This window comes from Gallinula chloropus (assembly GCF_964237585.1).
Source record: "Gallinula chloropus genome assembly, chromosome: 1".
Classification (NCBI taxonomy): domain Eukaryota; kingdom Metazoa; phylum Chordata; class Aves; order Gruiformes; family Rallidae; genus Gallinula; species Gallinula chloropus.
This window is the reverse complement of record NC_140085.1, coordinates 74,296,574-74,440,370: the sequence shown is the minus strand read 5'-3', so window position 1 is coordinate 74,440,370 and position 143,797 is coordinate 74,296,574. Positions and strand designations below refer to the sequence as shown.

Here is a 143,797-nt window from a genome sequence, read left to right as displayed (position 1 = left end):
TAGGTTGTGTGTACAAAATGGGTCTCAGAGCACTACAGCAGAGCCAGTCCCAGCCACCACCTCCTGCAAACCTTGGACAAAACTTTCCTTCACACTTGAATTGGAATTTAGATGGAGCAGAGACCAATGAAGTTCATTTCTTGTAATCTAAATAAGGAGAAAGACTCCTGATACCCTGGCAGGGCAAGCTTGCCTGCTCCTGTGTCACAGGAACCAGCTGTAGAGACAAGATGTTTCGCTCAGATTGTTCTCTGTAATTACCTAGGCTATCTCTTGTTTACCTTGGTGGAAACACCAGTACATGCAGAGCGTGGAGCGTACATCCCTCTTTTACCTGCACTGGCAAAAACACAGAGTGAAGATGGAGAGATTACAAAGAAAGCCTTTTCAGCATTCTGCCTGTGCTGCTCTGAAAACCCTAGGAATTTGAGAGCAAGGATGTGCATAGACAGGTCTAGAGAGCTTTAAGCAGCTGCTGGCTTTGCCAGCTCACCTCCTTCTTTCAGCTGCACCCAGCCAAGAGGGAGAATGTGACATCATCACTTTCCTTTTAAAAAAAAAAAAAGGGGGGTGATGAAAAAAAGCACAGCCTTGTTACCCTGCCACAGAGCAGCTCCTCAAGGAGCACAGCTCTTGAAAGCCAGGGCTGCAAACAAAGGACTGAGGGATGTTGTTTCTGCCATGCTGGGGATGAGGTTTCTGTCTCTGGGAAGGAGGGGTCCTTCCCTCACCTGCCAGCAGGTTCCCTTCAAAGCTGTGAGCTGCCACATCATTTTCAGAGTCATTTTGTCCTCTACCAGCAATGCTGGGATGAGCTGTGGTGTGCACAGTCATCTACAGACCTGTTCTCTCACCACTTGTCCCCAGGTGATCACTAGGCACTTGGTTTGGGGGTGGCACACTGTTGTGAGGAGACCAAAACAAACCTCAGGGGTTGGGGTACTGGGACTGCGAGAGGAGGAGGAAGTAACAACAATGGGACTTCTAACAGAATGAATTTAGCCTTAAGAGGATGCTGAGGGGAGACCATATCACCACCTACAACTACCTGAAAGGAGGTGGTAGAGAGGTGGGCGATGGTCTCTTCAGCCAGGTGACAGGACAAGGGGAAATGGCACAAAGCTGTGCCAGGGGAGGGTCAGATTAGATGTTAGGAAAAAATTCTTCACTGAAAGAGTTGTCAGGGCCTGGAACAGGCTGCTCAGGAAGGTGATTGAGTCGCCATCCCTGGATGTATTTAAAAGACAGACAGATGAGGTACTTAGGGATATGGTTTAGCATAGGACGGGAATGGTTGGACTTGATGATCTTAAAGGTCTTTTCCAACCTTGTGATTCTGTGTGTGTAATGTACAAGACTGGTGATACACGATGCAGTTTCTCACTGAACTATACAGCTCAGACCTGTCACGAAGCTGGATTGTTCCCAAACTGCACATGCTGGAACTGCACTGTACCTCCCTGACTAGCCCCGTTTTATACCGAGCATGACATCATGACATCATATGATATGAAACAGCCCTTTGGTTAGTTTCAGTCACTTGTCCAGGCTATGTCCCATCCTAGTTTCTGGACATCATCCACACCATATTCTATACCATCTGTGTGTCATACTCAGATCCAACAATTCCCTTACTCATCACCATTTTTCACTGCCTTCAAGACAGATTTAAATACACACACAGATCTATCATACCCTTAGTCTATGAGCCATCCACCTAAAGTATTGCTGAGGCCAGTTCTAGCTCCATCATTGCAGCACTCATCCTTCATTAATTTGGGTGATTCCTACTGTAACACACCACTGATACAGCATATGGCAACTGTGGCATTGCTGACATACAATGGCAGGGTTGTTTAGCAATTGACCGTTTCTAATTTATCAGCTGTTCTCACACAAAATCAGATCCCCTTGAGGTACATATCACCTCTCTCCATCCTTCCACATCAGCCACCAAGTACACCGGGGGCCCTAAGCAAAGCAACCCCATGGATGGGCATGCCTTTGCCTGAATCGGGGATAACTCAGACTGCCTTCCCCACCATGTTCTTCATATATACTATGGAGACTTTATCTCCTTCTGCAGGGTGTGGAAGCTTCAATTGGGCAGGGCCAGCTTGATTGGTAGACCCTCTAAAGTTAAGTAACCCAGTGGCCTTTGCTACATATCCATGATCACTTCTAGAATTCCTGGGCGATTGGGGTTTCATATTTGAGCCTGTTGTGTAGTCAGTGCGACCCACTTACTCCACGTAGCATCAGATGCATGATTTGTAGAGGGGACCGTCCCTTTGAACAGCCACCCCAGCACCAGCAGTCGAGGTGCCAGAAGGAGCTGGACTTCCATACCAATCATTTCTGAAGGGGATCAACCCCCCTCCATATGCTGCCAGTTGTTCCTTTTCTGTTGGAGTGTAACAGGCGTCAGATTCTCTGTAGCCCCGACTCCAAAACCCCAGCAGTCAGCCTCGGGTCTCCCCTGGGGTTTTCTGCCAGAGACTCCAGGTAGGGCCACTCTCCCTGGCTGCGGTGTACAGCATGCTTCTTACATCGGGTCCTGCCCAGACTGGCCCAAGGGCTACTGCATGGACTATCTCCTGTGTGGTTTGGTTGAAGGCTTGTTGCTGCTCAGGGACACACTGGAACTCGTTCTTCTTCCAGGTCACGTGACAGAGAGGCTACGCCTTCGCCGGAAACTCACAGCGCCTAAGGAAGCTCGTGTTTCCTTGCTGTTGGTCAGTGGAGACACAACTGCTGTTTTGTTGTCACACCCATTGCGATCTGACAATGTCCATCTTGCCTTTTTATTCCTGAAAACTGGGTCTCCTGTACAGGTCCCTTGACCTGACTTCATTTTATGGCAAAACCAGCTTTCAGAAGAATTTGGACTGTGTTCTCTCTCAGAAACTTCCTTTGCTGTCTTGCCCTATATGATGATGTCATCAATGCATTGCAGGTGCTCTGGGACTTCACCCTTTTCCAGTGGAGTCTGGATCAGCCTGTGGCAGATGGTGGGTCTGTGTTCCCACCCCTGGGGCGGTTGATTCCAGGTGTACTGATCACCCCTCCCAGTGAAAGCAAACTGTGGTCTGCACAAAGGGACTGAGAAAAATGCATTAGCCATACCAGTTGTGGCGTACCACTTGGCTGCCTTTGATTCCAGTTCCTATGGAAGTCCTGGCATGTCTGGCACAGCAGCACTCATGAGTGATGTGACTTCAATTCAGGCTACAATAGTTTACTGTCAGCCTCCACTCTCCACTGGACTTCTGCACTGGCCATATGGGACTGTTAAAGGGTGAGTGGGTACTGCTGATCCCTCCATGACTCTCCAGTTGACAAAGTTGCTTCTGGATGGGGATCAGGAGTCTCATTTTGTCTGTCTACCATTGTGGTAGCAATTGGCACTTGCTATCCTTCAGCAACCCCACAACAGATGAGTCTTCATAGAGTCTGGACAAAGACATCAATAGCTCAGTTTCCTCCATCTCCAAACCAGCTATTCCAAAAGACCACCAGTACCCTTTGGGGTCCTTAAAATGCCCTCTCCAGAGGAAGTCTATGCTCAGGATGCACAGAGCCTTTGGGCCAGTCACAATGGGGTGTTTTTCCCAGTCATTCCTAGTTAGATTCAGTTCAGCCTCCAATAGAGTCAACTGTTGGGCTTCCTCCATCACTCCAGAAACACAGATGGGTTCTGCCCCTTCATGGTTCCATGGCATTAGGGTACACTCTGCACTGGTGTCCACTAAAGCACTGTACTCCTGTGGGTCTGATGTGCCAGGTCATTAGATCCACACAGTCCAATAAACTCAGTTGTCCCTCTCTTCCACCTGATTGGAGGCAGGGTTCCTCTAATCCTGCTCATCCTATTCGTTGCTCAGGTCTTGCAAAAAGGACTTAGAGGTCCCTTCACGAGGATCATACATAGGATCAGGGCTTCCACTTGGTCTGGAGAACCGTCCACTGAAAACTGGAGCAGCATTTTTCCTGGAAGAATCCCTTTTTGTCACTGCTTTACCTTGCAACTCGTGTGCCTGTAGGGCCAAGGTAGGCTTTCCATCCCACTTCCTCATGTCCCCTCTGTGATTCCACAGGCAAAACCACAGGGTGCCTCATGGTATGTACCCCTCTATATCCTGTCTCTTGAGCAGAGGAACGCTTACTCCCAATAGCTGCAATACTGGTCTGTACAGCTGGGGAGTAGGACATGTCCTCTTTGAGTTGTTGGACCTCCTGGGACAGCTTCTCCACAGCTGAGATGAGGGATGAAGACTTTCTTCATATTGTTGGAGTTAGCCAGCATCTTTGGTTTTCCAGTCCATCACTGCCAGTGAGTTTCCATATCATGATTGTGTGCTCAGTACAATCTTAGGCTGCATGGGTTGGGCATGTTGGACTTCATCAGGACCGGTGGGTTAGTGTGTGCTGTCCAGATTATAACCATCTATTTCACAGCCAATTCCCAGGTACTGGATACCTCACTCCATGGTGGTCCACTTGCCAGGCCACCATGCAGCATCTTCACTGAAGGGACACCTTTCCCTCACGCTTGACAGAAGTCACCTCCAGAGGCTGAGGACTTGGGCCTTTTTCCCTTGTAAACGTGTGTGTCCTGGGTTTGTCTAGGATAAGGTTCATTTTCACTGGAATTTGGGATGAGACACAACCTGAACAGGTGACCCAGACTAGCCAAAGGGGGTAATCCAAACCAATGAAGACATGCTCACTATAAAAGGGGGCTATTCGGGGAGGCGCAGTGTGGCTCCAGGACATCCAAGGGCCCTTGTCAATGCCCCTTTCCCTAGCCAGGGATCCCAGCTGCTTGGCCTCCCTACCCTCTAATTCCAGGCTGCTGTCCCTGTTGTCCCAGCATTGGAGCAACAAGGTGATAGATAATGTGCTTGCCTGGAAGGTGGCTGAAATCTTTTCACAGGTCACCTGGGGACAGGAATACGATTAATCACATTAAAAAGATGTGGTCCAAAGTATGGACAGGACAGGAAGATGCCATACAAACATTAGCCTAAGCTCACAACCACTGATGTTATCATATCATAAGCTGATCCCACACATTAAAATGAGCATCCAGGCCCCTCTCCCAGAGATGATAAACTGCACTGGAAGGAATACATACAGAGTACAGGTTTACATCCTGCAGCCACATGACCAAACACACCACCCTTCTGACCAAAGACCAATGAAATAATACTATGGATACTTCACACAGTTTCGGTTTTAACACCATCGGGTCAGATCTGTTGTTATCCTGACCTTTGGTGCCCAATGTGAGGCATGAAAAAGGACTGTCAGGGTTCAGCCCCCTCTGGCAGCTGAGCACCCCACAGCCACTCACTCACTCCCATCCCAGGCAGGATGGGGAAGAGAATGGGGAGATACAGGCAAACCTCAGGGGTTGGGGTAAGGACAGTACTGGGACAGCAAGGGGAGGGGAAACAAAACCAGTGGGACTTAGAATATATAAGACTGGTGACAGGCAATGCTGCTCCTCACCAAACTGCACCACCCACACTGCATGCTTGAGACCAGACCATCCCCAAGCCACAAGTCCCCACGCAACACGTCCTGGAGCCACACTGCCCCTCCCCAAATAGCCCCCTTTTATACTGAGCACATGTCATTGGCATGGATTACCCCCTTTGGCTAGTTTGGGTCAGGTTGTGTCTCATCCCAAATTCCAGTGAAAATTAACCCTATCCTAGACAAACCCAGGACACACACGTTTACAGCCCAAACACTTCATTTGGCCTAATGGAAATGCTGAGGATTTACATCCCAACTGAAGCAACTCCACTTCTTGTTTTCACAACAGCCACCTAAAGATTGCTCAGGGGATCTCTGGGAGCTCTTCAGCTTTGCTGAAGGGTGAGAAGAAAGGGGACTCCTCTTGCTCAGCACATGTCTGACCCCCTCCAGCTCTCCCACCTCTGCATTTAGCTGCTCCATTACCAGCCAGTCCTTGTATCACCCATGTCCCGAAACAAGAGGTGGAGGTCTCAGTCTCTCCACACATGCCCATGCTCTACTGTACATTGCTGAGGCAGAACTGCAGTGCTCAGCTTTTCTCATAGCAGGTGATGTAACAGGGTGGACAGGAACTTATATCAAGGAGACAGAGAGAGAGTTTAATCAAATAGGCTGTGCCATTCAAAGCCAAAAATGCAGTTAGGAAAAAAAAAAAAAAAGAAAGAGCAAGATTTCAACCTTTTACCTGTGTATATGCAGGTGGGGGAAGGGAACTTCTGTGAAAGCAAAAAGGGAATTTTTACAAGACAATTTCTGCGGTTTAAAAGAAAAAAAAAAACACCAGTTCAATGTTACCAGACATTCTGTTCCCCAGGTAGCAACTGATATTTAAATTGTTGTATACTTGGAAAGAAAACACTTCTAGCTGAAGCTGTCTCAGAATATGAGTTACAGTAGGGCAGACTAGGACCACAGCATCTGCTGCTCCACAGCAATTTTTGACTCTCCCAGTCCCTGTCCATTTTCCCTGCACTTTCTCAGGGGCATTTCCATGGTCTCATCACTTGCCTCTTTTCCACCCCGTGTGGCCACTAGAGTTTTACTTCTCCACTCTCAGCTCCTGAGCTTGCTTCAGTGCAAGCAAAGCCACCAGCCAGCCTACAGCAGATCAAAAGACCCAAGCTTGTCAGTATCCAAACTGACTCCAAAGTAGGTAAGAGCAGTTTGCCCATACTCTGCCAATGGCACAGACAGTGAAAGGTCCTTTCCCCAAAGCACTTCCTTAGAAGAGTCACTGACAAGGTGAACAACACAGCAGAAAAACCTGATCCATCTTACAACATTATCTTCATTTTTTTCCACCCTTTTCCAGTAAATCTCAGTTTGGAGACTACAGTGGAATAAACATTTCTGGGTAAATCTTCAAACATGAAACCAGCACAAAGCCTACAGCAGCTTCTTAAGCTCTCAAAATAAAGTGTTTTGTTTACAGGTGTCAAATTCCCGAGGACAAATATCCATCTCACTTACTATTTAATTTCCTGAACTGTAATTTATCCACTGAAAACAGAGCTGGTTTTATTTCCACATATATCAGTTCTCCAAAAATATTTTTTTCCTCCTCCTTTTCTAAGGGGAGACCCAACACAAAGGATTTCAGACTATTTTTCCACCCACGGTGTGAAACAAAACCTTAGGCCTGAAGACCACCAAGCTCTAAGGAAAAATCCTTGGTTCCCAACATTGCATGTAGGGCAACTCTTAAAAGTTTTTTGGGGAAGCACATCCAACACCAGTATTTTCCTTTCTTTGACACAGGCAATCCTGTGACAACAAATAAACATTTGCTTTTCCCTCTTTGCAAGAGAGATGCCTTACATGGAAACACACCACAAAAGTCATTTCTTCAAACACATGTTCCCAAGTTGACGCTGCCATTGTGATCCCAGGACTTAACTGGAGCCCCTGGCTGTTCCTGGCAAAGTGAGCAGTCTACAGTGCAGTTGGGCTGCTCCTGACATAGGCACAAACCGCTTCCCTGATCCTCCCTACCGGGGCAATCTCACCCTTTCCTTAAGTTACTCAGACAATAGCCCTCCTTTGCTTGAGGCCACATTGGGCTGGGTTGTAGGGTATGACCATCTGGTTAACAAAAATAAAATGTAATGTTGTTCTGGCTACCACAAAGAAAGTAGAAATATTTAAGATTGAAAAAACAAACCGTGCTTACAGCAGAAATAAAAGCCTTTCCATGACATACTCGTCAAATGCTGGTAACCACCCACCCCCAATGCCACTCTGCAACGACTTAGGGCTCCTTGTAAAAATATTCTGAGGGAGAGGAGTGAAGAAAAAACAACTTATCAGCAGGAATTCTGTTAATTGTCACCGAAAGCCTTTCGCTAAATCATTTCCTGTCGTGGGGATCCAGCTGGAAGCGTTCGCCGGCGAGAAGGCGGACGCACAATCGCACAGTCCTGCCGCTCGCTGCCAGACAAACGGAGGAAACTGCATCCTATCATAAATCTGTCAGTCATCCACCAAATGGGTATCATGAGGGTTGGGTTTTTCTTCCCTCCCAATTATCACTTGGCAGGCACAGAGGAGCGGAGTCTGGAGATAAACTGCTTGTATTGTTGGCTTTTTTTGGTGGCCCCGTCCCATAAACTCAACTTTTCACTGACCTGGTGCCAGAGCAATGAAAGAGACTGATCCATCATTGAGGGGATCAGAGGGACCTCGGGAGACCTGCCTGTAGTCATGCTCTGACACTGATCTGCAGGCTGAGCCTAAGAAGATTTCTCCCTTAAAAACAAACAAACAAAACCCCAACAAAATTCAAACCAACAGACCAACAGTACTGCCCTTCTTTCTAGGGGCTTTCAATAGATGAACTGAAGATCAATGATATCAAGGAGTATGAAGTTCATTTGCTTAATGCAAGCTGACCATAATTGTTTTGATGTGTTGAGGCCTATTCAAGAAACAGGTAATTAATGTAGAAACAAACCAAAAGGGCCCAAGAGCTTCAGCAACACATGAACCATAGCCAGACTCCTGTCTCCATACAGTTGGTCCTAAAAAAAAAGTCAACATTTGCCCAGCAGCCTGGTGCTTGGTTACAGATAAACAGAGGTACAGCCACAAAGTCAACAAACGACACGGTGGAGTCCACAGGACAGACCGGGCATCAGGAGAGAAATGGAAGCACCAAGAGGTAAATGGCAGGAGTTACAAAGGAATCTGGGGAAGCAGGGAGGTCTGGAGGCTATCTGGGCCCATTGGGAATGGGGGTCTGGGCCAAGGGTGGACAGTAAGATGTGAGGAAAGCATGGGTGTGGAAATGTTTTGGATGCTGGAGGTTCCCAGGCAGGATCTGGGTGGCTTCCCAACAACAGGCGCCCACAGGAAAAATAATCACTGAAGCTCTCCAGTGGCTGCTGCTGGGGCAAAGCAGGCAAAGGGCAACGTGGGCACAAAGGCAAACACCATCAGCCAAGGCGGGGATGAAACCCGCCTCTCCTGGCTCTGGGTCCAGCACCCAGGCAGGAGGTCACAGTGGTACTCTCACCCTGCTTTTAAAAGGAAGCAACAGCGAAATCTGTTACCGTGGCAACTTTCAGAGCAGTGACTGTTGCAGGAACAAACATTGTGTATGCAAATAAAAGCATCCAGGCACAACAGCCTGCAAAGAAAAAGAAAAAAAAAAAGAAAAAAAGGCAGATAGCCAGACCAGTAGCTGCAAAAATAAGAGCCTGAAGAGAGGTCCCTAGATCCACAGCTAATTCTTTATGGAGTTTTAGCTTCCAGAAGCTCTGAAGGACTTGAACTTCTCCTAACAACTTAGATGAGGCATCAGCCAAACTAGCTGAGAACGAAACCTCGCTCTTGAGACCTGGCTCTGGAACTGCGGCCCCATAAAGGGCTGCTGCTGTCTCTTTCTAAGAGCAGTTCCTAAGCTCAGCTACAGGCTTTTTGCTGTATTTTCCACATAATTTCCTCTCAGGCCAGAGGCATTTATACAAAAGTAAAATGTTTTGGTTTTCTCCCATTCCCCAGCTTCAACACAATTTATAGTCTGGGGACGACTCTCACTGTGCTGCACCTTACTCTTAGTGCAAGAGCAAGGAGTGAACGTGGGTCACTATCCTTCCTGGCCTCATCTCACATCCAAAGGAACTTACATAAAAATGAATAAAAATCCACCAACTAATGGGCACCACTTTGTGCCTCTGGCCAGAGGAGCCCCCTTACCAGAGCACTGAGAACCCACCAGTGGTGCTGTGCCAGGCAGTGGTGCATTGACAGGCCTGTAAGGAATGTGTGCACACACAGTCCTTACCCTCAGCATGCTTCAGAAACTCACTTCCCTTAGCATTAAATTCACTTGAAACTTCAAGAGTTGCCTTCCACCTCCTCATCCCCTCCCCCCCCCCTTTTTTTTTTCCTATCAGACTGATAAGCCTCAATAAAGACCCTCAAATAGCTCCAGGTGAGTCCCACATGTACTCACCAGAGTCTTGGAGCAAGCCTCAACCCACTCTAAAATCCGACAAGTTGTTTTTCTGGCATAGGAGATATTTAGGGATTAGATTCAATCCCCTATCAAACGTCCTGGCTTCATCACTGATAAACCCAGAGGTTCCTCAAAGGCACGAAAGCAGGCTTGAGGCTGTCTCTCTGTAGAGGCCTCGATAACTCCACAGTCGCTGATTTCACACACAAGGTGACACTTTTCCCTTAGCTGTGGTTTCCTGAGCAATGCTTGGTCTCACCTACAACGGGGAGAAGATTGGCATAAAAATGAAAACAAATAATAACTAAAAATGGTGAGGCAGAGTCCCACAGGTAATCACGGGCCAGCCCACTTGAAGGGAAGGCCAAAGGAAGTTGTCAACGTCATTATCAAATCAAGAATGTCTAGAAATACTACTTATACCACAACTATCTGTCCTGGGTTTGCAACAAGAGTTCATTTTCTTTGTAGTAGCTGGTGCAGTGCTGTGTCTGGGAGTCAGGATGAGAATCATGTTGATAACACATGGGATCTCTTTTTCTTTTTTTAAAGAGAAAATTCCTTTAAGCCATGTTACACTTTTCTCCCACCCTTTTGCTGCTTCCTCAGGCTACCTCTGTTGCAAAGGGTTTTCTTGAGGATACAGATTTTTATCCGGATCAAGCGCCCTGGGAAACAGCAGGAAGAGCTCACCTGCACAACCCAGGGGGGCACAGAGCACATACAGACTTGTTTCTTAAAAAAAAAAAAAGAAAAAAAAGGAAAGCTTCCAGGAACTGAACTTCCACCACCTTGGTGTCAGGGGGGAACGAAGCTTGTGCCACTACAGACTGCCTGTCCCTTCTGAGAGCCTGGTCATCTCCCCAGCCAAAAACACCTTGACCCCGTTGTTAGCCAGTTGAGAGCATTTGGAAGGGGAGGGGTCTCCAGGGCACTTTGAAAGTATGTTCTTTCAAGGGTTTTTTTGGGTAAAGGACAGAAATCCAAAAGCATGTCCCCACTGAGGGAGGGGAAAGCCAGAGTCGGTGGTGCTCAGCTCGGTTTGGCTCCTCACTGCCCTTCCCTGCAGAAGATGTGGCAGAAGACAGAGCTGGGATCATTAAGAGAGAAGAAAGGGAACTTCAGAAAGGCCTGAAGGAAACCAGACTCCATTAGCTCTGCTGCTCAGACAGCAATTTGTTCAGCTAATTGCCGAAGTAAAACAAGGATAGAAAGACAAACATCTGGGAGGAAAAACTGGGGATCTTGCTGTAAATTCGCTTCCTACCCCCCATCATCCATCAGCCTCTCTGTTACTGCAACACAAGACAAGCACAGGGGCTTCAGCTCTTACCCATCTGGGTTTGAGAGAGAGTGCACTAATTTAGGACTCACTTTCAATGACAAACAGGGGGTGAAGGAGGGCAGGCAGACCCGTTGCCCCATTTCCAACACCCCTGAAACCACGGTGTCTGAGGTACAGTGCACACCCTAACCCCAGCCAGCCTCTCCCACACCCAGCAGTGCTGCCGCTGCCGTGTCCTCTGCTTCTTGACCCCCTCAGGCAGGCCCGAATCAACCCTCCCCATGAGAAAAAGATCCACATCTGATCACAGGGAAATGGGGTTTACTATTTTTTTGCCTTCTTTCCAGCAGATAGGAGCCATCTAACACAGACAGAGAGATGGGAACAGCCTGGGCAGTAGTGGAGGGACAGCAGCACTGGATTTAGCACGGTGCTTTGAGCCAAATTCGGGGCTGGTGCCAGGGTAAGGCAGCTCTGTCCCGAGCTGTCACATCGACTAAGAGTAAGGCTAAGCCGAGCCCATTGAGGGAGACAAAAGAACACTGGGAGGTTATTACAGCGACTCACTGGGAAGGCGGCTGTGGGAAGCCGGCAGCACGGGCTGAATGCAGAAGCTGAGCCCAGGGGAAGCAGCAGCGGGCGCCAGAAATAAGGTTCTGTCAGCACATCCCTTATCACAAACCTCGTGTGCCCTGTTTGGTGTGTAACCCAAACCCAAATCACAGGGGGCTGGAACTTCACACAGCAGCCCCCGTCCTGCCCCTGTGTTCGTACAAACCTCAGCTCTACCTCAGGCTCCTGCATCTGACCAAAAAAAGGGCAGAGGGGGGAAAAAACACCCTAACAGTACATTGGCAAAGGGTTTCAGTCAGTAGCTCCGTTTGCCACTGTGGTGGTTTAAACCCAGCCAGCAGCTCAGCCCCACATAGCCTCTCACTCATCCCCCTCCAGCGGGGTGGGGGAGAGTAAAAGCAAGAAAACCCCTGGGTTGAGATAAAGACAGATAATAGGGAAAGTGAAGGCACACACGTGTAAGCAAAGCAAGACAAGGAATTCATTCAGCCCTTCCCGTGGGCAGGGCCCTGTCACACACCTGACAGTTACAGGTGAAGACAAAACTCTATCACTCCAGGCATCCCCCCACTTCTTCCCCCAGCTTTGCAAGCTGATTTTTTTATATTCCATATGGTATGGAATATCCCTTTGGTCAGTTGGGGGCAGCTGTCCTGGCTGTGTCCCCTCCCAACTCGTTCTGCACCCACAGCCAGCTTGATGACAGGATGGTGTGAGAAGCAGAAGAGCCCTTGGCTCTGCAAGCGCTGCTCAGCAGTAACTAAAACATCCCTGTGTTGTCACAACACTGTTTCCAGCACAAACCCAAACCATAGCCCCCTCATAGCTGCTATGAAGAAAATTAACTCCATCCCAGCCAAAGCCAGCAGTCACAAAGGACAGCTTCAAGCAGTGTTGGCTGACAGGATTCCTGAAACTCCTTTGAAAGCAATGGTCCATGCTCTTATCAACAGTCAGAGCACATGCAGGCAGACCTTATCACTGCCTACAGCTACCGGAAAGGAGGATGTAGAGAGGTGGGTGATGATCTCTTCAGCCAGGTGACAGGACAAGGGGAAATGGCACAAAGCTGTGTCAGGGCAGGTTCAGATTAGATATTAGGAAAAAATTCTTCACTGGAAGAGGTGTCTGGATGTGGAACAGGCTGCCCAGGGAGGGGGTTGAGTCACCAGCCCTGGATGTGTCTAAAACACGGACAGATGAGGTTCTTAGGGATATGGTTTAGCATAATACAGGAATGGTTGAACTTGATGATCTTAAAGGTGTCTTCCAACCTTGTGATTCTATTAGAGATTTACAGGTCTCCCAACAAATTTAACACAGGTGTAAAGCCCAAAGTGCTGCTTTATGGGCAGCTCTAGAACAGCCTCCTGCATCTGACCCTGCAGAGCAGAGCATTAAAACCAAAACCTCACTACAACAGAGCATCTTTTTCAACTCAGTCCAGCGACCTTCTCCTTATTAAATAGCTAATAACTTTGAAAAGTCAAAAATTTTATATATTTTTTCAAGTTTTATAAAAAAAAAATTCATTGAAAAAGTGGAAACTTTGAATTTAAGTTTTTGGTTTGTTTTCAAAGAAGTTGAAACGGAAAACGAAACAAACAAAAAAGGTACTTTAGAGAATGAAACCAGACTAAATTCTTCTCAGTTTTTAACTCTCCCTAGGGAAAAAAAAATCTAAGATGAAGTGGCAAGGGCTTGTCTGAGCAGGAAGGTTTTATCTGCTAGATATATTGCTATAACTAAGTGCCTGAGTCCTTTTACTACAACCTCTTCCAGCTCAGTTTAAACAGTTTGTAGTGCCATAAGATAAGCTTTAAAGAAGAAAATAAAACCATAATCTGGAAAAAATAACACCACCCCAATGCTTCTAGTAAGAGCATTCACATGGTTAAAACTGAATTTAACTCTGGTATAAACTCATACCTAGACTTTCATGTTTAAACCTTCCCACATTGACAGTCTCTTAGAGGAAACTCTAAGAGGGTCAATGTGGGAAGGGTTTGAGAGGGAAGTGAAGTGGGAAGTGAAAACACTTTCCCAGTGCAAAGCAGAATGAGAAGTAAGAGCGACTAAACCCAAGGTTTAAAGAGCAGCTTTCCCTCAGGTCTTGCACCTTTGTCCTTTCCACTCTTTCTGCTACTTGTTTCAAAATAAGAGAAAGAAAACTTGAGACAGCAACTCAAAGATAAACACCAGCATGAGCACGCTTATAATTCATTAAATGATGAGCAATTTATTTCGAAGAACAGGCACAAAAAGAAGCCTAGCTCTTCCTGACCAAAACCTTGACTTTCTCCATCATTTGCATTGCCCCTCGCTACACATCTGTCCTTTGACCCCACCGAATAGGCAAGAGGGGGAAGCAACACCCCAGTGGTGACGCTGGGCTTCCTCCCTTGTCAAAAACAAAGCCTGCATCCTCCTTACTTGCAGCCCTAGCTCTGGATAAAGGGGCAAGCTGTTAAAAATGATCCTACCTATAACAAAGGCTTCTTGGAAACAAGCGTGCCTTGTGCCCTGGGACTTTTTATCCCTGTGTGGAAAAGGTGTGTTACCACAATTCCACCAGATCTGGCTGGCCCATCACGCAGGAGGGACGTCAGTTAAGACATACAGGGACATACAGGAACATACAGGAACATACAGGCTCCCCTCTTCCATCATGTGCATTTTTGTCTTTCCCAACACCCGGTTACCGGGTTTCTGCCTCCCACAAACAGACAACATGTTTATTGCAACAGCCCAAACAAAAACACCTCCTGCGTTTTGCATGAGACTCAGCGCGCCAGCAGCCGATTTGCAGGCGTATCTCTATAGGTTACCAGGCAACTCCCAACACAAGAGCCCTTTCCTGGAATATAAGGGAAGTCAGAGGGAAAAAAGGGGGGAAAAACTGCACTGTGCCAAACAATTCAACAGAAAATGCCCTACCACCGGGCTTCCTGTTACGTCAGCACGTCAAGCCATTCTGAAACTGCCTGGCAAGCTGGCAAGGTGGGGACCCCAGGGCTGTCAGTGCTGCCAGCCTCAGGCATTCAGAAAAATAATGAGTTGGATCCCCTCAGAGAACCTGAAAAATTATTAAGTCCCCCTCTGCTTGCTGAGTTTTGGGGGGGTGCTAAGAAAATACTGCAATTTCCTTCGCAGCGGAGACAGCAGCTGGAATATCAATGTGTCTTGAAAGGAAGTTAAAATTGCCAAGCAATTACTCGATCCCAGGTGCCAAGGCTTTAATGGATATAAAAAGCAACCTCAAACACACACACCCCTCCCCCCTGACACTAGCTTTGTGGTAGAAGCCATAAAATTCAACCATTTTAGGCTATCTGGGATGTTGCAGGAGTCCTTAAGCCCCCCAAACAGTTTTGCTAAACAATATGCAGAGGAACACACTGGACACTTGCCCTCCATGCCTTTCCTCTAAGCAGGAGTGAGGAGACAGCATCTTAGGCAGGGGCAGCGCAGGGAAACAAGACGGCCACGACTTCAGTTTTTACAAGTTTGTGTTTCCCCTCCCTTGTTTGATCACTGAGTTGTCTTTAGAAAAAGAAAAGATGACAGAGAGTGTATCCCTTGGTTGTGTTCTTTGGTGCAAGATTTAGGGGTGGGTATTTTTCCAGGTTTAGAATCATATCTGTGTAAATCTAGTACAGACTTGTAGGGAAAAGATGGTATCTACAGCTAGAAGTGAAGTACAATAACTTGTTTCTGTCTTTACAAGCACTTACAGGTGCCCTAAGAAGATCCTGTTTCACTGAAGTGAGCTTTGGATTGCACTCCCCCACCTTTATGCACCTGGTTCAACTGTGGTCCCACAATCACATGAGAACAAAATTATTCTATAAAACTTCTGGTATTTCTCCCATCAGGAAATAAACAAGCCAGGGATCCTTGTTTCTATGTGAGTTACATTATTTACTTTTTGTTTTTTACAAGTTTTCCTGCATTTAGCCATAGAGTGGCACTTCAGATAGTTTCTGCTTTTATCAACAGGCATTTACCTAACAGACTGTCACATGCCTCTGCTGCAATTTAGCCACAAAAAATTAATTAGGAGCTCAGCAATTTCACTACACTGAGGATTACATTAAATCTCCAGAGAAGTTTTTTAAAAAATTTTGAATTTTAAGCTCCCCTCACACATTCACGTGAAGGTTTAGTTAAGTTTATACCCAGAGTGCCACGAGAGCATGCACTGTGAAAATGCTTTGCCTCACCTGGATGCTACAGAGCCAATACACAGTATTTGCTGCTGTCAAAGCCTGTAGGTTAAAATTTCCTAAGGAGGGATCCAAACAGGCAAAACACCCACTGGCATTTCCCCACCCAAAACGCAGGTGGGTCTGTAGGCTCTGGGTGCCTGAACTGGGGCAGATGTTGTACTTCTGGAGGTGGTTTCTGACTACCTCCACCTCACAGCAACCAAGGGATCTCAGAGCATTCCCATCGCTTCAGAGCCCGCTGATGATTCATACGTGGTTACATGGCAATATTTACTAAGCTCTCGGGAGGCAAATTCATTAGGAGAGATTAGTCAGCTGTCAAGCACCCAATCCCTTGCATAAGAATTATATTCTCCAAATAAAAGTTGTTCATCTCCAACTGGAACTTCCGCCCCACCACCTACTCACTCTTTTCCTACTTTCACAATCAGCGAACGAGGATGTGCCATGATGTTTTGAGAGGCCACAGAAGGAAGAAAGGAACACGGGACACATGGACTGTACACCACGGAGATTTGAGCGTAGCTGCTTGTCTCTCGGCATAACCGAGCGCAATCCTGGGGTGCATCCGGAGGAGTGTAGCCAGCAGGTCAAAGGAAGTGATCCTCCCCCTCTACTCTGCCCTGGTCAGGCCCCGCCTGGAGTATTGTGTCCAGTTCTGGACTCCTTGGTATAAAAAGGACAGGGATCTCCCAGAGAGAGTCCAGAGAAGGGCTACAAAGATGATTAAGGGCCTGGAGCATCTCCCCTATGAGGAAAGGCTGAGTAAGTTGGGACTGTTCAGCCTTGAGAAGACTAAGGGGGTACCTAATTAAAGTCTATAATTATCTGAAGCAGGAGATGTAGGGGGAATCAGCCAGCCCCTTTTCAGTGGTCTGTGGGGACAGGACAAGGGGCAATGGCTGCAAGTTGGAGCACAGGAAGTTCCGCACCAACATGTGGAAAAACTTTTTCACAGTGAAGGTGACAGAGCCCTGGGACAGGCTGCCCAGGGGGATGGTGGAGTCTCCTTCTCTGGAGATATTCAAGACCCATCTGGACACCTGAGTGACCTGTCCTAGGGAGCTGCTTTGGCAGGGGGGTTGGACCCGATGATCTCTCGAGGTCCCTTCCAACTCCTACAATTCTATGATTCTATGAAACACAAGGTTTGATTTATTCGGAGCCAGCTGCAACAGGAACAGACTCAGATGGATCTGAGTCTGCAACAGACTCAGCTCTGCCCAGCAGCAGCAGCCAACCACTTTGTGCACATTCACTGAGCCCTGGGTGCCCATCAGCTGGGCAGCTGGGTTTCTGCCTTCTTCAGAGCACGCTTCCAGCGGGACACACCGCCAGCTCTAGTAAAACCACCGCGTGTTGGGAGGTACCACACAGGTTTTGTCTTTGCACATGACTACTCAGGGACATCGATGTACGTTACCGTTTCTCACCCTATCCACAGCACACACACCACTCGTTGCTAAAATGGAAGGGCCCCGAGCAATGGAACACGACAGAGAGGTCAGCAACTACTGCAGAGCACACTGCCACACACAGAAGGAGGAAAAAATTACTTGTTACAAAAATCAGCAGAGCAAGACTTCGTTCCTAGGTACATGGCCACTGAGTGTGTAGAGCCAACACAAAGAGGGCCATGAATTTCAAGACGTGCAGTTGCTGGAGCTGTACCAAGAGGAGCGCTCCCAGCACTGCTGCTGCTGTTGGTTGTGCCCAAGACTGTCCATGTTTTTCCAGCTGTATCAATTAGTTTAGTAAATGTTGTTGCTGCTGCCTACAGTTGTTTTCTTCTTTTGTGCTTTTAGATAAAGCTGTCCTAAGCAGGACAGACAGAGCGTAGTGTCTGTCCTTCTCATCAAACAGTTGGAAGCCACTCACAGGTTTGAGAGCCCCATGCCTGTGGGAACTATGTTAGTACTCAGCACTTTACCTCCTCTCAAAACCCGAGCATCACACGCCGCGAATGAGAAGTCCTGCCCTCGATGCTACAAGGCACAGGAAGTTGACTCTCAGCCCGTCTCTGCCCTCACAATTTGTTTGCCACGTGCCCTACTCACCTCTCCCTTTGCTACAGCTGTACCACAAAATCCTGGCAGGTCAGGTTACCCTGCTGTTTGCCTGGCTCTCCTACCAGCCATATGTTGAAGGCCCCCCTGATGAGGCCCTAGCGTAGCGTTTCATCTCCTAGAGACCAAGCGGGCTTTTATCGTGACAGAAGCAGACATGGGGACCACAGCAAGTTTGAAGGAAATTGGGTTAAAGCACATTATGGACTGGCTTTGTGCTATGTGATGCTTTCCCAGGAAAACCCTTCAGCTGAAGGGAGCAGTGATGGTAAGTACCAAGGGTTTTTGAAAACCCAGAACCCTCTGCAGATGCCACTAGTGGCCCAAGCCCGTCGGGGCTGTAGGGAATGCAGGGTGAAACCCTGCCACATTCGATGGCTTGCTGCTTCCCCTCCAAGATGAAGCTGACAGCAGTGCATGTTTGTACAGGGTTTGGGTTTTTATCTTTCCACTACAGCTCCGAAGCACAATGAAGTAGCGGCACCCGGCTGCGGCAGTGCACAGACCCTACACCTGCTGGGTGAGGATGCACCCATCAAGCACCCACAACAGGTTTCCTGCTTCGGGGTCCCCTTTGCTCCCAAGGACTCTAGTCTTGCCCAGGCTCCCTCTCCTCTTTGCGCTGGTATCCGTCTGTGTAAACACGCCCGCTGTGGTTGCCAAGGGATCGAGTAACAGCCATGAAGAAACAAAGAGTCCACAAGGAATCCCAGATGCAACCATCCTTGTGGGAAAGATATTCTACCATCCAGTGCCAGGACTTGCCTTTCAGGGAACAGCAACTCAGTACGAGGTAACACCATTAAATATGCTCCTTGGTACAACTCCTGCAGAAAACAGGCATTGGCTTTATGTTTAAAATGAACTCGTTAAACCTCTCCCTTCTGGAGAAAGGTCCTCAGATGTATCAGAGTCAGTAGCAAAAACCTCGCTGCCACTGCTAACGGAGCAGTTACACACCAAACAAACAAACAGAAGCCCCCCCCCCTTCCCACACACGAGGTGTGCTTTACCTACCTGCAGCCTGGAGAGCGCAGGGCTGTAAGCAGGCAGCTGGTGGTGCTGCTACCTGAGAAAGCACCCAGAACAGGTGCCACGCAGGAATCAAGGTGCTGCAATTCCTAGGTTTATATAACAGGGTCGTTTGTGGCTGTGTTAGAATCATAGGATAGTCTGGGTTGGAAGGGACCCCAAGGATCACAGAGCTCCAACCCCCCTGCCACAGGCAGGGCCACCAACCTTCAGGCCTGGATCTACACAAGGTTGCCCAGAGACCCATCCAACCTGGCCTTGAACATTTCCAGGGACAGGGCATCCACCACCTCTCTGTGTGTTCCTAGACTTCTGTCCAGTTAGAACCAGTAATGGGTAAAACTGGAGTAGCAACGCCATTTCCTATCGCTAACTCTGCCTACCTGCTGCCCTCTCACGGAGCAGGTCACTTTAGCCAGCGGTGCAGATTTGCCAAAATGGTTGGACTTCGACCCCAGCACGAACATGCTGCAAGGACTGCCGATGGACGGGGACAGCGGGGTGTACAGGCTGAACGTCGCTGCCTCAGGAAGGGCGCGTGCCCAGAAAACACCAGGAGCTGCCAGAAATTTCACCATCCATGTTCAGGATGGCATCTTACTGCTGGGCACGGAGGGGAGCTTGAACCAGATGCCAAACGGCTACCAGTGAGTATGGACAGCTTCCAATGGCTTTTATCCTCATCAGGGTCGGGGGATTTTAGAGAAAAAAAGACACAGAGAGATGGGTGCTCCCCAGCAGACACAGGGTGGGCTTTCCTACATGAGACACTGGGGAAACAAACATTAAAACAAATAGGAAAACAATCAAACCGAAACAAACCCCTCAAAATATTGAGGGAGCACACGCTGAATCTGAAAGCAGGAGTCTCTGTTGCCCCAGAGAAGTAAGTGTTGTCCCAAAAGTGGGATTCGTTTACTCTCTGAACAGCGAGCACGGACATGAAGACTGTAAGCCCAGTGGCACTGGGACACTGATTCTCCAGGTGGACACCATAGTGGTGGCACCAAGCGCCCCTGCCCCTGTTAGGAACCAGACCTCTGTCAGCAGGCTCCCCACAAGGTTCTGAAATGCCTCCACAAGACACTATTTTCACTTTCTTAATGCAAGTACCTACATTTGATATCTACATAATGGGACATCATGTGTCCATGTAATGGGACAGCATCAATGTTTGGTGAATCCAGACCATGCTGCCGTGTTTGGCACATGTATTAGGATCAAGTGTAGAGCTTACTGAAATCAGTGGAGTGGGGAACACACATATATCCAGTGGGAGGAAGTTCTGGACTAAGAGGTAAAATTTTGAGTGATGCACATGTGTAAAATCAGAGACTAAACCCAAACAGGTTTCTTCCCCAAACCAGGGTGGCCGATACGTGACTTTTAACCAAGGTAATTTCAGACTTTCAATATCAGGTGCGGGAAGGGAGCTGCCATCACTTCTGCTGAAATCATCCTCGCTACTGCAGCGGAAACCCTGGGAGTACGGGAACGCCTCCACCTCGTGTGCACGATGGCCGAGTATCTCCACCTGGATTCCTCCCTGCTGACCCTGCTGCAATACACAGACCCGGCACGTGGAAGCTCACAGGGCCCGGCTGTGCTGGCTGCAGACACCACACACATCAACCCTGCGGCGAACCACTACACAGGACTCTCCTGGCCTGTGAGGTGTGGAGGGTTTGCCACGTTCCATGAATTCGCCCAAGTGCTGCGACAAAACATCGGCTCGCGTCACCTCTCGCAGCTGCTAGGGCATGAAATTGCAGGCTGGAGAATACTTAGGAGAGGCGACTATGAAAGAAAGTCTCCGAGACGACAACATAGGCAATTAATGATCACACCAACCCCTACCTTAAAACCAGTTAGAATTACCCAGAGACCAGCTGCAGGAGGTGCTCCCAGGCCTTTGGCCTTTACTGTGCCGAGCCACTTACGCACACAGCTCGTGGTATCACTTACCCAGAGTTTACCACTGGTCTGTGAAGAAAGTACAATGCCAGCAAGTTACAAGATGCAGAATAATGCCCACCTTGCAAGTCGAGAAATGGAGTCAGCATGGGACACGCCAACTGACCCACCAGTATCTACGTTTGCAGACTCTGGTTTCCCAGATCTTTCGCCTTCCCTGGCTACTAAAACAATGCTTTTCTTCTTCACTGAACTGAAAGTGGCTCCTACTAGAGCTTCTGGCACGTCCTTGCTGCTAGAACAGTTAGAGCCTCACGTGCCCGAGACAGACTCGTATTTCCTTTCTAGTAAGCCAGAAGTATCTACATACCATTTCCTACAGGCCATCACTTCACACACAGACCAGCTTTCCAGGCCCACGTACACTTGGGTGACAAGCACTCATCACAGCTCAGTAGAGGCATTTCCTTCTAAGACAGAATTTCATATATTATTTTTGCCAGAAGCAATGTCAGTATCAGAAGCACCAGATGACAGCAATGAGGCAAAAAGCCACTTTCCAGAACTTGAAATACTTCCTACTGCATCCTTCTCTCCAGAAACACTCCCTTCACCATTCCCAAAAGCTTCAGTAAGAGCCACAACCTTGTCTGACTTCATACTTCCCATCGATGACACGTTTCCAACTAGCAGTCTGAGCGAAGCGTTCGCTAGTGACTACAGGCGGTCATCTACACCTTTAATGACTATTCCACAGCCCAGTGGGTTTCTTTTTGCTGGAGGGAAAGGCACAGTTTCTGCTGTAACCCAGAGAGAAGCACAGACTGCCTATCCAAAACTGAATTTCAGTCCTGAAGCCTCAGCCTCTGTTTCTAGCATGTCATACAGCACCTTCCCTACTAGAGCTGAAGCATCTTACGAACCAAGTCTAACCATTCTGTCCCATTCCAGTACTACTCCAGCTCTTACTCTGCCAGGAGCCTTTTCAGGCTTTGGCATGTCTGATCTACCCAGGCCATCAAACTCACTTTGTTCTCCTCACAGCGGCATGTTCAGAAGAGAGGTGCTGTCTGCAGCTATTTCACCGAGCGGCACAAACGAGTTGCATTCAGAGAGAGATCTGAGAACAAGAAGGACTTTGCCAAAGGTCACTGAGCCTACCCTGGAGTCACAGAACATCTCAGGCATCGAGTCAGCTGGTGTAGAAGTACCTCTGGCGACTTTATGGAACGCCAGTTCTCTTCTGTCCAGCAGTATAGTGGGTATGTTTGAGATCTGAATTTCCATTCATCATCTCTCCTGCCCTACAAGTCCCAACAGAGGAGCTCAGTACAGCTACTTTTGCAAACCACTCTAGGGATGTGTCAGCAGTCGTGTTCCTCACAAGGGAAAGTTATTTTTCTGCTCCACTTGGTACAGGTAACAGCTCAGCTGAACAACCAGACCCAGCTTTGGCTGTCCTATCGAAGCAGAGATATGGACCCCCTGAAAAAGCTCCAAAGGAGCTCAGGGATGTTCAAAGGACTGGGAAACAGCACAAACAAATAGTCAGTCTGAGGAAAGAGCACAGGTTTCACAGTTTGCTTAAAAGATGAAAGAAGAACTCTTAATATCCACCGGAACAGAAACAGTCCTAAAGACTTAAATTGCAGCTAAATGATTTAGATATCAGATAAACTTGGTCACAGTCAGGGTAATAAAACATTAGAGAAGATGCTTATGGAGCATTGTGAAGGGCTTAAGAACAGAACAATAAATATTTATCAGAAATGACACATTAGCAGATAAGTACCTAATGGAGTAAAGAACTAGAACAGACACCCTTTGTAGTCCACCTCCTCCAACTGCATGAGTTCAAGATGCAGGCCTAAGTCTATACTAAAAAAGAGAGATAGTGTGTTTGTAGGACCAGTGGGGTAAGTTTGCAGGGTTACGTTTGTTTCCAATTACATTACATCCACAAAAAGGTACACAGGGTACATCTTGAATACTTACTGAGCCACAGATTCCTTCATTCTAGAAGGAATGCCTCTATTTTTAATGCACTGACCTTGTTCATGCCCATCAAAACCATTTTCTCTGTAAAACTTCACCAGACCTATGCTAAGTCTCTACCCATAGCACAAGACTGAAATATAGTCTGAAATATTTAGGTTTGCAACCAGGTGCCCGAGCACACATCTGCCAAAGGCCACATGTGGGCAGCACAGCCCTAACACAATACTGTTATTAATGCTCTGGCAAAAATGGGCCACCTAAAGAAGTTAAAAAATACCTTTCTGCCCCAGTGAGAGAAGCAGCTTGGGTGAAAAGTTCCCCTGTCTTCTAAAGGGGAGGTTGAACTCCAACTTCCTTCTCATGCTGGTAGACATTGGCAAAGACTTTCCAATCACATGCCATAAAAGCTTTTAAACTACATTCCCCAACCTACACCAAATTATTAACATGAAGCCCTTTTCACGTCAATCTAAATGGTCTTTCACCTGAAGTTCTACTGATCTTCTGATTTTCACAGAGATCATTCAGACACCACTGCCATCACACGCAGATCCAAGCACCTTGCTGTTTCCCACACCTGGAAGACTGCAGTCTGTGGGAAGTGCATGGACCCTCCCTCCCTGGTCTGTTTTACAAGAGCATCAGAGTCGAACCCCAGGTAAAGAGTTTACTTCTAGCTTCTTACTTCCAAATACAGCTGTCATAAACCTTCTTGTCCATCTTGCAAGGTCTCTCTGGTTTCCTATGCTAGAACCCATGCAGTTCCTCAAACTTATGTCCTACAGGCCCACATCCTTCTGAATTAATCCCTCCCTATTATTTACCTTAGGTAATACATAATGAAAGGATAATATTAGGGCATGATTTTACTCAATTTTGCAAATTAGTCCCTATCCTAAAGTGTAGAGAACACAAATAAATGAGATCCAGAAATGGCAGAAAGGTGTATTTTTGTCGCAGGCTACAGGAACTCCCCATGTCCTCATCTCCTCCCTTACACATTGAGCCTGCCAGCAAACTTCACTTAACAGTAACAGAGAAGATTCCCTTTTAGATGTGTGGCTGCATTTTGTCATCCTACAGCTTGCTTGGTGTCCACTCACATATTCAAAGAGGGCAGATGCTCAGCTTTCAGTGTAGCCCTGTCCCAGACAGGGTGTCTGACACCTCCAGAAGTGGGGTGATGCTGAGACACCCACTGCTTGCTTGATTAATCCAAAATTATTCCTGATGCTAAACACAGCTCAGTGGTATTAAAAAAAACAACACAAAACAACCCAAACTAAACGTATTCTCATAAAATCCCCAAACAAAAAAATTCCACAATCAGTACTGGAAATAGAAGATGACACAGGTTTTAATAATTACCTCATACATGAGCTCCATTCCAGAATGTCATGACAGAGCACAGGGCTGGGACTGATTTTCTGGAGAGTTAAGAGCTGTTTCTTCAGCAGCTGTGTCCATTTCCCAAGATGACACTTCATGTGGAAGCATAATCACAAGCTTCTGCACTTTCACTCAGCTTGTGCAGGCACACTCCCAAGGCGTTCCTGCAGACTTAATGCTGGGAATGAAGGCAAATCAAGGTAACATCTGATGACAGCCTTGCTAATAAGATATCTGTACTAGAGTGTGATACTTCACCTATCTCAGCAGCACACAGTCTCCTGCTGGGCAGTGTTGAACTGTAATTCAAACTCAGATTTTAGTAGACTATCCAATCATGAAAGGGTGAGTCTTGTAAGCTTTCCATAACACAAAATGAAAAAAAAACCAAACCAAAAAGCATTAAAAGCAAGAACTTTGCAATAACAAGAGGGAACACTGTCCTTATTCTTCACTAACTAAAGCATTAGAAATCAGACCAACTTAACTGCCACCAAGAAGTAAACGCATCACTTGAGGGCATATTGTGATAATTCTGTGTAAGAGTTACTAGAATAAGATGCTACTGTTTGGGAAGACGCTATACAGGACCTGACTAATACATTAGACTAGAAAGAACAGCATTGGGAAGGGACCCCAAGGATCATAGAGTTCCAAACCCCCCGCCAGAGGCGGGGCCACCAACCTCCAGACATGATCTGCACAAGGTTGCCCAGGGCCCCATCTGACCTGGCCTTGAACACCTCCAGTGCAGGGATGGGGCATCCACCACCGCTCCAGGCAGCCTGTTCCAGCATCTTAAACCTTTTTAATTGCATTTGAGATTATCTTCAGATAGTCCAATATACATTGGTCTTGTTCATGCTGGGTTGGGAAAAAAGTACAGAGTAAAGAGTGCTTTATTGAATTGTATTGATCCCTATAGCCCATTATCAGTCTAAGTCTTCCAAGGCCTAGGATGTGATCCCTCTTTAAGGATGCTACAGAAACTCTACCAACACATTTCTGTCTTACTGCAGTCAGAGAGAGTGGTTTTTTTTAATAATAAAAATAATAATAAGTCTTCAAATCATCTTCCAAAATGCTGCTGTAGCTAAGCGGTTGTGCTCAGCTACTTCACAGGAGAGAATGACTTGCAACATCTCTCACAACGGGAAATAATGTAAGAAAAGCAGTGGGGAGTTCTGCTGATCCTAAATAAAAACCCTCAGCCGTAGTTCCTCAAAGTTGGGAGGGCAATGTAACCCTTCCAAAAAGTGGCAGATAATAGAACAAAGGGCAATAACCACAAAACTTCATCTCAGGAGGTTCACCCACCAGAAAAACTTCTTTACTTAGAGGTAATGCAGCAATGGAAGAAGTTACCCAGAGGCTTGAGACTCTTCATCCTCAGATGTTTTTAAGACTCAACTAAACAAAGTCATGTTTATGCTCATTCCACCTTGGCTGCAGGTTGGCTGGAGCAGGAGGTTGGCTAGATGACACCCAGACGTCCCTTCTAGCCAACGTGCTCCACAGTCCTATGAGGCTGATGTGAGATTTCTTTGCCATCACTCAGTATCGGACAGCTATTTTTTCCTCATTCTTTCCTTTCCTTTTCTTCCTCCTCTCTAAAGGGCAAGCAAACACTTCCCCAAAGGTGGTTCATTCCATTAAATTCCTAACAGCAACTATTGGATGCCTCTTCTTTTTCCCTATACCTGCCAACGCGTTCTACGATGAGGAAGACGGCAACTCAACCCAGCTGTCTCTACAGATCATTCCAGCTGATGGCTCCCCGTCGGGACCAGAAAGCTGGCTGCAATTTAACACTTCTCAGCAAATCATGCATGGCTATCCCCTGGATATTGACTTCCAGTACTCACCTCAAGAGTTTGTGCTGTCTGCCACAGATTCAGGAGGACTGACTGCCTGGGAATCCTTCACCATTGAGCTTCTAAAGCCCACCAACGTCCCGTGCCACCTTTACACCCTCAGAACAAAAAACAGCTACTACTCCTTCCTGAGAGAGAGGAAAAGGATTAGTTTCTTTCTTGAGAAGCTCTCCCTCTATTTGAACTCCAGCAGTCCCAAAGGCATAATGGTGACCGCTCTCAAACCAGGGTCCACAGTGATCTCGTGGTATAACAGCTCCCTGTGCACAAGTGCCAACAGATCCTTCAGCTGCGCAAGAGATGAAATCCAGGAAGCACTAGAGAAGTTAAGAGTGCCGGATGGGTACGCCAGCCCACGCTTTGTCCAAGCAATGTTGCCAGAATACAAAATTGATGTAATTTTCAATGTTTCATATACTGAAGTCTGCTTTCCCACTACAAAGCAATTCGATGGGTCTCTCGATAGTACCGTGCCAACACTACCTGGCAAGAACAACTCCATGACCAGGAAGACCCCACATGCCTTAGTAAGCAGCCTCTGTGTCACTGTTGGCCTGGTTCTGATAATACTGGCTTACTGGTTTTGCAAGTATGACAAGAAGATGATGTTTCAGATAAACTCCCAGTTCCACCACGCTGATGTGGAACTGGATGTCCTGAAACCTCGCAAAGCGCCCGTACACGAGTGCAGAGCTTCACCTGCACCTCAGTCATGGACACCACCTCTGGTGTCACTCACCTCCCAAGAGCGGTATTCAAGGTCACCAAGGCTGCCTCACACCATACCATCTTTCCAGCCGCCAAAATACCAACTCCCTCCCTGTTATCAAAAGGGTCTGACTACCCAGGAGGACCAGGGCAATATCCACAGACTTAAGTAAGATCTTCTAAATCATATAAAGAGCAAATCTACAAGGAGACAAATTTTATCGTTTTTCAATTTAAAATAGGACATACTTGACCTATGTATGACACAGGCAGCAGCAAAATCGGAACCCTGAAAGTGAAGTGCTAGAACAAAATGCCAAACAAAGCAGGTGAAGAGATCCATGGATGAGGCAAGGAGGGTGATACACCTGCACAAGCCCAAAAAAGGAAACATATACCAAGCTCGATGCTGGTGGGAATGAGGGGTCATACCCAGTGCTGAGTACAACCGACTGCATTCCAACTCCAAATCATAAATACACGTTTTACAAGAAGAGGCAGAACTGTCAAGGACCAACACGAGCCACCATGTTACCACTGAAATTCAAAGGCACTACAGCCCTTGAGACTATGTCACCTTGGAATTTGAATTAGTACTTGCAAAAAAAATGCATCCAGCATCATCTCATGGGTGCTCAGAGCTTCCAAAGCTTTTTCTAGTGTTGGTATTGAATACTTGGTATGTAGTAACTATAAAGGCAACAGTAGCCACTTAACATGAAGCTCTGCTAGGTAACCATGTAATGTACTTTTTAAAATACATTTTTAAAGCTACAGGCTTGCTTTCTTACAGTAAAACTGTCTCTCAACTGCTTCCACCCATGACAGTTCAAGGGCCATAAATAAGAAAAACGTGTAAAAATTTCTAAAAGCTTCCCAAGTATTTTGAAATCCTTTCAGTTTAATAGATTAACATATAAAAATTTAATCCATAATTAAATTGTGGATTAAAAGGACTTAATCTATGACTTCCCATTTTAATGGGAACTGCTTCAGAGCTGAGACAATCTCCCTTGAACCTGAAAGCAGAGTGTGAAATGGGATCAAAAATACCCCCACTACCACCACACGGAAAGGAGATACATATGGGATGCCCTTCCCAGAACTGCCACAGGACTTCACTGGAGAAGGTGGATGGCCAATGAGCCTCAGACCACTGACACTACAGCTCTGAAGACAGTTTCACCTGGCTCTCTAGGAACAAGAGCTCACAGGACAACCATCCTTTCACAGTGTGCTCTTGCTGATACAGTGTGTAGCAGCTACCCATTGTTCTGATGGAGCACAAGATACAGAAGCCACCCTGTACACAGGGCAGTCCATCCACCAGACACTGCTCCAGCACAGGGAGCAGACACTGGAGAGCAGCGAGCTCGCCGAATAGCTTTTGCAAGCTAAAGACCACAGGCAGAAACACGTACTCCCACTCTAAGGAAACCCGGCAGAACTGGATTGTTTGCAAGCAGGTTGCTGACCAGGCCAAAGGGAATCCGGCCCAGGGATAGACCTGGGAATGGTTCACAACCCAGAGATAAGAACAGCTCTCCAGTGGCACATTTTTATGTTGTGGTGCCAATGAATGGTTGCAAACCACCAGCATGAAGCACCAACACAACCTCCACTGGCCTGCCTTCTCTCCAAGCTTCAGACTCTCACAGCCCAGCAATCCCAACACCAGTACAGCCCAACCAGTGGTCATGGCAGAGAAAGAGAATCTGAACAGCTCACTAGCCACTGGTGCACCAAGAGCTACAGGGCCAAAGTATTTGAACAGATTAAATTGCATTTGCATGTGCATGGTACACGTACATCCCACCTCTAGTTACAACATACTTGTGGGAGCAGATAAGCAACACACACTGGTTAGCTGTGCATATGAAAAATGCTGCTATGGTGTCATGTTCTTTTTTGGGGACAGCAATTGCTCTGTGAATGTGATGGTAGTGACAGGATTTGGATCTTCTTGCATGAACGAGTAGCATTTGTATGGGTTTACAAAGTTGAATAACTTTCTGGATAAATACAAATTCCTCCAGATGACTACTTCAATGCTTTCCAGAAGCCACCCAGCTATAAACCAGCTCTGTGGTTTGATGTAAAACTCATCAAAGCAGCAGTAATTTGCTGTAGTCAGTAGTCTAGACGTGAGATTGGTACAATATAAATCTGAAGGACTACTACAGGAAACCTCAGTCGTTGCAGTATTCTCATGTCTCATTCTTCAAGTACGTCCAATACTGTCTGTCACCATAAAGAATCGGCCCCCCTTCATTAAATCACTTAACAGTCTTACCTGGCAGATGTTCCAAAAGTGGAAAAATGTTTTGCTTGTTTACTAACTACAAATAGTTATTTTAATACCAGGTGCAGGATTCTTTTCCTCTAATAAAGTATTTAACCCCTGTGCATAGTTGAGGACTGCAGCCGAATACAAACATCACATCAGAAGATGCAATGCACATAACCCCCCAAGGCACAGGACAAGCTTTTCAGTTATACTTCTCCAGACTAGCAACAAGTTGCAGAAAGCTGACATTCATGTGCTTCCCTAAGTTCCAAACTTTAAAATTCCTTTAGTAAACAAGAGGAATATCCAGACTGACACGCAGTACAACCTCATTAGAAAAAAACAACCCCAGCAGAAACTTCAGAGAAACACTAATTCCATGGTAGTTTTCTCCATCACAACATTTCAGAGCCGTGGTAATGCAGGACATCCTATTTTCATTAGGCAGTGAAAATAGAAGTCTCCAGACTTTAAGATCTCCAAAAACGACACACTGCTTCAGTAAAAGCTACACTAAGCTTTAAAACACAATTTAAAAAAATGTTATCGTGCAAGTACCCTTTCATCACTGTAAAAATGGTTCTAAAATTATGTAACAGCAAACAGACCTGCACCACAGCCACTCATCACCTTGCAACTACGCATGGTACTTTAGAACAGCCGAAGAAGGGACTCAGCTACCAGCGTAAGCATACTGATGGGACATTTGTGTTCAGATCCAGTTGTCACTAGTTCCGGTACTTTAAGTTTCAGGTGAGGAACTATATTTAGTTTTAGAAAAGCTCAGTCTTAAATCCACTTAAACTGTAATACATCAAGCTTGAGAGACCTTCAGTTGCTTATACAGGCTAAAGTAAGTCAACAGACATGCATCAGAGGAAGGCTGATACACTTTGAGTGCTAAGCTATTCACCATTCCTTAGCCGACTCAAGTTGACTCCCTTTGGAAGTCAAGCCAAAATCTTCCAAGGGATTGGATCACAGCGAGTCTTCTTGTCGTAGAGTTCTACTCTCCGTTCAGAGAATACAAGGGTCTACTCACAGAAACTGAAGACACATCACCATCTTTGCCATTTCACAGCCATTAATACTTAGAGTAAGTCTCCCCATGACATTCAGTAAGCTTAGACCTAAAACCACAGGTGTCTTAGAGAGCTTATTTAATCAAAAAAGTAACATAATGATTAGCAAAAATTTTATTTTACTTCTGCTTACAAAGACTTAACTCCAGTACAACAACCTGAAAAATCTGCTTTCTAAAGATCATTTCTAGTCAATTTTTAAGTCCTTAGCCCAAAAATTTTTCTCTGTAAACCCACTCCTCCTCCCACCCCTTAGCTGAAAACAAAGACTGGCATTTTGTCTCAGCTCAGTGACTAGGTACTCAGTGTGCGGTCTTTTCCGCAGTTCTGGACTCCTGAGGAAGTTTCATATAAATAAAAGTATCTGTGAACCAAAATTAACAATATTATTATCAATTACTTGATTTTTTTAAAGCAGCCATCACTGATTTTGAAATATTTAACAGTACTTATGGGAAAGAACTTTAAACTCTGACTAATATTTTTGATTACTTGATTTAGTCCATGGCAGCACAGGTTTTCTTCATCCTAAAAACATGACTGTAAAATACTTCTGGACAGCTGCTATTTGCATACTATTTACTTTAATGTGATATGAGGATTTCTTATTTCATAGCAAAAATAAGAATAGAAAAATGTAAAAACTAAAACAGAGCTATACAATTGTACTGAAATGGTACCAATATCAATTCCAGCATTCATTATTTTTAGTTTGGCCAAGTTTTGTCCAAGGAAGCAAAATCAATCATCACTGCCGGCCTGCTTTTCCATTTTCTGTTGTTTCCATTCTGAAATGCAAGACAACAATTGGTGAGGCTTGTCATTGAAAATAACCAGCAGATTAAAGAAAAAAATCAGACAAATATTTTTAATAAATATTTTTTCCTTCACAAACCATCCTGTCCTCCTCCCTGCTCCCAACATACACAATCTCATCTGCTCTTACAACTTCTTTAAGCAATCAGTTCATAAAAGAAAAGTTTCTTCAAAGAAACTATCCAGCCACAACCAAAGAACTACCCATGATCAACCTCACCAAAAGACACAAGCCCATATGCACGTGACTACAGAGAATCCATTTCTACAATTTGAACTTTAGCAGTTTGTTTCAAAGTCTTCATATTCACTCCTCTTAAACTGATCGTTAATTACCACCATTTTATTTACTTAAGAGGACGTTGCTTTGTTTTTTCAGTATTCTCTGGACTATCAGCTTCATTACAGCACAGCTTAAGATTCAACCACTTGCTTGTCAATAATATTTGTGTGTCAGCCGTTCCTTTGGAAGCTAAAGCAAGCAGAGTGGCACAGGAAATCTCAACTGAAGCTACCGTGTTTAACCCCCTGAAGTTTAATAACAGTTTTGCTGCAAGGGCAATCGCTAAGGCACAGGAAAGACCTCCTGTCAGCACTCAGCCTTGCTCAGCGCAGACGCAAACAACAGTTGCAGTTCAACAACACCGAGACACAAAAGATATGTGTTTATCAGTTTTAATACTCAAAAGAGTAAGGAGTCTTATCAGTGCTGTAACCTGAAGTATTCCTCCATACTGACTACTGCCAAGGTATTTGTAGTGATGCATTTACTGATACAAACCCATTTTCTTCTTTCAGATGTTGATATAGCTCAGCTTTATTGTTCACAGAGTTCAGACGCCCAATAAATTCCTGGTGCTTCCTCGAGTTGGCAGTATTAATCCTGTTGCTCCATAATGACAGCAAGGACATTGGCCCTAAAATTTCAAGTAAAAGGAGTCCAAGTGATTTACCTTTTGTGTTCTTAAACATTACACCATTATAAAGACTTAGAAAATGTTACAGACAACAGCAGTACAAAGTATTGAACCAACTAATATTAAACAACCTTATCATGGAGGCAAAGCAAATACAAAATACACAAAGTGAGAACAGCTGAACAGTTGCTTCAATCCAAGTGACTCTGCATCAAATGCAGAATCTGAACATCAGCTCAGCCACTGTGGCAGACGGCAACAGCTCACACCAAGAAAGAGAAGTCAGAGACATCTGCCCATTCCAACAACTATACTGCTTAGGCAAGTTTAAGCTAGGTCAGCAGGAGTCAGTTATTTCTGATACCTGTCCTTAAAATAGCATTTCTGACCTAACAGCAGCTCAGGTAACACCAGCAGAAGTTCGTCCAACCCCCTGTCAACACAAGCCTATCAGTAGACCCACATTGTATTATCTCTCTTTTTACAGACCTGTTGAGGTTAACATACTTACTGAGAATTTCTCAACTTTGACTGTTTAATTAGAAGTTATCCTCACTGACTTAGCTTTAACTGCAAGAAGATTTATCTCATTACTTTAGAAAATACAGTCTGACACAATAACTTCTGTCTTTGAAAGAAATAATCTGTTGCAATTTTTCTGGCTTACCTTTTGCCTTTTCAACTGTGGGCATTTCATCCATTGTAATAAGAGGTTTCTTGTTGGGTGGCTCAGGAGAATCTGGGGAATCTTTGATAACTTCAGCTTCTGCTAGGTCTTCTTTTTCACGATCCAACAGACCTTTTAACCTTTTTGAGGGGGAAGGAAAGCAGTTAAGTAAAATGTGATACAGAAGCATATATGATTCTTGATACCATCCTGCACTCCCCAGTTACAGGCAACCCCTATTATAAGAAAATTTCTTTTGATTCCTTGGAATGAATAAAAAACAACAGGGAAGACTAGCCAAATAACTCTCTTGATAAAGCCTTAAGTAAAGGAAATTATCTTAAAATATGATTTCACTTTATTTAGCAGTATTTATATTGTAGTTGTTGATCATTCTGAATTCTGAAGGCTAACAATGCATATACACCACCACCAGCCACTTTCCTGTTATTTTTTCTGCATGAATTCAGACCTATTCTCTATCAAATCCCTTTTATCACAGTCCCTGTTTTGTTCCACACATGAAAGTAAAAACATTGGTAGGAATGGATTTGATTATAAACAATAAGGCATGAAACACCATCAGCACGGTGACAATAGCTTAAAAGGTCCTCCTACCCTAAATGATTGTAGCATGCACAAAACATAATATGGAAATTAAGCTCACTACCACAAGAGGCTTTTTGATCTCTTCTGAAGAGTAATTTGAAAAGCAGAAGGGACTGACGGATGCCTAGCATGTAAGTTACAATAACAACATAAATTACAGACAGCAGGTATATGGACAATAAATCCTGACATTCAACTAAAGCGAAGAGACAAATCAATCTCTATTATCTACCTGAACACTAAACTATCTACAGCTCAAGTGAAAATACCTGCTGGTTTTAGTTTTTAGTCACACTTTACATTTCTATAAAGCAATTTAATGTCCAGTAGGTGCTTTATGACAAAATCCCGCAGCAGTAACTCCTCAAGCTGCAAGTCAACAACTTGTCCAAAAACCACACTGCTTGGAAAATATGTTAATCTTAAAAGTCTGAGAAGCAGGCACCATACTAAGATGCCCACTTCCCAAGCTTGCTAATGGTGACTGATCAAAAAAACCCTGAGATCCATACTCACTGGTAGTAAGCAAAGGTTACAAGCACAAACACAACAAACAGAAACCTGCAACTGTTTCACTGCAATTCTTCTCCCCTTTGAAGTAGGGCAGGATGAAAATTATGCTACGAGTTTATTTCACTTTAGAAAATTTACCTTTCTGATTCTTGCCATGGCTTATCTGATTCATAGTCTTTGCCCAATTTCTCTGACTTGTCTTCTTTGTCTTCTCTCTTTCTCCCTCGTTTCTTGCGCTCCTCTTCTTCTGGGGGTTTGCTCCTGCACGCCATCAAGCATTCTAAGACTCGCTGGTGTTTATCGGAGTTGTTTATGTGCGCTCGCACGAGGGTCTCCAATTCATTCCACATAATCCGGTACTGCTCATCTCTAAGCAAGGCCAGAAAAAAGGTATTACACACAGGATCACCCAGTCACCAAGCCACTGAATAAAATAAGGTTAAAACACCAGCCCTTAAACAAAACGAAACCCAAATCTAAAATAACTCCAAAGCTCTCTGTCCTCATGTACTGGAGATCTATTCACCTGGGATTACTCCGTCCTTGAAACCACACTCCATGTAACATTTCCCAGTCAACATCCAGAGTTTAAGTTAAATTGAAATAGACTACGTCCACTGAAATCAGACTCTGAACTTCCACAAGGTCACACTGACAAAAGGCACTTCTGAACCCTCTCAGGGATTTGCTAATTAAATATGCAATGTCAGGATGCACAGAGAACCACTCTCATACCGACATGCACATTACTATTTAATTCTTTGGATAAAAAAAATCAGAAGGCATTGTACCACGTGCTACTGGAAATAACATGTGGGCAAGTCTTCTGTAGATTAATTTCTCTGCAGCCAATTCTTGGAAATGCAATGCACACATCACAATGACTGAGATACCAGGATGCTTGTTTTAAAGGAATAGCTCATATCTTACATAACTGTTTCAAACGGATTTGATTATTGCAATATAACCCAAATTCAAATGGTTGTTCACTTCTAATATGCTTAAGTTTTTCTTTACATTAAACTGAAATTATTCCACTTCCTCTGTCCCACCTTTTATCAGTCTCCTATGTTTCTTGATGATTATCTCTGCTTTCATATTTTTTTAGCATACTCACAGTTCTTGGGTAGTAAAATTATGTCTTTTTTCTCCCTAACATACAGCAGTATCACTACTGTGGTAGCCCCTAAATGCTGCAGGCAAAGCATTCACAGCACATTTTGCATACATACAGCATTTTAGTTTACTATGTATCGCCTTTGGCCAAATTTTTGAAGTTTGGTGTGAAAACAATGTCAAGAGAATATTTCTGAAACATGTCCAGCATCAACAAAGAGATATGCATGTAACCTTTTTGGACCCTTTCCTCTGGTACCAACTGTTGAAATTGGCAGCGGATCATTTTTCCTCTCCATGTCTACCAAATTGTATATTGTTTTTTGACAATTCAAAACATCCTCATCAGTCATTGCTTCTTTTACAATCACACTGGCTAATGGCACTACCTGCAAGACAAAACAGAAGTCAACCACCAGAAAAATCTGTGTACGTCGCAGGAGAGAAACAGGGAGAATAGAGAGATCAAAGGCAGTGGAACCGTGGAAGAACACACAACAGAAACAGCCCCTCTCATCCTCAATTTAGTAGAAACTCTAAGCAGCTATTAGCAGATGCATGTTTTCTTTACCTGGCAGCACTGTAGCTGTCAGGTGCAAATATTCCACTCTATTTAGATGGCAATCCAATAATCTACTGACATTAAATACAGAGTACTTAAAAATAATGCTGAAATTAAACTGATTTTGTGGCAAGTGATGTATCATAAAACAGAGTTAGTATTTCATCAAGTTGCAAGGTGAAACAATCTAGGAGATGATTAAATGCTACAAACCCTAGGTTACTTACAGCTTGCATGTTGAAGATGGTAGTCTGAGAAATAATCATAGGCCAGTAACGAGTATGTTTCTCTAACTGATCTTTTGCACGTTCCAATGGAATTTCAAGACTTCCATCGATCTTATATCTGGGTTCTAGAAAAGGAGTTAATCGGTTTTCCCTCATAAATTCACCAAAATCCTAATGATAACCAAACAAGATACAATTAGGCATTTCTCTAACAAAGTAACTTTCATTGAATGGGCGAAACAGCAAAGTCTTGCTTATCATTAACCACGTACCATCCCCACTGCTACATTTGATCCTAACAACTACAGCCCTCTTATTAGCTTTCAGATACACATTATTCGGGGTGAACACAAAAGCAGTTGTATAAAAGTATGGGTTAAAAAGTGATACAAGGTTTTAGATGAGAAGGATCTGCAAGGTACAGCACACATGGCAAGAGTTTTATGATATTTTTCTGGAAGCTGCTTCTGCTTGCTTACAATAGGTACAAAGGAGGCGTTGGAAAAACTAAAGGATGAAACTAAAACGAATGCCAGCTGATTGTCTGCTCCATATCCAGAGTTCAGAGCTGTTATCATTTCTATTTACTGTACAAACATTCACATGCAAGCTATCCTTCTGACAGTAAGCAGGATATAGTCTATGTGTATCCAGCCCACAGAAAAAAACTCGACAAGAAAAATGTTGTTCTAGAATCAGAACAAAGTTTAAATACTCAGTGGGTGAGGCAGCAAGTACTTCCTTGACATGGAGAGGATTCTATGAGGCAGGCATAACAGTAAGTAGACACACTACTTTGTACCACAGATTTATCAGCAGTACAGAGAAAACCAGTTTGACTGTATGATCCAGTCCAGCTCCCCAGAAAACATCCCAACATTTCCTTTACACATCTATCGTGCCACTGCTTGTCACCTGACATAAGCAGCAACTGAAGTAAAAACAAGAAAAACACCAAAACACAAAGTCTTACTGTAATCCGGTAGTCAGTGACTCTTCCACCACACCCTTCGCTAATTGATGGGGGATCTTCTAGAATTGACCGTGAGCTGCTTAATACATGCAGAAAAATTTCTCCTCCATGGCTGCTGAGCATGTGACTAATTACTTTAGAACCAGACTTGCGTGGCTGTTCCAACAAAACAGAACGGCCTGTTGGAAATGAGACCAGCTCCATTAGTTACTTTCAACTTTAAATTAAAAACTATGTGTATACAACACAGGTTTGGACCTAGACAGCAAGACTCTGAAGCCATTAAAGCTGTGTTTTCACCTAGATGAACAAGAAACAGCTCTATCCTTTCTGAGTATTTACTCCATGCATTTAGAGAGCACATAGTGTGTAATAACCTCTTAAATTTTACAGAAAGATCAAAAAGAGTTTCTCCTGGTCCAAGCAGTCATTTTCTCTGTAGGACATTATTCTTAGGAAAATACTTATTTGTAAGACTTTAAAGTGGCATAGTGTGTGTAAAGGCAGTTTGCTATTTTAAATTATTACAGATTATACTGCATAATGAATTTATTTGGCTCTACAGCTCGTTAAAAGCAACTTCTAAAAAGTAACAAAAAAGCCCTGAGTATAAGTATCAATTGATACTATTTCTTAATGCTTACAATGGATACCATATTTCAGACAGAGAAATAAAACTGCCTTTGTCTAATTTCCAGTAAAATAGACTAAGCTTAAAAAAGGGATTCTCCAAATAATTTGCTTGTAAAGCAAGCAAAAGTAGAAAAAAGCGCATTTTATATGAAACACACTATTAATTTTGGTTCTAATTATTTTTATTAATCAAAGTACTTTCCCAGTACAGAATCTTTAGAGAAAAACACATAAAAATACAGTGTTTAATAAAACCACTTCACATTTTGGACAGTCAAGTGACTTAATTCCGAGGTGACTAAAAGGATGGTTGTAACGCAATTTTGTTTGCAAACAAAAAAACCCCACGTAATTAACTGGACTACATATTAATTGTTTGGAAGAAAAAGCCTTGGCTTAACTTTTTAACATGTGTTTAAATTACAACTTCTTATATCAAGATTATTCATGGCACCATGCAAGATATAACTGGATCCTTTTCCTGTGTCCAGGTAGGCAGGCTCTTGACAGCTACTTGACACCTGGCAGTGTCAGCCAAGGTTTGGAGCCTCCTTATCTTCTCATTTACACTCCTTGTGCACCTGCACTCACTGGCAGAACATGGAGAACTGAAGAGTCACAGACTTGGGAGTAACACTACCAAAACATCACTGTGATATCAAAACACCAATGTTTCAGTAGTGCTTTCCCCAAAAAGGAGCATTAAGCAAATAAAGCAGAACAGATGCAATTGAAGCATTATCTGTGCGTTTTTAGGGGCACTAGCCACAGCTACTGCGAGCATTAGTTTTGGTGAGGACTCTTTCACCCCACTCCTTTCCTGCACCGAATCATCCCAGTAACCCTTTTCTCCCAGAAACCTATCCTCTGGGTGATGTCTCAGAAAGGCAAGTTTGTGCTGGTCAAAGATGCCTTGCGGTGGCTGCTGTTCTACCAGGTTTCCCTCTCTACTTATAGGTAGCCAGTCTTCTCAACATAAAACATCACTGTGTTTGGTGGTGGTGTACCAAGAATCTTATTCCAATTTGGGATGATCTCAGCCAAGGGCAAGATCTGAGCCAGGTAAATTTCTCACAACTTTCTCCACACTGACCTGGCCATACAGCCACCCCTTTCTTCTTGTGTGCTTCACACCGGCCACACACTCCCTGCGCCATTTACACCAGCCAGGCCACACACTTTTGCAACACACTGACATTTACTGCTACACACCCCAAAATGTGGCAAGTGCTCTATTCCCAATGTTAAACCATTAGCCAAGAACATATATTTACCATTAAGGAGAAAGTTAGTAAGGCATGAAGAAGGTCTGCTATTTACATCTACGGGTGAAATTCTGTATGCTCCAGTGCAATAATGTAATTCTGAAAAATAAATGAGTAGAAAAGTTGAGAGTGTTAGCCCCACAGGAAGAAAAAACATCACACACAAAAGAAAGGAAGAGGCTTTTCCACAATAAGCAGAACTAAAAAGTCTAGCTGTCTTTCAATCTGCAAGTCTGCTCCTTTCACCAAATCCTTGCAATTGTTCCAGTACCCTCAACTCCAAAAACCTAATAGATTCCAAAGTCCTATTTCCAGCAGGACCTCCACTTCTTTATCTCCTGAATTACTTCACTGTAGAGTCAGCCTCTTCCTCTTTCTCTTACCCGTACTTCTGACCGACTAGCTCAAAGAGTCAACAGGTCTTGCTGACTGTCTACAGGGTGCGTAAGCTGAATGGATGGGTGGTTCCTATGTTACCCCAAATCTTCCTCATCTTTCTCCCCCTTACTCAGATTTGAAAGTTAACATAGAGGAACTAGTTTACCAATAGTGTCATTACATACATTTAGTTTCCTTACAAAGCAGTCTAAGGATTACACTAAAGACAGTACTTTGATTCTCCCCACCCACAAAACAAGAATTAATGCAAAAAAAGATTCAGGGTCTGGAAGCTGCTATGTTAAAAAAACACCACTGTGGAACTGACAAGGTATACTTGGCCACGTGGGAGGGGCAATTACCAAACATGATAGTCAAGGAACAACTTCAGGATATTTCATAGAGGATTGAACAGTATTACTACCCCTCTCACCCCATACACAAACCAGTGATTAGCCGAGATCAGGAGAGCACCATATGACTGTTAGTAAGACAGGGTGCAGTCAGGACCAAGGCTTATACAGCAAAAGGTAAAACCAGCATTAACGATAAGCAAATTACCTCCTTGTTCAGATTCCTACCAGCACACAGAAGAACAGTGGTTTACATGAGCTGGAGTATCAGTTTTGTAAGACACCACGTTACCTACCCACACTATTTGTTCGCGGAGTACACCACTTCAGCGTTACAGTTTCTTTAAATGTGCCTTCTCTGCTATTGCCACCTATATGATTATCACCTGCAACAAAGTCAGAAAGGTGTGTCATAACATGATCAACCACATTTTATTACAGGAAAAACCTCTAAACTTCTAAGGCACAAAATATTTACAACATGAGCATGTACAAAGTGTAATTTAATTTTAAAAAGTGAGGTATCTAACCTAAGCAAAAAAGTTATTAGCAGTGGCAGTTGAAAAAATAACTATTTAAAATCAGCAGCCTTTGCATAAATTTAAAAAGACAATTTGGCAAACAAAATTGCAGGAGAACCTATGTTCCAGAGGTTTGATTCAACATTTAGAAAATTATAGGTATGTTTTATCTGTAACAGCCAATTTTTCTTTTAAAATGCTTAAGATTTTAAGACAGTATCTTTTTAAATTTTCCACACAGAAATCAAAACTCTTAAAAAAATGTTAGAGCTGATAATTCCTTATATGAATTATATCCCAAAGTCAAAATAAACTGGTCTAAAAGCACATTTGACAAGTTGGGCTTTCTGGGGAAAGAAGTTTTTGGTCTCATCACCCAGTATCTTTGCTACAGCAGATTTAATTTTAGTATCTCAACGTGTTTTACTGGCCACAGCCAGAGATGTTTCATCATTAAAATACCTTCCTATGTCTCCTCACTGATAACTCCTCTAGCATTGAAACAGACATTAACAATGCTCCTTAATACATTAAATTACTTTCTATTAGAGAGTTTTGTGATTCGTTACAACTATTGACTCACATTATCTCATGAAAGAATAAACTGAGTTTTGCATGACGTGCCAGATTTAGGGTAGCAGAGTCACTTACTGTGCTCAATTCCACCGTAACTGGGGGGAGTGAGATGCACACATCAACATGCATCACTGTATGTAACATCTTAGGTTCATTGTAGTCTTTCATGTAAGTTTTCTTTCCTTTCATATCGAAGACATTCACTCACAAAATACTTGTGTGATTTATTAACCATGCAGGTAACTTGCAAAAGTTTTGGATAGTAAAACAAGTATCTACAGCCTATATCTAAATACACATATTCTACACACAGAGTAAATCAGAGGAGTATACAGTAGAAGTTACAATCAATGCAGTAAAAGAAAACAAAGTATATTCAAATTCATGGGTTGTAAGAAATATAACTAAAAATATGCTAAAATTGTGCCTGAAATTTAGATCAACTAGAAGCTTGCAATCTTGCTTTGCGGTTTTGTGTCTTTGAAGGCTGCTTACAACCTTCCAGCAGGCTGATCCAAAGCCACTTTTAGATGACTATTTCTACTTACCACTCTTCAAAAAGTCAACGTGGGCCTCTTTGTGATGAAGCAGCTCCACATCATAGTTAGCTGATGTGTTAGCATGTTGTTCTTCCTTTAAAAGAGAAAGGCAGAAAGAATAAACACTATTATTTTATCCAGAGGTCACAGTTTTTATAAGTAATTCTAGATTTACCTCTCACTCCAGAAGAAAACAAAAAGTCTCCAAAGTGCATCAGACAACAAGGGGATTACAATGCTGAGGAAACCGCTTGCTCTCTGGCCTGTTTAAAGATGCAGCCTTCTGCTTTTCCTCTTTGTTTTTGATATTTGAAACCCTATAGTTTCCTCTTTATACAACAGTAAGCATTGTGTAAAACAAAGGTAAAAAAAGGCTTAGCTATTTTTGTTTAAATTAGTGATGTTAAGGAAGCCTGCGACATACTGAATACCACCAGCAGGAGCAACTTACTGAGCAGCAACAGTCAGGGCAGAACAGACTGATAATTATTTTTCATAGCTAAAAATCTCAAGCATCAAAACAGGAAAAAAACCCCACACTTAGAATGGAACATCATTTTCTTACATTTAAGATACATAAAAAGTGTACTTGCAAGATGCAAGTCTACAATTTTAAAAAAGGATGTTTGTAAAGAGCACACATCTTTAAACAGCTGCAGAGGACTAGCAAAAAACAAACCAGTAATCTTGGTAATTTATTCCAAGTTAAACGAAAAAAAAAAAAAAGGGGAAAAAACCACAGAGAACCCAACATGGTCTATTACTATAAGGACAAAGGCAGAAGGGAGAGGCATACCAGCAGCACACAGGTCAGAAAGTTACAGACAAGGTATTTGCAAACTTAAGTCACATTTATGCCATGACCCATGTCAAAGTTTCATTAATGATGTGAAGATACATTGATTTTTAATTTAATGTTTTAAAACTTATAAAATCCATAAATACTGCTATTTTTCAAAGATGCAAGTAATGACTCACAGTATTAGAACTTGATGATTTTTTAAAATCAAGAAAGTTTATCTGCTCCTGCCCTTTTTGCTTGAATACTGACATTTCTGTTTCAATTTTCTTGCTGCCTGATCAGAAAATTAATGTAAACTGAATACTTGAAATTCTTAGTTGCACTGATTTCCCTCTTAGTAACAATAAAAAAAAATTTAAAAATAGAGACAAACAGTTGAACAGAAAATGTTTAGTTGAATATTTTTAACTAGATATATCCCTTATCCCCTTATTTCTGGTTTATGTCTCTTCAAACTGGAAAACCTACTGGAAAACCTTTAGTCAAAAATCAGCTATTAGTTACAAACACCTTTATGTTGGGTGGGCATGATAATGGAACAGAGGAAAAGGAGACTCACTATGCCACTAGAATGCACAAGGGTCAAGAATATCTAAACACAACTAGAAAAAGACAAAAGAATCACAGACAAAGTAATCCAAGGTAAGTAAGATTGTATTCATATAAAATAATACAAACAGAACTGAAGTAACACTTGTATTGCTATATCAAAAATTGAGATTCAGCAATACAACATTTTGTTCTGTGATCCTTCTTTACTTTTTTCCCCCTTCTTTATTTTTACTAACCTGGTCATTGAATGTGGGCTAATAAAAACAAAACAAACAAAAAAAAAACAGAACAGAAAATATGATATGGAGAGAAAAACAATGTAAAAATTCAATTAAAATAAATATTAGAAGCTTTCAAACAAATTTAGAAGTGATGTAAGCTAGTTAACACAAAGCTACAGACACAGTATTACCTTCATAGGAATGTTAGTTATTGTGGTTGAAGCCAGATCAAAGTGCTGTTGTACTAAAACATTCAGTTTTGTAGCCAGATGTCGGCCGGCACGGACACTGTGCACTTCGCTGGTTAAAACAGGTGAAAGCTAAAATAAATTGACACAGAGTATATAGCATTAATGGATTAGGCTCTAGTATTGTGTAACAAACTCTAACACAAGCACATTCAAGCTAAGTTCAACTGGAGGAAAAGCCACCACCCAAAAATCTCACCATGGGAAGCTAAGAAAGAAGAAGCAAAAATTATGTCACATTTACAATCCTGCCTGTTATGTCAGCTTTTTATGGCTGCACTTGCTACAAACTGTCAAGAGTTTACAAGTGTGCTAAAAAAACTTGAACCATTATCTGTTAACAAGAAGAATTAGTATCACAACATGGGGAAGAAACCCTCTTAACGGCAGCTCTGGGCCTAGATGTTCACTCTTACTTTCTGAGTAACAGGAACAAAGTAATTTTTATAAAATTACACCTCTAAGTGAATCATATATGCACAAGGGAGACAAACACAACCCATAGCATGCATCTGATTTTTCCCTAACCAACAAGTGCATCAACTTTAGGCTTTGGGGAAAGGGGAAAACCCCCAACAAACAACATGAAAAACAACACAAAAGCACAACCCAGTGATAAAGGTGACTAATGGAAGAATATCATAGTCAACTTATTCTCTTCTGTTCATGTTTATTATGTTCTGTTTTACACAACCACTAGAGAGTTTTGTAGGGAAAAAAAAAAGGCTCAGGGAGTTTGCTACTACAGTCCTTATTTACAAAATAATACTCAGGACTAGAAGCCTTTAATGTTAAGAATAAGACTTTTCTTTACTCAGGTCTTTTCTCTTGTTTACAGACTGCTGCACTCTCTCCCACTAATTAAAATACTGATCAGACCAATAGAAAGCACAATATATCACAACACATTTACTCACTCTGTTTCACAACAGAATTCACATAAAAAGCTCATTTTGGTTTTGTGACAAAAGCACTAAAAGGACAAAAATGCTAATATGTTTGCTTGGGTAACATGGAACACATTGTGCTGAACAATACCCACATCATTCAGTAACAGGGAAAACAGGGCCTGCACTAGCTCAGGGCTTACGCTCGAATGTCAGGGAAGTTGCTCAACAAACCTGTTCAACACACCAAGCTGATACTTTTCCATTAGGTTGCTAAACATGCATTTCCTTCTCAAAAAAAAAAGGTCCACCAACACCAAACCCAAGACCTTCATTCTATGGCATTAACGGGCTTACTTGACAAAAAAACCAAACCCTGATTCATGAATTACTGATGCAAGAAATGTAAGTAATGACAAGAAAAAAGGGGATACCATATATGTATGAAGACTAAAAAACAAGGAAACAGAGCCACACTTTAGATGGCAGTGTGCCAGCTGTCCGCATTTCAAAGCATCACCTGTACTTTTTCCTGCACTTTGCCAGAGACCAGAGGATCAAAACGTTATTGCTGAATTCTTAATGCACACTGTCTGTTTTGGTCTGACACAGCTCCTAATCCACGGATACATTTTCTCATTTTAAGCTCCTTACCTCTTTTTTAGGACGATCTGAAACAAGGCTGTCTTCACCAACTGGGTAGGTGTGGATTAAGACCAACTCACATTTCTGAATCTGCATTAGACTTTAAAAAAAAAAAAAAAAAGCATTCCATTTAGCCTACAGTGTGGCAGACTGTCTCCTAGCAATCAGATCAATTCTCCTAAGTTTCATCTGATTTCTAGAACACAGAATCACAAAGATGCATAACAACATACCATTTCTGGAAACATTCTGTACATGCCACAATACATTAATGATTTTGAAAAGTACATACATCAAAATAAGTTCTTATCAGAACTAAAAAAAAAAAAGCCATGTAACACTTCTAGCTCTTAAGATGCCCTCTGTTTCTTTTTTTTTTTGGACATATCAACAGAACAGGTCCTTAACTGGTGTAACCTGTTCAGCTCCATTCAGCAGAAAATTGACACTAGAGGATGTGTGTCTCCAAGCATGTGTGTGGGTATGAAGAAGGGGATTCCAGTGAACACGAAATCTGAATAGTATGCTTATCTCCTCATGTGGCTGGAAATTTAGACATCAGAGGCATTCTACCTACAGAAATGAGACTGCTCATCTCTCTACTACAGTGAATTTAGAATCTGTACCATACCAACATGAAACTGCAATTGCAGCAGGTCAATATAGTAGACTCCAGCTTCTGCTATTTAAGTGCCTAAGGAGCAACCAAGAATAGGATCTCAGCCTACTCTACATAAAACAACGCAATATGCAGTCCCTGGGTGTCCTGGTTTCAGCTAGGCTAAGAGTTTTCACAAGGACCCAGGGCAAGTACACAGAGCTGGCCAAGGGTGTTTCCCATGCTCATGACCTCACGCTCATCATAAAAGGGGGATGGGGCAGGGAGAGGTGGCTCCAGGACAATCTGAGCATCTGGCCAGTCTTCAAGGTGGTAAAGTGCCTTGTGTTTTGAGGAGAATGAGCAGGAGGATTGAGAGGAGTCAGCAAGCGGCCCCTGGCGCTCAGTTGCCAGCTGGGGCTGAACCACAACATTGGGATGATGACAGATCTGACCCAAGCCTATTAAAAAGCAAGCTGTGATGATAAGTATTTATCACATTACTTAAACAGGCGCTGGTCACGTATGTGGCTGTGGTACGTAAACCCATACTTGCTCTATGCAATCCCTGCCATGTTGTTTATCGCCTCAGGAGAGGGGTCTGAATTCTCACTTTGTTCTGCCATGTGACAGTAACTTGTAACATCAGTGGTCATGAGCCTCAGCTGGTATTTGTATGTGGCATTTCTGTTCTGCCCATGTCTTGCACAACATCTCTCAGCTCTGTTTAATAATCACGCTCAACGTACAGGGAAGACAGGATACTTTCTCCCACTCTTTCACCTCCCCTTTTCCCTTCAGGCTGGTTACAGCAGCTTTTGAGATTTTTTAACAACCTTGGGATGTTCAGACTGGCATGTTCCTAGTGTGATGTCTCCAGAATGCGTTTGAAGTCCCATTCAGGGTCACAAAAAACACTGTTGTAAGAATACCACCCAGAGATCTTCACTGAGGCTGAATAGTTGGGGCTAATGATTCTGTATCAGCTCTCAATCAACATCACTATGATTTAATGATATTTCTCATAGGAATTTATACAAACAGCTCATTAGAACAAGTTGTCAATGACAGAAATACATCCACATCTTATAGAGGATATAACAGACATGTGCAGAGTAAGAGAAATGACATGTATAAAATGTATACTCACTGATCTGAATTGGCTGCAAGCTTGTTATGCTCATGAATGGTTTCCTGAACACAATCCTCCAGCATCCGAACATGACTGTCACTAGAAAGAAATTTTATTTTTATCTTTTTCTTCAATTCAGTATAATCAGACCTCCTGTTCAAAGCAAGATGCCACTAAAGGCTCTATTACAAGTGGGAATTCTTTGGTTTGTTACTATAACAGACCTCAAGGCCTCTTAAGGCACTAAATGGTGTAACAGAGAATGCAAAAAAGCTAGCTACTTATGGCACTAATTCATGATAATCAATGAAAGACTTCCAAAAATGCATTAAATCACTTTTTTTAAAAAAGTGGTAGAAGCACATCATCATACCTACCTTTTTGCATTAGTAATACAGATTATTCTTCCTCTGTTTCCAACACGTTCTGCATTCTCCATGAGCATGGTTCGAGCCTCATGCTGGTATTCTGTTATTTTGCAGAGCGCTTCAACTGCTGCAACCAAACCATGAAGTATGCTGCAGCACTCTGGATCTGCCCGAGGGTTAGGTGGCCCAACAGCTGCTAATGCTGCCATCAACTAGTTAAAAAGAAACAAATTTTTATTGAAAAATACTTTCCAACCATTCCTTAACGTGATAGGTTAAGTCATCATTGTAACTTATTTTACATGCAAACTAATAATGTTGGGAGAAAACCAAACAGAGCAATTAAAGACCATCATATGCTGCCGGCCTTCTAGGAAAACATTTGGCCCCGAGTTATCCTTTGCAATTCTTTTATTAGTTATTACATTCTCAAGGCTTAGTAATATTTGCATTTATTACAGAAAACTACCTGGCTACAAGAAGTTCTATCTAGTACCTGAACAGAATTCTAACATTATCAGGTGCCATCTGGTTTTATTTTCTGAGATTCTGGAAATTCAGTTCCTCCCCAAAGTAAATTTTTCAGAGGACAGGCCCATTCAGTATGAAAGAAAACAAGTGCAAAGAGAGCATTTACCTTCCCCACCCCTCCCCCCCATTTGTCTGCCCATCATGTGAATGTATTTTAAAAAAATAAAATTCAAGACATACCACCAAATTACAGAAGAAATGCACGGGTAATTTCTCAGTTTTCCCCAACATTTGTATCAATATATAACTCTATGCACAAAGCTATTGGATTCTTTTAAAATTATATAAAACTGCCTATAGAATAGTCCAACTTCAGATACTGCTACTTAAAATTTTGCTATGCAGTAACTGCAGACCGGATTCACCAACGTGTTAATTAGCCAAAGTTATTTCATACTGAACATAGTAAGAAGTTACGTATTCTGCAATCAAACCGGACTTACAAACCACAAGAACAGTTACAAAGCATACCTCCTGCAAATTCTGATCTTCTTGAGTCCAAGAATTCAAGACATGAGCCCCAGAATCACTCACAATGAAATTCACCTAAAAGGATCAAAAAAGCACACATAAGAGAACAGCCTTATCATGCAGATAACGGCCACCACAGCTGCCTCCCCAAACCCAATGGAGCAGGAGTTACAGCCCTTTCTTCTGATTCTCTGGAGATTAGCACCATGACAAACCAAACTAAGACAACAATGCCGCAAAAGCACCCACTCCTGCTATATTCAGTTACTTCATTAGCAACACTGTAATTAACAAGTTACTACTCTATTTCTATTTTTAAGCTGTTAAATCAATCTCTACACCTAGTTAGCCCTGCAGGGTACTGTGAAGTGTTTTCATAATTCGGCAATGTTTTCAGCAGAGTAGCTACAAAAGAATGTAAATTCTGATAGTGCAAAATTGCAAATCATTCTCCAAAGACTGCTAGAGTAGATCACAGGGGTAGCTCCCTAGCAAGACTCCATAAACATCACACAGAAATAGACTTTCCAAAGATGACACAAAGTCAAGAGGAAGCTCCACTTGCACCTCAACTTCAGTTTCTCATACCACATAAGCTCTAGTTCAGCCAACCGATTCAAACCCATTAAGCACACACCTGATATAATCCCATCACGGGGCCTGACCGTATATTAAATGCTCTAAACTAGAGTTTAAATTAAACCTTTGTCTGAGAACCAGGATATGCTATCCACCAAGGCAGTGCTGCTGACATGAGCTCCCAGAGGTATTTGTTAGTGCTTGGCCTCTGCTCTGACACAGCCAATATTCCACCACCGCTCCTTTGTGCCAGTGTCACTGTCACAAGGCTGCTTAACTTCCTTTTGTTTAACAGGTAACTAACCTTTAGGACCTTGCATAATGGTTTACTCAACAAAGAGTAAAAAAATCTAAAAATCCCAGGGATGAGTTATCTTAATTTATGCCACAGAATTACTGAACCCACCAGGCATCCATTTTTCTGAACAAGGAGCTGTGTGCCAGGAAGTTCTCCCGCTTTTCCAAACCAGTACCTTCAGGGTGATCCCTACTTCCTAGAGCCCAGAACTCCTCCAAAGCTGGCACCAAAAGCCTTAGGAAATGCCACCAAGTGCGTTCAGAAACAAAATTCTATTTGGCACAATACCTCACAATACCTTCTGTGAACTTGTAGCTCAGGACAATGAATCTGTTAGTTGCCTTAAAGCACCTCTCCCTGTGTTTTGCACTGAGTTACAAAATGACATTAAGACAACGAATGGTTCCAAAAATAACTATGTAATGGAATTCATGTACTACTCAAATTTCAATAGCTATAAAGCCTATTAAAACAGCACAAAGTAGCTTTTGCATAATGAATTACAGCTAACCAACAGGTCATGATTTGAAAAGACTTGATTAAAATGGGAAAATCAACCTTATGCTATCAAGTATCGTAGGCAGTATGGCAAGAACTTACCAGTTTCTTGAAGGGGAAAATATCATACATTATTCTACAGTACTCCATGGATGATTCCACTGAACAGGTCCATAGTGACTTTGATACAGGTGACAGCGGTATAAGTCCTTGGGTCCGATTCTTTATTAACATATCGAATTCAACATTCTGCCTGCAGGATTCTGCCATGTATGGGCAGTGATCCACCACGAAAACAGTTTTATGAGACTCAGAAAAGATTTTCATTTTCTTCCTAAAAGAAACAGATATTAAAAATCAGAAAGAAATAGTACAAGGCGGGGGGGAGGGGAATCACATAACAAGTTTACTGTGTGATTTATACAGCAGGAGTTAAAACTTCTATATTCTAGTAAGATAAAGAGGTTGCCTCTCACTGCATTTAGGTTACATATTCCATACATTAGTGCCTACAAATGTTAAGTGTTAAAAAAAAAACCAAACCAAACCAAAAATTCCCATTTTAAGAATCTGTTTACATGGAGAAACACATTCTCTGGAAGTTGCTAGTCTGTATATTTAGCATACCAGACTTCTAATCAGAAGAAACTATTTTTTCTCAGGAGGAAAAAATACTGAAAGATGCGAAAGCATACTGTTGAAAAGGCAACAGTGATGCACAGTACTACCCTCTTGCTTTTCTAATTAAGAGAAACTTAAGGAAAAAAGTACAGAAGCTGCTTTCCATTTAAAGCCTATTTCCAAAAATATGCAATGTGGAAAAAAACAGCCATTATGATTAGGCAGCTATATAGACCCAACATCAGACTTTTAAGTAGATTTTCAGTCTTCACTTTGCTAGCTGCATTTTTCTGTTTTTAAATGAATACTTGCATCAGTAGTTTGATGCCAAATCTGAAATGGTAGCGTGGACACTTCTTATCCAGGAAGACCCACTGGAGCACCCGTTGCATTCTTGCCAGGTAAGAAGCCCGAGGACTCTGCAATGAAGCACGGGGCACCTTCCTGTTTCACACCCACAGACTGCCTTACCCTCTCCTTTCGAAGCACCTGGGGCATCAGGCCCCTGCATTAGGGTGGACACCACAACGCAGGAGGCCCAAACGACACGGGAAAATGAATTTCAGACTAGCGCTACCTTGACCAAACGCTCCTCATCAAACTCGCCCTATTTCTAGACGGTTCCGTAAACGTTTTTAGTATAAACATTTTGCCCGCGCAAGCGCTGCTCAAGCACAGAACACACAAAGGCACGCACAAATATATATATAGGAGCTCACAGGGAAAACCCACGGATCAGAACAAGGCGTATTTACACAAGTCAGGCTGCAGGCCGCACCTGGCTCTGCGGGGGCAGGTTCAGCCCCCGTCCTCTGGAACGGCTGCCGGAGAACACTATGTACTCCGTTCGGCAGAACCCAAGGCCATCCCAGCGCCGGGGCCTGGCCCAGGGCCTCGCGTCTTATCCTTATCTTTAGCCTGGCAGAGAGCCCGAGGGACCAAGGCAGTCGCGCTGGCTCCCTGGCGCCAGGCAAGAGGGACGCACGGCCGCAGACAACCGGCTGGGCCCAGAGGAGGAGAGTTCGCTCCGGCTCGCCCCGGGGAAGGGGGGGGTGTGGAAGGGCCTCTTACCTGGGCCGGCTCCTTCTATGATGCAGAAGTCCCGGTCCTGCTCCGCGCCGTGCCCGGGCCCGGCCACGGGCTCGCTCCGAGGAGGAGGGATGAGGCCCGCGGGGCGGCCTAGACAGGGTCGAGCGCGGGCGCCTTCGGCCGGGCGACCTCCATGCCCCTCCGCTCGCTTCCTCCGCTGCCGGCTCCGCGGCGAGAGCGGGGCCCGGCTCCTGCCTCCGCGCCCGGCGCCCACGGGGGTGGGAGAAGCGGCCGAAGCTCCCCCCGCTCCGCCCACCCCTGAGGCCGCGAGACCCCCGCGCGGCCACTTACGCCGCTGGCACGACGGCTCCCCCAGCGCTGGCGGGGGGAGCGCCTCTCCCCTTCTCCCCTCCCGCCTCCCCGGCGGCGCCAGCCACCCGGGTCCCCGGCCGCCGGCCGGGCTCACTGGACGCCCATGCCGGCCGCGGCCGCACCGCTCGGCCCTCCGCCCGGGCGCGGGACCCCGCCCCTCCCTGCCCTGCCGCGAGACACCCCCTGCGCGCGACCGCCGCTTCCCGCACGGCGCGAAGGAAGCAGCGCTCGAGGCCAGCGGTCTCGCGAGGCAGCGAGCAGCCCCGCCCCACCCTTCCCGTCAGCGCGAGGCGGGGCTTAGTCAGGCCAGGAGCGGGGCCGGCTCTCGTGAGGGCTGGCGGGGCGGGCCACCGGCTCCTCTCGCGAGAGCGGCGGGCGTCCGCCCGCCCGCCCGCCCGGTGCCGCTGGCAGGTAGCGCGCCCGCCCTCGCCTCACGCCAACCCGCCCGCTGGCGGGGACGCTCTTCCTCACCCTGCGGCCCGCCGCCATTTGACAGCGGGGCGGGCCGGTCGGGGCTTCAACCCCGGCGCCGGCTGCTGCCTGAGCCGCCGGTCATGAGTGAGTATCGCGAAGTGGGGAAGGGGCGTTTTGGGGGGGGGGGCAGCCTGGCCGGAGAGAGAAGCGGGACGGAGGGGGCGGCGGTGCCACCGCTGCCGGGCGCTTGGGAGCGCGTTGGGGCGCGCGGAGAGCCCCTGGGCCGTGACGTCACGGCGGGTGTGAGGGGGGAGGAGGAGGAGCCCCCTTCATCCTCTTCTTCCCCCCCTCCTCTCTTCCAGCGCTGCTGGTGGGGTTAGGCCGCTCGGCTGCGGCGGGGGACCCTGCATCGGCCCCTCACCCTCACGCACCCGCCGTGTCACGGCAAGCGCCGGTGTCGCGACAGGGCCGGCGTTGCCTCAGCATCCGTTCTTGGGGCGGCGGTGGGGAGGGGACGCTCCCTGCGAGCGCTCTCGCCCCGCAACCCTCCTCCGCCCCGTCGGCCGCTCCCTTCCCGCTCCCCTTCTCCTGCGGAGAAACCGCAGGTCCGCTCTGCTCGGCGCGTAACTGGGCTGCGGCGGCGGCGGCAGCGCTTGCGGGCTGGGCCCGCTGCGCTGCGGGAGCCTTCATTGTTTGTTGCGCGCTGCTGGGAGCGGCGGCGGCGCCTGCTCAGCCCCTAGCCACTCTCCTGTCCGTCCCAGAGTGCTAATGGACGTGGGCAGCCAGCCTGGTAACTCTTCAGAAGCTGCAGGGTGGTTCAGCCTCGCAGAACTGGTGGCTGTGGACAGGAGGAGGAAAACCAAAAAACAAACCTCCACCCCTCCACAAGCGTTACACTGTGGGAAAGGGTGGTTTTCAGTATGGGTTTGAGAGAAAGAAGGAATAGAAAACTAGAGGAAGGCTACAGTGCCTGAGAAACTGTGTTATTTGGCGGGGGGGGGGGAGGGGGTTGTTAAGGGCAGCCCAATTTGATAATGAAACCAATTTAGCAAATAGCAGGAAGTGACAGGAAATGAATACGTAGCAGTGTAGAGCTATGTTGTTTGAGTCGCTGCTCTTGCTACCTGTTGACCCTGTTGGTGAGATTGCAGCCTTAACAAGTGCGTTTGCAACTGCGCGTCTCATGTAGGGTAGAGTTCAGGAATCACTAAGTTCAGCTGCTGCAGTCCTCGTGCTCATAAAAAGGTAATATCCAAAGTACACAATAAAAGTATGCCTGATCACTTATATTTGATTAATTTAGGTTCTGAGATGGTCTCCCCCTCACCCCTCCCCCGAATCCAGGTTAACTCACAGATTTAGAACTTATTTTAGGATAAGACAAAAGTTATATTTTTCACGGATAGGCAGATGAGCACCTAGGCAGAAATGTAAATTCCAAGGGTTAGGTCCAGTGTCTTGCCCAAAGGAATCCTAGTCAAGATTTGGAGCCACTGTGAACTACCCTGATACGAATAATGATTCTCCCTTTTTTGAGGTTCAAATCCTGCCTGAAAACAGGAGATGGCCTCTGCCCTGCTGAAGCTGCTGTGCAGTGAGGGTGGATAGTTGCTGCTGATGTGCATGGCCGCATTCCACACGAGGAATTCCATACGCCTGTCTTCCCCAGCTCATGTGCTGTGAAAAAGAACGCCGGTGGCTTTGCTACAAACGAGCTTCAGTTGGGTTGGGTCAAAATGAGAAAGTGCATGGAGGGGTGAATACATCCTGTGTTTAAAAGTTTACATTGATGCATACAAATTACCAGAGGTGTTAACTGCATTGTAGTCTGAACTCCAAGGTGTATTCCAAGCTCCTGGAGAGGCCTGAGAGGCTTGCTTTGAACTGGCTAGAGAATTCATGACCCATGAATTGCATTAAAGACAGCCCTTCAGATGATCTGTAAATATGGATCTGATTAAATCCATTTCTGAAACAGTTTCACTCATCTAGCGTGGAAGGTTGTCTTTTTTCTAATATTTTTGTAGTCTGGTAAGAACACGAGACCAGAATTGGAAGAAGAAAGGAGAGAAAAACAGATCCTTAAAACAATGCCGTGTGGTCCACATCTGCATAATACTAAAGAGAGCTCAAACTGCTAACTACCTGTGATAACACACAAGTCTGCTCAAGAACTGGACTTCATACCTCAAATACCTCAATAGCTCATGTGGAAGTCAAAATGAAGGCCCTAGTTGATAAACAGGAAGGAATTAGCACTAGGGATGCGTACAGGAAACTTGTACATGTCAAAATGCTGATGCTCCTGGTAACACGCGAGTTGCAGAAAACACGGGTCAGAGCAGTTGTGCTCTGTGCATCCATGAAGTTCACTTGCAGAAGCTCCTTGTCAGTAAGGAAGTCTCAACCTTTCTGTGATGGTTGGGTCTCCCCCCCGACCCATCCCAAAAAGCCCTTCTACGTAGAAAAAGTAAACCAGATGCTTTTTATATTAGGTGTGCTTCTCAGAGCAAAGGGAGCAGCTAATGAAGTTACCAAATTAAAATGCTTCTCAGAGGTTAGACCTTGCAGGACGCTCTCGGTGCACAAGAGCTCTTCAAAGAAAACATTCCAAGCTCTGCTGCTGGCTTGCTTGGTTTTCCCCCACTGTAATGCATGAGGGCAGGATATTCCTGCTTTGTTTGTAAATCTTTTGAGGGACCTGGTGGAATTCCTGGCTTTGAAATATCCTTGCTTCTACCACTTATCCAGAACAGCAGGAGAACGTCAGATGGGGAAAGTGGGAGGACTTCTTTAAGCTTCGTTTAAAAGATCCTAGGCTATGATTTGTCAATATGCTTAATAAAGTTAGAAAATTGTCTTTTTCCCCTTGTAGCTCAGGAACAGCTCACTGACCTTTTATGCTTTCAATAATCTCTCCTTCATCAAACAGCCTGGCTAAGAAATGGATTTTCTTGATTCTTTCCATACCATAGAAAGTTTCCTGAAACAAATATCAAGCCTTGTATTAATAAGGCCTGTAACTCTAAGAAAGCTCTGTCATTGCTGTCTGATTAGTGAAGAATGCTCGAGGAGTTTAAGTAGATTTCCTTTCCAGTAGAGAAAGTGTGAGGTTTCTTAAACACTTAGACTATTTGAAAATCTCAGTCTTGAATTTTAAACTTCAAGAATGAATATGAAAAAATTCAATGTAATGGCCAGTATTTTGGAAATGCTAATGTGTGCAAGAATTTTCCAGCTTTTGCAACAGGTAATTTCTGCTAACAACTACAGCAATTAGATGGCTGGTATTTTAACTATGCAGTTGGTTCTTTTTCTCAGCTAAGTTGCTGTCTTCCCCTGCCCTGTTGAAAATTTTACAATTTCATTCCGTGCAGTGATGTTTGTGTTCATTTACAGACATGAAGAAAACTCAAGCCTTTGGCTTTCCAAATTTTTCCACAAGTAATTTTCTCTACTCTGTTGGTTTGAGCTGTTCCTCCTCTGCTGATATAATTCATCAAAGTCTTCCAGTCCACAGCAGTCATTTGGCATTCTTTTTTGTGCTGCATTTGTACTTCTCAGATATCTTGAAAAACATCTGATTGGTAGGATGGCACATTAAAAATTGATAAAAGGTAGTATTGAAAAATGAAACTATTAGTGTAATTTTTTTTCCTTCTGCTAGTTACAGAAGGACATGTGCTGCTCAGCTTTTGTATGCTCAGTAGTCCTCTTTTGGCACCTACTATATTGATAACTCCTCACAACACAAAGTTTACTTTCATTTCCTTGCTCTGATCTATAGTCTCAACATCAGTTAAAAAGGAGGAAAAGGAAAAGCAAAAGCAGACTTTAGGTTATTCTTAAGATGGTGACATTTTCCCTGCTCCTAAAACACAACAAAATATCTGGATGTTTCTAGAGAAGGGTTGTCTTCAGTTGCTTGATAGTAAAAATATGTATATATTTTTATATAGGTCTCCCATGGCTAGCTGTTCTCTTTATAGCAGACAGGTGGCATTGTGAAAATAATGCATTTCTGTTTTTCAGAAATGAGTTGCACAATTGAGAAAGCCCTCGCAGATGCGAAAGCGCTGGTGGAGCGGCTAAGGGAACATGACAACGCAGCAGAAGCCCTGATTGAACAGACTACAGCTCTGAACAAGCGGGTCGAGGCAATGAAACAGGTCTGCTTTTCAACTTACTCCATTTAAACAACAACTTGGAAACAACTTAAAATAATTTTTGTGTGATAGTGTGCAACATAGAATCAGGATGTGATTTGGTTAATCCTTTAATACCATACTAAGTAATTTTATTATAGGTGTGATGACAATCTAAAAATAGGTTGTTTACATATTCAGTTTGAGCCTGCTGCTCTAGCCTTAACTATTGAAAACTAGCGTTTATTTGAAGAACACTGGTAGAAATAGCGTTGGTGTCTTACAAACCATTGTGTGATGCCTTGTGTTTTGCTCTTTTGCAAAATACTATTTTATTAACTTGAAGATTTTTTTAGAGGAGGCCCAGTCACGCTTTCTTCAGTTCAGAATAGTTTCTCTTTCCCCTGTTTCCTTCTGTTTCAAAGTAGCCTCTTAAGCTTGTTGGTGATCGTTTCCATTCTGCTGTTAAACGTTGCAAGGCGTGTTGTCGGGCTGCTGCTAGAGAAGTTCTGGAAAAACACAACTACCTCTCTCTAAGGGAGTTGATCCTGTCATTTTAATAGAACACAGGACACGCTAATGAGCCCGTAAAATAATCAAACCCTGCATGTGCTTCAGCCTGTAAAACTAGTCATGCAGAGACTCCAGGACTTGAAATGGAAGAGTCTTGTATTTACTCAGTTGTGGAGAGTCAGGATCCACTCCTGTGACTTGCACCCATACAGCCTTGTGGTTTAAGGTACTGGGAAGCTGCAGTGCATATTTAAAGGTTAACACCCCAGATGTTTTCCCTTACCGTATGTATATCCATTTTCAAGTACTTGCTGGTAAATCTGACCTGCCTTAAGTGAAGGTTAAATCACGCTCACCACACATATCATCTGAGATGTTAAATTTGTTTAATTACAAAGGTGAGAGTTTTGTTTTTCTGAAGGGCAGGATGTTAGCAAGGCCTTCAGAAGTGGTTTTGTTTGTATTATGTGTTTATCTAAAAATAAGCACTAGCCTTGACTGACATCAGAACTAGTCCTCAATGACTTGCCAAATAATGCTTGTCTTCAGTTACTCACACATTTTGTTTTATTTTTCATAACTAGTACCAAGAAGAAATTCAAGAGCTCAATGAAGTAGCAAGACATCGTCCTCGGTCTACATTAGTGATGGGTATCCAACAAGAAAACAGACAGATTAGGGAATTGCAACAGGAGAATAAAGGTAAGCACTGGCCATTCTGTCCTTCTTAAGTTTCAGACTGTGTTGTTGGAGTCAGGGAGACTCTTACCATTGGCCTATTCTCAGAAAATTATTGTAGGAGGCTTTATTTTCTAATCTGAATTTGTCCAACCACCAGGACTGCAATTTACAGTCAGCACAAGTGAGGTGATGAATAGAACTTAATTCTGCAATAGAGGTATCTGTTTGGAAATGTGTTTTCCCACTGCTAAAAATAACTAATGTATGAGCAGTCAGAAGAAGGTGCAGTTTAACTGCAGTAGTATAATTCCTTCTGGAATTCTGTACACTAGGAATGTACCGTTTCTCCTGGAATACCCTGGGTACTCCAACAGTCAAAGTAGTCAATGATCTCAACTTGTACAAATCTGGTATTATCTCAGGTATTAATTGCCATTTGATTTGGTAGGTGGGGAACACAAGTGGCTTGTAACACTTACTTTACCAAGATGAAGATTGCAAAAAGTAGCTGCAGACTTCTTCCCAGCTTTTGTGCAGTGTTGTTTATTGTGGCTGGAGCACAGTTCTCCTGTGCTACGCTCAGGATATCTTATATCAGCTCCAGGGATTGAACAGGAAGTCATATTAACTTCTGTTTCTGACCAAACACAAATTTTCGCAGGGCAGTCACCACTGAAGGTGGTTGCAAAGCCTACATAGACTTCTATGGCACAAGGAGAGGGAACACTTGAGGGCTTATTTTGGTTTCCTCAAGCTGAAGTACTTCTGCAGTTTGTTTCAGTTCTTCTCTGTTAAACTTTAACTGAATTTAAAATTATGTTGGTAGAACTACGAACATCTCTTGAAGAACATCAGTCTGCCTTGGAACTCATAATGAGCAAGTACAGAGAACAGATGTTCAGGTTACTTATGGCGAGCAAAAAGGATGATCCAAGTGTAATAATGAAGTTAAAAGAGCAACATTCCAAGGTAATTTTTTTTTTTGCCTTTGCTTTTTTTTAGCTACTTAAGTTAGCTTGTAATGGATCAGTTCAAAGCTTAACTTTGTCTCAGCATTTTATAGCAACATACTAACAAGTTTTAATTTTTATAATCCAGTCCATGAAACAGGAAACTTGATCAGTCTAGTAAGTCACCCTTACTCACTTCTGATTTACTTAAACTTTTATCTAGTAGCATTTCGTTCCTGTACCTACTTAAATTACTTCTGGTTTTGCCTAGGTCTTTAGGGCAACCACTCTATTATGCTTCAAGATGCCCAGAGATGCATTTAGACTGGCTTTAACATAACACTCGTGACCCCAACAAATAACTAGTAAGCCTGTGTTCACTGGAGACAGTAGCATGGATAAGCTTTTTCAGTGCGATACTCAAATATTTTTCACCATACATTTGAAAATATAGATTGTAAAAGCTCTTTTGAATACTGAATAACTGGGCATACACCTCTCCTCTTTCCTGCTTCAACCCTGGGTTCTTGTCTCAGTACTGATCAGGATTGCAAAATAGAATCCAGGGCAACCCGAGATGTTTGAAGGGTGGGGAAAGTTGCTGGTGGGAGGTGTGTTTCATCTTACGGCTTTTGAAACCTAGAAAAACAGTGTCAGTGTCATCAAGCAACATTTTAGTAAACTATCACGAGTGAGGGGTGTGTGGGTGTGGGGGTGTGTGTGTGGGGGGGGGGGGTGGAGGGTGGGGTAGAGAGTATTGAGCAGCTTCATACGAGATCAGTGTAGGGGCATATAGCATTAATCCATAGTTTAGGCCTTCCTAATGTATTTTCAGGAAAATATGATTCCAAGTCACTAAGATCTAAAAAGAAGCTTTCTAACAGAGTATTGCATCACATTTAAAATGAAACTTAATCAGAGTGCAGTGTAACTGTGTAGAAAAACATTAGTTCAAAGCATTTCATACTCTTTGACCTCAACAAACTAAGCCTGCAAAGCAGAGTTAGGATCTGCATACTGGGAAAGCAAAGTGTAAGAATTCAGTCCTTTCTTCTTACAAAGTCACAGGTATGCAATTAGTACCACTGAAATGCATGAGACTACCAAAATCAATGTGAAAGAACTCATTGGATTAGCCATGTACCTGTTGCTTCTAGGAGTTTCTGTTACAGATAGAGTTCCTCTTCAAAACAAGTTACCTTAGTGCAGAGTAGAACACATCTTACAGCCTCAGGAAGGAGTAAATTTATATCCAAGATAAAAAAGAAAAATTTTTATCTGGCTTGAACAGGACTTTAAAATTCCTATAGGAATACTTCTATCAGTTAAAAGCATGAGGTTACAAAACCCAAGCAAGCTAACAATATGATTTAAACAGGAGATTTAGGTGTCAACATTTTGGTTAAATCTGGTCCCCCAAGAATGCCTGATAAAGATTGATCACCCTTATCCTGACATTTAAAGTTTCTGGCATTTATTATTTCTTCTTCTGATCAGCCTTCACATTCAGTAGGATTCAATAGACTTTAAATACTTCTCTCCTGTTAACTAAGAAATCCATCATGCCTAAGGACTTCTCACCAGTAACTGCTGTTCTCTCAAGTGGCAGCTATTAACTTTAGTGCCTGTTTACAAAGATTAATGAAAAAAAACTTGGTTTCTGCATATCCACAAGCACCTCCTTTAAATAAGAAAACAGTTTCTCCTAACACCTTGTATGCAAGAGGAAAGTATGTGTTGGTAGTAACAACCCTGATCTAAGAGTGCTGTTTGATTCACTCAAGGAGGCTTAAAACCATGTGGCCACACTAATGTGTGGCAAATAATAAGGAGGGATACAAAAAGTATATGGAGATGTTTGAGGCTATCTTTGTAAAGAAACACTTTAAATTGCTTGGTACTACAGCATCTGACTAATGCACGTCTGCCTTCCAGGCAACAACCTTTTGGTCTTGACTCAGCATCTGATCAGCAACCTTGGGACAGGCCTGGAACTGTATTGATGAAGGGGCCTGGTAAACTGGCAAAATAGGAAGCAGGGAGTACAGCAGGATATCTAAAGACCAGTAACTGCTTCCCAGCCCTTCTCAAGGGTACCTTCTTGCCAACTCAGTCTTTCACCACTGATCACAGCTTCCTGTCAAGCTAAATTTAGTTTTTTGTTGAAAGAAGTGTTTCATATAATGACCTTTATGGGAAACTGAGAAGAAAATACCGATTCACCACAGGTTCTTCCCCTCCCTGCCCCCTTTTCTCTCCCCTCTGTGCTGTGAGTGGCCATTTAATGAGTAAAGAGCTAAACCACAGCTTTGGCAACTGGAACAGCAGAGAAGGAAGGGTGGGGGACAATAATCACTGAAAGTGTATTTGTTTTGATCAGGTAAAGCTCACAATTCCAAGTGGGGCAGTTCTTTATGGCAGTCTAGTCATTTCTGGCAGCTTAAAAGCCAACCGATCTCCTGCCAGATGTACAGATCTCCTGTCAAACTCATAACATAAAGGTGGGGTTTAACTCTAGTCTAAACTGTTCTTCATGTTTCAGTCCTACTGTTCTGCTTTTTCTGATACCAGCTGGTAACTACTGTGAATTTTGTCCAAGGGTCAGGTCAGACACGGATAGGCTGGCACAGTAGCAGGGTTAGAATAAAAGACAAGTTGAAGAAAAGGCAATGAAAAATAAAAACTTGTGGAAATACCACTGAAATATTTGGCTTAATTGAACAGTAATGAATGCCAGTGGCATAGGCTCTTTATCTGGAGCTGCAGGAAGAAGAAGCAGTGACCCTTTAATAATTTCCTGCTGGTAGGTTGGCCAGTGAGAAAGTAAGTTGTCACCTGAACCAACAAGGTCTGCAGGTAAGAGATCACTTCTCTGCAAACAGTGAAGATTACCTCAAACTCTAGCTTCCTTACAAAGGCTCTTATGCCTACGTAAGCAGCTCCTATCATCCCACACCTGGCAACAGGACAGGGCAGCAGCAAACCAAACTGCTGCTCCTTTTTCCTCCTTGAAGCTTTCAAGGAGATGTGGTAGTTAGTTATTTATAGCAGGAAAATACCCTGCCAGCATTAATGGATGGATGCAAATTTTGCTTGCAATTCGGTGAGGACAAGGACCTATGGAGTCAGTCCCAGATAAGCTGGAATTTGATTCAAGCAGAAGTATAAAGAAAGGGCTAGGGAGGGATATACATGACATAAAAAGATCAGGTGAAGTGGTCATCCTTACTAAGAGATAAAGGCCTACCCATAGGCTGGTAGTGGCTGTATCAGACTTGAGATCAGGCATCAAACAAACAGAAAGAAACTCTTAGATGTTTAGTCTTTCTGTCTATCCAAACCTATACACCTCACCTCCTGCAACGCAGGAAGGCCTTGTTAGAGCAAGCACGTGGATAACTTGTAGCTTCCATGACTCCAGCCAGCCACCTAGGCCAGTCATTTAAGCATACATGAGACTATAAGAAGAGGCATCGCCATGTGGCAGGATGAATTTATGTGTAAACAAACAGGACTACAGGGCTGCTCACACTGTAAAGCCAGAAAGGACTCTTACCCTCAAATTCAGGCCCACGCTCACGTTTTGAGGTGGCAGAGCAGTTGAACTGCACAACTGCAGAGCGCTTTGCTTATGTTTAACATCACGCAAAACGTGTTGCTAAAGCCATCGGTCTTCTATTCGTACATCGCAGGAGCTTCAAGTGCACGTGGACCAAATCACAGAGATGGCAGCAGTAATGAGAAAAGCCATTGAAATCGATGAAAAGCATGGCTGTAAAGATCAGGAAAGGATCATTCAGCTTGAGGTAAGAAAGAAATCAAACCAGCAGTGGCACCAATTGCAAGGGAGTGAAAGTTAACACATTTATTTCTGGTGAGTTCCTGTATCTCTTATGAGTTACTCTACCATTCACTCACACTGCTGTTACACTTTCTTGTTGGGTGGGCTATAGTTCTGTTTCCCCCACCACGGCGTACTCTCAAGTCATCCACAGGTGACACTTCATCACCAGAATCAGTGATTTATATTTATATAGTGGATTAAGATTTCTTTGTTACAGAAACATAAAAAAGAGCTAAGAAATAATACATCCTAATAAGACACTAGGATGCAAATAACCATACCCACACCTTTGGCTTTTAATTAACTTTTTTAATTTTCAGTTTTGGGAGGAGATTCTCAGTTGTTTGTTATTGGCAGATCAACACTATTGCTCTGGCTCAGGTGCCAGCAGAGCAGTTCATTGTGGGGCAGGGAGCGGGAAGAGAACAGGAGAGGTTTTTGAAGTGCAACTTTTGAACTTAATTACATTTTTCTTGCCCATCTCTGTCTTTTGAGTTGCTTTGATGCTTTGTGCGCTTTCAAGAGGGTCAGAAACATCATGTTCTTAGTCCTAGAAGATAACACATAGCACCACCTGCCTGGAAATCAGCATGTTAGTCCTTAATGCCTGTGTTTGGAACAGAGGGGAGGGGAGATTGTTACCTTGACTTCTTTCTGGAATTCTATTAAACACCTTTTTCTCTCTCTGGTCGTAGCAAGAAAACAAAGGCTTGAGAGAAATTCTACAGATAACTAGAGAATCATTCCTGAACCTCAAGAAAGAAGATGCATCAGAGAGCACGTCTCTGTCAGGATTAGTAACAAGCAGTGATTTGAGCCTGAGGAAAAGCTAAAGACTATGGAAGTCCACAAGCTTCAATTGCACACTTTACAAAACGGATTATCAGGGGTCACTTGTCAAGCACTTGTTACTGAATAGGGCACCAGCAAGCTAATGCATCTCTAACCCCAGTTTAGTGGCTTTCATACTGCGTGAGATCAATTGAGATGGGTATTCTGCAAAGACCTTAGCGACAGATTAATTGCCATAGATCTGACTTCAGTAGGAAATGGATTCGTGCACTTACTGGAGGGGGAATTATTTTTATATTAAGTCCTTTTACAGATTTCACTTTATTTATATAAAACTATTGCTCATGCAGAGTTTCAGTGCACCTGTTATATAGTAAAGGTAAGTGGAAGTCTGATTGCCAGCTAAAAAGTACTTAACTTATGAATATGCTTTGTGCATGAGCCACATTAGGGTTTTTTTTTTTCCTTTTAGTAAGTTTTTTTTAAAATGCTCATTTTGCAACAACCTCTTTTACTGGGAAGGCTACGCCGGCAGCATAACACTCGCTGTTTCTGGTATGTACCAGAGTATCCTGTTCAAATACAAGGTGAATGGTTTTAACAGAAACAATGCTTTAGAGGTTGTTCAATTATGATTATTTCTTTTAGTTGAACAAGATCCTTTAAAGTACCTATACTTAGTTGTGTTTTTGACACAGGGGAAGAGCTGCTCCCCCTGTACTGCTTTCTGGAACACAGGTAGCGTAGCATCACTTTGCCATAGCTTTTCCTTTTCTGAAAGGAACCCAGGCTCTCTTCCTGGTAGGGAAGAAGCTGCGTTCATCCCATTGATTTCTTCTCTTGACTGCTCCCCCCGAACCTCCTAAGTGGGAAAAGGCAGCCTGGACGTACCCAGGAAATAGCCATGGGAAGGGGGAAGGAGATACTCTATGTTGATGCTCAGAGTTGGCAGCCTGCGCACCTGCAATCAATACTCCTAAAGAAAAATTAGGTACTAAATAGTTATCAGGGAGGTTTTAAAGTAAGTTTCAGGTACATGGTAGGTTTGGTCTAGGAGAAGTTTCAGTATGCTGTACTGACAACTGCTATACCACTCACTTTTAATCCCAAAACACCCACAGAAGTGACAGGGGAAGGGCTTTTCTAGGTCAAGGCGCAGCTTGTATCATATGCAGGTACGAAGGAAGCGCTACCAAGGTGACAGGCCAAGAGAGCTGCCAAAAAAATTCGTATTTGGCTGTTATCTGTCAAGACATTATCATTTCTTGGTCAAGGCAGCAAGAACACTCTTGCTGTTGATGTGTATCGACACTTTTTGCCCAGCACATTAACAGAGTCTTTACTTGGGAAGCACGCTCAGAGAAGCTGAGTGAGAGCTTTCAGCCAGAGAAAGCTGTAGCTCTACAGCTGCTACCCACAGTTGAGTATTTTGGCTGTTTAATGACTCAAAGTTGAACTCTTACCCTGAAATAAACTGTTACTCAATCAAAGGTGATTTTTTCAGTTGCAACAATGTGGGGAAAAAAAGCTAAGCACCAAGTGCTTCTAAGGGTCTCAGTTTTAAATATTACTTCCCTTGACCCAGCACAGTTTCTGTGGCAAGGGGAGGTAAATGCCCCAAGGTCTCAGGGTGACCTTTCAGTTCCCAGTGAACTAGTTTTTGGGAGCGCAGTATTTTTGTTTTGCTTCTGCCAGTTGCTTCCCTCTTTCCCATAGTGCTTTCAGGAGAAGAAAAAAAAGGGGTGGGAAAAGCGTTTAGCAGAGAAAATACCTGCTAGTTTGCATTTAACTAATAGATACCTGAGGAAGTGCAGCTGAAAGAACAGACAGATCAAGCTCCCCCCATTTTCACAGCATTTTTTTTAATAAGCAAACTGCTACTTCTCCTTCCAGAGCATTTTAGTTTGGGTCCAGGCTTAAAAAAAAAATATAGAGAACATTTGCACGCATGGGGAGAAAAAATATCCCAAGTTTCCTAAACATCTGGGTAGGATTTTTTTGGTAACATTTGAGTTCATGCACAGGATACACTCGTCTGCTCTAATTATCTGCAAAACTCTGCCAATGTTTCTATAATTTAGACGTTTGCCTTTCTGCTGTAGCTTGCAGGCTGGTGACTTCTCAGAAGCCACTTTTTTGGGTTGGTTGGTTTTGTTGTTTTGTTTTGGGTTTTTTTTTAAATGAAGTGTGTTTTGTTGTTGCAAACTTACCAGAAGTTTGGAGTTTAGTTGATGAAGTTATTCTTGATACAAGTGTCTTCCCAGCCGTTGACTAGTGGTGGAGGCGTTCATATCCATTTAATGCTGAATGCAGTTTCCTGGCTGGCTTCCTGGGCTGTCTTTCCATTGCCAGAGCTGTACAGCAGAGAAGGTTCGTTAGTCTGCGGCAGTTCTTTAAGGTTGCTCTATTATGGAATAATGCTTGATTAGTGTTTATTTTTGTAAATTAAAAAGAAATGTGACTTAATTTATCTACTCTTAGTCTCCACGTTTGATATGTTTCCCCTGTCGTTCCCCTGACCCGATGGCTTTAGGATTTTAAGAGAACCTTCACAGTGTGTGGAGTGACTATTTTTCATTGCGTACCCGTTATTTTTGTAATGCAGATGGCTTGAAAAGAATTTATGGCTAGAATTGTGTACTGTACAGTAAACTTATTTTATCAATAAAGTTGACTGAAAAAAAATTGGGAGTCTTTGTGATTCAAGCAAAGTCCTGAATCTGAAGCCAGCCTTGCTAGTTAATGTGTCAGAAGAAAGCGACATCATTTCACCATTTTACTTTAAAGCGGGCCGGTCACTAGTGCTTTTATTCATGTAACTATATATAGCAAAAGAAATGAAATCCTCTAACACCTTCATTTTCTCTTGGAAAACCAGGTATTTACCCATCCTCTGACCAAACCACTGCAGCCACGTACTTACATGGGGGAGCAGTGAGGATAACAAAAGGCAGTCCCACCGGGCTCTGATGTCTTGGACCAAAACATGGTTGGGTACAGATCAGATGAGACAGTTGGGGTTTTTTTCCTTGAAGATCAGAGAGAGTCCCTCTGACCTGGTTCAAGCTCCAGGTTCCTTTCCCTCTGATGGGTAAATGAGCATGTCACTGAGTGAGGTGCAGAAGCTGCCAAGGGAAGGGTTTTGCCACTTCCCCATGATTTCTTGTAAGAACAACTTATTCTCAGTACTGTAAATTCTGTGCTTAAGTTCAGAAGTGTCAACAGTTCATAAATACACATAGCAGCCATTCAACTGAGGTAAAACTGAAGGGCAGCTTGAAAATCAGTTGGGCTGTCTTGTACAGCTAAAAGCTTTAAATAGCTTTGGCTTTTTAACAAACCCCCAGGATTAGGAGATTACACTAAAACACAGAGCTAACGGTACTGTTTGCAGGCAGAATGACATGTATCTCTCTAGATACCTATACTAAGGTTTACAGCAGCTTAGGGAGTTTTCAGTTTTAGTTGGCAAACATTAACCTTTCAAAGCACATCCGCTGATTGAGAACAGGGTTTGTAAGTCTCCTATTTGAGTGTAAAACACATGCTGGCTCCTTCTGCAGATCATGTCATCTAAGGGGCAGCTAACAGCACACCCTTAGGGCTGGTCCCAGCCTGACAGAGTGTATACAGCAACAGTGGGAAGGTGAGACAGGAGAGCAAAAGAAATCCCAAGCTGGAACAGCAGACAACTTCTTTATCAGCCTTTTCAACATCATGCAGAGGTGAGGCCTGCACCTGGTGTCACACACACATATACCTGCTAGGTAGAAGTCACATTCAGCCTCACCATCGCCCATCCCACTTTGCCTTTCATTTGCGGTGCAATCCCATTTCATCCTGATGAGTTGCATATTGATTAGTGGAGTGGACTAATTAAAACATGGTCATTTACCTTCTGCATGTTAAAGTGTTCTGCAAGAGAAGACTGATGCTATTTCAGTGGCTGTACGACAGGCACCAATTTTCCTGCTGCCTGCAGCCACCTCCCTTCCCCGGGTGTAGAAAGGGCTGGTTGGGGAGCGGTGGGTTGGTGCAGCTCAGGGCAGTCCACGCGTGGTTGGGCATCGGGTGGATTGTCACATTGGTGCAGTGCTCTTACCACCGCATCGGGTCAGTAAAGCATCATCACCCTGTGTGAGTGTGTATGAATTCTGCCAGGGGCTCGGTTGTTGTTCCCCTCTCACGGTGCTGTGTCAGTAACAGTCCTTACCCCAACCCACAGCACTCTGTCTCTCCTCCAAGGAAGGGGTGAGTGGTGCAGGGTGCTCAGCTGCTGCCTGGTGCTGAACCATGACAGCGAACAAGCAGAACTCCAGCTGCATCCCCTTCTGCTGCTGCAAGGGGAAGCCTTACCTTTTGAAGAACGGCAGAGCGGATTATATCCCTACAGCATCCTCACCAGAAAAAACACTAAGAAATGCATTTGAGGGTGGCTATTTCAGCAGTCAAAAACCTTAGGTAACATTTCCAAAACCGCAGTTGTTGGAAGCTCAACCAGCACGCCACACTAAAGAAGGTGGGACGGTCAGTGTCTTGGGCTTTCCATTGCCACACTCTGGAGCATCATAAACAAGGTAAATGAATCAGAACTCATTAAGTTACTGGCTCAGCAAGCAGCAGCTGCCTCCTACGACACAAGTTGTGCTTCTCTCTCCTGCACGTGGCTTTTCCCCCCGGAGCTTCCTGCATTACAGAAAAGAACCCAGCTCATTTTGAGCAGATTAGGCAGCCTGTGGTAACGCCAGACAGCACTAGGGGTAAATTGCAAGGGATGGGATTTTTGGACAAGGCAGACTTGTGAAACCCCAGTTGTGAAGCAGGTGAGTAAATTGCATGTAAGCATATTATTCCTCCCACTCCCTCTCACCCCCAAAATGAGATAGTTTATTGCTCTGTCCTGAAGTTGTCTTCCTCCAGTGTGCATGAGAGCACAGAGCCTTGTGCACGCCAACAGGAGACAGCTGCCTGCCCAGAACTACATGCTGGCAGACAGGGCCTGACATCAAGGAACAGAACCATGATTATATAGACATGTAAGCATCTGCTCGACCAGCCAAAAATGGTATTTAAGGTACTGTTTCCACAGAAAACATCAAAGCCTACTAACCAGAGACGTGGGAGAGGACAGCTTCACCAGGTGAATGGAGACAGCATTCAAGCTAACAGGCAGGGATGTATCACTGAGATCAGCACACATGTACTTCACACTTCCAGTACTCACCTGTAGGAGACACTTACCCGAAGCTCAGCACTTCCTATTCTGAGTATTCACCTGCTAAGCCAGCCAGAAACCAAAGTCACAGCAAAGCCCACCACAAGTACCTCTCCAAAGACCACATGCAAACCTGCAGCATGCTGCTGCCCATTTTAGGAAGAGAGAGATGAAAAACCTCAAAAACTTAGTGAAAAATGTGCAGTTCAAAACAGGGCATATTTAATTTCTCAGGAAGAGCTTCCTGTTCTTGGGAAGTGTTTTCAGATAAGGGGCAGCTCTAGGCAAGGACAGAATGAAAGCTGGAGTAAAAAGAGGAGACTAAGAAATCCTCTAGGCCTCCTTACTTCTTTTGCTGTTGCCAAGCCGGAGGGTAATTCAGCACTAGTTAGAGAAGCAGAAGGAAGATGCCATGGATGAGCAATAGCAACAAGATCTGCAGTGCTAGAGGATGATTTTGGGGGACTTAACCCTGCCTGCTGCCTAGGTGCTACAAGGCAAAACACATACACCTGAACTCCAGGGTTAGGAGCAGGAATACACTAACCTAGTCCTATAAAAATTAGAGGAGTTAAATACATTGGAACCTACTTAAGGAGATCTGTTAGAAGAGGAGAAAGTTTCCTTTGGGAGCATCTCCCCAGAAGCTCCAGCGCTGACAAGCTCCCCTAGGAACAAGATACAAGATCTTACATCGGACAAGGTACAGATCTTACATCGGACATAGAAGAGGCCAGAGCAGGGACAAAGGGTCCCATTATTCCCCCTGCAGCACACAGAGCTATTAAGCTGGCAAGCACAAGCCACTTCTTTCCTACCCAAACCTGGCACCAGAGGTCACTGCAGAGCTCATGACTAGGCCCCTGCTGGGCACATCAGGGGTTTCATTTACCTGTTAGCCAAGTTCAGTCCTTAGCCTCTCATTAAAAATAAGAGCACCCTCCTGAAGAGTTACTGAGGTCTGTGCCACATAACAGGATCCCTGGTCCTCGAGCAGTTTTAAAATGAGTATTGCTCTATGCTCTGTTTCAGTATCCAGCTGCTCAGGACAGTGTCATACAGTTGTGGCAATGCCTAAGCACCTCTGACACAAGAAAACAAAGCAGCCTGGACACAAGACACCGAACAAGCCAGGACATGTTACAGCCTCTGACAGCAACACCAGAAAGACACCAGCCAGTGCAGGTGCCTCTCAGGACTGGGATACTCCACAAAGTCTGCCTTCTGCTGGGCTTTCCCAAAGCCAGGCTTGCAGCCACAGGCTGTAACAGGGGTGGGCAAAGACTGTATTTTCTCAGAAGTCATCGTGGGTGTTACACAATACTCAGCAGCTGGGGCCCCAAAAGTTGTTTGTGTGCTTTACAACCTGAGGCATGCAACATCTCTTCCACCTGGTTGAGAAGACCCAAGAACAGCTATTACCTTTTACTTATTAAGAACTAGCAACATGGACTATTAGACTGAAGATATACACCACACCATTCCTCCCAGTAAGGAAAGCCACTTGCACAGGATGCATAACTGCAGGGATGCCAGAGGAGCATTCATTTTGTGGGGCCCCCTATGGTTTCCTATACCCTACTGCCAAACAAAAGCACCAGGCTTCAGAGGGGGGCGGGGGGAGGGGTTGTCTCTCTCCCCTCCAGAGCAGACCTATGGAAAGCACGATTTGTTTCCATTTTCCATTGTGTTTTCTGCATGTCCAGGGAAGCAGGGTAGGCAAAGCTGGCTCAGGTGTGAAGCAGTCTGAAGTGGCAGAGTCAGGCCAGTTTTATGTGAAGTTTGGTGAGGAAGGAGTCACAAGAACAAAAGAAGGTCTGTTTCTTTGGTAAGATCAGTGTCCACTTGTGCCACAGCCAGTTTAACTGCTAGGAGAAGTTGCAAGGGCAGGAAAGCAAGGGAGAAGGAAGGCAGTTTCTCCTGTGGATTTGAGGCAGAACTGGAACATGTGCAGACCTTGAAAAGCTCTACAAGCAACTAAGACAAATACCTTGATGTGATCACTGCAGCATTATTGCAGTGCAGCAAAAACTGCTCAGAAAAACTCAGCCAAAGCAGGAAAATTCTCTACAGCAGCAGGACCTAGATCATCATCATAGTCTAGACACCTCATGTGAACTGAGGCTTTCAAAACACTTGGTTTTGCAGGGGAATCACTACCCAGAACCGAGTTTAGGTTTAGATTCCCCAGGAGCATCACACAGCATTATTTTAAGCCAGAAGACTAAGGAAGTAGCTAACACAGCAAGGCAGTCAGTGCTTCCAGTGACAGATTTTGTAGTCAGTCCAGGAGCCAGTTTTCCTCTTGCAACTGCCTCAGGTGACACACAAAGAACCCTTGAGAATTACCTCTTCTGCACCCCAGTAACCAGTTAGCATGTTCTGACTACCATCACTATTATCCACTATGGCTGATGGAATATGGAAGAATTTCCCCATCCCATCTCTTAGCAGCATTAAGACAAAGTCTCCAAGTCAGGATCACAAAAAGTTCAAAGCCAAGCTCTGCCATAGAGATTTCTAGCATGACAGCTCACATGAGTTTCCACTTAAGAACTGGACAACAGCCACCACCTGTTTGTTTGCCAGAACCCTGTCCAATGAAGCTACAGAAAGCCTCTTTGGACCACATGCTTCCTCACTAGTTTCACAGAGAGCACAGCCAGGCTCTCAACCTCTGGGGGTCACTGGAACTACAGGAAGTCCTTCAACAGGTCAACTAGGTACATCTGCCCCCCCAGTCCCTTGAGGGTCTAAGACACTTCTCCAAACAAAACCATCCCTACAGTACCAAAGGCAAAAGTTGAGTTGTAAAAGCATCACTGAATTCAAAGAGACCCTTTTAGTTCAAATACTCTTTCCAAATACATCTTTATTATAAAAGATATAGAAAAATCAGAGTTAAACTTGTTTCTTCCACAATGTTAATCACAGCAGTTATAAAAAACCCAAGGTAAACATGTTTAAGAGCATTTACGTACCATGTAAGTGTCTACTACTTGCCATCAAATATGGCAAAGACATGCTCAGTATCAGTGCAGTAAGGGCAGTGAGCAAGCATCAGTCTGCCAGAGGCCAGGGAAAGAGCTCCTCATTCATCCCCACATGCCACACCACAGCACAGCAAAGCAAGGCCCAAGTTACAGAGTTTCAGCCTCACTGTTTGAGACAGATGTTCCAGCTCCAAGCAATCTCAGGATTTCTCTCTCTAAACATCAGCTCAGTCACCTCTGATGCTGTGCCATTAATATTTCGCTCCTTAAAGAGAAATAGCCAGGAAGTCATCAATTCCTTTCCACTGCCAGGGTGTTTTAACTTTCAGCTACACTCCCAAATAAAAGTTCTTCTGCCAGTTTAGTTACAACAAGTTGTTGTTACATACTTATTACCAAGATTTAAAGTGGTGGCCGAGAACTTCAGTTTCCACCACTAGGTTATTCACGCTCATGGTGGCTCCATGAAGGTACCAGAACATCCATTCACCTTCAGACAGGAAGGACTAGGCACTTCACTATACAGTGAGTGTAAGGAAAAGCCACCATAACCTGTATCAAGGTATAAGATGCAAGACTTCAGCCATCATTTAATGCATGGCAGATCATCACAACCACTGAATGTGAAGACCAGGATTGGTCATGGGGGCAAGAGCAGGTAAAACCAAGGACAGCCTCGGGTCTGCTTGTGAACCAAACCCACAATGCTCCAGTTTGCATTTCAAAAGTGGCTGTTGGCTTTGTTCTTAAGGAATTAAATAAAGCCACCTCACATGACCAGGATTCCTTGAACACAAGAATAGTCCTTTATCTGTTTTATTGCATTTTGCTGTGGGCAGATGCAACCCAAATCGGCAGAGAACACAGTCAGCAAGGATTCTGGTCAGTGTTTTGTCAGCTGGATGCCACTTTCACCCCTTAAAGGCAAAATTAAAAAAGAAACATTGATTAAAAATAAAAATCATTAGTGTTTCAACCAATTCCAGGACAAAAACTGCCATTGGCTACGAGCTTATTTAGGTTTTTCTTTTATGACAGCACCATCAAAAAAAGAGAATATACCAGAGCAGAAACAGGCTGTTCAGAAAACAAAACATCTAATGTTCTCTTAGCAGTCATCTCTGCACAGAGACCAGATGACCAGCTTGCTACAGAACCACCCAACAGCAAGGGAGAAAGTCTTCTTGTCTCAGATCAGGTCCACTTCCTGCGCCCCAGCATGTACGCTTACAACAGTTAATTCAGTGCAGTTTAAATTCAAGTCACTTTGTTTAGCTTGCAAGGTTCAGTAATACTTCTGGGAAACAACTCTGTCTGCAGCAACATGTTTTGTACCTATGTTAGGAGGTGACACCTCAGCTCCTGCTAGAACTCTTCCTGCGCACGGTCCTTATCTCCCAACCCCTCGCAGCCTGGCGGACCACTCACCTTCAGGAGCAAGTCGGGCAGTATTTCAGCAGTGGCTCCCACACCATGAGGGCAGAGCCAGCATTGCACAGGTTGCTGTCTATGGGCTGGTCTCACTTCACATACCCAGACATCAAACTAGGTCACCACAAGATAAATACCTGTACTTGACCGTTAGCACGAGATTCTGCAGCTAGACATACATAAGTTACAGCAGGCTGAGTAGGCCACTGAGGAAAGAGTCACAAAACAACAATGTAGTGTACCAGGCGGATAATGCTTCTTCCAGGTTGGGCAAATATGATCCTCTTGTTAAGCAGGACAAGGTGATGGTGATAAACCCTGCAACACCGGTTCATTTGCTGTAATCACTCATCTCATCATTCCTAGATTCGTCCTCTGTTCCCACCAGTAATTTGGCAGGTTACAGAAGCAACGGAGTTCTTTCCCCAGCTGGCTGCTCCTTCTGAAAAAACTCTTTGATGTGTAGCAGCTTGTTATGGATCCTCTCTCTCAGGGGAGGGATATGATGGCTAGGGTCTAAAACATTGGTGCTTCTGCGCTCCCTTTCCCGCTTCCAGGTGAGGTAGGGGTGTGGCGGGAAGGGCACTTCACTCCTCTCTCGGCGAAGCTGCACGGTAACTCCGCTGAGGGCCAGCATTGCCCACACGGACAGGATAATGAAGTCTAGAAGACAGACAAACAGATCCCTGTATCAAAGCAGGACATTTTCTCCTTTCCTGAGCACAAACACTACCAAGTTCAGCAACAGAAAGGAATGCAGTATTGTGTCTCACACGCCTTGAGTGTACCCATGCAAAGGCAAGAACACACAGGGCATTGAGATGAGCCTGTTCTGCCACTGTATTAATCCTTCTGACTGTCCACTCTGCAGACTCAGGAGCAAGGTGTCAGTTCAAGCCCAAGAAGCACCTTTCACAAGGGCCTCTGTTACATAACTGCTGGAAGAGAAGGTGGAAGCCTTCAAGTTTACCCCACATTGCTTTTGGAGGACTAGAATCTGCCACCCAGGTGTTAATGTGACACTACTTGCTATGTTCTCCTTTCAGCCCTTCCCACCCTAAACAGTCACTGCTTACAAGGGAACCAAAGAGGCTGCAGTTTCTTTTTTAAAAAAAGAATCTGAAGAGCAGTACTCACCATTTGTTTGAAAAGGCACGTTGGTGTAAGCTCTGCTGAAGTAATCATTGAGGACCCTTCTGAGTAGGTTTAAGGTAATGTAAGCAAGACTTGTGTAGACATAGCAAGCAATAGCTAGAATCACTGCATAAGAGCCTACTATTCCAGAGGCCAGTATGTTCAGCTACAGAGGAAGACAAACACACAGCTTTAGGAGACCGAGAAACACTTTATTCCCCACCTCCTTAAGGCAGCATTTTGTATCTGTTCTTCCACAAGAAGTTGGCTGCATGTGCCTGTTACCTAGGCATCTTCAGACAGGAGAAGTTGACTAACTGCAAGTGTCAGTGGAGGCTATGTGCAACATCAGAGCCATGCCTCTGCTTATGGGCCATTTAGCACAGGCAGGGCTGAACAGGAGCTGCTTAGAGCTGGCCCTGTGCTGAGCTCCACAAAGGCGCGTTAAGTCTTCTGTACGTGTCCCACAGGACTACATTTTACATTAACAAATTGGACACCCCTTCCACCCTCCTCCTGAGGTGACAGTGAAGATTACTTACAATTCTTGGACAGCCAACAAAAAGCACTGGAATCAGCAAGGTTACAGAAGAAAAGGTCACCCAAAACACAACATCATCACGGAAGACCCTGTAGTCTCCTGCAAAGACACCATATTCCACATGTAACTTGCAAAAAGGAAATGTGTTGCTAAGTAGCAAATGGTTAGGGTCAAGCTTCTCCCACAAAGATCAGAAATCTAGAGTACAGTGTTGAAAAGCTTAGCTTTTGAGCTCAAATGCTGATTAAGATATGATGTAACAGTTACTCAAGACAAGAACAGAAAAAGACTGTCCTCAGTTGAGTTTAGGTCCTGTACTCAAGTTGGGACAGCACATCTTGTCCATGAGAAAGATTTTTTGATAAGGTATATGTTAGTTATCTGAATAATTAGTACCAGAGTACTTCTGCCCTATGCAAAGCTATTTATTGCCTATATAGGGTTATAACCTACAAAGCTGTATCTGCATAAGCATAACTAATACCATGGAAGTGCCACAAGGCAACAAACTCTTTTGGCTTCAGAAAGAGTAATGAAATCACTCAAACACTACTTTGGTTCCCCTGTTTTCTAAGGCCTGTCAGTTAAACAGAGAGGACAAGCTGACCCCCATCTAAGTCACTGTTTTACTAATGAGGAGCAGCCAGGGACTGCAATGAATTATCACAGAACTGTGGCTTGAGTCAAACACAGACAACTGGAGAATGAAATACTGGTTCACCAAGGGATCTTAGGTAGAAGAATCTCAAGATTCAAAATTACAATAGAGAAAGAAGTGTGGCTGATGCTCTGATATCCCTGAGGGATTCCAGCTTAGCAGCCTTTGCTTGCTGTTAAGGGATTTGACTGTTGTTTCTCTCTTAGCAAGGCCATCCCAAAGATCCTGAAGAAGTCAATCCAACTGCAAATACAAACTTGACTCTTATGGAACCATGATGAAAGATGGCGGCAAGAGGTCCTCTTAAATCATGATGCATTTATGCCTGAAGCCTCCAAGTTATATTGCAGATTTTCCACTGTAACCTGCTCTGAATATAGCATTCAAGACAGCAAGTGCTTGCCTGGAGCAGAGCTGGCATCAGACTGCTGAGATGGCATGCAGCTCAGCAGGAAGAGCCTCAGTGAGTTCTCTGCAGAATAAGCAGTTCCCTTTTCCCACCAGTGCAGGTTCTCTAAGTAATTTTTAATTACAGCACGCCTGAAAGGCTTCAGGTACACCTCTAATCCTCCCAATTCTAGAAAGGGAAAGTCAAACATCACATTAAGATAAACCAGATAGCAACATTAATTTTGAAACCTTGCAGCGTGCCCCTAATACTGCAGGAACGCTCCACCCGGGAGCCTGCATTGCAACAGAGTATCTCAGTGCATACCTAGTGGAGTAAAGAAGATCATTGATGAAAAGAGAAATCCCAGCACAAGTCCAATAATAAACATACAGAGTAGGACAGAGCCAAATCTCCACCAGCTTGCAACCAGGAAGAGCCCTCCAACAATCCCGGCTACTGCTGTCAAAACAAGGCGCACTGAAAAAGAAAAGGGGAGTTCCAAACTAAGAGTTGTGGTAATGCTCTGATGCCTTCAGTTACAGCAATGGTGTACCCAGCAGCTTTACTTACACACTTGATTTTGTTACCTAATGAAAACCTTCTGACAGGAGCCCAACCAGTATCAGTATTTGATGCATTTCACTCAGACTGCAGCCTGCAGCCCAGGGTGAGCTACTGAGAGTGGCACAGGACTGAAAGGAAAGCCCTGCTACTGTGTACATCAGCACCTTGAGTTCCCAGGGCAGCTGTGGTCACAACAGCTAACACATATGTATCAAAAGATTAACTACACAAAGTAGGACAAGTACAAGAGGAACTCATTTTGACAGACCTTCCACTCAATTTCACAAATGAAATCAGCACTTGATCCAAAACTGAGTTCCACCCACTGGGAAGGAAGCATGCCACAAGTTTTCAGAGTTTCTAAAAACTTGTATCTTCCTTGGATAGACACTGAAATTTGTTTTTAATAGTTGCAGCTATGAGTCCTGCATCACTACTGGTGGTGGAAGCAACAGTTACTTTGCTTTGTATTACTGTAGTCACAGTGCTAGATATCATCCTCCTATACATCTTAAGGCTGGCCAAGAAGCAGCACAACTGAGACTTTACAGATTTCATGGCAGTAATACTTTGTGAAGAGTCCTGACACAACTACTCACCATCGTAGCCAAGGCCAGTTACTCTTGTAATGAATACAAAGAAGAAGAATCCTGTAAATATGAAGCCCATGAAGAACAAGTCTAGAGAAGGGAAGAAAAAAAAAAAAAAAAGAGAAGTGCTTCAGAATGCTGTCACTGGTAGCACTTCACACCAAGCCCACTTCAGTACATCTTTATGTTACAACAGGGAAGGTACCTCAAAGCTCACCAGCCCAGAAGCATGAAAGGAAAGCCAGACAACACTTTGTTCAAGAAAGTGGTGCCCTCAAGCACTTCAAACAGTCAAAAAATGACTTATTTATATCTACGTTCCCAGCAGGCACCCTGTTTCTATGTTCTTGTTGAATACCAGAGACTACTTGCTCTGTACTTACAAGCTCTGAACCTGTTAGAGCAAAGCAGCGGTCCTAATTTGCATGTAATCACTATCAAGCGATTCCTTGCAATAACAGCACCGTAGATGTTCCAGCAAGTTACACCTATGTCATTCTAACCAGACATACAAGAAAAACATTCAGTACCTGTTTTCCAGAATCTGTGTCCAAAAAAGCAAGTGAAGAGACCAAGAACAGCAAAAGTAGTGAAGAATAATTTGGTAGAGAGTTTGCCTACACAAAAAGAGAAAACGTTACTAGAGCATTCTGCCTAGAAGTTCCAACAATAAGACTACGGTAAGGTCAGGAGTTGCTGTCACTGCATCTAATCGACAGCTTAATCACTGCCACTCCTTCAGGCACTACATAAGCAGAACCAGCAGTTATCTTGATAGGCTCTCCAACAGAATACTGAAGTAGCTCCAGCCTGATTAAGAAACCAAAAGCTTCCTCCTTATTAAAAAGGCTGAAGTTTCTGTAACAGTTAAGCAACTGTAACTTTCTGTCTATAATACTGATACAGCTTTACCTGAAAATTCTCCACTCAGCTTTAAAAGGGGACATTAACCATCTCTTAAAAAAGTAAGTCAGTGCTAGAGGATTAGTGACTTAGGCAACAGCTAACTGTCTTTATCACTGCAGCCTTAACCATAGTCTCCCTTTAATATACTAAATCTAACAAAGCATCATCAGCATCCCAGTATGGCTCACCTCTGCCTCCTAAGCAAAATTCTTACTGGAATTTAAGCTATTTGAAAGAAGTAAACCACATTTCCCTTATCTGAACTGAATGCACTTGACCTCATTTTTTTGTTTCTAGCTGTTGCAAAAAATCACCAAGTTTGAAAACAGTTACTCATGTTACAGCATACTGTAAGAAAATAATCTGGAGAAGAAATCTTACTTTATAAGCCACATCCTACCCATTATTCTTGTCGCTTTCACAGGCATAATGAGGGCAGCAGATCTGCTCTTCCACTCAAATTCTATCACTATATAACTTTGTACAAAACAGCACAACTCTGTAGTCATTTCGCTATTGCTGGCATTATCATCACACTTATTTTAGGTGAGTGTCACCTTGCAAAATATTTGTAGGTTACCAACTCCTGTTAGCACCAGCAGTCAGGAAAAAAAGTAGGTTAGACTCTAATCTGTCTGATGGTTTATTAGCTTAGTTTCACATGTGGCATCTGTAGTTCCACAAGTTACTTAAGATTACACGTCCAATCAAGTGGAAAAAGCTAGAGGCACTACAGAGTTGAAAACTATGTGTGTGCAAGCTACACATTAAACATCCATTAAGTTAGATATTCAGTTGCTAATAGCTCTCCTTAGTCTTATTTTATAATTCTAGAATTTCTTCTCAATCAAGAAGCAGACTCCATCATAAGAAGGAAGAAAGTGTCCAGTGTACAAACAACTCCTTCATATTCATAAAGAAAATAAACCTCAAAAGCACTGCATGCCATGTTGCTGCACAATAAGCTTGAAATGCATTGACAAGGACCCAAAAGTCATAACTTACTGAGAGAAAAGCAGTTATCCACTAGGTCAGCAAAGCTGCAGGCATATGTATGCACAGGTATGTATGCAGCAGATGTATTCCAAAGAGGATCCCACACTATGACGTTGTAGATCACACCTTGTCCAGGAAGTGATGAAAAGTAGACATTGGTCTTGTCATCAGTCGTCAGTGTCAGCATCTAGAACAGCAACGAGCGTTTAATGGCAAGGAACTGCTTGTCACTGTTACTGATGGCATGCTGATGTGCCCACACAGCTGAGGCAACACTCAGCACCTCAAGGAAGATGAGCAGCAAGAACTTCCATTGCGAGCCCTCCTGTTTGAACCCTCTTAGTATCACCAACTGAAGTATTAAAAAGGCTTACAGGACAGACTCCACTTCCTCTTGAAGCCTCAAAAAGCCAGAATCAAAACTCCAGGAAATTCTCCCACTCGTGTTTTGCTCCTCTCTATCTGAGGACACATCCTGGGTTCCCTTACAGTCTACTAACCCAGGCAAGGCTGCTAATTCTACACCTTAGCAAGACCAAGCAGGTTATGACTACCACAATTATCCCCTCTGTCCCTTCCAGTCTCTTTGCTGGCAGGTAGGTGAACACGCAGCAAATGTTTGTTTCTGCATACAAGATCTTTATACCACTCCAAATGGTGCCCATTTCTACTTCAGTTCCACTATACTCTCTCCCCTCCTCTTCCTTGCATTCCCTGCTCAACCCTCAGCATCTGAGGATGCCAGACACCAGCATCTATCAGGCATCACAGGAGACTATCCATCTTTGTCAGAGACGGCTCTATTTCTGGATTTAGAAGCACTCACTGGCAGCCTGGCTATGGGATGCTGGCCACGATGTCACTGAGGGAACACTGTGGTGAAAGAAAAAGTCACTGAAGTCCTAAGATAGTGCCACTGCCACGTGCCTGGCACACCAGTGCTTCAGACTTACCTTAATGCCATTAGCTTTGATACTTTGCACCTCAGACATCTTCCGTATGTGGCTCATGAGTACCACCTCAGAGAGCTCATTCTCTGGTAAGAAGTACTGGTAGACATCATAGCGCAGCCGCCACCTGGAGTTCTGACCAGTCCCCGAATCGCAGGATGGTGGGTTTGCTCCTCTACAATTAGAGAAAGTTCAGCTACATGCCCAGCACAAGCCCCCAGATCTTAACATAAGCTTTCCTGTCTGCATTGGCAGTATTTGGCTTCTGCTCTTTAGAAGCTAACACCAGCAGTTAATTCAAAAGCAGAGTGCAGGTGTTTGTGAGCACCAACTACAGCGGTATTACGCAGAATCACTCTGAAGCATGCAGGCAGTGTCTGTGCTGATACCTGCCTTCCCATTTACAGAGGCCTTCTACGAGTTGCCAGAAGCAGCCAGCAGAAGAACTCCAAGAGGTCACAACAGCAAATATCACAGCATCACTGTTTGCTTTTCCATGCATGCCAATACACAGCTCTGTATATAGCCTTGCTTATTCCCTATCTCCTGTGACAGCAGGCAGCATTCATGAAATAACGCCTTCTAACTTGAAATCTTGATATTAAACAAAACAATAGGTCATTATTGTGCTTCAATACCAGTAAAGGAATGATGAAACTGGCTATGATCTGTTTGAGGTACATTTGTGTCTAAAGTCATTATGGGGCACAGGGAGATACAGTATTTCCTAACCATTTGCACATCTGAAGTTACAAAGCCTCTCCCACAAGGCACAACTCAACTTATCTCTCATGTATTACCTCTCCCCCTTCTCTTTTTTCTCATTTACTTCTCAGTTTGTTGCAGGAAACAAGATCTCTGCCAGCAGCCTTTTCAGCAGAGCCTTGTTTTATGGTCTTGGCCAAACACAGGACAAAGGTCTTGATCAATGCACTGAAGTTTTTCACACACCTGGCATATCCCAAGTTTGCAGGGGCAAACTTGATATGTATATCAACCAATGTATAGTCTAGGTAAATATTCGGATCCACTTCCAAGTCAAATTCTAGATTGCAGCCTCCAGGAATAGGATCTAGAACACAGAAAAGTTAACTGTAGCAGTTTTCACTTCTCCCTTACACAGCATGAAAAAAGTTCTAAGACCTGAGCAATGTACACATTTGCAGGCATAACCTGCTTACTGAGCACATAATATTGGCAGGTTCTTGTCCTGCAGACACCACAAGTGACTTCACTGCAGTCTAAGACAGGTTCTGATACATATGCACAGCAGTTTTCAATCCTGTGGCTGGAGCTATTACAAGACCACACAGTGCATCCTATGCATGATTCAGTGGTGCTGAAGTTTTTTCAGCCGATTTCAAAGGATTTCTGTCATCTCAGTCATATGGTCTACACCACATAAGAATATCACCACTGAAAGGTCAACACTGCACTTCACAGCTTGAAAGCAGAACTGGTAACCCCTAACAAGGAAGGAGAGCATACCTTTCTCCATGTAGGGAACAGAGAGAGCTGTGCTAAGCACCTGGTTAGCATCCAGTGACCAAAGGTACCATGTACATACAGTCTGTTGAGGCCGAAGGATGGAAACCAGTCCTCTGTCCACTCCGGTTCCTGAGCTGTTCACAGATGGCTTCTGGACAGAAAAAGAATTACATAAACAAGCAGTTCTTACTGAGAAGATTTCTACCAGTCTCATGTATTATTGCACAGGAGTCACACTCCTGCCACAGACCTGCAGGGCACACACTTCAGTGCCAGTTGCTGCAGATGAGATATTCAGCCCTTAGCCAGCTGGTAAAAAAAGGAAGATGGGGGAAAAAAGGCTGTGGCTTCTGACACTGCACACTGCCCAGCTCAGGCTCAAAAAACCTCAAGTGATATGTCTGAGATTACTAAACAGTTAATAATCCCAAACAAGTTGCAGAGAAATCTAGGTAGTGGAAGTCTACTACTGCACAGCCTTGGAACTGCTAGCAGTGTTGTGAAAGGACTGGAATCTCTCTCAAAGCTGAGATGGCACTAAGGTAAATTCCAGGAACCAGAGTGCAGAAGCATCTCATTATCTCTACCAGAACAGAGATGACTATGACAGCTGGCTTAACCCTAGTCACACCAGACAAAAGTGGCTGGGGCCAGGTCAGCTACTAACCCAATCCCCACCATTATCACTGCTTTCAGAACCAGGGGTCTTGAGGAAAGATCAGGCAGTAATGGTAATATCACACTCATATAGGTGGAACAACAGGTTGACCTGCAGTCCTATCTATTTTTCAGGCTGGATAATGTGCTTTTGTTCAGGACTGCCACAGTTACCAGAGGCAATGCTGTAAGGAAGCACTTTGGACCTGGTAGACTTTAAGGTCTGGCTCAGCTTCATAATTCTAGAGGTAGGCAAATCTTAAAACCAGTACATCCATATTTATGTATTGCTGTCCTTTGCCTGGTAAGGACCATGAACGTAAAGAGGGTCTGAATTGACAGCAGAAGTTTCTACCAGTGGGAATCAAAGCTTGAACAGGTTTAACAGTAATACCTTAGCCCTGTAGTCCCAGCTATTTCTCCAGTACAAAGATGACTGAGCTGGGTGACTTGTGTTACAGGATATTGTAACTCTTGCTTTTCCCAGGACACTTCCTGACACTCAGTGTATTCTCATTTGGAAAATACTGATGGGAAGATAAAAACTGGAATGTAGTTGTCAGATGTCCATCTACTACCTGCAGCTTAGCCTATGTTTGCTCAAATACCACTTAAGAGCCTCACAGCATGCTTAAAAAAAGAAACTGGTATTTTAGATTGCATCCTAGTAGTGATGGGATAAACTGAGGCTGACATGCAGCAATAAGAATACTTATACTGTTGGCTAGAAGTAGCAGCCTTCACTGAAGTACCATAGAGGAATTTTTCCATGTACCACCAATAAGATTCAGGACAAACAGTTAGGGGTAGCGAGATATCATATCTGTACACCCAAGCCACACAAACAGCAGACAATTAAATATCCTGTAGTGATCATGTTTAACATATGACATACCTCCCAAATACTCATTATGAATCTGTTTCTAGTCTGACAGGCTGATGGATAGTCATCAGCAGTCACAGATCAAAAGCACCACTTCCACCAAAAACAGAGCTCCTTGAAACATTTTCAAGACAGTTATTAAAGCCATTCAGTTCCCAAAAATAGCAGCTCTAAATATGAGAAAGTTTTAGCTTCAGAAATGCTAAGAGCCATGCAGGTAAGATACGCACCAGAGCCAACTCCCTTGTTGAAAGAAAAGTACCACTTGAGAACAGAAATGACCCTCTTACCGTACCTTCTCAAAGGATATCACCACATCACTTTGCTGGGCATGTACTTGGAAAACCACAACAGTCACATTGCTGGCAATGTTCCTGATTACAGCTTCCACTGGACCGGTCTGGTTAAGTATCACATTTCTGAATTTTCCCAGGGAGAGCTCAAGAAGACCTGCATTACAAAAAAAAAAAAAAAACAACCAAAAAAAAACCAAAAATCACAAAACAAAACACCTTTTCATCTCAAGGGATCCATTTACCATGGGAAGCCTGAAAGCTTCCAGTAGCCTCATGTTAGTCAGCTGGGAACAGAGCAAGATGTTGCTTCATGTTTACTATCACCTTGCAAGCAATATTAAGGTTTCAGAGACTGCTATACGCAGAACTATACCTATGAGAGCAGGTGCAGCTAGAGAACTCACCATGCAGCCTGGTACTGGCCTACACTCATGGGGCAGGACTTCCCACTGGCAGCTCAGAATTTGACAGAACTGAGCTCATCAGCAAGACAGTGGCTGCAGCTGACCAGCCAGTGCAACCACCAGCAAGTAACACTCAGTAGAGTAAATACAAGATACTCAGGACTGTTTGCTCTTTGGCAAACGCAGGCCACTATGGTTGTATCAGCCAGTCAGCTTGCGCAATACTCGTTCGGCTTCCTGTGTGAATTCCTAGACCACAGGAGTCAACTTCTGTAGCAGAGAAAAATCTGTAGTACACATACTTACCTACTTTCAGCTGTTTCACATGTCTTTTGCTCCCATGCTATTCTAAACTACTAGGGCTCTTCAACCCCGACTTCTGTATCTAAAAATCTGTCTGGTTTTTCCAAGACACAACCAAGACTATTTCTTCTTACAGTGAGCACAACCCCCATGGTCCACTGCCATTTTAATTTAAAGAGAGCCACCTGATCTAGGATATAAGATTCTTTGAGAATCAACATTGGCTTGTCATTCAAGTCCTGCAAGAAAGTCTGGTTTCTCCCTGGCTGCACTGAGGTCTTGAGGGTCAGAGGATGTCAAGGGAGGAAAGAGAAGCTGTACAGAAGCCACAAGATTCTCTTGCTGGTGGTCAGTAGTCAGACTAGATGTTTGCAGAACATATACAATGCCTTTTAGGGTATTCCCTGAACTTCCCAACACGCATATGCAGCAGCCCAGCAGACCTAAAACTTATCAAGCCTGACGCACATGCACCGTACTTCCTCAATAAAACTGCCTCTTGTAAATGGCTGATACTGACAAGCAGTCCAACAGAAGCATAGAATAAGCAACATCACCATCCCATACACACTGTTGCTGACGACTCAGGTGGTCTCCCATACAAAAAAGGCAGACTACAGTCTTCTCAGACAGCCCTGTACCCAGTCCTCTGTACTCTCTTCCTGTCATTTTTCACTCTCCTCTGCCAAGAACTGGCATCTTTGGCCAGCTTCTCTGCCTGTTAGTGTTACATGAACGGAGGTGAGCTCCTGCCCTCCTGCTTCTTCCACTTTCCTCACAGCTGAGGCAGCAAATGAGTTAGATTTTCCTCTGCTTTTTAACTCCAACCCTTACATGCTCAGCCCCAAAATTTAATACCAGTACTGCGTTGCAAATAAAGCCGCAGCTGAAATATGGGGATCATAAGCCATTTAAGAGGAAAAGAAAAAAGATTCTCCATTTTTCTGTCCCATCACCTGCAGTTGTGTTAAAGTATAAAACATTTCCACTACAGTTCTCAAACAGTAATTCATATAAAATTAGAGCTATGAAGAGAGACCCCTTTGTGTATTCTTCAGTTTCTGATGAGTCCTTCAAGCAGCATTAAGATATCCTCCCCTTCACAAGGCCTCTGTCCTCCTTGGCTTTTAAGTTCCACAAGAAATGGAACTAGTAGGACAAATGCTAAAGAAGAGCATTCAAAAAGCACAGGCTATATCCACACACACAGGAATTTGGAGTGAAAGTTTAGAATGCAGGAAAAATACTTTTCATCAAGAGCTTCAGTGTGGTTTCCTGAACCACAGGACGTTTGCACTTAGATAAATGGTCTTTCAAGGAAAGAGCTGCATCCTCTCTATGCTTTACATCAAGGGGGATAAAACCTGCACTACTCTGTCTTGCTTCTTACCTCCCCTCTGTACTCATACCCAGAGGCCTCTGTATAAATAGGAGCAGATTTGCCAGCAAGACATGCAGCCACTACTTCAACGTGATCATGAGACACTAAATGTCAGAGGCACTCTCTCAAGTTTAATTAGCGTGGCAAATAAAGGTATGGTGTTCTACATTGCTTCACTGTTTGCATAATTGCTCCTAAAACAGTGCATGTGACCTACGTTTTAAACCAAAGTCTAGACAGAAGAGCATAGATTCAGGGTGAAGAACAAGAATGGCTACATCCATCAGACAAGTATTTTTCAGCTGCTTGTTCACAGGCTCCTTGAACCACACTTCTAGCTAGGCTTGAAAAATGACTAAAAGGAGAGTCCACAAGCACTGCAGAGCAGCAGAGCCTTGTTAGAAGTTTGCTAGAAAAACAATTGCTATGTGACCACGGACAGCAGAACTTTGAGACTCCTCTTTATTATTTGAAAAAGTCACTGGTAGTGTTCTGAGAAGGAAGCAGAGAGAGCAAGACAAGTTAACCAAGTCACAATTTATCAGGCCTACTGTTAACATGAGTTCTCAGACAGGCATTAGGCTACCTGAGCCATACAGAGTTTAGTATTGCCAGAGATGCTTTGGATGACAGATACAGAGACCTCCATAAACACATGGTACTGACCACAGCATGCAGGTTTCTTTGGGCGAGCTTGATCTCACTGAAGGTAGCGCACCAAACAGGACTGCAGGTTCAGCAGCACATGCAGCAACACTAACATCACCACAGAACTGAGCTGGTTGACCTAGCAAGTCAGCAACAGAGCCAGGAACAAAATCCAGGCATCCCAGCAATTTTTTTTTTATTGCTTCATTTGTTTCAAACAGTGGAGGTTTGGAAATGTTTTCCAAGATCCCCTCTCTCCCTCACTTTGCAGAGACAAATACAATAGTCACTGCATGTCAGAGCAGGTTTGTGTTAGACATAAGGGAGAAACCCTCACTACTGTAGATACTATCAACAGAAAACATACTTAAAGGAAGTCAGTGTTATACAAACTGAGCAACAGTAGAGCAAATATGTAGTAAGCATGCATTACTCTGCTAGCACCACTGATACTAGAATAGAAGCACAGATATTCAAACGTATGAAAGAACCGATGAGCAGAGGTGGACAACAGTCCATTGTCACTTCTCCCACGTGAAGGGCAAAACCAGTAAAGACAGCAAAGGAACTGAACCTCTCAGAGCTCTTCCAAGATCTGAAGTCCTTATTCTTAAAGAAAGAAGGTAATCAACTCTACAGAGGATGAGCATTTATTACCCTTTCCCTATAACATAGGCAGCTTCCTCAACAAGCAACAGCCAGCTTGAACCATTTCCCTTCTGCTGATTCAGTGCCAAGCGCTCAGCCTGTTCAGTGCTTTGAGTAAACCTCACTTCCAGCTCCAATAGCCAAGTGTGTCCTTTGGCATCACCGATAGACCAGCGAGCCACCTTACGTTCTTTGTGACACCCAGCAGTCCAACTGCCATTAAGAACCATAACTCACAGGGCCATGCCCAAGCAGGATGCTTGCCTCCAAAGAGGTTTCCCACAGAGAAAACACATTTCTACCCCATGCCAACCACGTTGCAGTGGATAAGCAGAATAACCTTACGTAAGTTTTAAGGTGCAAGTAGTCACATGAAGACATTTAATGAAGATGAAACACAAGCTTAAAATAAAAACTAGTTTGAGCTGGGAAAACATGAGTATACAGTTACCTAACAAAGTAAAGCCATCAGCCATATTATATCAGACCTGTAAGGGCATGCATACATGGATGCATTGCAGAGTCCTGCTACAAGGCCTTCCTACCCTAGTAAAACCCAAATAAAGACAGCACCCACCCCAAAAGCAGCAAGATTATTTAAGAAAGCTTTTGAGCTTTAGTTGCACATGTACAGAAATACACACTTAGCAGCAGTTAGATGCTTAAAATGGACAGCTCACAGAATGTGGCTTGTCACCAACTGCACCACTCCCATCCCAGGACTATTCTGTTCACCAAGCAAGAGATCATGAGATCTCCTACAGCCTGAAAAGTGAGACTCACCTGCTTACAGTTTTACTAAGACACTGATTAACAGACAGAACAAACAAGACCTGGTCTCAGTCACAGTGCTGGCACTGTTGATTCAGATGCCACCTGCACATCTAGGCAATAACACTTCAAGATGTAACAACTGTTCAGACAGCTGAATAACTTTGTGTGAGGCTCAACTTAAAAACATTGTCTCCACATAGACTAAACAGCTGGTACAAAACAAGTGCATCCAGATAAACTCTCTCCGAGAAGGGCTTAATCCTGACTGCACTATAAATTTACTTCAGTTTTTCCAACACTGAACAACCCTGTTTGGATGTAGCAAACGAGGCCAGTTGTGCTCCTGCTTTGGGAAGGTGCTCCCTGGAACATAACAAACCTGATACATAAAATACTTCTGCAGGAATGCTAAGTTTGAAGAGCAGCAGCCTATCAGAACCCCAAAGAGGTAACATAGGTCACCATGCACAGATTTTAATTATCAGTACTTTTAAAATTAAGCAGGATCTTCTAGTACCAGAAGAGAGCAGAGCCCACCCCTGCAAACCTGGTGTTCAAGACTGAATAACCACAAGACAATTTTGAATAAGTGAACCATTAAGCAAGTGTCCTTGTTTAGAGGGCCTAACGATCAGCACACAAGTTACACAGCTTATTAGCTTCTTATGATGAAAACACTCCTTACCCTCCCCTGCCCCCCAATTCTGCAAGGAAATCAAGCAACATGCTCCCTCAAGGCAAAGTTGTTAACTTAATCTCTTATTCATTTTGCCTTTTTACATACTGTAAAAAGAAAAAAAAAAAAAAAGACTCAACACATGACCCATTTTCAATCAAGTCTGGGAGACAAACTGCATGTCAGCATCTTTTAATGTACACATTAAGAATTAAAACCATTGTGCCCTCATTCTCAGACCTGCTTGCCACCATTAGGTGCCAAGCCCAAGCTTCTAGGGCCTGCAAGACACAGGAAACACTTGGCTTTCCACTTAGATCTTGGGCGTGAGACTGGGGTGAGGGTGTAAGATGAGAAGGGGAAGGAGAAATCTTCTAGAGACTGATTCCAGAAGGAGTCCTGCAGCCTTGCAAAGTATTCCAAGAGTTGATTTCTCCTTTTGGAAAATGAAGTTTCATTAGCAGGGAGTTTAAAAATTAAGAAAAACTAAGGAGGCTTACATCAGCCCTAACATAAGGGACCGCTTGCTTATCTCTGAACTATCTCTGAAAGGAAGTGAATTATTTTTTCCTTTATTTGAACAGCTAAGAGGTTAACCAGAAAAAAAAAATAGTTAGTGACTGTTAAATCATCACAAACTATACTTATCCCTGGATGCCTATTTTAGTCACATGGAGAAACACAAGGGAATTTAAAAAAAAAAAAAGTCCCATGCCAAATAAAATCAAATTACATCACCGTGACCAACAAGTAGCTTTAAGAACCAGGTTCCAAATTTCAAGGGCTTTCACCCAATTCCTCAGCTTTACGGGGACAATGACTTTCAACCCATAATTTGCAGGGTGCTTGTAACCCCCAGGAACCACTATGTGGTTAAAAAAAAATAGACCCTGTTATTAGACTATCTCATACGAACTCAGGGAGTGAATGCCGCCCTGTTTCCTTAGCAGTCCTACAACTCCAGACCAAACTCACCAGCCTGCACTGTAACATTGCAACAGCACAACTAAAATTAGCCCAGCGCACCCACCGAAGGGTTAAAGTCATGGCGCTCCTAACAATTCAGCTGCTAAAAAGAAAAATAAATACGGAAGACGGCTAGGGCTCTCCCTGCCCACATCAAAGATACATATAACCATAAAGGCGTACCTCTTCCCCAGCTGCACAGGCAGCTACATCTTCACTTTGATCTCCATTCTTACTCAACTCCCATGACAGCAGCGGATCGCCCCGCTGCCTGGATCGCGCCCACCCCCTAAGTAGCTCTGCAAGCCCGTCCCTAGCAACAAACCCCTTCCCCTCCAAGCCTTTTAGCCCTCCACACAAAACGCCCTCTCCTCAAAGCAAGCCCAGCTCCACCGACCCTCCGGCGGCCTAATGGCGGCCGCAGCCCCTCATCCACCCCCGCCCCGCTCCCCACTCACCTGAGGCGCCACCATTACGCGGGACCCCCAGGAGCCCCAGAAGCACCACGGCGCAGGGAAAAAGCCGCATAGCGCTGAGGGAAGAAGAGGAAGATGAAGCTGTAGAGCGGCCCGGAGGTATTAGGAGGGACTTCGTGCCGGGCGGGTCCTGTGAGGCGGGCGCAGCGCCCGCAAAGGCGGGCGCTGAGCCGCCTCACAGGACCCGCCCGGCAGAGGCGGGCTCCGCAAACCCCCTCACCCACCTGCGCGGGAAGACTGAGGTAACAGCTGCCATCGCAGACCCCCAACGGCTTTTATCCTCCGCCGGCTGTGCGGTGGGTGAGGAGCTTGGGAAGGTCAATGTTCTGGGTTTTTTGGTGTTTTTTTATTTAATGCAGCTGCTGGGGTGGGTTTGAGGGGGGTTGGGGGGGGGTGTAGTTTGGCTTGTAAACAGCGGTAAGAAATGGCATGTGCTCAGGCCACTCCCAAGAGCGTGGAGGAGATTCACGGGTGCGTGACAGTAGAAAACAGAAGTCAAATTAAAAGTCTTTTTCCTTGGGGGGGGGGGGAGCGGGGCAGGGCGGGCGTGTGCTTTCGCTTTGTTGTTTGGAGTCTCATTTATGAATTCATTTCATAACCTAGGCTCTAAAAAGCCCTTATTTTAATTTCCCTTTCCCCCCTCTTCCCGCCTCCCCCCCCCCCCCAGCTTGCTTCAGTCGCGTTTCTAGTTCAGATGCAGACGGAAGCTGTCAGTCTGGCATGAGAAGAGAGAGGAGTGCTGGTTCGTGTTTATACCTTTCACATATACTGGTGTTAAGTTCTTCCTGCCTTTGCCTATTACACTTAGGAAGGCAGCCTTCCTCCTTCAGTTTGCCGAGGTTAGTTTTTGCTCTGTTTGGCAAGGTTGATTCAGTAAGTCACAATCCATGAGGCACTGTTTTAGTGTTTGCCACTGTCATAGTTGACACCAAGTCACGCTTCATTCACAGCTCAGCACTCATGCTGCTCACCTGTGACTTTTGGTCACAATCAAACAGCACCCATGAGAGGCTTGTCTGGTGCCACGAGCCTTGATAATTCCAGGCTCAGTCTGGCATTCATCCAGCAAATGAAGTCCCAAGAAAAAAAAAAAAACCCAACCCATTGACTTCAAGAACAGTTGTAAACCCCTTAAAAACACGCACTAGGTTTTGGTCTACAGAACAGCAGTTCCATGGCGGTGCTGCCTTCAGCCATGGTCTGAGCAACCGCCGTACAGCAAAAGCCACACGCTCCACGGCTCACAGGCCAGGAGGCACACCAGCGCGGGAATCGGTTGGGTGGTTTTTCACCCTGCTACTAATCGTGATGGCGGGCTGGCGTTTCTGAGAGAAATAAACGGGGTTGATATGCCAGTTCCTCCAGTTGAGCAGCACCCGTTGCAGCAGCCGCCCCCGCCGCCAGTGCGCAGAGCAGAGGTGGGTGCTTCCCGCAAGCCTGCCTCTTGCCGAAGCACAACGTTATTCGAGGTCAGGGCCTGCCTGGCCACAGCCCAGCTGCTCAGCGGCTGCTGAACACAGGCGAGAAAGCACTGAAGTGTGAGAAAGTGGCTTCCCGAGGCTCTGAAGGGGCGCGGAGCTGCCCGTGGGGCGGCCGGGGCTGCCGCCCGGCCCGAGGTGGGACCGCGACTCCTCCCGACCTGCAGAGGACGCGCTACGCCCGCCTTGCCCCAACGGAAGGAAGCCCGCGCTGCGCTACGCTGTGCCACGCCCCATCCCTCCCCTGCCCGGCCAACATCCAGCCGCGCTATTGGCCGCGCTGGCTGTCGTCGCCCGGTCGGCTGTGTGGCGGCGCAATGGCGGATCGGCTAACGCAGCTGCAGGACGCGGTGAACTCGGTGAGGCGGGTGCCCCTCTCCGCTGTTCCCTGGCGTTCGGCCTCCTGCTTCACGGCGGGGGAGGGCAGGCTGGTGCTGGGCCGCCTCGCGGCTCCGGCCGCTGCGTGTGTCAGGGGCGCGATCCCGCCCCCCGCAGGCCTCCTGCCCGTTCCTGGGCTGGCGCTGCGGGCCGCGGCGGCGTGCGCCCGCCGCCTCACGCCGGGGCGGGGCTGCAGCGTGGGGTCCGCTGGGACGCGGGGTAAAACTGAGGTAATTAAGCGATCTCTTCTGTTGCCGCTTGCAGCTCGCGGACCAGTTCTGCAACGCCATCGGAGTGCTGCAGCAGTGCGGCCCCCCGGCCTCCTTCAGCAACATTCAGACCGCCATAAACAAGGACCAGCCTGCCAACCCCACGGAAGGCAAGTCCGTCTGTCCGTCCGTCCGTCTGTCCGTCCGTCCTTCTGTCCGTCTGTCTGTCCGTCCGTCTGTCTGTTTGCTGCTCTTAGCAAAATGTGGGCGTGCTGTCTGTAATACAGCATCAGGGCCCTTGTTTTGGTAACTGGTGATTTGCCGTACGTGACAAAGTGAAGTCAGCTGTGCTTGCTGCATAAGGTTGTGATAGTGGAAATGTAATTTTAAGTAAGTATTGCAGTGTATTTCTTGTGCTGGTTTCTTCTTGCAGATATAGTAGCTCTGCAGTTATATGTAATTTTAGCAGCATTGTGGGAGGTGGTGAGTTGTCTGTTACTTACAGGAGACCTTTTTAGAAAGAGATAGTGGTTTATGGAATCATATCCTAGTTGAAAATTCTCTATGTCATAAACTTTTAATTTTTGTGTTTCTCCATGTGTTATCTGCTTATATAATTGATTAAGGAATAATGTAATGTTGAATCTCACCAGTAGCATTTATGGTTTTGTTGTTGGCTATCTTTGTTTGCTTTTATTTTTTGAGAGAGACAAAAACCGATCTGAGACACAAAAGTGGCAAGTGAAGTAAGGGTTCTGAGTTGAGATTCTCAAGTTTGCATTTAAATAACCATGTTACTCTAATCCTGAGTGGGGTTTGGTTTTTGAGAGGCTGGTTTGGAGCGCAGTGATGTGCTTTCTAGGACAGTTGAATACCGTTTCTTTATTGCTGTGTGGTGGCTTGCTCTCCAAAACTGGTATTAGAAGAGACAGCTGAAAGGTGTGTTTGCTTCCTCATCTCACCTGCTGCTGTCCCAGGGGCCTGCATCAGGGTGGTGCCAGGAGCTAGATGCTTCTCTAAGGTCTTAAAGTGGTAGGTTATGACTGACTTCTCTTTTGATTTGTCTTTTCCCAAAATTCTGAATGCAGTGACTTCAGTAAAATCATATACTCTCATTAGCAATGCTGATGAGACAAATAAAGCCTGCCAGTTGTTTGTCTTCAGATGTTTAAAGCCTTAAGAACGCCTTGAAACTCGTTACAGGTAAACCCTGTGGTGGTCCTGAGCAAGCTTTAAACTGATCTGTTGGTCTTGTTGTTTGGCTGGCTTTTTTTTTTCCCCAAGTTACTTTAAGCATACCTGTGTGAATGTCAAGCTCTTCTTCCACAGTTTGTGGAAGCAACATAAACAAATAGATAAGATCTTAAATGATAAATCGAAAAGGACTGTTTTGATATTTTAGCAGTAACAACGAGCTTAATTCAAACAGAGTGGATGTGATTCCATATGGGAAGGTTTGGGTGCTGGCTGGTGGTGTCTCTTAATTAAAAGTCCATGGAGTTCTTTCAATGATATAGCAGCTAAATAAAGGTCTGTTACAATCTTCCAATCCTTTTCCATTTCTTAGGAACAATTTTAACTTTTTCTGTGGCTGAATAGGAGTTGATTTTTGGTTTGGTTTTTTTTTTTTTAAAATTGCAACCCCTCAAATTGTTTCACTGATGATCTGCTGCTTAACATGATTTGAATGATCCACCTATTTGCATCACTATCATGATGTCATTTCTTGTCTTCCTTTATTTTTTCTAGTGGCAGATTTCAGGGCAAGGGCTGAAAAGTTAAATGAGTTTCTAGCTACTTCTCAATACTTGATGTAGCAACTAGGACACTTAATACTGGTGTTAGTCATTTTCTTAACTGGCTTCCCAGTTCCAGGTATTTTCTCATCTGTACAAAGCCCAGCCCTTTGTATAACCAGTTACCTCGTTCAATCTAGGATGGGGCTCAGCCTGCCTTCTCCTTCTGGCGTGGCTGAGATCCCTTCACTTCTGATACTGTTGTTTTCTTCGCATAGGAGAACTTTCTGTATGCAGAATGGTGCTTATTTCTAATAATGTTCTGAGTGGGCTGACTTTTCTTATTTTTTTATCTTTTATTTTAAAGAGTACGCCCAGCTGTTCGCAGCGCTGATCGCACGGACTGCGAAAGATATTGATGTTCTGATAGATTCCCTGCCTAGTGAAGAATCAACAGCAGCTTTGCAGGTAAGAGTGTTCTCAATTAAAATATCAAAACATAACTGAAGGCAAACATCTTTAACTCTTTTTTTTTTTTTTCTTTCACTCTCTAGGCCATGTAATACTGAAAAATTACCAATATCAGCTTTAATATGTAAATTTCCCATTCTGGTGGTAGCCTATAAGTACTTCGCAGGCTTAGTGGAAATACTGAACTTGCCTCTATTCCAAATAAATTTATAGCTGGTGAGAATATTTTAAACTTAATTTTCTGTTAGAATGTTTTGGGGTTTTTTAAAAGGGCTCTTAATCTTAACAGCACAATACTAGAAACTGCTAAGGCGCTCACCAGATGCTCAAATTAATGCAACAGATGCAAGAGTACTGGTGCATTGTGGGGGTTTTGTTGTGGTTTTTTTTTCCTTGGATAATCTTTCACCTTCTCTTGCTTATTAGGAGTATGTTTCATTTTGCAGCTGCAGAGCCCCCACTTCACTGAAGCCTTTTGTTCTTCCACAGTGTTTGGTAGTTAAAGGGTTCACAGGGTATCCTTTAAGTTCTCAGTCTCTGTCACAAAACATTTTTTTCACTACTCAGTTGCCTTCCTTTGGACCACCCAGATAAATGTGGTGCTTTTGTTTCTGGTTCTGTGTCTCTTTAGACCAGAGGTGTACCCAGGAGGGGCTTGGGAGCAGGCAGCAGGTGCAGCCAGTATCACAGCCTCCATTCTCTGCCTTACAGGAGCTGAACTGCTCTAGACAGCTTGTGAAGCTGCTGTTTCTCAGTTCTAAGTTGGACCCACAGTTGAAAGACTGTAGCTGTGTTTGGGTTGGCTTGTTGTTTGTTTGGGTTGGGTTTTTTTAATGTTATTTCTATGAATCTTGCCTATTAAACAGCATCTGCTAGGTTTACATCAAGTATTTTGTTTTTAGAATGCAACAAGGATGCAGAGAGTGCAGTTTCTGTGAGACACCTAGAATTGCTTTAAGAACAACTGAGGGTTTTACACCTGGGTTGATAATCTGTAACTATTCAAAGGCTTTTTACAGAAGACAAATATTAATGTTTTTATTGGCTGGGCCAAATACAAACGACTTGACAGTGACATTACATTTGGTCTTAAACAGAGGAGGTTAAATTTGGAAAACATTGCCAGTCGCAGTGATTGCTGAACCTACTAATTGGGCCCGTGAGCAGCAGCAGCATTTCATGTCACTGTGTGTTTATTAGCTGAAGGCAGCTTACCTGCTTGCAGGCAGGTTACAGCTTCTTCCCTGACTGAGCAGGGCCTGATCACAGTGACAGCTGGAAGGTGGGATGCTTCAGAAGGAAGAGCTGGTTGTGCATTAGGGGAAAGGTTTGGGTTCTGGCTGGTGGTTTCTCTTAATTAAGTCCGTGGAGTTCTTTCAGTGATACAGCACCTTAGAGGTGATAAACTGTGTCTTGCTCTGTTAATGCAGACTCACAAGAATTTCTCATCCTTTTTGTTTGGCGTGGCTTAGAGAGAAGTTAGCTTGGATTCCATCACATAGTTCTAGTTTTGATTTTTGTGTTGTTTAATTTGCAGCTGCAGAGCCTCCACTTTCTGAAGCCTTTTGTTCTTCCACAGTGTTTCTGGTTGTTAAAGGGTTTGCAGGGTGTCCTTTAAGTTCTGTCTCTGTCACAAAACTCTTTTTTTCACTAATTGGGTGTCCTCTTTTGGACCAGACAGATAAACATGGTGGTCAATTTATTAAAGATAAATATTGTGACATTCTTTAAAAAAATGTTTTGAAGGTGCTTGGATCACTCTGAAATGTGCAGCATAGGTTTTATCGGGAAGTGGTAGGTAGATACTTGGCTAACAGATGTACTTAGGCCAACCTATTTTGATATTTTTTTATACTCAGGTTGTCTTTATGTGTTGAACCTGAGGCTTGTCTTAAATGATAAAAGAAGCTGCTGCACTAATGCCCAACGTGATGTGCCCGTCCATCCCCTTTGAGTAAACTTGTGGTGAAGTTGGCAGTGTATATCCTGCTCCAGTCTGTGGCTTATCTGCAGTCAACTCTTCAGCAGCTGAGACTGAAGTCATTGAGCTTGATTCTAAATTTCAAACTTCCACCTTTTGCCCTTTTCCTTCTCTGACCCTTTCTCCAAGGGCTGTCTGGTCCTTCGTGTGTATATTGACCTTCCCTAAAGACATCAGCCTTGCAGAACAGAAGGTGAATATGTGGATAGAAGTTTGTGATTAATTTAAGCAAGACTTCGTAGGGACCCGTGTATATGCCTTAAGATATACCAGTTTTAAACTACTTTTTGGCTTTTCTGTTGTTCAGCTTAAACCAGTCTTAGTAGTTTTAAATTTGGTAAATATTTTGAAGTGTTAAAATATTTTGAAGTTAAAATGTTTTGTTTCACTAAATTTTCACCGAAAAGCAATTTGGTTCTGATAGAAAATACTGAGGAAAAAAAATTAATGATAAAGTTTCATCTGAAATGTGCTATTTAGTGGAAAGGTTTAAGTTGCACTTATATCTTGCTGAGTACCTTTCAGTAGGGGAGTGGGGAAGGGAGATGGTAAATACTCTCTTCTCACTGAGAAGAGCTGTACTTCTGGGCCAAGAGTCAGAAAGGAGCCAACATCTCTATTTGGTGAGGGCTTTATGTTTGCTCCATGTGGCTCTGCAGTGGTTTAGCCCCCAACCTTTAACGAGTTCCTTTGAAGGTGCTGGTGCAGAATTCAGGGACCAAAGAGAGAATCCTTCTCTTCTCAGGGGTACTGATGGTTTCATGCCCTTCAGCAGTAGCAAAACATACTTTGTGCTCTGGCTGCAGATTCTCTCTCTTTCTCCCTTTTGTTTTAAAGGCTGCTAGTCTGTATCGGTTAGAAGAAGAAAACCACGAGGCAGCCGCCCGGCTGGAAGAGGTGGTTTTTCGCGGGGATATGCTGCTGGAGAAGATCCAGAGCGCCCTGGCAGATATCGCCCAGTCGCAGCTGAAGACGAGAAGCGGTACTCACAGCCAGCCCCTTCCAGACTCGTAGCGCCAGAGGGCAGCGCGCCTCTGCAGAACCCGACCGCGGAAAGGCGCCTTGGACCCGCGGGGAGCTCGGCGCGACGCGGCAGAGCTCCGGCCCTCCGGAACAGCGTCTCGTAGCGAGGCTGGAACTGCGGGTTTTGTGCGAGGACACGCTTTGTACCGTCGGTGGTTCTGTCCTACAGTTACCTGTATCCATGTCTGTTGTTGTTACTTACAGCGTCCCGTTCTGAGTTTGCTTTTCTGTGTGTCTGACTTGAGTCTGATCTGTTGTTATCTTCGTTACACTAGGCCTTAGTCCCTAAAGCAAATTTGTCAGGAAGATGTGTTAAGAGGATTTGTGCAATTTGCTCACTCCTACTTTCAGACTTTTATGGGCTTGGTGTATTTTTTTGTAAGGCTCAAACACAGACACACCTGCATTTGCCAGAGTTCTGCGAAGGCAGTGCTAGGCAATGATGTGAATACAGTGGTGGCAGCCTCTTTCAATTAACAGAAAGGGTAATTAAACACTTGTGTTACTACTTGGTTTACCACCCTCTACAGATCAAGTAAAGGGATAAGTAAACTTTGATGTTTGCAGAGTAAGTTCTTGCTGTTGGCACCTCATTTAGAAAAAAAAACAACCCGAACCAACCTGGAAGAATCTGATAGTGGCTGATAGTGGTATTTATTATTTGTAATTCACAAGTGGGTCTTTGACTTCATTACTGCATGTGACACTCTTACTTGCTTGTGACATTTCTCTGCTTCTGCTGATACCCTGCATTCTTGTGGGAACTGGTGTCTGCCTGTAAAGTGGACAGCAATGAGGAAGCACTGGGTGTCTGGGAAGAAATTAGCAACGAGGAAACTGAAAATAACTTACTATGTAATGTTGCTTTTCACTGTGAGCAGTGGCTGCCACGTGAATGCTGTGATCAGAAGCAGCAAGAGGCCTGTTATCCCCAACATGCCCTAGAGAGTTTCTCGGTTTTATCTTTACATTCTGAATAAATTTTTGCCTTTTGTTTTGGGATTCTAGAAGTACCAACATTTCCTGTTACATTTGGAAAAAAACCCAAAACAAACTGAAACAAACCACCAGCTAATGTAGGGTTCAGTGTCTGAGTTTAGAGTTGAACGTTTAGTCACCTCCTGCATTTTTCAGTTAGCAGCCTTGTGTCGTTGTAGGGTGCCCTTTATCGCCATGTACCTGCTTGTTTTCTGACCAAAACTACCTACTTCATATACAACAGTGGCACATCCAATATACAGAACAGGTGAGGGCAATTCAGGTATGTCTGTAGCATCCTTAAGGAGCAAGATGCAGCCGCTCTCTCAGAGTACGAGTATAACATGGCACAGGATACAGCTTGAGGATTAGAAAAATACACAGCTGTTCCTACCTGTCACAAAACCTGAAGCATTTAATCAGACTGGTATTTAATTGAATTTAACATTTACTAGTATTTTGTCAAATTTGCATATCTCTAGTCATAGCCTGCTATTGTGAGGCTCTGGTACTATCCAGCTTCAGGAAAAACAGCTGGGGAGGTGAACAGGCTACATCCCAGCCCCAGTTCTGTAAAAATTACTGTGCTGTGGTGATTTACTAAGCCATGTAAATATGCCCGTGTCCCAGGGAGCTGGAGTGGCTGGGTTTTCATTTGAAGTCAGTCATGGGGCCAGGTTTTGGTTTTCTCTAGAAAAGCAACATCCAGTACATCTCAAGTCAGTTGAAGGGTGGGTTGGAATTTTTTTGTTTGCTTTGTAAACTAGTGAACTTAGAAACTTGGGGTGAAATGTTAAGGCTTTGCTTGAGGATTAATTTTTTTATATATACACACACTGAGATGTCTTAATTTGAATTGTGAATGTTGCTGGAAAAAGTAAGATCTTGGTAGATTCCTTGGTATAGCTTAGCGTGCATCACTTCAGACTTGTTAACTTGGAAACTCTTGCTGTGGGAAATGGTCTCTACCTTCAGTAACAATGAGGTTCTTTTTGTTTCACAGCTTTCTGTGGTTTGTACTGGAAAACTGCTGTATTTCTGCAGCCTGATACTGCCTAACTAGGAGCATTTTCTTTTAGCTGTTGTTTATTTGAATATACTGTCCCACTTTAACATTCAACTGTGCGTTGGTATCAAACAGTTAATCACACTCAGCAGTGACCCTTGGTCAGAGGTATAAGCTCCCTATTAAGTATGTGTGGTTTTTCAGTACTTCACCTGTGTGTAGTTCAGTCAGTGTCACCAAGCTACTAGAGATGTAGGGTTTTGATACAGTTTAAAAGCAACCCAGTAACACAGGAGACCTAAAGTTGCCCTTTTTTTCCCTGAGAAATAAAGTAAAGCTCGAGTGAGTATTGTTGCAAGATGTGTAACCCCATGAATCTTCTTATGTTGTGTTGCTGGACTAGCTGTTGTAAATCTTCACCTGCTCTTTTACTGGCATCAGCTCAGTGGGTGTGGTTGTATATCTTTTGTTGAGCTTTGATGTGTAGAAAGGTGAGAAACAGATTTGCTATGGCTGCCTGATGGGCAAAGTGTTAGATTTGGGCTTGAGATGTGGATTCCTTTCCCCTCTGTCACAGATGTGTTGGTTTGTCCAGCCCCTTGTGCTGGGGTTTAAAGGAGAGCTTGTAATAGTGGTAGTGCTGCCCTTAGGGGGTGGTACTCGTGCAAGAATTGTGGGGCATGCAGGATTACTGCGTGTGTACCCCTTAGCACCCTAACTTTCAGCTACAAAAAGGGAGAGGGAGGCAAATACCTTTGGAAAAAAGTATTGTTATCCTCCCCAAGAAGTCTTAACTGCCTCCATGGATTTAATGCTGAAGAGAGGGAGGGTGGGGGGAGAAAAAAAACCCCCTATGAAACAGCTGCAAACAAACATATCGGGTTACATGCGAGAGAGCTGCAAAGGGAAGCTTTAGTGGGGAGGATAAATGGAGGTAAAGCAGCATGGGACGAAAACAAAAGTATTGAGCAAGACATAAAATGGTTCTGCATGTGCTGTTGGACAAGGAGTGCTGCCCAGTGAGCAAACTGTCCTTTGAAGAATGATGGTGCGGAGCAGAACAGAAAATTCCATCGAAAAACAATCTCACCCACTTCAAATGAGCAGGAGCGTTTCATGCTGGGAATCCATACAGCCCACTGGCAGAGATGTTGGGATCAATTTAGTAAATAGAAGCGGCTGATCAAAGCCTGGTGTTCTTTACTATAAACAGCCGTGCTGGGAGGAAGGGAACACCTCGCAGCAGCTGCTCTCCTTTCCAAATGCAAGAGCACAGAGGAGTTAGTACACTCCAGTCTAAGGACACTGGGGGGAAAAGTGCAGTAAGGACAGTTTAGCTTCCTGCCTTTATGAAGCTGATCCTGGCTTGCTACTGCAGGTAATCTTTGGTCTGGGAGCTTCTGCTGCGTGTGGGCATGTCCTGGCCACCCCTGGGGGATTGATGTAGGGAGATTTTTTGGGGAGGAAGGGAGTTTGCAGCAATGCAGGCTGAAGTCTGGGGAGCAGCTCTGCTCAGATGGACCTAGGGGTCTTGGCAGGCAGCAAGCTGAACGTGAGCCAGCAGCTGGCCCTGGCAGTGAAAAAGGCCGGCAGCATCCTGGGCTGCGTTAGCGGGAGCGCAGCCAGTAGATCGAGGAAAGCGATTGCTTCCCCCCTGCTCAGCACTTGTTAGACTGCATCTGGAACACACTGACTGGTTTTGGGCCCCCAACAGCAAAAAGCTGTTAAGAAACTACAAGCTCAGCAAAAGGCCACCAGAGTGATGTGGGCTGGAGCACTGTGAGGAGAGGCTGGGGGAGCTCAGCTGGGAGAAGAGATGGCTTTGGGGGCACCTCACAGAAATCTGCCCATAGCTACGGGGAGGTGATGAAGAAGACAGGACCAGGCTCTTTGCAGTGGTGCATGGCAGAAGAATGGCAGAGAACGTAAATTGAAACAATGGAGGTTCAAAGTGGTCACAAAGGAAAGCTCTTTCACCGTTAAGCCAGTTAAGTTCTGGAACGTGGTCCTCAGGGAAGCTGGAGATCCTGGGAAGCTCTTCAAGTTCTGTGTGGATAAAGCCATGAGCATCCTCAGCTGACCTCACAGATGACCCTCCTCTGAGTGTGGGGTTGGACTCAGCATCTTCTGAAGTCCCTTCTGACCTGAGTGGTCGTGTGGACGTTAGCTAGACACATCAACAGTTTCAGAAAGAACCAAGAAAGCCAAGGACTTCTTGTCCCCTTTTTAGAAAGGCAGATCTGGAGGTCAGAAAACTTGAGGTATCTGGTATCGGCCTCATTCTTATTGATGAGATTTTGTGATGTAGGTCTGTGCACAGGGGGGCACTGGGGTGACCTTAGGTGTGGTGTGAAATTCCACGCTGTAGTGACCCAAGTTTCCAACAGGTGCCCTTGGAGAGCGTGATACACAAAATCCCCATCCTACACTCAGAGAAAATTGATCTGTCAGATGATGCTGACTCACTGTTCAACAAAGGCAGACTCCTCTGAAGAATGAAGTTTTATTTGTGGTTTTTATAGCTTCTTATGTAGCCTTACATAAGAAATAATGAAAGCCCTATTTTCAGGCACCAAACCTGAGGCGAGAGCAAAAGTTTTATTCTAGCTTTTTCTTTCACATGGGTGGAAGAAAGCCTGAATGATTCTTATTGACATGAGAACAAATTGTTGATTGACTAACATGACCTTCTTACCTCTCACCTGTTTGCTTTGTTCTAGCCACAAAGGGAACGGAAAACAGTTTGCAAATGTGTTTTTTTTCACACTTAGGTATGTCAGCCACTCTGGTTTACATGCTTGCCACGTTGAAACGATCTACAGGCAGTTTTTTCTGTTCTCAAGGTAGTTTGTGTAACATGCTTTGTAGGAGTGCAGCTTCACAATTCTTGGATGTTGTTGTGTACACTTATGTGCAGGTTTTATGTTTGTTATTGTTTCTTGGAAAGCCCTGTAGAAAACCTTTCTTGTCTGTGGTAGCTAAACAAACAGACCAGGAACTTTATATTCTTGGTGCTGCTGTAGTCAACCAGCATAGCCAAGTAGCCAAGCACATTCGTCTCTTGCTCTGAGCACAGACGTGCAATCTATTTTATAACCATTTGGAGCATCACCATGTTCCTTCTGAATTTCTGTTTATACTAACACTAAGGTAGCACAGCATAACAGCAGAGCTTACCCTGGCTATTTTAACTTGCTATTTACTTACTATGAATATTTCCAGGGTCCTGGATCTAGCCTCTTTAGCCTTACACACTTCACTGGAGGCCTAAATGAATTAATTTGGTGAAGCGGCAATTTGTAGCTGAGTAGGGACTGTGCAATTTGGCCGCAAACCATCCTTTCTCCACCCTGCCCACTTAAAAAGGGGTGATTGAAATAGAATCCCTCTTTCAGGAAACAACGTGCTTCATTCTATGGCTGTGTGGGAGAGCAATTGACTATGCATTAACTTTCCACAAGGGCTGGAGAAAAATCGGAATCATTTTCCCGAGTCACGGTCTGAGGGAGAGAAGATGTGTTCATAGAAAGGATGATGCCTTGAAATTGAGAGCTCAAAAGAACAGGGATTTTTGCACCGAGACCCTACTAAGACTATGAAGGTGGGGGCCCTCTCGGGGTGTCTGCTGAGTGCCAAATAGGAAGAAGTATCAGTCTGCTTGCTTGGTGCCTTCAGTTGGGAAGAACATGGGAAGGGAGATTGTATTTCAGTGCTGAAGAAGAGGGATGTTGAAGGAGAAATGTCAGGACGCTCAGGCTGCGCAGTTGTACGCACGCTAAGAAAGTGTGCATTTGTCCCTTTCAGCCTTCCTGACAGAAAATAAATACAGTTCCCCTCTCTGCTTCTTTTCCAGAGGTATCAGAAAAAGGATGGGTTCTGGGAACAGTTGGCCCACTGTTTTATCCGGAATGCTCACATCAACAAACACTCAACAAAAGTATTAATTTAGAAAACTGGGCAGTTTTCTGATTCTGCAGTTGGATAGAACCTCTCTGTGTGTGATGCTGGGCGCTCTGTGTTTAATCAGCCTGGGACTGACAGCTTTGGCAAGGGAGGTTTTCCCTCTGTGGTGTTTGCGAAGTTGGGATAAGCTGCTGTCAGAAAGCTTACTCTTGTGTGCCAGATGCAAGGAGGGCCTAATAACTTACCCAGCTTCCACTGCAGCAGAAGCCAGTGGAATTGCCTGGCTGTTGTCAAGTGGTGTTGGATGGAGAGGAAGTGGGCCCTTTATTTCAGCGGGCCCAGGTACGTGTGTGCACAGCTAAGGAAGCATTCTAACTGTCCTGGGCACCATGAAGCGGGGCGTGTGCCTCAGTACACTTACTGTGCCACTTCCAAAGGGAGAGGCACGATAGAAAATGAGGAAGGGAAATGCTGCAGTGAAGAAGAGGAAAAAAACAACCCAACCCACGTTTTAGATGACCTCAAGGGCAGTGAGCAAGCATATATAAGACCCATCTATCATCGAACCTCCTGCTGAGGTACCTCCTCCCCTCTCATAGGGCTCCCACTCCAGGGCTTTCCCTACAGCATCACAGTCAGGGTTAGGGCTGCCACATGGATGTGCCTTTAGCCTCATGAACGTAGAAGACGAGTTACACCTACACTGAATTCCTAAAGGATGCACCATGGGGTCCTCCTTCTCCAAATGTCACCAAGCTTGAATGTAAAATTATGCAAGTGGTTAAAATTACGTGGCTTCAATTTGCACTGTGGGATCCAGCTATGACAAGGTGCCTACAGCTGTTCTGGGTGATGTGTTCCAGCTTGCCTTAGGCATCCAAGTGATTCCCACACTGCACTTCTTTAGTAGTCACTGTTAGCAAAGGGGAGCTGAAGTACCCAGGCACTACAGACGTCCTGAGACTTTCAGCATGTCAGATAGAAGTACAAGGAGCACAGAGTGGGACCTGCCTTTGCTTATGCTGACCAACAAGAAGGAGAACCCTTCCTGTGACTCCAGCAAGCTGTGGAGGAGGCCCTTGCTGTGTTTGGAGGGAGCAAAATCCTCTAATGGAGCACAATGAGCTGCTCTGACTTGTTTTGGTGTGCTGAAGCGTGCAAAGTATAATTCCACTTTTGGCAGTAAGTATTTCTCAGCCAAGAACAATGGTGTTTGCTTCCCTGTCTTGTTTCCTCTACAGGTATTTTGCAGCAGCTGCAGGTGAGTGAGTATATACAGCCACATTCACCTGTGGGGTTCCTTGCACCTGGTCCTTAATTGACCAATTGAAAGTAATTAATCCCTGCCAGCCTCTCTAACAGGAGAAGGAGTTAGGGTGGTGAGGCATGTTAAAAGGTGTTGTTTTAATCTTGGGTGTGGCTGAGGAGTAGGGGATCAATTTTCTTTACACAAAAGTTGTAACATCAGCTTGTATTTATGGTGTAAAAAAATTACTAGGTATCTGTACATGCCAGTGTTCTGCAGCCGTGATACTTGTTACTTGTGACTAGGTCATATTTAGTTGTCTGTTGTATAGTGGTGGATACTGACCTCATCTGAAGTCCTGACTTTGATGGGCTTTGGAAGAAACTGTAAATCTGTAAGCTAAAATGTAAGAAAAACATGAATTCCTGGGAAACCGCATCAGGAAGAATCGTGTGGAGCAGCATCAGAAACAAATCTGATCATTTAGGGTCATTAAGTGGTAGTAAGTAAGGAAGATTATGCTTGTTCTCTGCGTGTCTCTTTATGCTTGATTGCTGCTAGAATAAAGCTGCAGTAACAGAGCTTCTCAAATAATGAAGTTAAAAGTGTAAACAGGTTGTAGTTCACCATGTAAAGGGAACCTGTGGTTTGTTTCCGTCGATAACATCTGGTGCTGAGGTGTGGCAGCCCAACTTCAGCAGTTAACTGCAGGTCTTCAAGGCCCCTCTGTCCTCAGAGCAAGTCGTGTTATGGTTTATGGCCTTTCAAAGAGCGGTGGTTTCTTCGAGCCAGGCGTGGAGGCAGCTAGAGCTGGGTGGGGTACACAAACAGCGCGGCTCCCTTTGAAAGCTCTCCCTGGTGCTGCACCGCTCTGTCTGAACCACAGGTTCGGGGTTAGACCGATCCTGAAATTGAAGTTTGGGAAGATCTAACCTGCCTCTTAGTGGCAGGGATTGTTAAAATTGTTCCTTACCTCTTTATGGCGTGGAACTGGATTAATTTTTTAGGATTATCCAGGCACTTAATCTAACAGGTTTCTTACTACTGCAGGGGATGGGTACCGTAACAGTGCCCTTGATCACCTGTGCGTGCTTCCTGCGGTACCCCAGTTACTAATTTCTGGCTTTTGGTCTTCCATGTTGTAGCCTTGTGGTGTGAGATGCTGTTCTGTGGCTTCACTGTTTGGGGCTGTGTGACCAGATGCTTCTGAACCATGTGGTGGTGGTGGTGCAGTTGGTCTTACTCACCCTGGCAGCCCCTTTCATCCTATGTTTAGTCCTTGTTACGGTATTTCTGACCTAACCTACGCACAAAGCCTGACCTCTTTGGTGTTAGCTAACAGTCTGTCACAGAGATTTATTACCATACCCCACTGAGGTAAAGGGAATGCCTTTTCCCAGAAATGGGAGTGCAGGACTGCACTGGAGTGCTTGCAAGGAGACACTGCACTGCAGAACTTTTTGATTCTCTCTTTTACTTATGATTCATAATCCTGACGTACTCAGGAACTCCTATACCAGACACAATAGAGCCAGCTGTTAGGCTTGCCAGAAGTGCATTGTTCTGGTATGTTAACCCTCTGTAAGCCAATGCTGAGGGGAGAAATGCATCAAAAAATGGGTTGCAAGAAGGCACTCTTCTTGGTCATGACCACCCTGGACTGTTCCCAGGAGCCACATTCCTTTCTTTCAAAATCTGCAGGTCGGTCCTTTGAGAGCACATCTTCAGGTCAGTCTTTTAGTCTAGAGGAATAGCATGTTGAAGTAAAAGAGTCTGTAGTAGAGACTGTGCTTAAACTGCTTGTGGTCACTTTTGCTTACGCTTTGCCAGGGGGGTGCTACACACCACTCTGCAGAACATCCTTGGGGTCCCGTGCCAGGCTGTTCTCTCAAAGATGTTTCACCTTGCCTGGAATCACTCAAATTGTCATTAATCTAGAAAGACAGATTGAGAACACGTAGATGTGGTTCACGCTCTAATATGAGTCAATATATCCAAGGGGAGGAGGAAAGATGCAGATTCCAGACCTTGCACAAATGAATACACAGAGTAAAGTGCTCCGTTGGAAAAAGGGATGCCAAGATTCACCGCTCCAGAACAGTCTGTAATCCTAAAGCTAGGGCTCTGTGCTGGAAGGTAAGTAGCCAAAGCTCAAACCTCAAACCCCCTCAGTCAAAACGGATCGAATGTAATCCATAGTAAACTCTGGGGCTAGATAAGGACTTAGGATGTATGGGGAAAGGATTGCTGTGTGGGATTGAAAGGACAGAAAAAGAGTATTGCAGCTAGAAAATGGGGATGTAATATCCCTTGTTGATAATCAAGCCCTTGAATAACCCACTTGGTTGAACTATGTGTCCCAACCAGTGAAATATCTGCTTAGTTGAATTGTATGTCCCGACAAGTGAAATATCTGTGACAGGAGACTTTGCAACAGGAGACCTGTTCATTCCGAACTGGACTAAAGGGACAGTTATTTTCTATGCCTGAGGTGAAACAGCCAAGTACAGCTGCAACCAGACCTCTGCTTTTTCTCTGAAATGAAGCTTTCCTACAAGAGGCTGTCCTCTCAACTCGATCTGATGATTCTCTGGCCGAGTCAAAATAAATGTAATTAAATATTAAGTAACTGGATAATCAACAATGGAATAAATACCACAGGTCCTGTTTGACTGTATTGGCCAGGAGTATGCTGTTGACCTGATGAGAAAGGGTATACCTTCTTGGTATTACCTTTGTCCGGTAGTTTGTAAGCTGATTCAGTTTCTGAAGTAATTGCTAGAAGCAGGTCTTAAACCAAACTGCACTTGTTATCCACAGAGAAGGGGGTGTGTGGTCACTCTGCCACGGGTACTCCATCTGGAGGGGCAGACTCCAGCCCGGTGCTTTGCCTCGGGGCACTAGGAAGGGATTTCCCTTGTGTCCTTCATTACAGAGACCTGAAGTAGCTCTACCCAATGAACCACGTTACCTCCTCATGGCATGGGGGCCACGAGATGAAACGACATCAGCCTTGGACAAGACTGGCCTTTGTTACCGGAGAGGTTGGCAAACGCGTCTGTCGCTGTGAGGGGTGGCACCCGTCAATCAAGCGACAAATCAGTTGAGCTTCCCAGCACAGGCAGGGTCTGAGCCTCCACCACACGCCAGCTGTTCCTGCAGCCCAGCAGGATAAAAGGAGCAGGGAAGGACTAGGGCCTACAGTGATTCAACAGGAGGTTAATGAGGCAAGTGTGTCCCTTTGCCACTGGGGACAGATGCAAAAGACTGACCAAAACTGCAGCGTGCGTTGGACATGAGACTAAAAAAGTATGAGACCTCTATTTTTAAAGTTTCCTGTCTGGTCCTGATTTTTCCTCCCCTCTCCCTGCCCAGCCAGCTCGCAGACACCACAATCATACTCCAAAACCAGGGAAACAACTGAATTAGGTTTTTAAAACTTGCATGCCTTGATATTGCAAATGATTGAGATATACTTACTATGTCCAGTTCTGGGGTCCCTGGTATAGAAAAGACAGGGATGACCTGGAGAGAGTCCAGTGGAGGGCTACAGGGATGATTAAGAACCTGGAGCATCTCCCCTATGAGGAAAGGCTGAATGAAGTGGGGCTGTTCAGCCTTGAGAAAAGAAGACTGAGAGGGGATCTGATCAATGTTTATAAATATCTGAAGTGTGGGAGACAAAGGGAAATGGCCAGCCTCTTTTCAGTGGTCTGTGGGGACAGGATAAGGGGCAATGGCTGCAAGTTAGAGTATAGGAAGTTCTACACCAATATGGGGAAGAATTTGTTCACAGTGAGGGTGACAGAGCCCTGGGACAGGCTGCCCAGGGGACTGTGGAGTCTCCTTCTCTGGAGATATTCAATTCCCGTCTGGATGCCTCCCTGTGCGACCTGTCCTAGCGAACCTGCTTTGGCAGGGGGGTTGGGCTTGATGATCTCTTGAGGCCCCTTCCAACCCCTACAATTCTGTGATTCTGTGATACAATAAATAAACATTATGAAATGGGAATAGTCTGGGTGAGGGGGGGAAGCACCTGGCTGATTGAAAGGTTAAGAGAACCAGAATATGTCAACAACATGCTTTAATTACTTGTTCTATCAGTGCCTCTGTCACTGCTGCAGCTTTCAGAAAACAAGCTCTGTAACTGTCTCTATTTGGAGGAAGAAAAAGCAGTCTAGGCTGACTCACAGGTGTCTGGAAAGGCCAAAATACTTGTCTTGTTGCATGTTTCATCACGGTGTTTTCAAGAAATTATTGTAGAATGATGTCACCCAAGGAAAATGTCATCCCACAACAACTGCCCTCAAGTTTGCCTTTATTAAGAAGTTGAATAGTTCAGTCTGTGTTAATGGTTAAGCTGACCAGACATTTCTCCCTAATCACAATGTTTTCATTAATGTCTTTTTGGAGAGGGAGCAGTACAGGGGTTTTGTGGATTTACATCATTCCTGAGTCTGCTATGTTTACTTATCACATAGGCTTGTAGATACTTTGGCATATCAGTGTTAAAAATAGCTTCAGGTGGTGAGCTGGGAGATGAATAATCACATTTGAAAGACTTCAGGGAGTTCTCAGATTCGCTCCACAGCCACAGCCATTCAGATAGATAGAATTCTTCTTGTCTCTCTTAATGGTAGGCTGACTTGACCTAAATACTCATGTAGCAGAGTTTAAGCAGGAAGCCACTAGAAAAAGCTAGCTAGACTTGGTAGCTAATTAAAATAAACGAACAAAGGGCGGTTACTAGAAAATAAAAGGTGAACATTGTGTGCAGTGCTCTGATATTGAGTACTAAGGTCACCATACCATCCTTTAAAAACTTCCCTCCACCTAAGACTGATCGTATGCTGCCTAAGAACTAGGGTGGGAGTCTATACAAAGGAGAATCTGGTACCCTCTACTTCTGGTCTGTGAAATGTGTGCCTGTCCCTCAGCTCCTGGGGCTGTACACTGATGGGTTAAGGTTATTTACAGACTCATGAGAAATACAGGCTCAAATATTTCTAAATGGTCTCCAACCACTCTGAAAAAGAAAATGATTATTCTAAACTGTGGTGTGTAATTAGAGTAAAATTATTCTGAATGTCAGAAGATGGGAGATAGAGGGAGAAGAGGAACTCTTTGATAGATTACAAACATCATAAAATACTGCAGACATCACACAATTGCTTGTTGACCTACCCTTTCTGCATCTTGTCTCCTTGACCCATCATCACTTCTTACTTTAAACCAAGTTTTAGTAAAGGCAGCTGGATTCACCACTTTGATCTCTCAGCAGAGATGCTCATGAATGCTCTCCCTCAAACTGCCTCATGGCTTTTTCTAAGTTCTCTCTGCAAAGCTTTTCTTTAAGTCCCTTTTTTTGCCTGGCTTCAATGAATTCTTATCAGTCTGTGGGTGTCTGCCAGGTGCTGTCTGCGGTTGCCGGTCTCCAGAGGCACCCTCACCCCTGTCACCTCCCTGTGCTCCCTCAGAGGTTCTCTGGTCCCTCAAGGACCTGGCACAGATGTCTTCCAAAAACCCATCAGCTTCGCAGCTGGCTCTGCTGCTCAAAACCCCTTCGTGCTCCCATGTAAACAGTGCTTTCTCCAGAAACATCTGAGCTGCTGTCTGAAGAGAGAGAGAGTCTGTAATCAGGAGCTTCCAGAGGAGATCAGAAGCACATTAGCCACTCTCTCTATTGTGCCTACTGTCAAGGTTTGGGGAAGGAGATTCTTTGCCAAAGGGATTTGGGGAAAGAAAAAAAAAGAGTAAGAAAATGATTGTGAAGGTAAAGGTTTCTGTAAGCTTGTAGTTCCCTTCCAGTCGGGATGGATGCTGTGTGCACAGTGGGTTATGGGGTGACAGTGATTTAAAACTGCTCTAAAATATGCTTGAGCAGCTCTGCCCCCCTGGTGATGTCAGGCCCAGTATTTTCCAGGTGGCGTGGCCGCTCTCCTCTAACGGCAGGCAAGCAGTCTGCTGAACTTCACACACTACCTTTGGCTGCTTCCTGACATAAAGCTGAGCCTGCCTTAAACTATTTTGAACTAATTTCTTAAGCACAGAATCTCAGTTGATGTTGGAGGTTTCCAAAACCTTTTGGGAAGCATTTGGAGTCCAGTACATGAGATGTAGCCTTCCTTATGGCCCCGATTCAGCACTTACGTACGGGCACAACCTGATGTGTTAGTGCAATACCATTTGCTCCCAAGTTACGTGTGTTCTGAACTGCCTCTGCTGGGAAGCAATGGATCAGCCTTCTCATCATGTTCCCTGTCTGCCCCCAGACTTTACTGAAGAAATTAATGACCCAAGCAAAGGGCTAAATCAATTGAATCCAAGCTATAGACAAAGTTCTTCAGAGAATGCTGGTGTCAGCTGGAGCTGTTGCAGCCAGCTCGGTTTATTGGCCCGTGCACGCTTTGCAGTAAAGCACTTAGTGGTGACACAAGCTTGAACCAAAACATCAGAGCCCAGCATTCCAGGGAAGACTGGATCCAAACCTGCCTTTAATGCACCCAGCTTTCCTTTGGCATTGACTGAACCCCTTCACTGCTCTGCTGGAGAAACTCCTCTGCTGGGGGGCAGAGCGAGCTGTAGAAAAGGAGGTGGTTCCTGCCCCTCCTCGAAGGAAGCATCAGTGCTGCTGTCACCAGTGGCCTAAGGCTGTTGGCTGTTTCCATAATCCAGTGTTTCTGCACCTGGAATCTGGAACCAGCAAGCCTGAATGTGCTCTCTGCCTCCTCGAGTGACACATTTCTGTACACAGTAAAGGCTTTTCTTGTCAGGTATTACACACAGTTATTTCTGGATTTGATCCATAAAGCAGTAGGCAAGTCAGGATTGAAACCTGAAGTAATGCAGGAAGTAAGGAGTTAACTTCTAAGCATGTTTTTCACTTTTATCCCTAAAATTCCAAATCCCCTCCTCTAGCTCTGTGCATATAAGTATGTGTACAGATCTCCCCACCCCCCATATAATGTTTGTCTACAAACACAAAATTGTATTAAGCATTTTCATGTTATTCTGTGTGCTACAGAAAGAATCAAATGTTATAAGATACCCAAGGAAATTATAACAATCAGGGATCATCTAGGTGTTGTATCCATTGTGTTCTCACAATTATGACAAAGGACAGAATAAGTGAGCACCACTTGTCACTGAGCCTTTGCTGATTGTCATTTCATCTCCTTCACCCCCCCATCTCTTTTCTTGGATCCTCCTCTTCTTGTGGTTTTCCCCCCCCTCCTTCCCACTTGTCTCCTCACAGGATATGAGTAACTGCTACTGAACTCAAACCAAGTTACTCACTTCCTCCATCAGGGATCTCAGATCCCTGAAGTATACATTCTGCAGAATCACACAAACGTTTGCATGTCTGCTCCAGAGTGGGAAAGAGCTCCCAGAGAACAGCCCCGTGAGGTTTCTAGCACTTCGTGCCTTGAATCATGTGGAGAAAAACACACCAAAATGCTTTTGTGAAGTATTATTGTGCCTGGAGAATGAGGAGTCACACAGACACAAACCTTTAAAAACTGACATTATTATATCAGCTACGTAGTTTGGTGGGAAAAATGAGCAAAATCCGGTATTTACTTTGAGGTTTCTTATCAGTTCTTGTTCTACCTACATTGCTTTGTCTGGGAAATTGTTCTAAAAGAAAGAATGACGCTGGAGTGCAGTGGCCACAAAGTTTTGTATTTACAAAAATAATGATGTATTATCAGAGCAAGAAATGTGGTCAAATCAGATTGTTGGATCTGAATAGTCCCACTTGTCTGTGGCTTTTAGAGCTTGTTAAGAACCTCCCCCAAATACTCATCTGAACTTGAACCGCTGTTGTGTCTGTACAGAGAGGATCCTAAAGCCCAGCTAGAGTGAACTTTGCACTTCAAGCAGCCTGACTGCATCTTCATATATTTACTTACAACTTCCTCTTGACTTATGAACCTCTCTGAACCATGGCCCTACAACCCCTATTGAAATGTACTGTAGAGCTGATACGAGGGAACAGCTACTGCTTACAGTCAGTTGTGCTGTGTCTCCAGGGAGCAGCTTGAAAATCTGGCTGACGATCAAGATAGGGGCCATTTGAAGATAACACTGCCTGGTACTTGCATGTGCTTATGGCAGGACTTCAAATAACTCTTTAACTCTAGGCCTTGGATGAAGACTGGAGTGGAGAAAGACGGCTTCTCAAGATGGTTTCCTTACATGGAAAACTCCCATTTGGCTGACCCTGCAGGCAACAAAATTATTAAGCCTGTAGTAGCACTTGAGGTTGTTTTCAAAGCTAAACCAGGCACTACAAAAAAACCCAGGCACTATGATTATAGAAATCATCCCCTCTTAGTATCACTGGCTCATATGCTGGGCTGCAAGGACAGACCAGGCAATAGCAGTCCTAAGGAAAGATGCAGCTTTTTGGAGCACGGGAAGTTCCGCACCAATATGGGGAAGAACTTGTTCACGGTGAGGGTGACAGAGCCCTGGGACAGGCTGCCCAGGGGGGTTGTGGAGTCTCCTTCTCTGGAGATACTCAAGACCCATCTGGACGCCTCTCTGTGCGACCTGTTCTAGGGAACCTGCTTTGGCAGGGGGGTTGGACTTGGTGATCTCTGGAGGTCCCTTATAACCCCTACAATTCTGTGATTCTGTGATTCCTGCTGAGCTGCCAGGTGTGGTTCTTCACTCCTGAAACTAAGCTTACTGCCTTCAGCCTAGCAAGTTTTACTTCAAGATACCTTTCTCCCTGTCCATCTCTCTGAGTTTTCCTGGCTCTGCAGCATTCACCATTCAGAATACCTCGAGTCTCTGAATGCGAGTGACTGTTGAGAGACCTCTGAATAAAACACTAAGCTTTAACATGACTGTGAAAGGAGTCAAACCAAGTGCTGACTTTGAGGTCTCAGACTCAAAGGAGGTTGCTGCCTCTGTCCCTCCACAGAGCCCTGAGAAAACCAGTGCAGTCATTTGTGGGCTCAGGGGGAAGGAGAAGCAGTACAAAAGCTACTTCACAGAGAGAAGTGTGATTTGCCATTCAGATAAGACCTATATCTGCGCTTGTTGAAGCCAGAGGTAAACCCCAGTCACTGCAACATACAGGATAAAAGCACAGAAAGGAAAGAGAAGTTTTCAGTATGAGTGGCTTAAAAGCACAGGGCATGGGAGACACACAGCACAAAAGAGAGTCCTTTTCTATTGCCAGCTTTACAAAAAAGGTGAGATAGTGATACAACCGCCAGAAGCTCCAGGTGTTTGTAAGCATTTTGATGCTCCAAGAAGTTGCTACCCTGGAGAAAATCCTTGGGGCTTCCCCAAATCCATCTGGACTTCATTAAGCCTTCTGGAAAGAAAATACAGAATGGATATGCCCACCAGTCACCTCCGGGTTCCAGCTGAGACACCAAGTTGTCTGGGGGGTTTCAGAGCGATACCTGAAAATGCTGCTATCACTGGTCTTGATTTCTGCCAGAGGAGGAAAGTCTCTGCAAGGAGACTCCTATGTGGAGTCTCCTGTTTCTGTCCTCTCCTGACTCGCTCACTTGCGTGGCTCAGAGTGCTTCATCCTTCAGAACAGCAGCTGCTTTTAGGGAATGCTTTCAGGCTCCCAAAATCTCTGCTCTGAGTACTGCCAGAACTGGCTCCAACCTTTACCTTGTCCTGGCCAGAGGAAGAGCTCCCAGATCAGAGCTGAGAAGCACTTGCAGCACAATGCAGAAGGCGTCTTTCACACTTCTCTGCTTTCCTCCAGGGTTAAATCCCAGCCTCAAGCGAGACCTGACTGAGGAACCATCAACCCTCCCCATGGACCTCTTGCCAGGACCTTTCATAATGTACCTACACTGATGACCACTGTTTGCCTCAAAGAAAAGGCTCCTTAACAAATCTTTAAACTTCCTTTTCAGAGGTTAATCATGCTAGTTCTTTTGCTGGTACAAAATCATATTAAAATAAAAAATCTTGGCAATGTCATTGCAGGCTTCTCTCTTTCCTGTGGGAGGGAGGAGAGCCACCCCAATGGCAAACTCTGGTTATTTTTCCCTCCTCAAAAATTGGGGTTTTGCCTTAGTTTTGTTATGTTTCAAATCTTTGAAATAAAACCTCTCTTCAGTATTATTTATAGTCCAAGCACTAAAGATATACTTTTTTTTTTTTTTCTCCATAACACTGTTTATTGATTTGTATTTGAAATGGTTTAAACCATACCAGGGAAGGAGACTCAGAGGGACAAAGGGAGGGCCAGGAAAGAAAATTAAAAAGACCAGAGAGTGATAGGGTACTTTGAGCATCCAAAAGTTCTACATTCTAATAATTCCACCTCTGCCACTGGTTAACTAGCTAGGCAATGCAAGAAGAGAAAGGGCTCCTTCATTCAGGGTATCCACTATGGTTTCCACTGGAATAAAAAGGCAATAGCTGAGAACAAACAGAAGGCAAACATGCAGGGAAAAATTTGGGAGTGAAGATGCCTGTGCTAAAGATGTGATTCCCTGGCTCTTTCAGGGAGCAGCTAGGAAAACAGTATTTCTGACACTTCCCAGAAATGTCTCAGTAAAGCCAAAACGTTTGATATTTTATTCTTATTGTTTCTGACTCAGAAGGGCAGTGGGGAAAATGGATTGTTACCTCTGCTAGGTCTTCTCTGCCTGAAAGAAGAGTGCCTGTATGTGTGTGTGTATATATAGCCACAAGTCCAGTTTGTTTTGAAGCTTGAAGGTCACCATTAAGCAAAGATCATGGTCACAATATTGAGTTATATTTAGGGACAAAAGCACAACAAAGGAAGAGGAGAGTCAGTATTTTGTCAATGTCTGTGACACTTTTATTACCTATTTGTTATCGCTGTGTTATGTGAAAGTCACAGAAGCATACATTATTAGCCTCTGCACCATCTTCATTCCACATGCTTCCAAACCAATTAAATGTAAAATTCCAGATTCACTGTGGAACAGTCAGCATGTGTCTGAAGTGATTTTCCTTCCAGCCCACTGTTTGTCACTGTCTGGGAGATAAAGTGGGGTCAAACTGCTACTTGACCTCGTGCTTTTGCTTCTTGGAATCCTTGACTAAGACTAGCCATGGAGGTAAACCCCCACCCAGGTTTTTAAACACTTTCTCTGCTTATCGTTTATAAATTCCTTTTCATTCCTTGTTTACAAAGTCAGCATCAAGCTGTCACAGGAGTTGTTGCTATTTCCTGAACAAGCATCCATAAATGGATCATTTCCCCTCAGCACCTCCCCAAGCCCTGAGCCTTCCCAAGCTGCTTCATCCGGTGCTTCATTAACAATGTGGCTTCGTTTCTGGTGAAAAATTCCTTAACAATATGGTTCCTAATGAAGAAGCATGTTCACTGCTGCCCAATGAAAGACTCCACTGAAGTCGGGAGACCATTGCCAGGAAGGTAAAAGAAACTTTGTACTGGCCTTGCAGGATGGTGCAGGAAGCGCTCTGTATGGCCGTGCTTGCTCCCTCTGCCTGCTGAACCTGCCTGGGCCTTGTCATCTGCACAGCTTCTTTCTTCAGTCGAGGAAGAAGAGAAACAATGCCTCAGAGTCAGTTAAACGGCAGCAATTGTCTCCTCCTCCCGACTGCCACAACAAACGCGAGTTTGCTGCAGTTCAGGTTGTTTCTCTTTTGACCTGCTCTTTGTTTGCTGAATTTATTTATCCCAAGTTGGAGCCAAGGAACCCTGGGCATCACATCACAGCAGTGCCACAGCTGTGGCACAGTCTTTCGTAGTTTCACGGGGCAACTTGTGAGGCTTTGAAGAGCCCTTAGAAGTGATACAAAGCCCCCAGCGTCCAGGGAAATATTCAGCTTGACTTGAATTGGTTTTCATTCCGTTCACAACTATGAAATTGTGATACAGATTTCAGATTTCCTGAACAAAAGAATCCTTGTGCATTCACCGCTTCGGAGAGGACACCTGACAGCTCCTCCTGCGGTGGCAGCTCCACAGGGATGGGATAAGAATACTGATACTGAAGTTCCCTCTCCCAGATTTGAAAAGACTAGAAAATGGGACTAATTTTCTGCTGAAGCAGACACTTAAGCAAGTGGTATCTGTACTTTGAATTTACTTTTTTGTGTGTCATTTCACCACCTGACTGGCTGTACTCAAAGCTAGCCTGTCCGAGTAAACACTGCTCTGGTCTTCAGTTTGTGGTTTTCTCTTTTTCCTGCATTTATACAAATACACCCAAAGTCATCACTACACTAAAGCTCTTCTGGATCAGTCAGGAATTTTGGGTAAGGTCCCTTCAGTGCATAAGAGCAGACTTGTTTTGTATAGGTACATTTCCAGACAAGCTTGTCACACATATGATGACAAGCTCAAAAACATGGTTTTGGGCTTTTTCTATTGATCCTTCAGGGTCTGAAATTTGAGGAAGAAGATTGAGATCAGACATGGTGGTTTTATTTTACTATTAGTCTGCGGGTAAAGCTGCATCTTAAAGACTTTCTTCTATCATTACATAAAAGAAGCAGAAGTAGGAGTGGCTTTGGGTGTGCCATTAATTGGACACGTTTGCAAAACAGATCACTTTTTCTGGTAGGAACTGTGCCCTTTGTAATCTGCTCCTGGGCTTCAGGGAAGCTGTAAAAATATGACTGTCCTGGTTTCGGCAGAGATAGAGCTAATTTTCTTCCTAGCAGCTGGTATAGTGCTGTGGTTTGGCTATAGGATGACAATAACATTGATAACAGGCTGATGTTTTAGTTGTTGCTAAGCAGTCAAGGACTTCTCAGCTTCTCAGACTGCTCTGCCAAGGCGAAGGCAGAGGGCACCGAGGAAGCTGGGAGGGGACACAGCCAGGATAGCAGACCCAAATTGGCCAAAGGGATAGTCCGTACTATATGATGTCATGTTCTGCATATAACTGGGGGGGTTGGCAGGGAGGTGGGGCAGCTTAGGGTCTTGCTGAGCATCAACTTTGAGTGGTGAGAAATTGTGTTGTTTAGCACAACTGAATTGTGTTGTTTCATCTATTATTACTATTGTTATTAACAATAATACTATTGTTATTGCTGTTGTTATTAGTCTTCCTTTTCTGTCCTATTAAACCGCCTTTATCTCAACCCACAAGTTTTCTCTTTGATTTTCTTCCCCCATTTTCAATTATCTCCCCCTTCCCACTGGGAGAGGAGGGTGAGCAACCAGCCAGCTGTGTGGTTGCTTTAGCTGCCTGCCCAGTTAAACCACAACGATGACAAAGGTAATTTATTTCATTTTGCCTTTGCTGAACGATAACAGGCTGAACTGACTTACCTATACCTGCATCTTTCCTGCTGCCCTCTGAATTGTGCTTGTACCTGCAAGAAGGTACAACAACCAAATTGTGCCCAATTTTCTGGACAATATCAGTCACTTAACCAATTTTTCCTCTCAAAGAAGCTTTCCCAGTCCAAACTGTTTCAGTGTGATTACAAGACGAGCTCCTCTTTCTCTCGTTTCCTTGTTTGCAGTGCACAAGCGGTGACCTCACACGCGCCAGGACAAACAGACTCCTGAGTCATCTTGCCTACAATTTCTGAGGCATTGGCTCAATACCATTCACTAGATGTAGGCCAAATGTAGATCCCTTTATCAGAATAAAAGCCTCAGCTCCAGTCTTAACCCCGAGTTCTCCTTTTTAACACATAATATAGAAGATGTTGCTTATGTAGGAGGACCACTCCAACCCCTTTTCTCCCCTGGACGTCCTGCTGTGCAGCTCACTGTGCCAGCTGGAGTTTCAGCACACACAGTGTTGATCCTGGAGGATGCACGTGTTGCCACATGTGTGTCAGCAATGACAACACGTCACTTGCCTCCACTCTGTCACCTGACACACTGCTGAGCGCACAGCCCCGCTTCTGGGCTCAAACTGCACCTACAAACCCAGAAGCCCCTCACTTCTGGGCTCAAACTGCACCAACAGACCTACAAACCCAGAAGCCCCTCGCTTCTGGGCTCAAATGCACAAACAAAATGTGGGACCTCATAAGAGAAGATGCAGCCCTTGACTTGGACCTGAGCAGTGCACAGTAGTTAAAGGCCAAATATCCATTACAGATATGCTCAGCTTCAGAAAGGGGAACTATATAAAAATGAGGAAGTGTCTTAAAAGGACTTGAAAGGGACAAATATGAGAATTAAGTTCCTGCAGGCTGGATGGAAGCTGTTGAGAGATGCCATATCAGTAACACAGTGCCAGTACACACCATTTTTGCAGAAAGGCTTGAAGAAAGGGCAAGATGTAGCCAGCTTTGTTGTGTGGCAGAGCAAGTAAAGGCATTAGAAAGAAGTTCAATGAGCAAAAGACATGTCCAAAAGGAGAAAACAGAAAGGATTGTAAATTCTGGCAGATTAAAAGTAAAAATACAATAAAGGTGGCCAAAAAAAAGAAGGACTTTGAAAAACAGATCACAAAAAATATCCAAACTAATATATATATATATTAATACATCAAGAGCAGAAAACTTTCCAGAGAGTCTACAAGAGCAGCTAAGGACTGAGATGCCAGTGCAAAGACATTTGCATAAGAAGAAAAGCTTAGGGAATTTACCATCTCAAAACTCATGTCACATCCAAACAGACCTAAAAGTACATCTACTACCTCCAAGTGCAAGGCCCTACAACTGGGCTGAGGCAACCCCTCTTATCAACACAGGCTGGATGGAGGGTGAAGGGATTGAGAGAAGCCCTGCAGAAAAGGACTTGGGGGTACTGGTGGATGAAAAACTGGACATGACCTGACAATGTGCCCTTGCAGCTCAGAAAGCCAACTGTATCCTGGGCTGCATCATAAAAAATATGGCCAGTAGGTTGAAGCAGGTGATTTTCCCCCTCTACTTTGCTCTCATGAGACCCCACCTGCAGTACTGTGTCCAGCTCTGAGGTCCCCAGTACAAGAAAGACATGGACCTCTTGGAGTGAGGCCAGAGGAGAGCCACAAAGATGATCAGAGAGAACTGTAGCTGTTCTCCTAGGAAAACAGGCTGACAGAGATGGGGTGGTCCAGTCTGGAGAAGAGAAGGCTCCAGGGAGACCTTATTTCAGCCTTCCAGTACCTAAAGGGGACTGAAGAGGGACTGTTTACCAGGGTGTCGAATGATAGGACAAGGGGTGATGGCCTTCAGCTGAAGGACCATAGATTTAGATTAGATATTAGGAAGAAAATTTTTACAATAAGGGTGGTGAAGCACTGGAACTGATTCCCTAGAGAGATAATAATTGCCCCATCCCTGGAAACATTCAAACCTCTGGAGCTCTGGGCAACCTGCTCCAGTTGAAAATGTTCCTGCTTATTGCAGGGTTTTTGGACTAGCTGACCTTTAAAGGTCCCTTCCAACCCAAACTATTCTACGTTCTACTTTGCACTATGAAACTATGAAATTTCGTTAAGCTGATTGTCCCTATTTTTGACAAGCCAGTCTCCTTTTTGTGATTGCCCTACCCCGCAGTCTCATAAACCTGAGCACTCTGATGGGGGTTGTGCTACAATAACAATTTCCTGCTATGGGGGTACTAAGCTAATTGCTGGTGGGTACATGTGCTTGGCAACGCATCTACAGACAGCATTTGAACCACAGGTCAGGAGTCAGTCCCTTCTGCCTTCTGTAACATGGATGAGGACCTCAGGCTGAGGGGAGACCTTGTGAAGAAGATCTGGAGGCCGTGGTTGCCTGTGATACATTTAAACGCTGCAGTAGCTGGTCCACGTGGCATCACCTCTTTTTCCTTCCTACTTCCTAGATTATTTAGGGCACCACTCAAAGGTAGCCAATGCCCCCGTGCAGCAGCTACTCCTACGGGGAAGAGGGGGTAAGGGGAAAGGTGTTTTTATAATTCTGGTCAGACCACAGCCCCAGGGACACTGGTGGGGATGAGTGTGAAGAGGTGGTGTGTTCATCCCCCAACCTCTCACAGCTCTCAGGGCCCTCCAGGCACTTTGCATTTTGAGTGGTGTAACACTTCAATACACCTCTCAGAGTCTGCTCACCCCCAAAACAGCAGGTCTGCTATTAAATGCCTGCTCAGGTCGCTTCGAAGACATAGGTAGAAACATGCAATGCCCTTTCGAATGGCATTACATCTGGATCTGTGAGCATCCCCCACCCCCCGTGGGCTTTTAAGGGTTCACTTCTTCACTGAAATATGAGGGTGATATTATGCCACTTATCTCTTTCAGAGCAACAGGTAACCTTTCAGGATGTCAGTGACATACATGCATATGCAGTAATTACTACCTATCCCTAAATCCCGCTGTCAGAAAATAATGCATGCTTAACAAAACCAGGATTTTTCTAAAAATACCGTAAGAAGTCCTGCTCATTTCTGTGCCAGAAATAAAGAGAAAAAAGACCCCTTTGAGTGGTGCATTAGTCATTTTAAAGAGCCTGTGGAAAACTGAGGTACTTCCTTACTTTTCTTTGGGAAGGAAGAATTTCACTGGGTATTGCAAGAGAAAATACAGTGCCACAGAATCATAGAATCATAAGGGTTGGAAGGGACCCCAGAGATCATCGGGTCCAACCCCCCTGCCAAAGCAGCTCCCTAGTTCATATTGCACAGAGAGGCAGCAGACAGGTCTTGAATATCTCCAGGGAAGGAGACTCCACCACCTCCCTGGGCAGCCTGTCCCAGGGCTCTGTCACCCTCGCTGGGTAAAAGTTGTTCCGCATATTGGTACAGAACTTCCTGTGCTCCAACTTGCAGCCATTGCCCCTTGTCCTGTCCCCACAGACCACTGAAAAGGGGCTGACCATTTCCCCCTGCATCCCATACTTAAGGTATTTATAAACATTAATAAGGTCCCCCGTTAGTCTTCTTTTCTCCAGGCTGAACAGTCCCAGCTCACTCAGCCTTTCAAAATATGCATTATGCAAGGGTGTTTCCATTTAAAATCATGGAGTACTTAAAATTCACTCTCTTGCCCATTCAGTAAAGGACTTGGCAATTTTATAGCTGGAAAAGCCCATTACTATCACCTTATCTGACCTTCTCCACAACAGAGTCAACTAAAGGTCCTCCGATTCCCTACAACAATGCATTTTTCAGTTAAAGCCTGTTTTCAGAAAAGACATCTAGTCTGGATTAAAAAGCAGCCAACAGAGAAGTTGCCGTGTCCCGTGTTAGTCTGCTCCAATGCACAGTCACACTCACAGACATACATTTGATTTTTTCTGGCTTTATGTACCAGCCAGTGGGTTTGGTTTATGCCTTTCAAAAGGAAGGATGAGCTCACCCTTCAGTTATATATAGTCGTGTCTAATCAGATTTGAATATAGAAGTAGGAAGACCCAAAGTTTCAAAACTGCAGGAGAAGCTTAAGAAAAAAAGCCAAGATGGTAAAAAAGCCCAACCTCTGGTGAAGCTATTTGTTAGAAGTTTCTAGAGTACAGACACCATAATTGTGGATCAGACATGCCATTAGGAGGGCAGAGTTCTGCAGTCTTCACTAAGGCAAAACATCCATCAGCAGTTGATAGGAATTTCAGATTTGTGGTGAGTGATTAAGGATCATGACACAGCTTTCTGTATTTAAATGTATTCTAAAAGTTTCTGGTAAGTGCCATACACTTTTAATTTCTGAGAGCATTTTTTTCTTCTTCTTCCATTGTTCTAACTGCATAAACTGGTGCAGTTAAAGACATTTAGAAATCTGCCTTTCTTTTTCAGTATCAAAGAGAAGGGTTTATCACAGATTCAGCGTAGCCCTTGAAGTGCTTTTCTGCTAAAGATGGGACTGTTGTTAAAATGTTTTCCTGAATCAAAGCCAAAATCCCCCATACATTGAAGTCTGACTGATAGACAAATGCAGTATTGTGACCCCAGGATCTCAGATAAAACCAAGCATCAAGTAATACAGCAAATACCCCCCCATACCATGGTTCTTCAACGGGGCAACCCCGGATGAGACTGGGTGCCTACATTTTTGTTCCCCAAGGACAAAAGTTCCTTGATGTTTCTCTCCCACCCAACCAGAACACTGCACTCCTCCTCCTCACCCTCTTCAGCTCTTCCACCAGGGTGGGAAATCCATGCTGTGTGCCAAGAGGGAGCAGGAGGCAGCAGGACATGGCCCAGGGCTTCCTGGGCTGGAGCTGTTTAGGTGGCTGAGGTGGGTACTTGACCTTGCCAGGTCATGAGGGCTCAGGACTGCCTTGCCCAGCAATGTGGGGCAGGCATGACAAGGGTAAAGAAGTCTGTACGCATGTCCCCGCCCCACAAGGCTTCCCTAGGTGACCCTCCACTGCTGCTGCCTTTGCCCTGTCCAAGTACCTCTCTTGCCATGTTCCATCTCTGCTCCATGCAGCCCTGCTTGGCAGAACTTGGTTGGATGAGCAGTCCTCATGCTGAAGGTGGAAAGCACGAGGCACAGAAAATAATCTGACAAGACTGGAGGCAGAACCATTTGTCCTCTCTCAGAGGGGTTGCTCTTAGGTCAATGCAAGCATTGTGTACTATTTCAGAGGTGAAAAACTAATCCAGTACATGTAGAGAAATAGCAGCTACTGGATGCCTACTTTGAAATGTGTAGCTGTAAGGCCAGTTAATGGAAGAATTTCTAGCCCTCAGATCCCTTCTTTATCTTACAAAAGCTGGACATTCTAGCTAAAGCATTTGTTAATATGTTCTTCATCCTTTTGTTATTTAACTCCTCAGCTGAAAGCGCCCATAATATGTATCCCAGAGTCATTATGTCTTTTTTAACAACAATGCAACTCCACAGCAGTAAGGGCTGTTTCTCAGCAAAGTCTCTGCTAAGGAAAGGGAAGGTGAGGTCTGGTAATACAGCATGAAATCAGTTTTCCTCCAGAAACATGATCTTTGCAGGTATAATGGTAAAATGAAAAGTCCCTGAGAGGTTTGCCTCTCAGAAACTAAACAGTAATATAGCTAACTAGAAAAGGAGGCAATGTCTTTGGCTTTTGAAAGAGCACAGCACGTATCTGCTGCACTTGGATTTCTCTGTAGAAACACATGAAACAGCGTCATTATTGGGTTCACATTCACCGGATGATCTTCCATCTAACAGTCAAATATTTAATCTTTCCCCAGCATATGAAATGCAAAGGCAGCTTCTTTGCACCACTGAACAGTAGGGAAGCAGCAGATACTTTTTCTACAGCCTCAGTTAAGCAGATGCTGATGGAGGATGAGAAGACTTTTGGTGTTAAGGCATATTCTGGCAGCAGTCCTAGTCCTTACCAGTTGATTTTAGCAAATTGGAAATAAATCTAAAGGATGAAAATTTTCAGAAATGTATCTAACTATGTCAATAGAATGAGTTTCCAACAGACTTTTTACCATATTGGCAGACCACAAGCAACTCTCATGTGATTCATGTTCTGATCTGAAAGCACAGTGTATTTTGACCCATGCAGAGCTTCACAAGAGATGTTCTCCAAAATTGAAGAGACTTATCAAAGCATAAACAAGAGCAAGATACAAACACTACAAGTTACATGGTGGTCTGGCCTTTGTAATCTAATTCAGGCCTTAATAGGAGAGGTATAAGTTGCAAAAGCAACATAAAAGTAATGATGTTTATAAATCATCCTGACAATTGCAACATAGTTCTTTTCTTCAGAAGGGGCTTGCACTCTATCAGAGTTAGTGATTTTTCCAGATACATTCATTTGGCTCCATTTACCCGTACTTTATCTACATGCCAAAATAAATGCTTGCCAAAGATAAATTCACAGATCTGGCAGGCTAGGAGGAGTCTCAGGAGATCATCTCGTCCAACATTCTCCACTGAAGCAGGATAAAAGTATCTGGACACCATCCCTGACACTTTTATCTTCTTCACTTGAAGAAACCGATATCCCTGGGTAGGATGTCCTAACGCTTTGCCACACTTGCAGATAGAAAGACTTACCTAATATGCTGCCTAAGTCTCTTAGGTGAAGGTGAAACTGATACTTTCTTGCCCTCCCTGAAATGGACATGCAAAGTAATTTACAGTTGTTGCCCCATCTGTGTCAACCCCTTCCAAGCTGCTGGGCCGATTCTCAGCCTCCTGTTGTCGATCCAGTGCCTTCAGCTTCTGTTTTGTGAGTCACGTTTTCTGTACTTCTTACCCTGCTTGTTGCTTTTCTGTGCTTTTCCCTTGACTGTGCCTACTTACTGCTTCCAGCTGAGACAAAGGACTCCAGCTGGGACTTCATCTCTACTTCAGAAAGTGGAACAATTGCTACTGCTGCCTACGTGAAGGTAGTTTTACTGTCAGAACAAAGCTCGTCTCTTCCTCAGCAGTATCTGGTTATTGACATATACCAAGCTTGAGCTCCGTAGTGTGGATCACAGAACGAACACCAGGGGTGTTCCTCCACCAAGGGGATAGAGACTGTCTAGTGAATGACAACTACAAATCTTCAAAAGATGTTTGTCTCACTTGTTCTTCAAAAATGTCCAACGGGGAGATTTCATTATCATCGCAGACTATCTGTTCCAGTGCTTCACTCTCTTCACATTTAGATGCTTGGAGACAAAAATGCTACCTTAAATCATACTGCAGAGTCCAGTCAGAAAAATAAATCTCCCTCTTTTGCTGTGCTGCTGCCCAGACAGTAAATTCCAGGTTTGTGCTTGCCTACTGAATTTCTCCTTCCTGGGGAGGTAGACTTTTGCATTTGCCTGTGCTGAATTTCAGCTGGTTTGATTTCAGATTCTCTGCAATTTTTCAAGTCTGTGTTGAATTCCAATTCCCATGTCCACAGTACTTGCAACCTTGACCAATGTCTCTCCCACTCACTAATACTATGACCACAGTCTCTCACCAGTCCTACAAACTGCCACGAGAAATGCTGAACAGAGCAACACTAAACTTCAGTTGAAATTTGACAGCAAAGACCAGATGAGCGCTCGTTGAGGGTGCACATCCAACCACTGCCCAACTTTCTTCTCACAACCACCTCAGTGCTGTATTTCATTAGTTTCCTTATGGGAGTGCCATGGAGGAGTAGCAGAAACATCACTGGAATTGAGATTTTATCTTATTAGTTGTATCTCCCTTTTTCCCCACTAGGCCACTTAACAGCCAAACACAGAAATTAAAGAGGCTTGACGTGACCAATGTTCAAGAACCTTGGTGGGTATTTCTTTTATCAGCTTATGATCATTTAGGTGTTTACAATGTCATTTTTTTCACAGCTTGTTCCAGAACCTGCTGAGAAATTAAAGTTGCACTGACAGGTCCAAAAGAGTAGCATCTCATATATAAAAACACAGGCAGACCACATGTCCACAGAGTTTCCTAAATCCTGGTATATATATATATATATATAGGCCTCCTTTCACACCTGAAACATCGCTACTGTTTGCTCTGAACTTCAGTTCCCACCATCAAGTTGGTAACCTCATTAGAGGCTCAAGCATGAGGAGAGTGACATTTCCAGGGTTCTTCATTGTTAAGCACCACTGAGCATTTGACAACTGCTTTTCTCCAGGGTTTGTGACTGAATGTAATATATGCTAAAAGGGATTTGACACCAAATGAGTAGATGCTGCCCCAAACCAGACAGCAATGCCAGGATCTCTCTAAGCAAAATCACCAAAATATTTGGAAGAGGACAAAATTTATATTTTTTTCTTGCCTAGTTCCAATCTTGGAGTTGCTGAGTTGTTTTGATTGAATCTTTCAAGGAAAAAAAAAAAAAAAAGAAAGCAGCAATTGTAGGGGGACAAGGTAAAAAAGGCAGTGTCCTGGATGGGATACCACATCCTGAATGGAAGCTTGCAGTGTTACAGACATTGTGGTTATGATTCTTCCTGGTTGTCCTACAAGGAAAAAGAATTCTGTGTCCCCACTATATCTTCCATCTGAGTGCATTAGAAATGTTGAGCTACGCTCACATAATTTTCCAGGAAGCAGAAAATATTATTACCCCTTTCTTGCAGTCAGGAAAACATAAAGAGGCCTTGTTCAAGGTCAAAGTGAGTCAGCAGAGAGCACAGGATGAAACTAAGCTAGTCTCATGTTTTAATAACTAAGACAATGCTCTCCTCTTTTTCTCTTCCTTGCAGATAATGCTCACCTGCATAATTTCTTCTCCAAACCAGAAGAGCTCCTCGGAGGTCTATAGTTGAAATACTGGTGCAGGTCAAAGGGAAATGAGCTTTCTTACTGGACAGCCACCTTGTTTTATGCTCTACTGATTTATAACACCAGAGAAATGTTAGGGGGTATGGTGTGATGAATGGAAGTTACTGAAGCTAGATCTCATGCAGCACATATTTCTTCTAAAAATAGCTTTTTTAAAATAGATATATCCCTTACAAGCCCATTTATGAGGTGAAGAGTTCCCTGTCTCCCCCTGCTTTATTTTTTTTTTATTTAAGATATAATGAAAGGAAGAAAAACCAGAAGTATAGTGAGGCTAGGCTGACAGTGACATTGCTTCCTGGAAAACCTCAGCATGTTTCCATCAGTCTGGAATCTGAGCAGAGATTCAAGTCTCCCTCAGACAGGTACCCATTGCTCCAAACAGTTATCAGGCCCTTGAACTGACTGGCATCCTCACCTCATATCCCAGCAGGTGGACACTCCAAAAGAAATTAGGCAAAGAGCTTATGATATTCTGGACCGTAGGGACTGAGGGAGAATTTGTAGATGTTCTCCCAAATGTGTCTGAACAGCAAACAGAGTAAATGCCTCCAGACCAAGGATAGTCTGACCAGAGAACACATACATTTTCTTGCCTCATTTAAAAGAAAGAGGGTTATTATTTTTTAAGGCAACTATCTATGTGGGTGCATTCCGATTTTTGGAATCTCTAAGACTGCCAGGATGTTGTGTAGATAAATATTCATTGGAAAAAATACACTGAAATACCATTCTAGCCCTAAACTACTGGGGATGCACAAGCTAGAAATGACCCTGTGTTCATATTGAAAACAGAATAAAATAAGGTGCTTATGTGGCTGCATCTGAAAGGCATTATAGTTGCCACTTTCATTCACAGGTCTGCATGCACAGCAACAAACAGATGCCTGAAAAGTCAGGTGTATGGAATAAACCTTATCTAGAATGCTTGAGCTGACAGATGAGAAGCTCAAGGGAAAGCTACTGTGGGAGCATTAAGCAAGAAAAATACTCACAAAGGCTCTTTAGAAGGCTGAGGAACATAAAAGCAACAGCAAATTATCTGTGAAGTGGCAAAGCTTTTCCATTTTTTTTTTCATTTCCATATAATTATATGTTGTAATATTCTTTTGTCTAAAGGTCACAGTGTGTTTATAACCATAAAACCAGGAAAAACCTGCTCTTTGAACAGGATACAAACTTCTGCTGGTTTATTCTAGCTGCAGGATTGAAAAATTAAAATGTGACAGCCCAAAAAGCTTGGCAATCCCTTCTAAAAAAAAAAAAGGAGAAGTGATCTACATCCTCAAAAGACTTTTTTTTTCTCCCAGGGTTAATTTACTTGTTCATTTGGGCACTAGTTTCCATAAGTCCAGAATACTATATGCTGAGCTGTTGCCTTTAGCAAAGAGGTATGGTGATCACATTGTGTTGTATCTTTTGATTTGTAAATTCTTTAGGGTAGAAATTAAGTTTATTCTTATTGATCCTTCGCAAATACTGTAATGGACAAAGTTTAGAGATGATAGTAAAAACCCAAGGGCACAGGGCAGGGTGGCATAGATTGATAATCGATCCTGTTGATACTGAGCTAGGAATGGAGTGAAAACACTAATGTAGACACTGGTTTAATTCCTGGAAGACATTGGCCAGGTTCCCATTTCTTGCACATACTTGCTGTGTGCCCTTACAAAGGTCACTGAGGACTAGCTCCACAGATACATGCATTATATGCCATTAATGATCATAGAATCATAGAACATAGAATAATTTGATTTGGGAGGGACCTTTAAAGGTCATCTAGTCCAGAAACACTGCAATGAGCAGTAACATCTTCAACTGGAGCAGGTTGTCCAGGGCCCCATCCAGTCTAGTTTTGAATGTTTCCAGGGATGGGGTATTTACCACCTCCCTGGGAAAACAGTTCCAGTGCTTCACCACCCTCACTGTAAAAATTTTCTTCCTAATATCTCATCTAAATCTATGCTCCTTCATCTGAAGGCCATTACCCCTTTTTCCCTTGTAAACAGGCCCTCCCCAGCTTTCCTGTAGGCCCCTTTAGGTACTGGAAGGCTGAAATAAGGTCTTCCTGGAGCCTTCTCTTCTCCAATTCTCTCAGCCTGTTTTCCTAGGAGAGGTGCTACAGCTCTCTCTGATCATCTTTGTGGTCCTCCCCTGGACAGGTCCATCTCTGCATCCCCAGAGCTGGACACAGTACTGCAGGTGGGGGTCTCATGGGATCAGAGCAGAGGCGGAGAATCACCTCCTTCGACCTGCTGGTCACGCTTCTTATGATGCAGCCCAGGATCTAAGACTTAAGTCTTCTATGCCTCAGTTACTTATCTGTAAATTCCAGACAACAGAACTTCCCTATTTTAGTGTCATATTAGGAAGCTGAATACATTAAAGACATTGAAACGCCGCAGCAAAAAGGGTCATACCAGTAGCAAAGAAAGAAAGAAAGGATCCTCAGTTTCTAATGCCTTCCAGGCCTCTGGAGTGTGGAGGGAGTGCAGGGGCTGGAAGCAAGGAAGAAAGAGAGCTGCTGGTCCCCACAATACACTTTCCTGGAGTGGAATAAGGGGTGCTAGTTTGAAAGATGACAGCAAAGCCAGTGCCTTTTACAAAGTAGAAGATGGCTGGGTCTTTTCTATGAGCAAGATAGCTAAGATCATCCAAAATACCTTGGCAGAAACTAAATGCTTTTCCCCATGGAACTATGCCCACTGCCTTGGCTACGTGCTTTGATAGCTTCCTCTGTGAAAGGGGTGGGGTGTTTGTGGGTTTCATTTAATACCTCCATCTGGAGGCTGGTGCCCTGTGATCACAGCTTTGTCTTGCAAGTGTGCTTCTGGAATATGCCCCAAGTGAAGAGGTATAATGTGAGCAGGGGTTAAAAAAAGCAGATTTTGTGCTCAACAGACAAATCACTTTACTTTTCTCTGCCTTTCTTTCCCTATTCCCAGCAGTGTCCTGGAAGGCTGCAGTCCCCAGGGAGGAGACCTATGATAGCTTGACATCAGTGGGTTCCATGTTTCTAATTCCCTATAGAATTGGAAGTGGTTGTTGCTGTCTGATGACTGGAGAAGGGCTTTCCTAAAATGTTAAGGACTTTAGATCTCCAAGACCACTGTAAGCCTGCTCTGCCAGAACCTTCTTAGAGTCTAAAAGGAAACAATTCTGTTGGAGAATTTGCAGTGGCCTTAGGAATAATGTTTTACATCCATTCTTTCCATCATTTTCCTCCTGAGGAGAGCTGGTGGGAGACCAGGCAGAATGCCCCACCTGCACTGGTCAACAGCATCACCCTTCTGAAAAGTCTGGCAACAATACTCTGCCAGCACACCACAAACCCTGGCATTGCACAAAGTGTGCAATGTGGACGATGTGGAGACCCAGCCCAAAAAGGGTTACTCAGACATAACACCCACTTCCCTCCCAACTGGGAACTAGAACTTTGTACAGGCAGCACTGGTTTTATTTGAGGTTCTAATTTCTGTACCAGTATTGATAATTACTTCAAAAGTACAGCTCAAATGGATGATAGTCTCTGAATTGCTCTTACTGTAGTCACAAAAAGTCATATTTCCTTGCAAGGTAAGGTGTGAAACCACAAGGTTTCACAATAGGCACAAGATCTTCCTTCTGGAAGGCTCCTACAGTAGCTACTGGATAGAGGTTGAGTTCATACCTTATGTTCCTTAGAAGCAAAAGGATTCTCTTCTCCTACACAGCCAATCTCCTAAAAGAGGAAGGACAGAAATAAATGTTTAAACACACCAGCTGATATCACCATTATAAAAACAAACAGAAGAAAATAGGCATATTCAGCTGGCTTAAATACCACCAAGTGTTGTCTTTGTCTCATGTTTCCTGCTGTCTGACTCAAGGCACTCTCACTCTGCACTTCCCTCAGGCTTTCTGAATTGGTCTCCAGAGGCACTAAACCCACTACAGACACAGACATTTAGGTGGAATTTAAGCTGGCTGGAAATGGCCCAAAGCAATTTGAAAACATGAGTTAGAAGACAGAGACACAGAAAAAGAAATAAATGTTCTTGTTCATTGATATTCTCTGCTCCTTGAAGACCTGCTGTGGACTAACTGAAGGTCTCAGATTTCAGGGGACACAGTTTTCCTGTAATTTTTTTCAGGGAGTTTTTCTTGGATTTGTCATTTTTCATTTTGGGATCAGACTGGCAAAAGGAGAAGATACTCTTAAAGATATGATATATTTTCAATTTAGTGGTAACTGAAACTCTTGTAGCAGGTTTTTCATCCACAAAGTTCTCAACAGCTACTCCCAGCCAGCATCCTCACACCCTTTCCATGCAATGAAGCAGGCTTTATAAATCCACCCTTATTTCAAAACATGTCCTCTGGTGGGAAGAGAACGTTCCCCTTCTTTTCCTTCCTAGCCATCACTTTTTTTCCAATTCAGCTTTTATCTCAGAAACAAAGCCTGATGTATCTCACTCTTCTGAGCAACAAGGAATGAATGTTCCTATGGGCCCGGATCCAAACACACTGAAGGTGTCCCCCAAACAATTCAGCTAGCTTCACATCAGGCTCACAAACATAAACATATGTGGTCTGTGTAATGAACATAAATGAGCATCCAGATTTTAAGCCTCTGCCAGCCTATCCAGTGAAACTCAATGAGGCAGCTGCTGTCAGCTTCTTGACTAAGCCCAGCTAATAATGCTAAGAAACAGGTGAGGAAATGAAGCCTCAGGTATGTGGTGCTTCTGAGTGGCATCAAAAAATGGCAGGGAAGAGCATCCTGGCACAAGCATGTGAGCTGGAATATGATTAAGCTGAGTCCATCACAAACCTACACTTTCTTAGCAAGCTGAAGATTTGACAGAGATTCTTGCTTGACAGAGCGTCACAGTGATGCCATTGTCAGCACCCTGCTGCCCAAGCGCATCATTAAAGACACATAGCTGCATGAATACATTGCAAAGAAGCTGCATGAATACATTGCAAAGAAGAATTCTTTAGAAGATGGGTTTAAATGGAAAGTGGTCCAGCTCTAGATCCTGTTATGCTGGTCTGCTGCTAGGTAGGAACTGTGGTCTTCTATCTTAGACTGAATGCACACAAAAGAGATGGCAAAATGAGCAGTGTCTTACTCTGCAGTGCTGTACCAGGGCAGGAAGAAGCTCCATTCTAAAAAAGCCCTGAGGCAGGAGAATGGCCAGGTTTGCAGTGCTTTACCTGAGAAAAACACAGCGCAGGAGAGAATAAACTGTGTTTAGGGGAGGCTTGCAAGAAAAATAGCTCTGTGCTCCACAAAGCAGCTGGATGAAGCAGCAGCCAGCTCTCCTGCCTTCCAAGTGTCTATCCACTGGAACAAATACCAGAGAAGAGTGTTCCACAGCTCTGTGCCACTGCAATACTCCTTTCTTGGAGGACGCTAGAAATTGAAAGGTTCTGACCCACATGAGTAATGCCGCTGGTGATGGGAAGTGGTTGTGAAAGATCCCGTGGTAGTTTCAGCTGGAAGAAGACTATCAAATACCAGCTGGGGATGGCATTGCCAATTCCCTTCTCACCATTCTGCCCAACTTAAAAAGCATTCAGTGCTCCTCATTTTCTGCATTTACACTCTCCAGGCTGCTGATTTTCTGCTGTTTCCCACACCAAAGAGAAGTGCTTTTCAGCAGCTGCCAATTTCTACTGTGGAGAGGTATCACGAACATACATTAATTGATTGGGAAGAGATTTAAGACCATCAAGCAAAATATCTAACCTAAGTTCCAGAAACTACTCTGGTTTCTAGTCCCGAAGTTTTAACTCCATGTAGCATATATCCAAGTGTATTTCCTTCGTAAGGACCAATGCCAAACAATAGAGAAATCCTGTATAGGTCAGGTCAGGCTAACACAGCATGTAAGAGGGCATTCCAGTGCGCTTCACTGACATGTTTTCTGCCTTTTTTGCCTGGTACCTACACCTGAGCCTGTTGGTAAAACTGCTTAGACTTTGAGGTCTGTACTCTCCCCAGACTTCCCCCAGCTGTCCCTAAGGTCCTTGACCAGCAGGCTGTGTTAATGGCCTTGGCAGAAGAGAGTTTTAATGGGCAAGTCTAGAATTTTAATCCCAGCTACTATATTCGCCATATGTTTTGATTTGATCTACAACCCTAATAAAAGCTACCTCATGTGAAGCTAAGCTGCACAGAAGTGGCTGCTATTTTACTAGGAAATAAAATAGCCAACCCTCACATATCACAAGAGACTCTGAGCCATCAGATGTGCTCTTCAGCATTTATTATCTGATTCGATGTGTTAATGGCTGGTTATTCTCATTAGCTGTTCTCTGGATTGATACAAGCTGTTTTTCTGCACTTCGGCTGCACAGCCTACTGTGCAAAGGTAATTAGCAGGGGGCCTATGGATTAACTGGAGAATCAGATGTCAGCTGTGTTTCCATTCTGTAGCACTGGCCTGAAGGAAATGATGCTTCTGCAGTGCAGTTAGCTGCGCAATGCCAAGAGCCCCCGGCTGAGACGAAGGCACCGATGTACAAACAGGAAGGCAGCTGCTGCCCTTATGAACTTGCACCAGGGATAGACAAGACAAACAAGACAGCAGTGAGGCAGAGCCACAGAGATTAAGACATTTGTTAAACAAGTATATGCCAAGTGGGAGGCAGGGCTCTGCAAACACGCCGCTTCGCAGAAGAGTGCTGGCTTTTAAGCATTCTCACCTGGCTGCTCTGCTTGCTGCGACAGATCCCTCCCCTGTGCTAAAGAAAAATTTTCCATTGTGAAGGAAACCTGTGCAAGGATGATCGGCCACTCTGTACCACAACCAATAAAAGATCAGGTGAGAGAAAACTGTTGGAAGCTACATAAGCAATTACAGTGGAGAAACTCTTGTCTCAGGAGACCTGACACTTAAGCGCGCAGGCATTCTCTTGATGTGCGTGAGGTAATGCTGTCCTCAGGGGCAAAATCACTTTTTAAGTGATATGACTGCAAGAAATACAGCACTTCACCTGATTCTTAAACCACCTGGGAACAGAAAGCCCTTTGTTTCATTCCTTTGTAGTTGAAGTGGGAGCAGGGTAGAAGCTGGAAACTGAGAGCATGAAAGGGCTTGTCTTTACAGATGGAACAAAGAGCTAACAGACTTCAGCTCTCAGGCATAAAATCCTTGTCCAGGCTGCATGAAACATTTCTGCTGCCACAAAATATTACAAAAGGTAGGGCTAGATCCTAGAAGAAACCTGGAAAGAGATCTTGCTGCCCATCATGACAGAATTGCTTGGATGTCGCTAATGGATGAAGCAAGGATGGTAGCAGAAGCCTGGCTGCATAGAAAAGGCAAAAAATAGCACATGCCAAAAGCAAAATGAGAATTTTCAGGTTAAAGGAGGAAAAGCATGAGGAAAAGCATTTAAAAAGTGTGGGAAAAGCTGAAGGTAGTGGCTCACCCTGGGGTTTTAAAAATAGTCTTTGACTGAAAAAGAGCATGAAAGATCAGAGGGATTCAGGCCCATCTAGATCACTTTGAAAAGACTAATTCAACCGAGCATAAGTTTGTATCTAAACTGAACTTGCAAAGCTAAAACATGGGAAGGAAGCCAGAGGGGCTCGCTGTGTTCAATGTGAGGGACATAGGCAAGAGAAGGATGTCACCATTGATGCACACTGCTGCATCTGCAATACTATGCGCTGGTTCACTGGAGAAACTGGTCACGTGCAGAAACACCATGGCAAGAAGGAAGAAAGCCATTCACCCACAACCCCCCAGCATCCATATTGCATCATCCCTGGTATGGCTGCAGTAATATTGTTCCAAGACCACTGCTATTCCACTCAGCTTTTACAGTAGTGTTTTATGGTAACATGCTGCTATTGCTAATTTAAAAGTGCAGCCCCCTTAATGGCTAAAAGTGTATTTATAATTATGTTCTGGTCCTAAAACTAGCTCTGAAGCACATCATTAGAGTAGCCATGGCATGGATATGACCCCCTTGCTTTGAACCTGCATGTGGCTAAATCTAGGCTAAATGACTTATGCTGGTAGTTTATGGCAGCCAGCCAAAGTCTACCACAACCTCACCCAAACAAACCACCACTATGCAGACCTACCGTATTGACTGTCTGTCAGTCAATGGATGCTTGTGTTCTCCTGATATACTCAGTAACCCACCAAAAACATTACTGGGTGCCTTTAGAGGAACCATCTAAAGACACAATGCACTGTACTCAGGGAAGGAGATTACTTAGCCCATAAAAACATTCATAATCTTTTAGGATAGCAGGCCAGGAGCTGATCAGTGGAAGCATCTGTTAGTGTGGCCCCAACAGGGAATATTCACTATCATGCTCAGGCTCAAGGATACTAAGGATTTGACCTGTAATGATGGCTTTGAAGGTGTGTGCAATGTATCACATGCTGCCAGGAAACTTGGTTAGGCTATATATAGGCTATATTATGGGAGATAATATGGGCCCAAACTGACAACAGCTGATTATGTATTCAATTCAACATGTCACTCTGAAGAAAGCACTCTGAAGAAGCCAGGAGAAGGAAGTTTTGGGGATGAATCTGGCTCCTGTCCTGCAGCTGCCCTACAAGGGCATTCTCATTAGCTGCAGGAAAGACAACAAGAAGCCAAGCAGCAGCTGTACGGTGGATACACTGATAGTGATGAGGAAGTGTCTCATCTGTCTGGGACAGAAACAGCATGAGGTATTAAAGCAGAGGGCAACTGTCTTGATTAGGGGGAGGTGTTAAACAACACAGCCACACACAGATCCTAACGCAATTCCACTGCTCCAGGATAAATCCCTGACCCTCTGGGCCGATACTGAGGGAGCACTGTAACAGCACTGGTGCCCTGCAGAGCCATCTCACGTTCCAATTCTTATAAACTCGGGCAAGTAGCCCCAGTGTTTGAGGAATAATCAGGATGGGCACAATGGGAGAAAAGCAATCTTATCTGCTGGTTCCCATGGAACAGCCCGCAGGCAGACGCCGAGCTCAGCGGTGGGCCCGCAGAGACCATTTCACATCGGTAACTGGAAGATGTCAGCCACAAGCAGCTGTGACAGCATTTTAGGCAAGCCAAGTGGTAAATTGATGGCATGGAGTGACACAGATTCAGTCAGCCTCAAAACCGCCTGATTGGGGGCAAGAGAAGAGCGAGCCACATGCTGCCATCAGCTGCGTGTGACAGCTGGAGGCCCTGGGCCTTGCCAAGCTGTCAGCCGCGTGGCAAATGAGGTGGAGAACCACTAATCTGCGTCCCCACAGTGAACGTCTTCAGATAGTGCAGACGTGGGGCCACGGCACCACACTGCAGATCTGGCTTCACTTCTGTGTACGAAAGGGAAATCCCACAGACACTCCCCACATCCACTTGCCATTCAGGTAAGTAGGGTAAGAGTTCGTGGTGCCATTGACCTAACCACATGGGTGAGTCACCCAGCAGGATGCATTTGGGATGGCAAGGTGCTGCTAGCCACGCTTGTCTGAGGCACCCTGCCAGAGCTGGGTACAGCCTGGGGCTCTTGCCTTCCACAGTATTTTCTCTGAAAATACTTTTCTCAGAAGGGTTAACAGGGGAAAAAAAAAAAAAATACCCCAGGGGTAAAATTCAGGGGATTCGGTTCTAGGGATCAAGGAGTATTTGAATTTGGCACCAAAGCCATTGAATGGAGAGCCCTCTCTACCCATGGTGGTAGGAAGCTGATGTGATTGTCCTCTCTGATTTTTGTTTTTGAGAGTTAAAACACAACAAGTAAACCTTGTTCTTCCCCCGGGGCTGAGCTACAGAAACAGGCTAGGACGCAGCACTTCAAATTCCAGACAGACACTGTAATAAAATGTGGAAATTGGATGCAAATTATTTACTACATTTATGATACCACATTATTTACTGGTGCTGCAGTTTGATAATCACTGCAATAATTTTCAAATTACCTTTGCTCAGCATTCACTCTCTGAAATCTTCCTGTTCTTAAGCAGAGAGGATTCTAAGACGTGTCCTGTGCTCGTAAATCAAAACAATTTGCAAATGACTATGGAGGCCCAATGAATTTAAGGCTGATATTCAAGGGCACAAATGGCAGGGAGGCATTATTTCTTTACAGACACCAGGACAGTCAACTAATGATTTGTCACAGACCACACGGAAGTCTCATGTAAAACACTGTGTTAAATTCATGGCTCCTAATTCCCAGCTAGTGAGGAAAAATAAACAAAAAGCAACTAAATACATCTTCTTATCCTGGCATTTGCATGCTTCTCCTACAGAGAGCCTGGCTCTAACTCTGTGTCTGAAGAGCCTGCATGTCCCAGAACCCTGTAGAGTTAGAGATGATAATCTGCACCTGATAAACTGTACCCTGGGATGTCTACTCAGTATTGACTTGCTTAGGTCTAATTGTTGGCTAGGACACGTGGTAAACCAGGACATCAGATATGTGATGGGAGTAGGTGGAAGATCAGAAATATGATCCTGGGAGCCAGTATCTTGGGATACTACATATCCAGACAGGCAGTATTGTCAAGTTGACTATGAACAGGAAACTTCCCTATTAAATTGATTATCCATTAACAAATTAGCCAGAACAATGGGAGAAGGTATGTCTGAGTTCTTCAGAATAGTCACAGCTAGGCAAGACACCCTGAGTTTCACAACTTCTGAGAGATGCTCAGGCAGCATCTCACAGAACCTATCCTCCATCAAATGATCTGACCTAATATGAGAAGACACAGGAACGTAACCATCGCATGATGGTCATCTTGCAGTTTTTCATCTTTTTTTCATCTTTTTTTTTCATCTTTTCTTTTCATCTTTTCTGATGTCTACACCCTAGAATGAAGGCAGATATGGATTACTTAACTGATGATGCATGCAGTGTATATTTTTATCCTGGAGCAATCTATAAACAAAAGCACATTTATATGCTTATTATGTATAATGCAATAAAAAGAAAAAAGCAAACTCAAACCAATGAATCACTTCCTTGAAAGGGTTTTGCTTAATCACATGCATGGTCATATCAAGTGATGCTGTTGTGAGCATGCTGACACATCTTCAACTCAGTTTTCTCACTGATTAAAAGACAAATGTCTGTGAAATACTCATTCTCATTTGTGATTTAATGTGTTGTCTCATTCTTGGGTTTTTGCTAATTAAGGATGTCGTGCATCACAGGGCAAGACAGCAGGTACCAATCAGGTATTATCTCTGCTCTGTGCTGGTATGAAGGATGAAATTTCTCTCACCTAACTTTGCTGTCCTAAAACACACAGGCCTGGGCTACCATTTCTGTAGGCTGCCTTTCAGGCTGATGGGGGAGAATGAGGAGCCTCCTAATCACAGGCTTCCTTTGAGAGTGCTCAAAGCCAGGTGAGCAAATCCCTTCCATGCCTCTGTACTCACGCAGGTTGGCAAGAACTGTGCATGCATCAAGGGGGAGTAACGGTGCATCTCTGGAGAAACTCTTCACTGGTGCTGGAAAACACTTGGCATTTGCAGACCTATTTGACATATGAGGGACAGATCCTTTGCTCATATATTCCCACATCCACTTGCAAGGGCCACAGAAGCTTGCAGGTACTGAGTTCTCCTAAGGACTGAGCAGTCAGGAGAGGCAGCGTGTCACCATAAGATGTAATAAACAGGAGGGGAATCAACTTTTTAAAGGGTAGATAATGGCAGGGCAAGGGGGAATGGATTGAAGCTAAAGGAAGGAAGGTTTAGATTAGATATTAGGGGGAAGTTCTATACAGAGAGAGCGGTAAGGTGGTGGAACAGGCTGCCCAGAGAGGTGGTGGATGCCCTATCCCTGTACTCCAGTATTACCATCCTTATTCCCACTGTAAGGTCAAATTTTCTCCCTATTGTCCCTACAACATGAAACCTATTGGGCTGCAGCATCCACTAGCTGCTTCTCATCCAACACCTCACTGGGCATTTTTTTGGTGACTGCCTGTCACTTAAAAACTCTGTCCTTCCTTCCTGTGCTGTGAAAGCAACGATGCTTTCAGAAACACAAACCAGCTGGGTTTAACAAAGTCTGAAATTACTTATGTATTTCAAATTCACTACCTGACTTTCTGGAGCCTCTGTGTTTCACAGGAGGCTTATTACTCAGCCAGACTACCCTCTGCAGCATTACAAAGCAGGCTTTTCCTCGCAGGGCAGAATAGATGTTTGTATTTCACAATCTGCTTTTATTTGACAAACTCACAGTGAGGGATTCTGTTCTACTATAACCACAGATTGTCTTATTTACAGACAGGGTAAAACTAATAATTAGTCTAGTGAGACAATTAGGTGAACACCATTAATTATCAAGTGTGTAAACAAAACAGGTCTACATCTGCATTCGCAAGGCTGAACAGCTGACCTTTCCACCACAGCAAGACTTTGTCTTTTCTTGTCTGGTTTCCTTGTATTTTCTGCTTCAGTTGTGAGGTTCAAACAGCCACAGGGTGCTCCTCTTCTCATCCCACTACTGTAAGACCTGGTCCCATTTTCAGGCCATGCACAGGGAGAAGATCCTGCCTGGTGGCTCAACATGCTCTGCAGGAATGTTGTCAGTGTCAATGAGTATTTGATGAAGCCCTGGATGGTTTCTGGGGGGGAAACATGCCTGCCAGGCTGATTTATACTGGAAGCCAGCCTGCTGCCTGGCTGGCACCTGCACAGCTGCCTGGGCAGGCAGCTCGGGTGCCGGCTTTCCCAAGCTCCAAGCCCCTCAATAGCTTGCCTCTGGAAATAGAGACATCTGTACTCAAGACCATCTGACCCCTTGGCAAAGAAGAGGTTGTTCCACTCCACACTGAACGTGTGTCAGCAACTGCTCTCTTTGTATCTCAGTAGTATTCTGTTCACCTGCCCTTTCTTAAAGTTCTGGTGACTTTTTTCACCTCTATATCACCTAAAGGGTTATTGTCCAGGACAGTGGTGGTTCCATTGCTGCCAGCAGAATTCAAGGCACCTTCAAGAAACAGGACAGTGCTATCCTCAGCTACCCATTTTTGTTTTGCCTTCCTTCCTCCTGAGGCTGAAGAATTCTTAACTGTGCCTTCTCAGGACCACATATATCAGAAATGAGCCACATAGAGCAAACTGACCGATGGACGGGGGCAGAATGCCATGCTGGTGCAACAGATAGCAGCAGTAGGGTAGGAAGCTTAGGGGAAGACCATGAAGAAAACCTCAACACATAGGATAGGTAGATATTGACATGTTTCCATCACACTTTGCACACACTGAGCTTCCATCTTAGTCTCGGTGGCTTCTTCTGGTCCCTGACACACAGAGAATACCAAGAGCTCAGGTTCTCAACACTGTATCCAACTCTCAGAAGTCTACCAGCCATCAGGGCTTCTTGTAATGCTTATGGTCAGATTCTCAGCTGATTCAGCTAATTTTTTGAGATCACTGGAATACCTGACCCTATATGGAGAACTCAGTTACGCAAAAAATTCTGCCAAGAGGAATAAGGTTCATGTAGGACCTGTGCTGGTAAACCATAGCAATCCAGAAACCAAAATAAAGGGTAACCTCCACTGGGAACTCATGCCACTGTAGCTTAGTGAATAGGCATCCTCCCATTAAATATTGCATCACAAACCATGAGTCAGCAATCCACCAGAAGCTATACATTTTTCATAACAACCATAATGATCCATAAGATCCATCTATTTTTTTTTCCCTGATATGTAATTTTTTGCTAAGAATCAGCTTTCAAATAGAGGAAGCACTGTGTTTTGGGTGGCTGATCAGCCTATTCAAATTTTGTTACCTACTGAGCCCTTCACATTTCCTAAAGGTTCTCTTCTGTCTAATTGCAGTTTGTGTTTGATGGAAATGCTCCTCACTCTCCAAGTCTAAAAAGTGCAAGCTTCAAACACACCTGGTTTTCCTCTGGATATATCTCACTGTGAAGCCCTAGGGAAAGACCACAAGCAACAGGTTTGCACTGGTCTATATGGTATTTGCTGCTCTGTTGGAAGCAGAACTGGAGCTAGTGCCCATCCATGAAACACCTCCCATGAAATGCCTTTTGAACTGTAAATGAACCTTGAACAGGGTTACCCAACAAGAACAAAGCTTCCTAAGGGCTACTTGCAGGGGCCAAGGCTACTGGCTTCTGCACTGGTAAATTCCTGAGACATCTGTATTTACCTGTTACAATAAAGAAATGGAGGCGTGGTCAGTCTGCACTTTAGCCCCAAGGCACAGGCAAGACAAAACTGGCTCTGGCTGGTTCAGTTCTGATTCCGGAAAAAAGCAATTAAATCGAACCCTGAACCACCCACAAGATGATGAAAGATGTGCTTTACCTGCCTTTGATAAATATTTGGTCACCAAAAATCTGTCTCAGCCTTTAGGCTGCAAGCCTCCATGCACCTGCCTTTTGCTCTGCTACCCTCCCTGCTCCTCACTCCACTACTTTTCCATGAAGGGGACAAACAGGAGCAACCCCAGCAAAAGAAACCAAGAGAGGCTCGGACTGAAACACACAAAAAGCCTGGCATTAGGAGATTTCTTTTAAGAATCCCACTACAACATATATCTTTCACAACATATAGCTGAAATATGACACAGTTTCTCTTTGTTTCTGGGCTTTTTTCTTTTCCATAGTACAGCAGTGGCTCACTTGGATTAGGCACCAGACTCAAAGAGGGAGTTCACGCAGAAAGAGAAGCACATAGAAAATCACCTACTTCCATCTCTCCACCAGCCCTGAGGATTAACCTTGGGCATACTCAGCAGCATTTCCTTATGGTTGATTTAGGGAGCTTCTTGCTCAACTTGCTGCTTTCTCTGAGTCTCAGTTTCTGGTGTCTGTACTCAACAAGGACACCTGTGTGTGGCACCCTGGTATTTAACTTGGGCCAGTTAGACAGCCTGATATCAGAGGGTTATGTCCTGTGGTGCATAAGCTCATTTATGGATTGCTGTCCCACAGAGTTTGTAAGGAAAATTTTATCAATCCCACATTTGTGGCTTCACTCTTTCTAGCACTCAGAAAGATAAACTGAAGGTCTGTGAGTATGAACAGGCAGTGTAAATTCCTTTTTCATCTTAAATACCGCAGTCACCACAAGATTTTGGTGGTTGTTACAAATTCTTACCCACACAGCTTCCACCCCTCAGCTCTGATATAGCAGAAAATACCAGGAATTATGGTGGCCACTGCACTGGTGCTGATGCTTTATGATGCAGTTCCTGTGATTCAGATAACGCCGTCTTTCTGCTGTGAAATTCCCCCGTGTTGCACTTGAAGCATTTCACTGATAGATTAAGAGCTTTCATAGGTGGTAAGTGGCAACTGGGGTGAGATTAATAAATAAAAGGCCACTCTACTTGCTCCAGCTTTGACCTTCTACCTAAAGACAACCCACAAAGGGGAAAGATATCTGGCATTTTCTTTTTCATTTCTCTTCTCATGGAAAAGCAGATGTGAAATAACTTTACTTCAGAAATACAGTGTCTTGCTTTCATTTCTTTAGTGGAGATTCTTGGAAAAAATTTTGATTCTTTTTGAAGGGTTTTTTTCAGCCTTCTTGGGATGAAACTAAGGGGAATTTCACTGTGGTTGCTGAAGACTCAAAAGATAACGAACATTAGAAATGTAAACAGCAGTAGGGAGAGAATGCAGACTGAAGAGTTCTACGAAAGAATTAAGTAAATTTAAATGTAGGATGAAAGCAGGATGCTTTTTAATAAGTATAATGAAAAGAAGAAATAGCACTTAAGGAAAACAAACAATACTATTGGCCATCCAGTCCTCTTTAAAATAATATAAAGCAAACAATTTGTGGCTCAAAATCCCCCATCAGTAAGGGAATACTCAAAAGTATTAGAAAAATGCCAAGAAATGGGATACAAGCAAGAAATGGAAAGCATATATGAGACCATAGGCAAGCTGCTACTGCCTTAATCCTATCTCTCCCACCCTACTAACCTCAGAATTACAGTCCTGTTGTTTTTCAGAATTACACAGTAACTGCCTTAAACAGAGTTTATTTATGCAAGTTGGAAAGTGGAAAATAATTTAAAATCTCTCCTAGTAAAGATAGCACCTTGTAAGATGCAGTTCTTCAATTATGAAAAGAGTTCAACTCATTTAAACAACAGTATTTAGCATTTATACAAGATCTTCACTTGCAAAAGCTTCACATATATTATCCATTAAAGATGTTCCCAATCCCTTTGCTTTTTGTCGCAAGGTGGAAGTTACTGTAGTGAATGGGTTAATATTTTGTTCATTGAAACAAAGTATGAATGACAGGAAAACACTTAGCTTCTAATATTATTTCTAATATCAGGGAGGTTGCTGACTTATATCTCGAAACCCGTCACAACATCTGCTGACACATTTCGAAATCGGTCACCACATCTTAGTTTGTAAAAAATAACTGTGAGGAATTATGGACCAGGATATTGTTTATTAAGGCTTATGCCAGCAGCTACCAAAAATGTGCAATTGCTTATGCAAGCTACCAGACACTGCTTGTCCAGGATAAGGTAACAATTGCTTACACAAACTAAACCTGCTTGTCCAGGATAAGATAACCACAATTGCTTACACAAACTAAACCAGATACCGCTTGTACAAGATAACCAGATGTCCAGGAGCCACAGATAGGACAAAGGAGGAAGACTTCTTACTCCGGCCTCAAAGACCACCCAGAGGCAGAAAACAACCCCCTAACAACAACTGAAGCATACGCACAGTACCTCCACTACTTCATGAACACGGAAGTAAAAAATATATAAAAGGGGACTGTTTGAACTGATCAGCACGGCAGTTGGCAGAGCGCAGACTCTCCTGCCGTCCAGCGCTGTCTTTGCTCATATTCTACTTGCTATAATTAATAAAATTCTAATTGGATTATGATCCATTGTAGTCTCAATTTATAACAATCTGGTGCCGTGACTCGGATAAGGAACGGTGGGCTTCTGTCCTCGGGGAGGCGCCCCGCGGCAATCCGCGGCCCCGCGACCGACAGCCTACCTCAACCTTACCGACGAACCTAAATTCTAGGATAATGAGCAAAGGAGGAACCGGTAAAATCCCATAAAAATTCTGTGCACGGGAGTCCGGACGAAGACGCAGGACGCGTAAGTATATTGCGAAATTTTTCGCGGGTTTGCCGTTCGGGCGGGATTGGGTTTCCTGGATTATAACGAGTGAGAGGTTCGATATACTGAACCAAGTGAGTGTGGACTCTTAAGTACTGCGTTTCCCATCTCCCGCGAGGGACTGGGCCAGGAACAAAGGGAGCGAGTGAGTGTATGTTTGTGGATAATCCAGAAGATGGGGGTGAAGGGCAGCAAGCCTTCGACTCCCATGGGAAGGGTACCCACTGTACCTAAGAATACCCCTCTGGCATATATCTTAGACAATTGGAGATATTTACCTGGAACTCTAGGGAAAGATAAGCAAAAAATGATAGAATATTGTACTAAGATATGGGGAGGGAAGAAGATTTCTAAAAATGTCTTTTGGCCAGTCTATGGGTCAGAAGAGGATTGGGTAAGACAGCAATTAAACCTCTGGGTTAGTAATAAAAAACCCCTTAACCCGGAGGAGAGTCAGTATGCGGAAGTGTGGCTAGAAAAACCGGGAACTAGACTTTACCCACTGAATGAAGTAAAAATTAAACAAAAGAAAAAGAAAGAAGAGTTAGACGAAACCCTTCTAACCCCCCCTCCTTACATTCCTTCTCCTGCTCCCACAGCCCCTCCAGAGGTCCCCAGAGCGCCCACTCCCCCACCAGAGTCGGAACAAGGGTCTCCCCCTCCTCCTAGACGCGTGACTAGAAGTCAAAAAGAGGCAGCTCAGATATACCCTCTAAGGGAAATGCCCATGGGGGGACCTCAACCTGTGATTGGATATATTTCTGTACCCCTAAGCTCGGCTGACCTACGAGATTTTAAAAGAACCGAGATGGGAAACTTAATTGAGGACCCATTCGGAGTGGCAGAAAGATTAGATCAATTTTTGGGACCAAACCTTTATACTTGGGATGAGATGCAATCTATCCTTGGTCAATTATTTACTACCGAGGAAAGAGATATGATTAGACGAGCAGGAATGAGACTGTGGGATACTCAGCATGCCCAGGGACCCCAAGCAGATATTAAATGGCCACTCCAAAGACCTAATTGGAATAATCAGGATCCGATGCATAGAACTCATATGCAGGACCTGAGAACTATAGTAATTCAGGGGATTAAAGAAGCAGTACCCCGTGGCCAGAATATCAATAAAGCATTTAATGAAATGCAAAAGAAAGATGAGAGCCCTACTGAGTGGCTGGAACGACTGAGGAAAGCCCTTCAGCTGTACTCTGGGGTAAATCCAGACGACCCTTTAGGGCAAGCACTCCTCAAAACTCAGTTTGTAGCAAAATCATGGGAAGATATCAGAAAGAAAATTGAAAAATTAGAAGACTGGCAAAATAGAGGGTTGGATGAATTATTGAGGGAAGCTCAGAAAGTCTACGTAAGGCGGGAAGAAGAGAGTAGCAAGCGACAAGTAAGAATGATGGTAGCAGCGGTCAGAGAGGATCGCAAAGAGCGGACTGGTGAACACAGATCCGCTGGAATAAAACAAGGGAACGTAGTAGTGAAGAAGGAACAGAGATGTTGTTTTTACTGTGGAAAGAGGGGACATATAAAGAAGAATTGCAGAGAAAGGATCAGGGATGAGGAAATATTGAAAACGGAATAGGAGAGTCAGGGGCTCTATATCTTAGGGGACCGGAGTCATCATGAGCCCTTGATAAAATTAAAGATAGGTCCCCATAAACAAGAGTTCACCTTTTTAGTAGACACTGGGGCTGAGAAATCGACTATTAGGCAAATACCTGAGGGATGTAAAGTTTCCCCTGAAAAGGTACAAGTAATTGGGGCAAAAGGAGAACCCTTTAAAGTAAGCAAAATCAAAAATGTAGTATTCGAAACTGAAAATAAATTTGGAATGGGTGAACTCTTGCTCGTCCCTGAAACAGAATTTAATCTGTTAGGACGAGACTTAATTGTTGAATTGCAATTAGAAAT

The 143,797-nt window shown here is 44.2% G+C and overlaps 4 protein-coding genes across 5 annotated transcripts; 2 read left to right on the top strand and 2 right to left on the bottom strand.

The window, feature by feature from the left end:
* Positions 1–30,510: 30,510 nt before the first annotated feature.
* On the bottom strand, positions 30,511–50,861 carry INTS13 (integrator complex subunit 13). Of its 2 annotated transcripts, XM_084263115.1 has the most exons (18): positions 50,628–50,861; positions 49,038–49,269; positions 47,561–47,635; positions 46,568–46,770; positions 46,209–46,289; positions 44,470–44,560; positions 42,872–43,000; positions 42,696–42,713; positions 41,115–41,199; positions 39,766–39,855; positions 38,748–38,837; positions 36,841–37,019; positions 35,868–36,038; positions 35,313–35,467; positions 34,101–34,331; positions 32,841–32,980; positions 32,038–32,173; positions 30,511–31,228 (listed from the first exon to the last, which is right to left on the bottom strand). In XM_084263115.1, the coding sequence occupies exons 2-18, from the start codon at positions 49,260–49,262 to the stop codon at positions 31,189–31,191; spliced, it is 2,139 nt and encodes a 712-aa protein (XP_084119241.1). In that variant the 5' UTR covers positions 49,263–49,269; positions 50,628–50,861; the 3' UTR covers positions 30,511–31,188. The 2 variants fall into 2 exon arrangements, with proteins under 2 accessions (XP_084119241.1, XP_084119242.1); XM_084263116.1 differs by lacking the exon at positions 42,696–42,713.
* Positions 50,862–51,392: 531 nt separating this feature from the next.
* FGFR1OP2 (FGFR1 oncogene partner 2) lies at positions 51,393–62,448 on the top strand. Its single transcript, XM_084264832.1, has 6 exons — positions 51,393–51,515; positions 55,404–55,540; positions 56,614–56,731; positions 57,537–57,679; positions 61,353–61,466; positions 62,200–62,448. Exons 1-6 carry the CDS (start codon positions 51,512–51,514, stop codon positions 62,335–62,337), a joined length of 654 nt encoding a protein of 217 aa, XP_084120958.1. The 5' UTR covers positions 51,393–51,511; the 3' UTR covers positions 62,338–62,448.
* Positions 62,449–72,235: 9,787 nt separating this feature from the next.
* On the bottom strand, positions 72,236–88,317 carry TM7SF3 (transmembrane 7 superfamily member 3; the record flags this gene model as incomplete). The annotated part of the gene is made up of 12 exons (XM_084264823.1): positions 72,236–72,598; positions 73,073–73,235; positions 73,612–73,709; positions 74,984–75,136; positions 75,823–75,903; positions 76,344–76,430; positions 77,725–77,902; positions 78,669–78,840; positions 79,617–79,737; positions 80,154–80,304; positions 81,989–82,143; positions 88,248–88,317. The coding sequence occupies 12 exons, from the start codon at positions 88,315–88,317 to the stop codon at positions 72,336–72,338; spliced, it is 1,692 nt and encodes a 563-aa protein (XP_084120949.1). The 3' UTR covers positions 72,236–72,335.
* Positions 88,318–90,005: 1,688 nt separating this feature from the next.
* MED21 (mediator complex subunit 21) lies at positions 90,006–96,576 on the top strand. The gene is made up of 4 exons (XM_084279607.1): positions 90,006–90,102; positions 90,386–90,500; positions 92,434–92,534; positions 95,356–96,576. Exons 1-4 carry the CDS (start codon positions 90,061–90,063, stop codon positions 95,530–95,532), a joined length of 435 nt encoding a protein of 144 aa, XP_084135733.1. The 5' UTR covers positions 90,006–90,060; the 3' UTR covers positions 95,533–96,576.
* The last annotated feature ends 47,221 nt before the right edge of the window (positions 96,577–143,797 follow it).

Excerpts from the sequence above, each read along its gene's own strand:
- INTS13 (XM_084263115.1), bottom strand. The coding sequence starts at position 49,262 with ATGAAAATCTTTTCTGAGTCTCATAAAACTGTTTTCGTGGTGGATCAC. Across the intron at positions 44,561-46,208 it reads CTTGCAGCCAATTCAGATCA|TCTAATGCAGATTCAGAAAT; the intron begins GTGAGTATACAT and ends TTTTTTTTAAAG. Across the intron at positions 36,039-36,840 it reads TCACTGACTACCGGATTACA|GATTTTGGTGAATTTATGAG; the intron begins GTAAGACTTTGT and ends GGTTATCATTAG.
- MED21 (XM_084279607.1), top strand. The coding sequence starts at position 90,061 with ATGGCGGATCGGCTAACGCAGCTGCAGGACGCGGTGAACTCG. Across the intron at positions 90,103-90,385 it reads TGCAGGACGCGGTGAACTCG|CTCGCGGACCAGTTCTGCAA; the intron begins GTGAGGCGGGTG and ends TGCCGCTTGCAG. Across the intron at positions 90,501-92,433 it reads GCCTGCCAACCCCACGGAAG|AGTACGCCCAGCTGTTCGCA; the intron begins GCAAGTCCGTCT and ends TTTATTTTAAAG.
- FGFR1OP2 (XM_084264832.1), top strand. Across the intron at positions 55,541-56,613 it reads GGGTCGAGGCAATGAAACAG|TACCAAGAAGAAATTCAAGA; the intron begins GTCTGCTTTTCA and ends TTTCATAACTAG. Across the intron at positions 61,467-62,199 it reads AAAGGATCATTCAGCTTGAG|CAAGAAAACAAAGGCTTGAG; the intron begins GTAAGAAAGAAA and ends CTCTGGTCGTAG.